Below are 144,179 nucleotides of genomic sequence, written 5' to 3' on the forward strand. Positions count from 1 at the left end.
AGCCCAGGGACATCCTGAGTGTTTCATTTTCCCAGATGCAGGTGGCACGGCCCATGCTTTGGCTTAAAATAATAACAGTAATAATGATGATGCTGATGACAACGGTAACCTGGATACCCACGGAGTCTCTTCCAACGCAATTTTCATAGTGTTAAGGCGATTCAGAGGGTCCCCTCTTGCTGCTGCTTCTCAGAATGAAAGTTTTGGACGAAACAGACTGAAAGGCTGGCATAGGGTCCAGCCAGCTCAGCGTCTGATGCTGAGAGAACTCACCCTTCTCGCTGCATCAGACCCTATTTCAGAAACTGCCTTTGCAACTCTGACACATTGAACGGAGGCAGCGCAGACAGGTATTTAGGAAGAGCAAGGAGGCAGGTGGGCCCCATCAGTCTTCCTCTTCAGGGCTTTCCTTTGTCCTTGGAGGAGAACCACGACTGAGGCCAGCAACTTGACATCCGTTTACTCCGAGAGTTGTACGCCGTTTATCTAAATCTTCGACTTTGGAGAACAGATGTGTTGACCTCCACAGACTAGTCTTGATCCTGAGATAAAAGGAAACCATTGCTTCCCCTCAAAAAATAAACTCAGAGGTTTTCTTTTTTTCCTCTGTCACCCTCCTTCCCCACTTTGGTTGGCCATGCCCCTCGAAGGCAGTAGCCAGCAAGACCGGCCTCATTCAACAGAGGCCTCTGGCCTGGGACTTGCCAATGTGGCAGGTGAGCTGAGCCTTCCAGAACTTTCCACAGAGCATCACCACAGCTGCTGTTCCTTGAGTACCTCCCGTGTGTCAGCTGCCGTCTATGAATTTGGTCCAAATCCAGAGATGCCCCTGCAAGGATCCTCCTCCCTGAGGAGTAAACCAAGGCCCCACGCAGGTAGGGAGCACACCCAGAATCTCAGGTAGCATGTGTCTAAGCCAGGACCTGGGGCACTCCCTACTTCCATCATCACGCTGCCTGTCCCAAGAAGCAGTTGCTCTGTGCCTGCTCATTGCCCGGCGCTGCGCCAGTGACCAGGGCATCCGAGAGCAAACAGATATACCAGAGCCCTCTGGAATCTCAGGCTTGGCTCAGGTTCCTGCAGAAGCAGAACCTGCCATAAGGATTAGCTAACAGAATTTATTGGGTCTTTGGGAAGCCCAGGTCAAGGAGGTGGACCACGAGACGGGGAGAACAAAGCAGTCACAGAGGGGTGCACTACTCAGGCAAGGCCACCTCGGAGAGGAATGGGACTCACTCCCCCCACCAGAGACTTCAAGCGATGATGCACAAAATGCCTGGAATCTACCCACCCACAAACCAGGCACTGGGCAGCTGGGGTATTCATCCACATTCTTGCCATCCATCCATCGCTGGATGAGGTTTGCTTCCAAGGGCATTAACTACCAAGCTTTTTGTATTTCCCAAGCATTTTGGGCTTCTTGCCAGAAGAAAAAGCCTCACACATTAACCACAAGTAGCCGAGAAAGGCAAAGAGCTGGCATTTTTTGAGCAGCACCTGTATGCCAGGCACCGGGCACCTATCTGCAGATTTCCTGTAGAGAGAAGAAGTGCATAATTATGCCAGGGTGCAGGTACCCGGTCTGCATTTATGAGCTATAAGCTCTTGAACGAATGTGACATTTTCTGCAAGATGGGAAGAGTTGGAATGCCCACGCACAGAAGGAAACTTGGATTGGAAGAGGCGGTGTGTGGAAAGCAGTCAGCCCCGTGTCTAGAACTCAGTGAGTTCCCACACAAGGTGAACGTACATGGAAACTGTAATATCCTTGCCTCATTAAATCCTGCCACGGATCTGTGAGGACACTGAGCTCCCAGGGGTGGCACAAGGTGACCCACGTCCTCCAGGCATCGGACAGCAGCACAGAGTTTGATCCAAGGCCTGAGAGCCCAGCTTCCAGAGGAACACGTCACAGTGATCATCAGGGCACGGGCTCCTCTTCCTCTGTGAGCCCTCTCTCCGCGCCCCAGAACACCGGGCTCAAGTCAGAATGCACGCCTCCTCACTCCTCTGCCTTCCGAGCCTGGATCCTGAAGCTGCCTTCCTCCCCAGATGGATAATACATCCATCCCCCTAAGTGCTTGACACGGACAGGGTAGAGATTTGAAGCTGCTCTCTAAAGCTCAATTATTTCTGTGATTAATGTTTTATTAGATGGTGGGCAACAGAAATGCGATCCAGGCTCAAAAGAAATAATTCAAATGGAGAACATCGTTGCATAAAACCTCCATTTAAAGGTTTTTTTTTTTTCCCCCTAACTTTTTTAAAAAAGTGACTTTGGAAGAAAGCTTCAACCTGAGGAGAAGGATCAAAAGGAAAATTGATGGCTTCGGGGTGAAATTTTTTTCCTTCGGTAATTTAACTGTCCGGATAGAGATAATGATGTCCACCTGTCAAGGGGAGAAGGCAGGAGCCGCTGCAGAGAAAGATAGCAGGGACCTTCACAGAATCCGTGTGGCTCAGAGAGCTTCGTTAAGGGGCTGGGAGGGAAAGAATGACTGCCTTTTTTCCATCCATCAGCTGCCCTCTTTCTCCAAGCCTGAGAGAGGATTTAAAGCCTCCTGCGGCCCCCGAGAAGCTGATGAAGACATGCAGCTTCTGGTTCTGCCTGACTCTTGAGTCATTACTAATTGACATAGGATATGCCTGGTGCTTACCTAAGCGAACCCAGGAAGCTGTCCAGGGACCCATGAGGATTTCTCCCAACATCCCCATTTTGCAGATGAGGAAAATGAGGCCCCGCGAATTCAGTGTTCCTAATGCATAGTCACTTGGCCAAGATGTGGCAGAGACATGAGCAGTCTGAGCTCCCAGCCATGATGTCACACTGCCCCACACTCCTGGTCACCACTCCTGGTCGCTGTGTGACCCTCAGCACAGCGCTGCCAAAGGTTGAGTTTGGCTCATTTCCGAATAAGGGAATCAAGAACCAGAGAGGGGCAAGGGCTCGTCCAAGGTCACAGAGCTGGTGCCTGGCAGAGCTGGACTTTGAACCAGAGTAGTCTGATCCCAGCCAACTTTGCAACAGGTGGGAGAGTGGGGAGTTTTAGCTGGTGGGTTTTCATTCATGGTTCATTTTAGTTAGTGAATCTGGCATTTTAACAGTTTTTGTTACAATTAGTTTCTTATGCTTTAGACTATTGTATCAATAAAGGATAGTTAAAAACACTTGGTATCTGTGTTGATTTTGTCCTTTTTTCTGGGAAAAAAAATGGAGCTGCCAAACTAAGTCACTTTAAGAGAAATTGGTGTTATAGTTGTTACCACATAGCAGGTATAAACAAACCAAGATGTGTGTCTAACATATATTAGTATCACTACATACATATTTCATGTACGCAAATACATTACTTATGTGTAAATTCACAACTTCTTTGTACTGCTTGGAATTATGAAGAGTCGTGAGTATGCTGTAAACCTGCATGTGTGTCTAATACACGTACGTATCAGTACACATATGTTTCAGGTATGTAAATGTGTTACATATGCATGAATTCATTCGCCTCCTTGTACTGCTTAGATTTAGGAAGAGTCATTGAGTAGGTTGATCTCCGAGGCTACGCTTCGTGAACATGTCATTGCCCGTGGTGAGCAGGTTCGCCATTAGTGCAAAGTAAAGCTTGAATGAAGTTTAAGGTTTTGACTTTCAATGTGGAGTATGTCCTAGGAGCCGCGGCTCACCCTCTTTGTCCCAGCAAATTCACACTGTAGCCTCTCTTTCCTGATAAGTCATCACAGGTACCTCTCATTAACCTCACGTTCAGGGGGCACTGCCTGACTCTCTCTTGGAAAAGCCACGAAGGTCCCCAAAGTGAGTGTGGCCTACACCCTAGAGCACACCCAAGCAGAGTCTGACATTCAGCCATCCAAAAGGAGAGTGCAAAGATCTTCCTGGCCATCTGTGTTTGATATTATGACAGAGAGAAAAAGTGTTACCTTTATGATGTGGCTTGATGTACGCCTCTGTTTATTCTGCAAAGTGTCAAAGGTGGACTAGGTAAGGAGTGACTCTAGATGGCTAATCTACCATCTCTGTTCCAGAGGGCTTCATATTTCATTCAGCTTGAAACTGAACATGACCAGGTCATTATGTAAATCACGAAATGAGATCGGTAATTTCTTTAAAGAATATCTGATAAATTATTGGTGATCAGTGTGGTACTGATTAAGTTGTTATAATAAGCATGTGCTTTACTAGGAACCCCATATGTTAAGAATCTGCCTTAAAATATAAGCCAGAGTCTGGGGAAAGTTTAAATCTGCTGACCTTGGCCTTGGTTCTCAAGGTGGAAGAGACAGGACAGAATGTCTGAGCTCAGGGTCGCCATTCTAAACAGCAAATCCATTGCCCTCCATTCTTACGAACTCAATGGAATGTCCTTTGAAACTCAAGCTGATATCAAAAGGACACTATACCACTATACCAGGTAGGACCCAAATTCAATGGCCTTCTCTAGCTGCATTTCAGGCCTAGCTTTTTTTTAATGTTAAAAGTCATATTTCCGGAGTTTCCGTTTGGCACAGTAGAAATGAATCCAACTAGAAACCATGATCATGTCTTAGCTCTGACTTACAAACTATGAGACTTTGTAGCCACAAAGTGGCCATGAGGATGATGACCGTGCTGAGGAAGTGGTGATACGGAAGATAAGAAGATGATAACAGCAAAAATAAAAGCTGCTCCTGGGGAAAATGTTCAGAGATCCTTGTGCTAGGTGGAAAGTGGGAACCAGGCCCTGTCTAAGATTTCCTACTTCCCCTGTGATTCTGTGCCTTCTCAATGAAATAAAAACAACAGAGCTTTAGAATCAGATCAACAACAGGGTAGTTTCACTAGTTATGAACCTCATGATCTTGGTCAAATTATTTATGTTCTTTGAGCCATTTTTTTTTCAACCCTGGAATATGGTGATAAAATATCCATCATGCAGAGTGGTGGACAGAATTAATACTTTTTAATTTTGTAAAGTACCTTGTCACAATTCCAGGCATATGAATCTCACTCAATGCATATTATTCACTCTTTGATGGAAGATGAAAGGAAATTATAGGTGCTGACCTAGACTACTGATGGCTAAAGAGCCGAGTGACTGAATGTTTATCAAGGACTTTTTGAGAACTGTGTTCCATAGCTATGACCTAGACCTTTAGAAAACTGAGTAACAGGGAATGGCTCTTCGTTGTCCTCACAGGATGCTAGGCGAACTTAGGTCTGGAAATTCCTCCCCAATGCAAGTAACCCTGGACTTCAACCTGCTATTAAGCCTTTTTAGGCTTTTTCCAATTTTGTCCAAAGTTGAATTCCAACCAGGCTATTCACTCATTCATTTGTGCATCAAAATCTTATTAATCGTGTACCACAGGCTTAAGTTCTGTTAAGCAAGGAGGATGGATGAGTGCATGTGGCCAAGCCCTGACCAGTTCTGGGGATGGGTTAGAAGAGATCAGCATGTGTTCGAGCCGTCGTGATGTGGTGCCTTAAGAGCTGAAATGAAGACGTACGTGGAATGCAAGGATGGTGTGGTACAGAGCCTGTCCAGTTCTGCCCGGAGCACCAAACAGAGGTGAGAATTCTTCCTGGAAGAGATGATAGCTAGATTTAGGAGAACTAGGTGAGGGAATAAGTACCACAGCACAAGAGTAACAGTTGTAAATATTGTAGGTTCTTTGTATATTCAATACATTTAAAAATTTTAATTGAAGTTTAGTTGATTACAGTATTGTTATAGTTTCAAGGGTATAGCACAGTGACTCAGGTATGCATATATATAAAAAAATCTATATATTCTTATGTATAATATGTAATATCTAGTATGTAATAATACATATTATAATACATAATATTATAACTATGTACATTTATAATATGTAATATAATTATATATAATATATAATTACATAACATTAATATAGGTTATATTATATTTTATATGGAGTTCCCATCATGGCAAAATGGAAATGAATCTGACTAGGAACCATAAGGTTGTGAGTTTGATCCCTGGCCTTGCTCAGTGGGTTAAGGATTCAACATTGCCATGAGCTGTGTAGGTCACACATGTGGCTCAGATCTGATGTTGCTGTGGCTGTGGTGTAGGCTGGCAGCCGTAGCTCTGATTTGACCCCTGGCATGGGAATATCCATATGCCATGGGTGTGGCCCTAAAAAGAAAAACAATCACATATATATATATATATATATATATATATATATATATATATATATATATATATAATACATTCTTCTTCAGATTCTCTTCCCTTATAGATTCTTACAAAATATTGTTTGCTTACTGTGCTATACAGTAAGTCCTTACTGGTTATCTATTTTATATATAGCAGCTTGTACATGTTAATCCCAAACTCCTAATATTTATTGAAGGCCTTCTAAGGGGCAGGCCCTGTAGTAAGCACTGAGGATATGTAGAAAGCAAGACAGATAGAGTCTGCTCTGCACTGTCCTGGTGGAGAAAGCAGACATTTTCAGTGTAATTGGTAGGTGGATGGAAAATTCACAAAAACCAGAGCAGATTCAGTGACTCTGAGTAGAGTTTCTCAGGGATAATGAGGTCAGCTTCTATGGACATCATCTTAGAGGAAAGAGCAAAAGTCAGGAAAGCGATGGGACAAAGTCCTCTCCAATGTCTCTGGTCCCACAGCAGCAAGAACACATATGGCCACCAATGTCTCCAGGACAGGACCCCTGCTTACCGTCACTTTTCAAGTTGGCCCACTAGCTGTGGATGAGGCCAGCTGGGTCACAGCTAGCATCCAAAAGGACTAGGTTTCAAGGGCCAGTGCTTCACACATACAAGCACCAATCCTCCAAACACCCTGGAAAGTTGGTCCCCATTTCCCAGAAGGAACCGTAGGCTCAAAGAGGTGGGATAATGCATCCATGGCCATGTAGGTAGCAAAGGCCAAAGCATGGTCTCATGTCTACAGACGTCAAAAAAGGAGGCAATTTCAACTGACATATTAGAAAAGTCAGAGTTCCCACTGTGGCACAGTGGAAACGAAACTGACTAGGAACCATGAGGTTGCAGGTTTGATCCCTGGCCTCTCTCAGTGGGCTAAGGATCTGGTGTTGCCGTGAGCTGGGGTGTAGGTCACAGACGTGGTTCAGATCTGGCATTGCTATGGCTGTGGCATAGGCCATTGGCTACAGCTCCGATTAGACCCCTAGCTTGGGAACCTCTATATGCTGTGAGTGCGGCCCTAAAATGACAAAAAAAAAAAAAAAAAAAAAAAAAAAAAGTCACCAGCCCTGTCTCCTTCAATATGAGGTGGGCTAATCCAGTTAGAAAACATTCACTAGGTTAGACTTGACCTGTCTGCATATTTGTTTCTCCCAACAAAGCTGTGCAGTTTGTGGTAAGGAAAAGAGTTAACCCGTGGTTATATCCCTAGCACCTGGCAGGGGCCGGGCATAATGCCGAGTCTTGGATGTAGGCAATATAGTGGACAAGACAGTGGTTGCCTGAATCACAAGCAGGGTCTCTAGCTTGTAAACCATCTCCCCTTGGCTAGGCCAGTCTCATGGCTATCAGGAAGCCCCCACACCATGTCCAAAGTCACTAAGCCATTGAACAAGGACAACATTCAAATTTGGTCATTCCACTTTACCATGCCACTGCCGGCCACATCACGCTGCAGACAGACTGAAGTGGTAGCCAAAGCCACCCAGTGTGCACTGATTATGCCCTTCCTGTAAGCCCTTGAACAGTGAAAAGAAGATTTCTTTACAGTCAAGTAGGGGGGCCAGTACACTAGCATGGAAAGAGTAAGCTGACAGTTTCAGCTAAGATGCTGTATCAAGGTAAATGCTGCAGCAAAATGCCAGAAGTATCATAATGTGACCCTGCATGGGGCTGGAGAAAGGGGGTCAGGTCAATAAGGCCTGGAGAAAGAATGGCATCCCCATCACAAGCCTGCATGACCCTTTGAGGACGAGGAGTCCCTGCAAAAACTCTGTGCTAGGAGACCATGCATTTGTAAGGTCCAGAGCTCAGGAGAGGAGCTAATGGCTGAAGAAACATTTCCAGGAGCACCCAAGGGCCACGTTGTTCTCATCTGGGTCCTGGGCCTGGAGGGCTTGGTTCAGAAACAGGAGGAATACACTGAATAACTGAGGGGGTCTGTTACAGAAAGACACATGGAGGGCCCACTGCTGGGAGACACTGGGAAAGGCTTCCAGAGAATGGTTCTCTGGAGCTGGGTTTTGGTGAAGAAACAGATGCTTGAGATGGGGAAGGGGCTTGGAGGCCAGGGTCAGCACAGGAGCAAAGGCAAGGAGATTTCTTCTGGGGAAACCAGTGTTGCCTCAGCAAACCTTGCCCAAGCACCTGCCACTGGTGAGAACTTGTGTGAGGCCCCGGGAGACAGGGAGGGGTGAAGAGCCAACCTGTCCAGCCCTCCCCAACCTCCCAGTTCACAGGGCCAAGCCGACAGGTGCCTCCACAAGGCAGGTGAATATATAAGGCTGAAAAGATGGATCAGAGTTGGAGGTGGAGTGAAGTGGGAACCATGAGGTCCTGACAGCCGGGTTTAACCTCTACATCCAGGCATTATTCAGAGCTAGTGAATGCTTCTGAGGAAGAGTCAGAAATCCCCTGATTTCAACCAAAAGCAAAGAAACAACAATAACAAACGTACAACAACTTCTGTGCCAGTGAATTGGGGAGGAGGGGTGTTGACACTGGAAATGCCATTTGGTGCCTTCCTGGGATGGTCCCAGACTTTTACATTGAGGGCTCCAGGGAGAGGAAGCCACTGGGGACCCCGGACCCTGGCAGCACCCCCCCAAAAAAACTGTGTTTTTGTCACTTGACAAGGTGTCATTGACCTCCACGTGGAAGCCTGGGGAAAGAACAACATCTACATGGGGCATTGGGGGAGGGATTAGCAAATGCTGTGTTCTCACCTGTCATTGATTTTCTTCTCTGGTTGAAGATGGAGATTTAAACAGAGGGAGGGAAACAGACTGAGCTGCCCTTTCCCCTCCAGGGCTGTGAGGAGAACCACAGGGGGGTGGCCTGATGACAGCGGGGAGTGGGGAGAGGCGAGAGTGAGACTGGATTTGCTCATCTTCTGGTGAAGCACCAAATGCCATTGGCTCTCTGCCTCTCCTTCCTTGCTATTTTTGGGCCCTTATAGCATCCAAATCTGCATCTCCTATACTGAAACTTCTTTCTGAGGCTTACCCTCTTTTCTTCTGGAAGCCACGCGGCTCCTCCCACCTGCAGCTCCAAACTGGAAGTTTTATCTCCTGTGATTCCTCTCCCCCATGGTTTGGGTACCCTTCAAGACAGAAAGTGAGGCCACCCCTCCCTCTCCTGCATTCCTAGCATTCTACAGGTTTCCTCTCCTCAAGCTTCCTGGATTCGTCTTCTTCATCACTGCTACATCTATTTTCCCTCAAGGTCAACTGCACCTGGAGGACCCAGTCCCAGTTCCTTAGCAAAACTTTGCATGTCCTTCCCCATCCACACCAGGCCCATCTCTATGTCCTTGTGACTTTTGATTCTAGCAACGCCAAAGAGCTTGCATCTCCAGGCTTAGCCTGTGCACCAGATGACTTCACACTTTCTACCCCCTTGATATGTTCTTGTCCTTCCTGACTCACGTGAGGCTTCAGCTCCTCCAGAAAGTCTTTGCTGATTCTCCCCTGGGGGGTGGGGGGACCACACTCACCATGGTTCCTGTGCCCTGACCCAGTGCTGTGCACTTGGGCGCTTGTCCAGTCTTCCCTGAATATTGCTCTGTTTCTGTGCGACCCATTGCACTGAGGGCTACCTGGGCTCAGCTGCTCTCACTCCAGCGCCAACTTCAATTCCTGCACAATGTGTGTGTCCAAAGAGTGTGTCATTAATTTCCTTTCTCTGGAGAACAGAGCTGCACCCATCACTCAAGGATTTCTCCTGAAAGGGTCTCAGAACTGTGGAAACTGAGGTCCCAGAGGGAAAATATCTTGGGCCCCATCTGGACTGGTCTGGGATTCTGACCCTGGTCCAAGATGCCTCTGCTGGCAGCAGATCTTTTTTTTTTTTTTTTTTTCTCGCTCTTTTAGGACCACCCCTGTGGTATACAGAACTTCCCAGGCTAGGGGTCAAATCGGAGCTGCCACAGCCAGCCTCTGCTGCAGCCACAACAACTCAGGATCCAGGGCTCATCTGCCACCTACAAAAGCTGATTGCAATACAGGTTCCTCAACCCACTGAGCAAGGCCAGACTCGAACCCGCGTCCTCATGGGTACTAGTCGGGTTTGTAACCTGCTGAGCCACAGCAGGAGCTCCCCGGCAGCAGATCTCTTCTTTCTCACTCTGCTCGCTGTTGAAACTGACCCCTGTCCAACCACAAGCAGCACTCACAACCCCCAGCCTACTGTGAAGATCTGGCATCTGGAAGAGGCAGGAATTGGGTTAACCGGACTTGCAACTATGGTCAGAGACTGTATCTCTGCTTCCTGAGACTCTTGCTATCGGGCACTTCCAGAGGACAAGACACCAATAAGAGTCTGGATAAAGTCTGAAGTGCCTTTCGGCCCATTCTTGTTCTTGTGAAGTTCCAACTCTGTGATATTCTGTGATGTGTGGGGACTCATCCTTGATTCACCTGGAACCTATAGGGCAGCCCTGGAGGCCTCATTCTCACTGCCCGTCACTCCACCACCACCCCTCAACTCAAAAGCCAGGCAAAGGAGTTCCCTGGTGGCCTAGCAGTTAAGGATTCGGCGTTGTCACTGCTATAGTGTGGGTTCTATCCAAGGCCCAGGAATTTCTGCTTGCCATGGGTGCAGAAGAAAAAAAAAAAAACCAGGAATTTCCATTGTGGCTCAGCGGGTTAAGGACCAACATAGTCCTGTGAGGATGTTGTTTTGATCCCTGAGCTCACTCAGTGGGTTAAGAATCCAGTTGCCGCTGCTATGGCATAGGTTGTGGATGCAGCTCAGATTCCCTGTTACTGTGGCTGTGGTGTAAGCCTGCAGCTACAGCTCCCATTTGACCTTTGGCCTGGGAACTTCCATATGCCACAGGTACGGCTATGAAAAGAAAAGAAATGAAAAGAGAAGAGAAGAGAACAGAAGGAAAGGGGAGGGGAGGAGAGGAGAGGAGAAGAGAGGAAAGGAACGAGCCAGGCAAACAGTAGGTGCTCAGGAACGAGTGGCTGAAAGAATTCAGTTCTCCTGACTTCCAGAACAAGGCATCTCCAACATTTCAGGCAGATTAGAACACGGCCTGCAGGAAGTATCAAAATGATGCATTGCATATGCACCCAGCACTGGGCTGTACCTTTACATCATGGCCTCATCTCATCCCCAGCACTATCGCAGCTCATTGTCACTATTACTATGCCCACTTTAGAGATGGGGAGACTGAGGTTGCAGAGCTGCCTCAGATACCCAGTTGTGCATGTCAGCCTCAGTCCACTTGGCCCCAGAGCCTGAAATCCTCTCGTCTGGTTTCCTCATTCTCTGGGATGTGCTAGAGGAATGAAGCCACATTGTCCGCAACCCCACAGGCCTATTTCTCTCAATTTGTGATAAAAACCTGGAAGGCAAGAAAGAGACACACTGGAAGCCAAGGTCAGTCTCAACCAAGGTAGCAAGAAAGCCAAGGGGTTGACCCAAGACCCATCTGGATTACATCTAATTAAGACAAGTTCTTTTGCTTCTATTCTTTTTTTCCCCTTTTGTCATGGCTGCACTATTGGCATGTGCTGTCTAAAGAGAACATAGTTAATTGGTTTATTTAGCCAACTATAGATGTATTCAGTATTATTCTTCATCGTGTGAATTAAATTAGTTTATTTACCCCCACGCATTTCATTCAGTTCATTTAATTTAATTTCATAGTTATAACATGGGGAACAAACTAACTAGATTTCTCCCTTTGGGATGGAAATGGGCAAATATTTTGGTTCTGAATTAACAAGCAGCGAAGCTGATATTTATAATAAATCATCCATTGTTAGCCATCCTGATAATTATTCCGTGAGTGGTCTAAAGCAGACATGGGCATGTAACAGACATATTGTTGGCTTTTATTGCAGTTGAGTCCTTTGTGTTAACGAGCAATCTAAACTGGAAACTCAGAGATGCCTCCAGAGCAAAGCAGTCTGCTTCACAGGCAGGAACTGAGCACCTACTATGTGCCTTCCCACCCCCCTGAACAACTTCACGTGTGTTCAATCACACCAGCCCCTGCTGTGAACATGTCTGCATCTTCATCTCTCATAGGAAGATGCCCAAGCCTCTCAGCAAGGTGTGCAGGACCCCTGTGACCTGGCCCCAGTTCCTTCCCACCCTCCACTTCTGGCCCTCGCTCTCTGCAGCCCCCTTGACCCCAGATTTGCTGAAGGCATTAGCGATGCTAAACTCTTTGCACTTGCGCTTATATGGTGAGCTGTACCAGGACTGTGGCTCTTTCTTTCCTCTGTCCTCTCCCTGGTGAACTCTGATTCATCCTTCAAGATTCAGTCGAATTTCTACCCTGCTCTAAGCAGGCTGCCCTAAAGCATCACTGGAGGAGTTGATACCATCCTCCTTCATCCTTTAAGCAGGACCACATCCTAGTGCAAGTGGTCCCATCACCCACTGTAAGAGTGTGGCTTTTTCCCTGGACAAAAACGGGACCCACACTGTACCACCTCCTTTCTCATCTGAAACCCCCACATCCTTAAAATGGGCTGATAGCAATATCCTCTTTACACAGGTATTTGTTTTGAGAATTAAATAAGGTTACAGTGTGTAAAGGATTAAATGACAACATATGTAATAGTAAGCCTCTAATAAAGATTAATCATCATTATCTGTTTATAGACCACACTTTCTACTAAACCTTGAGTTGGTGGAGAACAAAGACCTTGTTATTCGCGATGCCTCGTGAATAGCACAGTGCTTTGAACAGAATTGTTTTTTCCTTCAATAAATGCATATTTTGTAATAAATGAGGAGCGTTAGAAAACTTGAGGTAGCAATGAAGGTTCTTCCAGACAATGAAAAGGCAGAAGAAAGGGTACCAGAGCTTTATAAACTGAGGGGTACCCCAAATTGCAAATAAAAGCTCCCTGACCTTCAATAGAGTCTGGAGCCTCCCAAGGAGGATGGGGGATGAGGCTGGATATTAGGAAATGGGCTGACTTTAGGAGCAGGTGGAGAGCCTGCAGCCCAAACCTTACATCGCTTGGGAAGCTTTTGAGCAGGTATATGTGTCTCCCCTGGGAAAAACGCAGCCCTTTCATCCTTCTTCCCTAAAAAGAATAAGCTCCTGAGCTGTCCTTTGGGGACAAAGGAGCAGAATTGTAAGGAAGAGTGTTGGAGAAGCTTTCTTTGAATCAGAGGAACAGATCCAGAAAGAAAAGAAACTCAAAGCTGATGGATTCATGTTCGGCCTCAGCTCTGTCTGTTATGAAGTGTGTCATTTGTGGTTATTCATCACCTCCAGGGACTGAAGATGCCTCACCTGTAGAAAGGGGGACGGCAGGAGCGTGAAGGTGACTGTGAGCTGATGGGGGCGGGGGTCTGTCTTGGAAAAGGTGGGGAAGATGTGAAAGTGATGGCAGGAGGCACCATTCTTGCACGAGCCCCGCACAGCCGCCCTGCGGTCCCCGCCCTCCAGGCTCTGCACTTAGAGCTACGTATCAATTAGTCCCAGGCCTTAAAGCTGAATGCAATTAATTCTATAACATGCTGCTCTTCCTGCTGCATTCCGCGGAAATCACATCACGAAATCAGGGCATGATGAAGGGTTTCTGACAAAGGGAAGGCAGATCTGAGTCAATCCTCCATATGTCCCTCCCGTCAGGGTCTGGTCCAGGATGCCTGAGCCAAATGAGGACCTTGGATGACCTGCCACGTGCTCCACAAAGGGGAAACACATGGGGGTCCATGTGAGTGATGGCCCCCATTCCCAGGGAATGTGCACAGGGCCAGAGAAAGAATCAAAGAGAGACAGGAAAAGACCATGAGGGCCCTTCCCCAAAGCCTTATCCAGCAATTTTCACCTACATCCTCTCTGCAAAGATGTTGGGAAATACGACTTTATTCATGATTACATTTTTCTTTTCTTTAATTAAAAATTCTTTATTGCAGTTGATTTACAATGTTCTGTCCATTTCTGCTGTACAGCAAAGTGACTCCTTCTATCTTCCATCTTGTTCCATCATAAGCGATCGGCTAGAGTTCCCTGGGCGATACAGCTGACCTCATTGCTCATCCATTCTAAATGTAATAGTGTGGAGATATGTTTTTTATATTATTTCATTGTGCTAAAAATATAGATAACATAAAATGTACCATTTTAATAATTTTTAAACACACAGATCCATGGCATTAAGGGATGCTACTGTACAGCACAGGGAAATGTGTGTGACTGGGTCACTTTATGGTACCACAGAACCTGATGGAACATTGTCAATCAACTACACATCAATAATAATGTTTCAAAAGTATTTCACAGTATTGTGCAAGAATCACCAACATCCGTCTCTAGGAACGAATCATCACTCCAAATGAAAAGCGCCTTCCCCATTCAGTAATAATTCCTCCTATCCTTCCCCCTCCAGCCCCTGGAAACCATTCTATTCTCTGTCTCTCTGAGGTGGCCTGTTCTTAGTGGCTCATGCACATGGAATCGTATGTTTGCCATTTGACGTCTGGCTTATGTCACTCGGTGTTATGTCCTTCAAGGTCATCTATGTTTTATCATGTCAGACTCTCATCCTTTTTGAAGGCTGAGCAATAGCTAATTCTAGAGAGGGGAGAGTACTTCATTTTTTTACCCATCCATCTGATGTTGGACATGTGTGTTGTTTCCACGTTCGGCTATGGTGAATAAAGCTGCCGTGGACATGGGTGTACAGATATCTGTTCAAGTATGTTTTTTCAGTTCTCTTGGGTGCTTACCTGGAAGTGGAATTGCTGGATTGCACGGTAATTCTACGTGTAATTTGTTGAGTAACTGCCATCTGTTTCCCACAGTGGCTGTGCCATTTTACAGTCTCAGCAGCAATGCTCAAGGATTCCAATTTCCCCACATCTTCAACAACACTTCTTGTTTTCTTTTGAGGGGTGGGAATATCATTTCTAAATTATGTGCATTGCTCATTCCAACAATGTAGCCTTTCTTTTAGATAAGAATTTTGCCTGGATGTCTCTTTCCATCTACTTTCGAGCTATTTGTTTGGCTGGATCTCTTGTAAGTGGCATTTTGTCATATTTTGGTGGGTCCATTTAAGGTGAGGTAAACTTGTTTTATATTGGAATTACTAAAATTTGGGGCTTATTTCTGTCTTCTCTCACTTTCTACTATGCTCGTTGTTTGTTTTTTTATTTTCCCCTTTCTCTCCTTCTGCTAGATGATTGAAGTTTCTTTAGTGCTTTATATTTTGTTTCATTTTACCCTTACTAATTTAGGAATTGTATGCTTTTATTTTTTTCATGATTCTCAAAAACTCACTATAGATATAGATACAATTTTTTTCTGAAAGACACAAATATCATCAGTACTTCCATTATCCTAAACAAAACAGTCTGCCTAGGCAATTTGCTTTTTCCCAGAACTCTCTACCCCATTACATTCTTTTCTGAAATTTAGTTCCAGCTGGTTTTACACATTTTAATTTTTAAAATAACTATTATTACACTATATAATTATTAGTAATCTTTATTTAGAGTTTTCACTATAATCATTGATTGTTTTGTTTCTTCTTATTTCTTGCTTCCAGTTCCTTTTTTCTGGGTGCCTATTTTTCCTTGCTAAAAAATGGTGGGATTTTTTTTTTCTGTAAAGGACCAGATAGTACATATATTAGGACTTGGGGGCCCTATGGTCTCTATCACAACTACTCACCTCTGCCACTGTAGCTTGAAAGCAGCCATAGACACTATGTAAATAAATGGTGTGTTTCAACAAATGTTATTTATGGACACTGAAATTTGATTTCTGTATCACTTCCATGTGTCACAAAATTTTATTTTTCAACCGATCTCTTTGCAATCATTTGAAAATTTGTATGGTCTGTGGTGTTAGCCCACAGATCATACAAAAGCAGGTAACGGGCTGGGTTTGGCCATTGTGTGTTGACCGTCACTCTGGGACACCTTGTTCTGCCAGAGAGGGTCTCTGGTCAACTTCCTGGTTTGTGATGTCACTACATTCATTATTCTATACAACCCTCGCTCCTTTTTAAACTCCTTTTTAAAAAAGTTCTGTTGATGTATTGTTGATTTACAATGTTATGACAATTCTTCTGTAAAACAACGTGATTCAGTTACAATGTACACACATCCATTCTCCTTCAGATTCTTTTCCCACATAGCTTATCACAGAATGTTGGGTAGAGTTCCCTGTGCTATATACAGAAGATCCCAACTGACCAATCATTTCACACATCTGAGTGTACATATGCCAATCCCAACCACCCAGCCCATCCCTCCCCCAACTCCTATCCCCAGTGGTAACCATAAGTTTCTTTTCAAAGTCTCTGAGTCTGTTTCTCCTTTGCAAATAAGTCCACCTGTATCCTTTTCTTAGATTCCACATATAAGTGATATCATGTGATCTGTATCTTTCACTGTCTGACTTACTTCACTGAGTATGATAATCTTTAGGTCCATCCATGTTGCTGCATATGGCATTATTTCATGCTTTTTATGACTGAGGCATATTCCATTGTATACATACATGTACCACATCTTCTTTATCCACGCCTCTGTCCGTGGACATTTAGGTTTCTTCCATGTCTTGGCTGTTGTAAACAGTGCTGCCATGAACATTGAGGTGCATGTATCTTTCCAAATTATGGTTTTCTCTGGATATATGCCCAAGAGTGGGATTTCTGGATCATATGGTAGTTCTAATTTTAATTTTTTGAGGAACCTCCGTACTGTTCTCTATAGTGGCTGCACTAATTTATATTCCCACCAGCAGCATAAGAGGCTTTTTCTTTCCTCTGCACCCCTCTCCAGCATTTATATATTATCTTCACTCTTGAAAACCACTTGGGAAGAGTAAGAATCATGACAGAAAGCTATTGTCTCTTTGAATATATCATTTATGTATCCATCTGGCATCCACTACTGCTGATGACAAGTCTGATGTCAATGTGATGTTCACTTCCTTGTAAGCAATCCATTTAAAAATTTTTTTTCCTGATTTCTTGCAGGGTTTTCTTTTTCTCTGTTGGCTTTGGAGGTTTTTCTATGTGACATCAGCCAGTTATTGTAATATCCATATAGCACATTTGCAATACTCCTCAAAGATCTCCTGTGCTCTGCTCTGCCCAGTCCCTTCTCCCAGAACTGGACAGAGGCTGTGGCTTCTGGACAGGTCATCTTCTCTGTCTCCTAAATCTTCTAGCTTGTTCTCTCTTTGTATCATTATGGTATTAGAGGTTTCCTTTGTAGAGCACATATGTAATGGATATTTTATTTTCAAAAAACGCGTGTTTTGTACATGGAAGTTATCGAGGCTTTTTGAATCCTAATTCCCTGTTATTATCTCAGTTCTTTACCTCCATAGCCCTCTCTCTGTCTCTCATAGCTGCCTTGCCACTTTATTTTACTCAAAATATGAAAAACACATTAAAGTTCTCTTACAATTCCTTTGCAATCTTTTCTAGGTAACAGGTGAATATTCTTTCACTCCCTGCATTTGTGTTTGTCTCCCATGGGCTTCAGCTTCCTTCAGTGTTCTGTGATTCTTTGTTATATGGCCACATCCCCCAGGGGGGGTTTCTCTTTTTTGCATCTGGGACTCTCAGGGTGCATCGTCATGGCTCCCAATCGTGGGTTCTGTATGTGTCTGAGTTTGGACCCCATGCTTCATGCTGAACTTATCTCAGGGCAGTCTTTACCCTTTGAGGGCCCCAGACCCTGCCATAGGCAGAAGGCACTGCTCAAGCCCCAGACTAAGGAGGGATTAAGCCACACCCTTGGATAAACAGACAGCAGTGAAGAATGGAGAACTGGGGATCAGGTAGCAGATTTCCAGCCCTCACAGATTCACAGAGAAGACCAGTCCTCAGCCAAACCCAGATCCCAGATATGAGCCCAGCCTTTCCTAGGACTCAAAGTTGTGATGCAGTGCATTTTGGGGTCCTTTCAGTGGCCCCCTGGGGCATCAGGGGTTACGACCCTGCTAAGTCCCATAGATGCTCTCTTTTCAGGGAGTATTTCCAGGTGTGGTATCTGGATACCTTCTTGTTTGAAGGCACGGTTATACGTCTAGTACATCTTACTAATATTTTCTCCATCTTCCCCATGTGTTCACAGAAGTGGGGGAAAGGTGCAGTGTTTATTCTGTGTACTATCTTGAACTGCAATTTTCATGGCTATGTGAAGATAATGGAATAATCATAGCCACCTCTCAGGATGGTTTTTAAAACCAAGAAAGGCAAAAGTGTCTAAAATATAACAAATAGGAATTATTATTTTTTTAACATTGTAACAACATCTTACAGGTTCCATGTCAATACAAGAAATTCAGGTCAATTGGGGGGTAGCACTTTCATCCCCAAGGGTGATAGATTGTGTGTAGGTTTCCAGGGTGAAATAACTAGAGGAAAACAGCCTATTATAGCACCCATTTGGAGATTCTAAATATACATCTGTGTTTCATAGGACACTGTAAGGATACAGATGTAACTTCGTTTAATTTCACATTTCCAGAACGAATTGATCATGAAAGTTTTTTAACACAGCAATGAAGATGCACAAGAATGAGCAAATCAGGGCACACATTAAGGAATCCTGATTTCATAAAAAGACTGAATTTTCTAAGATTCTCAAATAAGGCTTTACCTATATTAGGCACAGAATAAGAATTTTTTTTTTTTTTTTTAGGACCACACCCACAGCATATGGAAGTTCCCAGGCTAGGGGTCAAATCAGAGCTTCAGCTGCCAGCCTACACCACAGCCACAGCAGCATAGGATCCAAGCCACATCTGTAACCTACACTGTAGCTTACGGAGATGTGGGATCTTTAACCCCCTGAGCAAGGCCAGGAATCAAATCCTAATGTATACTAGTCAGGTTCCTTACCACTGAGCCAAGACGGGAACTCCAGAAAGAAATTTTAAGACAGTACCAAGACATCATAGGAGGGAATATATTGAAATAATTACGAGGAGTTCCTGTTGTGGCGCAGTGGTTAACGAATCCGACTAGGAACCATGAGGTTGCGGGTTCAATCTCTGGCCTTGCTCAGTGGGTTAAGAATCCGGCGTTGCCATGAGCTGTGGTTTAGGTTGCAAACAGGGCTCAGAACCCGCATTGCTGTGGCTCTGGCGTAGGCCAGTGGCTGCAGCTCCGTTTCAACCCCTAGCCTGGGAACCCCCATATGCCACAGGAAGTGGCCCAAGAAATGGTAAAAAAACAAAAAAAACAAAAAAAAAAAAGAAATAATTACAATCCAAAAAGGGGCTACCTTACTTCATAATGTGTCAGAAATAAGATTTTTGCTTCATACCTCAGAATGTCCTGAAAGACCAGTAAGTCAAAGGCCTGTATGAGAATGCTTTAATGGCACTGGGGCACTTTCAGCAGAATGGGTTCCTATTATAGGTATGTTTGAATATTAATTTCAACCTCACTTAGCCTCAGTGTTATCTTCTGTGGAATGGGAATAAGATCAACCACAATGGCATGTTATAAACATCCAGCACACAGGGACCCTTGAATAAACACACATTCTCTTCTGCTGTAGCCATAGCATCCGCCCCAGTGGTAAAGAGGCCCAGAATGAAAACCATATGCTTCCTCTTGCAAAGTTGTAACCATTAGCTGTAAAAGAAATTGCTCTTATTTTCTAGGCCCGTGTTGTGTGTTAAATATTGGGCAACTGAGAGATCATAGAATGTTACAGCTCAGAAGAGGTCTGATGGGTCATTTAAGTAAAGCCTCTCAATTTTTAGGAAAAGAGAATGAGGTTCAGAGACAACCCATGACTTGTCCAAGGTTAGCAGCAGGTGGCAGTTCGAACCTTGTCTCACTGGCTCTGCACCCATTCATCTTCTAGGACTCTACAGTGAAACAGTGAAGCAAAAGTTTAGCCAAGTTCAGGCTTTAAAGAGCGGAAAGCTTCCAAACTTCTTATTTTCCTTGAGCAGATCTTACAACACAAAAGGGATGAATCACATTCTACTTTCATTTAAGGCACATTCCTCCTTCTGATTCGGGACACTAAGTGAGAGTTCCGCATATTTTGAATGGCCAGCAGAGAGGGCAACCCTTTGCCCCGCATCCACCATCCCTGTCACTTTCCTCGTGTCTTGTCTGGAAGGCTGACCCAGGAGTGGTCCGAGCTGGTTCTGGGACGGATGTGCACGGATGGTGCTTCTGTCACCTGGAAGGCAAACGTCAAAGCCAGCCATGTGTGCCTGTGAGATGCCTCTGTGTATTTTTAGAAAGTTTTTAAGAGGGAGACAGCCAAAATATTTTTACTGCACAGCAGGCGCTGTGTCATGCTGGAGTGTTGGAGAGAAAAAGAAGCAAAGAGAAAGAAAAGGAGGAGAAGGTTGAAGATGGGCTCACAGATTGAAATGGCTCACGGCTTCGTGGACCCAGAGAAAACCCCTCTGAGCTGGGGACACGCGGTCTCAGTCTCCCCATCTCCACACAAATGTCCCCACACAGATTCCAGGAGCCACCTAATGTGGGAATGGACCACCACGCATCTCATGCCACCTGGGACTGAAACTTGACCACTGGGTAAGACTCAAAGGCAAGAGGACCCAGGAGAGCACCTGTGAGCCAAGGCAGGGCAAAGGCAAACTTCTTGGGGGGCCTGGGAAGGAACATCACTTGGGGACTCCCAAGGGATGAGGAGAAAAGGAACCCGGGGCCCCTGGGAACAGCCTTCAAAGCAGCCTCTGGGGTATGGACGCTGCCCCAGACAAAAGAGTTGTGAAACAGTCTCACTTTGCAATTGCACTCTGCAGCCCAGAGGCCATTTACACACCTCACAGCCGCTGCCCCCTGTGGGTTGGCTCCATGACTGACTCTGTTGCACGGATGAGGAAACTGAGGCTCGGGAGGGGTCGGGATTCGAATGCGGATTTTCTCAGCCCATCCCTGGGTGCCTTCCTTATAGGCAGGGTGACTCAAAGATTTTGGAGCAGGATGCAGACAGGATGTGATGAGGTGGGTGGGGGAGGACCTGGAAGAAGACAAATATGTTGCAAAGCAAAGAAGGGCCCAGAGCAAGCGCCAGCGAGTGGGCCAGGTCGTAAATAGTTCAGGCTTTGTGGTCCTCATGGCATATCCTTCTTTGTTTTTATTATTTGTTTGCTTGGTTGGTTTTTACAACCCTTTAAAAAATGTAAAAATATCCTTCACATGAAGGCCATAAAAATAGGCCTAGGGCTGGATGTGGTCACCGGCTGTGGTTTGCTGACTCCCGGTCCAGGGTCTTGATAGAGAGGACCACTTGGCAGGTGGCCAAGTGAGTGAAGGCGAGGGATGGGGAAGAAGGGGCTGGGCTGGGAAGACAGAGACCTAGTTCTCAAAGAGGCCCATGATGTCGGGACTGGGGAGGGATTGGCATGGATAGGGGGTAGCTCGAGGACCTGGCTCCCTCCTCTGTGCCTGCAGCAAATGGACACGGCAAGGCCAGCCTCTCACCGAGCATCCTCCCCCACAACTTTTCTAACTGGGGCGTGAAAGCAAAAGCCGAAGGCCCATGGCCGGCAGCAGGAGCTGGAGCAGAGTCACCTCTAGTAGGACAATGCATTCCAGAGAGACTGCGGCCAGGCTGGAGAGCAGGGGAGGAGTCAACCAACCCACACCAATGTTTGCATTCAACCACCATGGTGAAGGGGGACATCCTACGACACTGCAAGCACCACCTTAACATGAGGAGTAACCTACAGCACGTCCTGACGCTTACACGGCCAGCTGCGACGCTGAGCATTTTACCTGCACTGCCTTGCTTAACTGTCCACTCCAGCCCCACATGGTGCTATAACTCTAACCGCTTCTACCCCTGGAGCTTAAACAGAGCCGTCTTAGAAAACTCAACCATAGCGGTCATGAGTGACCATCCCTCACCTGACTCCCCTGTCCCAAGGCTGTTTCACAGCAGTGGGCTCTGAGACAACAGGCTTACTGCACCTGCCTCTGTTTCCTCACCTGGGAAACAAAGATCATGACCTTAACGGGCTGGGAAGGGAAGGGGCCACCGAACCTTTAGACCAGGGCCGGGCAGCAGGTACGTCTTGTGGTTGGTGGCTGTGGGGGGGTTCTCCCCCCATCCCACGGGCTCATAGGTGGCAAAGTCAAAGTCTGGATACAGATAGATCACTCATTGATCAGAGGGAAAACCCTGGCCATTCCAAGTCTCTGAATTTCCTCCTAGGGAAAACGAGGCTCTGAGTCTCATCAATTTTGGAAAGAGTATATAATAATAGTAGAGTCCTTTCCCAAGGCCGGGAATGTTACTGCCTGGTTCAGTGATGACAATAACACAATTTAGAACCTGAGAGCAGGGCTGACTTTGCTGTCAGAGCACAGCTGGCCTTTTGGGGACTTGAAGGTTAATATGCACTTGACAGACAAGGGGAAGGAGGGGAATGGGATGGACTGGAAGTTTGGGGTTAGAAGCTGCAAATGATTGCTTTTTAGATGAATAAGTAATAAGGTCCTATTATATAGCCCAGGGAGCTATATCCAATCACTTGTGATAGAACATGATAGAAGATAATATGAGAAAAAGAATGTATATATATGTATGACTGGGTCACTTTGCTGTACAGCAGAAATTGAGAGAACACTGTAAATAAACCACACTTTAATAAAAAATCTTAAAAAAAATCATGTACTGGAGTTCCCTTTGTGGCTCAGCGGTTAATGAACCCAACCAGTATCCATGAGGATGTGGGTTCAATCCCTGGCCTCACTCAGTGGGTTAAGGATATGGCATTGCCATGAGCTGTAGTGTAGGCCACAGACGTGGCTCAGATCCCGCGTGGCTGTGGCTGTGGTGTAGGCCAGCAGCAGCAGCTCCGATTCAACACCTAGCTTGGGAACCTCCATATGCAATGGGGATGACCCTCAAAATCAAACAAACAAAACAAAACAAATCATGTACCTAGCAGAGAGGGAAAGGGGTTACCCGCCTTTCAAGGCCTCCCTCTGCCCAGCCCTTTCACGAATTTCAACCCCTGTCCGGATAAACTTTTTTTTTTTTTTCAGAAGACGAATGTGAATTCCAGAGAAGTGAAAGAAACATACCCATGGTCAGGTAATCACCACACGATGTCTGATTTGACAACTGCTACTCTTGGTGCCACATCAAGATTTAGGCGGCTGTTCAAAAGGACTGTGAAAGAGGTACCACCAACAAAAATAGCCCGGAAGCAAGTCAGATCTCATAGATAAATACCGGCTCCTCCATTCGCCTCTTCCATCCCCATAACTTTGGATATCGGGGTTTTCATTGTTGGTGAGCCTCATGCGTGTGTCAGGAGCATGCTGGAGCAGAGTAATCTATGCAGCAGGCACCCCCAGAATAGGAAATAGAAAGTCTGCTCATGCTGACAGTTCTAGAAAATTCTCCACTTTGGATGAAATACATGCTTGTCAAGTGGTCGGTCATGAGACAGCTGGAAATCTGAGCCCTTGCAGTAAGAGCCAAGAACCTGAGGAGGCAGAAGCATCCTAGGGCATGCTGAGAGTCCCTGCCTGGGCGGTAAACCACCCCCATCCCCACCCCCAGCAGCCCAGGCGTCTTCTGTTCAGTGGGCTAAGCACTCTGGGCAGCAGTTCTCCAACTCTGTGTGCTAAAGGATCATTGGCGGAGCTTGTTAAAAATAGTCATTTCCCAGGAATTCTGATTTAATGTGCAGACACCCAGGAATTGGCACACTCAGGTGTTTATTCCAAGCTACCTATAAAGAAACACAGGCCCTGGGCGCCACTGCATCCTGGAGTTAATTAAACTATTACAAGTGCCCTAGAGCTTATAGTGAAGACCTAGCATTGGAGTTCCCGATTGTGGCTCAGTGGAAATGAACCCGACTGGTCTCCATGAGGACTCGGGTTCGATCCCTGGTCTCACTCATTGAGTTAAGGATCTGGCGTTGCCGTGAGCTGTGGTGTAGGTTGTTGACGCCACTGGGAGCCGGCGTTGCTGTGGCTGGGGTGTAGGCCGTCAGCTGCAGATCCGATTCGACCCCCAGGCTGGGAACTTCTATATGCCACAGTGGCCCTAAAAAGACAAAAGGCAAAAAAAAAAAAAAAAAAAAAAAAAAAAAAAAGAAGAAGAAGACCTAGGATGGCACAGGAGTGTAAACCATGTTTAGTCATTGAAGGACACATCCCCCAAGGAGGTCCTGCGTCAGGCCAGACCTGAGAGCGAGTGAATTGGGAACAGGTCAGAGGGACTGGCTGGAGCAGAGACGAGGAGGCCAGGGTGGGGCGTGGTGGAGAAACTCAGACAATCTGGAGGAGCCTCGTAGAGAACAGGAGGAAGAGACAAGCTGGAAACACTTTGCAGAGGGAGGCAGGCCGACGTCGGGGTGGTGGGCGGGGCCTTGCAAGACCTGTAAAGACGTTGGGTTTTCTGCTGAGATCCGTGGGGAGCCAGAGGAGAATTTTAAGCTGGAGGATCACATGACTTGTATATTTAAAGCGCTTCTCCCTGCTCTGTGGGAGATGCTGGGGGAAACGCGGGGCGCCTGTGAAGGGCTGTCTGCCGCACCATCCGGATGACAGAAGCAAGTGGTTTTAAACAGGGTGGAGGCCATAGACGTCCAGAAGCAGACATGGAAATGGACTTGGGAGGCGAAATCCACGGGACGCGGTGGAGGCTTACACGCAAGGAGGGGAAGGAGTCCCAGGGACCTCCCAGATATGGGACTCTGGCGACGCTGGTGACCCTGACCAGGGATGCTCGAGACCAGCCAGGGGGCGGTCCACAAGCTGGGGGCTTTGTCCCACTCTCGCTGCTGCCTCTGCAGCATCCCGCACACGGCCCAGCGCAGGTCAAGGGCTGCCATGAATGTTGAAACAGGGACAAAAGATCGAGGGGCGTGCCTGGGAATTGTTGAGTCTGAAACCCCTTAATGGAAATGTCGGGTGCATGGTCTCCCTAGATGTGGGTACCAGGCATCCAGAAGGGAGAGCTGGGAAGGCCGCGCATCACTTGGAACCATGGGCATAGGAAGATAGTAACTGAAAATGATTGGCGAATATAGACGGCCAGAAAGGCAGGGAGCAGGAAAGCCAAAGAGAAGAGGGGAGGGGAGGGAGGAGACAGAAGGAAGGGACATTTATTTGCTCTGGAGCCTCATCTACACTATCCCTTAAATTGGCACCTCTGAAAGGGCTAAGTGTAACTTAGAGAAGATGTACATTGTGTCACACACTTTGTATGTATTAACCATAAAATGAAACTGCATTTAATGTTTTCCATTAGCAAGGTACAGCACTAAGCATGTCACACCTTACGTCTCATTTAATCCTAACAAAAGACCTACACAGTGGGTTTTACAAAAGGCTGCAAAATGCCCGCGTCTTCAAGAGACTTGTCCAGGGCATTCCCATTGTGGCTCAGCTTTTAACACACCCGACTAGTAACCATGAGGATGTGGGTTCCATCCCTGGCCTCGATCAGGGGGTTGAGGATCCAGCATTGCCAGGCTCAGCTTGGATCTTGTGTTGCTATGGCTGTGGTGTAGATCAGAAGCGGTAGCTTCAGTTCGCCCCCTAACTTGGGAACTTTCCCATGCCTTGGGTGTGGCCCTAAAAAGACAAAAAATTAAAAAAAAAAAAAAAAAAAAAAGGGAGGGACACTTGTCCAAACCCACCAGCACTGGAATTCAAATGCAGTCCACCACCTGCCTCTCTCTGGGATGTTTCATGAGCAACAGAAAAAAAGCACATTCCCAGTGAGAGTAGATGGAGAGAGAAAAATTCAACTATGCAAAGTCACAAGCGTTCCTTCCGCTGTGGCTGAATAAATAGGCCCCTGGAGAGCTGTTCTTCCCCTGAGCGTTGATCAGAGTCCAGTCCGGCCAGGACCCCACAAGCGCAGTCTCTGTCGGGAGCTAGGAAATGCAGCGTCGGCGGCTCGAGAGCTTTCTGGGCCTGATTTATGGGTGTGTTTGTTGTGTTTACATCATAAATCTCTACCCCCAGGACATTTCAGTTCTGGTATTTATTGACCAAAGACAACTTGTGTGAAAAAATGTTTTTGAGATCTTGCCAGATAATCACTACGAAATATTTGAGAAAACACAGTGTCCTCGGGTAAATGAAATTCTGCAAGTAGCTGATTTTGCTACCAGGGCAAATACCTTCCCTGTCTACTATTTTATTGCCTTTTTGTAAAATTAGTTTTAATTAAAGAGACAGGCTCTTCATACATGTCCCTTTATCACCTCACCGGTTCATCAAGAGAAAACCGAGAAGAGGAATTATCCAAAGAGATTTCCCTCCGGGCCTTGGAAGAGTTTTGATTCTTTTGAACTAGACCTTTTGGCCAAGTGCATCTCAGAAGCATTCAGGTGGCAAAACACCTGGATAAAAACTGTGAAATATAGATGCCTTCCACATAAAAAAAATCAAAGATAAAATGTGAGCTAAATCTGACACAGATGCCAAATGCTAGTGTAAGCACGCTGAAGACTTGAGAGAACAATTCTGGAGAAAAAGTCAAGAAAATCCCCAACAATCTGCTTTGCTCGGTGTAAACACGTGTGTGCCCTGGTGCATGGCTATGTGACTTTGGATAAAGACCCTAAATGATCGCTGTTGTTGACCGGCGTATCTGGTTTAAAGAGGAATCATGCTCTAGTCGGAACCCAGCCAAGCATTGTTTAGAATGAACAGTTCAAAAGTCGAGGCTCAGGGGTGTCAAGGAGGAGACTGGTATAAGAAAACACAGAGCCATCAGGCGTCACCCCCAGGCTTTTGGGGAGCAGGTGTCTCTCTTCAAGGAGGTGTGCACTATGTGGGTCCAGGCGGCTGTGATCAGGCTGGGATGTGAACCTAAGATTTGTCAGATCAGATCTTCTTTGCTGTCTGTAGAAATTGGAAAGTCTGATTTTAACTTGGTGGATCCAAGCTTTAAAGGTTTATTGCTAAGTTGCTTTCTTTTCTTTTCCTTTTTTTTTTTTTTTTCTTTTTAAGGAAACAGTGTGTGGGCCAAACCAAACACATCTGCAAGCCAGACCCGACCAAGGCCACCAGCTGTGGTCGATGTCAGCCTGTTACTGTGACTTTGGAGCCATGGGACATTTGAACAATTGCTGTTCCTGGTAGAAAGATGCTGGCCGTTGATTTTCTTTAATTGCACAGATTAGGCATTTGTTGTTGGGCTTGGAAACCCAAGCATTTCTGAAAGCACAACTGGGAGTGGATGAGACTTTGCCTTTGGCCGAGTCCTCTTCCTGTCCTTATTCCTGATACCATTTGTCCTTGGACCCTTGTGTGAATGCCACCCCTGCCTTTTGCCCCCTGTGGATCCTGAGTTTTCTATTTCCTCTACTGGTGGGGATAATGCTGACTGTGGCGGTTAATGATGGTCACACGGGAGTTGGCTCTCCCATCGTCCCCTCCAGTCCTCACTTTGGGCTAGAGGCCATTATCACTCTCATTGCACAGACTTAGAAGCTCAGCAGGTGAGATGCGTGCCCAGAGCCACTCACCTGGTAAATGGCAGATTCGTTTCTCTCCAGAGCCCATGCTCCTGTCTGGCCAAGCTGCCTGTCTCTACACCCTTGTGAGCTTGAAACCTGCTCCCACTGCACCTACCTGGGCTCCATGGTTTTCCTGCAACCTGGGCTTCCATGTTCTCTGGTCTCCAACCTCAAAGCCTGTCACTGGTCTTGGCCTTGAGTTTTCTCCCCCAGCATCAATGGCTGGCATCAACCCCAGCCTTCATGGGCATGAAGCTCTCCGTCCCTATGTGATATATCCCTGCTTTCAGGGCAGAGGGCTCACATGTTGAATTGCCTCCAGAGTTGAGCAGACTGAGGCTAACTCTCTGTCTGCGTGAGGTTTTACACCAAATACCCTGGTCAATGCACCACCAGGCATTCAGCAATGGAAGCTAAACCCAAGGGGTCAGGTTTGGATGAGTCTCTGTCCTTCACCTCCACCCCAATCTAATCAATCAGCAACCCCGATGGATTTGTCTGCTGCTCTGCATGGACACTCAAGCCTGGGCAGCCCAAGCTCACGTTGCTCTCACCTGGAACCCCCCAGCATCCATCTGGACTCTGCTCATGAGATCTTGACCTCTACCTACTGAACTCCAGACAAAAACCACAGCGCCCCCCTGCTCTGCCCATGAGCTGACCCCTGCCTCCCTCTCCTGAGCCATGTAGCTTTTCGCTCAAAGTCTTCTTTCTCTACCTGGCATCTGCCGGCCAGGCCCTCTTTCTTGTATCCTACTCAAGTTCCTAGACATGTCCTTTGCAGCATCTATCACCATTTTAATGAAACCACTAATTGCATAACTGGGGTAATGCCTGCCTCCTGGGCAAGAACATCAGTTTCATGGGGAAGAGGACAGAGCTGTTTACCCTTGAATTCTCGGTGTCTACACAGCATCTGCTGAGCAGCCATCATTTGGCAGACCTTAATAGAGATAGAGAGATCTTAATAAAGAGAGGAAAGGAAGAGGGTGAGGAAGGAGAGATTCCTTCTTCAGGACAAAAGCAATAAGTGAATTGCTTTGGCTGGAAATTCACTGAATCACCCAAGATCCATCTTGCTCTTTTCCCTTGAGAAGATGCAGTCTCACCAAATCCTTCAGCTTCACGTCCAGGATCTTCTTCCCTCCAGCCAAACTCCCGTGGCCTTCTGAGATTCAGAATCTTAATCTTTGGTAGGGGAATTTTTTTTTTTAATTTTATTTTCTAGCATCGACAAGTCTACTCCCCCTGAAGATAGAGGCAGTCTCTATGGGGTAGAGCACATCACCCCTGATGAAGATGCTCTGGCCAGAGCATCTTCATCAGGGGTGTCAAAAAGAGCCCCCAGGTGGGTATGTGGTAGCAACCCTCCGCAATGGATACGTGCTTCTCGTTGCCTCCCCTTTTTGAAATGAATCAAGATCCCTTGCATAGATTTCGATCTTAGAGAAATGCAGGATCGAGGGCTTCTCAGCCTTTGCCCCAGATCACATTCCTGAACACTGCAATGATGCAAAAGCAATTTGCTTGAGGATTACAAAGGAAGGGGCCCCAAAACTCCCGCATGCATGTGACCCCATCGATAAATAAGGCCATCCTCTTCCGCTCTGTAGATGGTACAGCTCTGATAAGTTCTTTGGGGGAGGAGAATTGGGGAAAAGGCATGCATCATACCAGGGGTGGGAGCCCAGGGAGAGAGACAGAACTGCTCATCACCCAGAAAGTTTGCACATACAGGCTCTGCCATTACAGGGAGATGTGTGTAATTATCGAGTAGCTTCTGCGAGGTCTCTGACTGAAACCCACAAATAAGACTCTCCAGTTCCTGGTGAAGCCGGCTTGATCCCTTTCCAGGGGAAAAAATGACTCTGAGTAACCTTTTAATGCATCTCCCTTTCTCTCGCTGATATACTGGATAATTATTTATTTTGTTGTCTAATTAGTTAATTAGGCTGGCATTGTGTTTTAAGTTGAAAATCCTGTTGTTTAGGTACTAGGAAATGGCTTCTTGTTTGTTTGGGGTTTTGTGCAAGGTAGTGGGGCTTATTAATTGAGTGGAAGTTGCTTGGTGACACGGTGCGGATTTTCTGGGAGTAAATTGATGCATTAGCAGCGGAAGGTTGTGTTCAAAAAAAGAGCACCTGGGTGCAGGCGACGTCTTGGTGGACAGTGTTCGTTGCCATTTCACTTCCTCATGTTTATGTGGCAATTTACAGTTTGCAAAGCCCATTCGTTTAAAATAGCTCATTTTGTCCTAACGAGAGCCTTTGGAATGCATTTTATTGCTCCTAATTTACAAACAGGGCAGCTGAGGGTCTAGACAGTCCGCGGCTGGCTCCCTTCCCGCGCTGTCCTGCTCTCCACACTGTCTGTTCCGTAGGGCAGTAAAGACATTGGGGCAGGGGCAGGGGGGCTCTGGAGGGGAAGATCCTAGGTGTGAATCGAAGTCCTTCCACTTTTTTTTTCTTTTCTTTTCGCCTTTTCTAGTGCCGCTCCTGTGGCATATGGAGGTTCCCAGGCTAGGGGTCTAATCGGAGCTGTAGCTGCTGGCCTATGCCACAGCCACAGCAATGTGGGATCCTCAACCCACTGAGCAAGGCCAGGGATCGAACCTGCAACCTCATGGTTCCTAGTCTGGTTCGTCAACCACTGTGCCACAACGGGAACTTCAAGTCCTTCCAATTTTTAATTTCATCCTATGCTCAACAAACATTAACCAAACGTCTCTCTAGTCCTGGGCACAGTACAAAGTGCAGGAGACCTGAACGTGAATAGCACGGGGCCCCCTCGCTGCCCTGGACCGGCTTGCAGGACTAACATCCTTCTGTCAGGTGGGTGGGGAGGATGCTGCTGACCTTGAAGGACTATGACCAGATGGAGAGGTGGCAAACTGTCAGCCAGAAGCCCAACTGCTGGCTCGTTGGATGTGCTTAAGGACCCCATTACTCCCTTCATGAGACACAAGCATGAGCTTGGGAGCTGCCCCTTAGTGGCTCTGGCATCCCCTTGTGCTCTGACCCAATCCTTGTTCTCCGTGGTCCCCTCTCCCCGCCCCTCTGGGCTAAAGTACCCCTGAGGTCCTCCCCTCCAGAACCACCTTCCTCCCCCAGCTGGCAGCTTGGTCTCGAGAGGCAGGTCCTGGGCAAAGCGACTTAACCTCCCAGCCTTCATATAACCCCGTCTTACTTGCCCACGATTCCACAAAACAGGTGTATCTGTGTGCTGTAACAGAAGACCACAGACGGGGCAGCTGCAACAACAGCAACGGATGGCCACTCAGTTCTGGAGGCTGGAAGTTCAAGATCCAGCTGTCTTCACAGCTCGGTCCTTCCAGAGGCTCCGTAGGGACAGTGTCGCATGCCTCCTTCCCAGCTCTGGTGCACAACTGATGATCTTGGGCTTCCCTTGGGAAAACGGCCCAATCTCTGCCTCCATCTGCATGCATGTGGCGTCCTCCCTGTGCATGGTCTGTGTCCACACCACCCGTATTTATGAGGACATCATCAGTCATCTTGGGTTAGATGCCCTGACTTCCGTGTGGCCTCCTCTGAACTCATTGAATCTGCAGTGACTGTCTTCCTCAGGAGGCGAGCTCCTGAGAGGCTGGGTTGGGACCTCAACCTACAGGCTTTAAAGGGGACACGGTTCGACATGAGAGTGACTGTTACTTTCTCCAGGGAACCTCAGAGAAGCAATATGTACAGGTCTCGGAGGAGCTTTTAGACACAGCCATTCTAAACCAGGTCTCCCAAATAGCTGCAAGGATCTGTCTTTTCTCCTCAACCAGTGGCCTCTCTAGAAACGAGAGATGCAAGGCAGGCTTCGGTCTGGAGGTGAGACCACCGTAGATTGTCCCGTGGCCGCCATCTGCCACCACCCCCCTCCACCACCACCCCCCTCCACAGGGCGCCCCTGTGAGCAAGCATGAGGCTGTTTGGGAAAAGCATTGGGCTGCCCATGTCCTTGGAACAGCCCAGAGGCTGGGACCTCTTCAGCCACTCCTGTCTTTATCAAGACTGGGAGGTGCTGGGACCAGCTGGCCCCTGGAATCCAGGCCACCTCGGGGGAAGATGCTGGCAGGTACCTGGGCCTCAGGGCTCACAGCAGACTCCACCTTTGCTCATCTCCCAGCATGCTCCTGGTCAGCGAGTCCCTGGACCACTACTCAGGCTCCCTCTGCCTGGTGGCTGCTCATCTGGCTTCCAGAACCAGCTAAGTGCTCCCTTTTCTCCCTAGAGGTGACCCTGAAGGCGGAATCCATGCTTCCTTCAGCTGTCTTTCTGCTAACATGTTCCTTTGTTTACTCTCTCCATGTGTCACCTTGAAATCACATTCACTCATTTTCCTGCTTCCACCTTCCACAGTGCCCTGCTTCCAGAGACAGGTCGACTGTGAATTGGAATGTTAAGTCCCTTCTATGCAGCTTCATCTCTTTTATTCCCAGCACCAGGCAGAGGAGGCCTTGGGAGGCATAGGTGCTAAATAAATGCCACTAGAAAAAGGATGCCTCGTACCTGGTCACTGACCCTCCAGAGGGATATTGAGGAAAAAATAAACAAAAAACAGAGCCTGATCTAAATCAGTGGTGTATTGCATTGGGAATGGATAAGCAATGAGATTCTGCTGTACAGCCCAAGGAACTCTATCTGATCACTTGTGATGCAACATGATGGAGGGTAATGGGAAAAAAAAAATTGTGTATATATGTGTGTGTGTGTGTGTGTGTGTGTGTGTGTAATTGGGTTGCTTTGCTATACAGCAGAAACTGATAGAAAAATCAACTATAATAATTGTAATATATAGTTGTAAATCAACTATAATAATTTTTGGGGAGTCTTTTTTCATTTTTCTTGAGCTCCTCCCATGGCATATGGAGGTTCCAGGCTAGGGGTCTAGTCAGAGCTGTATCCACTGGCCTACACCAGAGCCACAGCAACGTGGAATCCGAGCTGCAACTGCGACCTACACCACAGTTCACGGCAACACTGGAGCTTTAACCCACTGAGCAAAGCCAGGGATCGAACCCGCAACCTCATGGTTCCTGGTCGGATTCATTAACCACTGAGCCACGACGGGAACTCCAATAGTTTTTTTTTAATTAAAAAAAATTTTTAAAGAAATGCTAAAAAAATTAAAAAATAAATCAGGGGTTTACATCTCATAAAATCTGAATCAGCATTTATCAAAATCATGAGAGACAATGCAAACTCGAGTCAGCGGAAAGGCAGTGGAAAGGAAAGAAGCCCCTGAATTCCCCGAAGGAAGAGGTGATGGAGGGGCCAAGAGCACTGGTTTCCCATCGGAAGGGCTGTGCTGGGACAGAGGGGACATGACCTCGCATTCTGAGCGTGACCGCAGGATTCACACACGGACCCACAGGGCTTCGGGTTTTGTTTCAACTTAATGGAAAACTTCCACGTGGAACTGACAAAAAGAAACTAAACCAAGAAAATAAAATAGAGGTGGTCCCTGGCAGCCTAGCAGTTAAGGATCTGGCGTGGTCACTGCTGTGGCTCAGGTTCAATCCCTGGCCTGGGAACTTCTGCATGCCTCAGGTATGGCCAAAAAATACAATACAATACAATACAATAATAAATAAACATAAGTAAGTAAATAAATAAATAGCATAGGTAATACAGTAAGACAGGAAGGCTGTGCCACTGAGTCTAGAATGAATTCTCCAAGTCTAGGGCAGTGGCTGTCAAGCAGGGTGATCTGGGCCCCCACAGGATGTTTGACAATATCTGGGGACATTTTGGGTTGTTGCCCTGGGGCAGGGGTAGTTGTTCCTGGCATCTAGTGGAGGCAGGCAGGCGACCGAACATCCTACAGCACACAAGACAGCCCCCCCCCACAAGGAACCATCTGGAGCGTTCCCCTTGTGGCTCAGCAAGTTATGAATCCAACTAGTATCCATGAGGTTCGATCCCTGGCCTTGCTCAATGGGTTAAAGATCTGGCGTTAAAGTGAGCTGTGATGTAGGTCGTAGACGCAGCTCAGATCCGGTATGGCTGTGGCTGTAACGTAGGCCGGCAGCTGCAGCTCCGATCCTACCCCTAGCCTGGGAATTTCCATATGCTGCAGGTGCAGCCCCAAAAAGCAAAAAAAAAAAAGAACCAATTGGCTCCAAATTTCCACAAGAGAGGGACTGAGAAACCCTGCCCTAGAGGCATCTAAACTCAGGCCAGATACCGTATGGGGGTCATAGCATGAGGCAGGGAATTTATCATGTCCCTAAGCCCCCAGGTAAGTCAGTTACAAGGGTATCCTCTTGGGGCCCATCTCCCAGAGGTGTTATTTTAGTGGATCTAGGGTGGGCTCAGGACAGGCTTTCATGTGAACAGACACCCTGGTAGCCCTAAGTAGGAATTTGGGGCCCACACTCTGAGCATCACATCTGATGATCTCCGAGGTCCTTCCACCAAATTATCTGCCGACTCCAGGAGAGAACTGCAGAAAGATAAAAAGCATTTACTTCCTCGCCCACCTATGGAAACTACTAGTGGAGCAAGGGACCCAATTAATTAGTGTTTTTTAAATAACTTGGAGATCTGTTTTTTTTTTAATAAGAAAATGAACATAAGTGCAAAGCATCATGACTACTCATTATTTAATTTAATGATTTGAGAAGATTCTGTTGCTATGGCGACTGAGCACTATTTATAAAAATTAAAAACATAAATTATAAATAATAATATTATTACAAGCAGAAGGGACTCGAACCTCTCAATCAGAAAGGAATCATTTCCAGATTGGGAAAAAAAAAAAAAAAACAGTATTGTTTGCCTCACATATGGGGAAGTGTGTTGGCGAATTTGCATTTGCACAGTGTTCTAGAGGGAAAAATCAGGTCAGGATGACGATTTTGTGTCATCTGCATGACAGCCTGTGTCTTTGTATTCCACGAGATGCTGTGTGATTCAGGAGAGCGAGGGGTGGGGCTGGCGGTGGTGTCAGGGACAGCATGGAAGCAGAGGTGGGAGTTCAGCTCTGAGACGGCTGTCTCTCCCCCATCCCACGCAACTCCCACCCACCTGGTGGCACGGGCCAGCTTCCCAGTGGTCCCTAGACCCAGGGAGGCTCAAGCCAGGATGCCTCCATTCAGTGATGGCCAGCAAGGTGGCGCTCAATCCCGTGAGACTCATTTGGATTTCGTCAACGTGTTGGAGCCCCTCACCACAAGCTAGGGAGGCAACGGAGCCCAGGAGAAGGCGCTAGAAGTCAGTGGGGCAAAATTGCTGCAGCTGGAGTCTACCATCACCCTATTAAGTGTAGGGTTCCCAGGTTGGGGGCAATCCATGCCACCAAGGAGATGTAGGAAGGGTATTGAGGTGGGTGCTCAGCCAAGGTCCCCCCATCCCCACAGCAAGCTGGTGGCAGAGCCAGTATCAGGACCCAGAGGTTCTACTTCTCCAAGTTCACACTCCTCTTCTCGAATCTTCCCAGAGCTCTGGGCCAAGAAACTACAGCCATGGATTACTAATTGGCACTCCTGTCACCATCCTGTGTTGTCCTGACAATTCCGTGGCTAGAATCAGACAGGAGTATCCTAAGAGATTACTCTGGGGGCAGGAAGGAAGAGACAAGATGATGCCAGGTCTAGTTAAACCACTCATTTCCCTGTAGAGTTGACTAGGTGCCTAGTTGTGTTTTTACTAGGGACTTCCACTTTTTTTTTTTTTTTAGTTTTTTTTAACTGTATTGAAGTATAGTTAATTTACAAGGCTGTGATAATTTCTGCTGTACAACAAGGTGACCCAGTCATACCTAGGCACACATCCACTCTCTCTTAGAGTCTCTTCCCACCTAAATGATCACAGAATACTGGGTACAGTTCTCTGTGCTGTGCAGCAGGTCCCCAATGGCCAGTCATGCCATATACCTCAGTGTGCATATGCCAATCCCAACCCCCCGCCTGAGCTTTCCACTTAAATGTTGTTCTCCTTACCTAGTGCCTATTCAAACCCCATCCATCCCATAGGGACGGAAATAAATCACTGCTGAGTCCAGGAATCCTCCTCTGACCACCCCCCTACCTACTCCTCATACTTTACAGGAATGTGTTGAAAGGCAGAGAGCAGGCACGTGCAGACACTGACAAGCACTCATCGTGGAGCGAGAGATGCCCTGGCTTCTGTGCTTGCACAGCCTGGTTGGTCCTGGACGAGCCTTGAAACAGGGGCCCCCATCTGGGCTGGGAGGTGGCATACAGGTTCTGATGGCCACCAGCATGAACCCTGAAAGCGAGAACCCCCATACAATCCTCTCCTCTATGGAATTTCTTCATGAAGGTGCTTTTAAATTTGCAGGGTAAACCAGGAAATATTCTAGGCACTGACAGCAAAAGGAATGTTTACAGAATATAATTGCCTTTCCTCGCCATGACAAAGGGAATTAGGTCTCTACAGAGCTGATGTTAAAACGAATACTTGATCACCGTCAGGAGTAAGCTGAAGTGCACCAAAGCAGGTGCAGGCTTAAGCACTTGAATTCTTACACTCCATAACCACAATCCACACCAAAAAGTATCTAATGTTTTAAAAACAGCTAAGTTTGGAAGTTCTCATTGTGACTCAGCAGCTAACGAACTTGATGAATATCCATGAGGATGTGGGTTCAATCCCTGGCCTCACTCCGTGGGTTAAGGGTCCAGCACTGCCGTGAGCTGTGGTGAGGGTCACAGATGCCACTTGGATCCCGTGTTGCTGTGGCTGTGAAGTAGGCTGGCAGCTACAGCTCTGATTGGACCCCTAGCCTGGGAACTTGTATATACAGCAGGTGTGGCCCTAAAAAGCCAAAATAAAAAAAGCTAAGTTTGTTACAAGTGAAATTGTGATATATACAGTCCAATAAACATCTAGCAAACATTTTTAGCATATGGGAAGTGTGGTTCTCGTAATAATTTGACTCAAGACCAGGAGAAGAGACCTCCAGAATTGGAGGAGGAATGGGCTTTTTCTCCCCCAAAGTGGTGTAGCCAGCAAGTTCCATGGATGCACAGCCTTTCTTGGTGTGAGCACCAAAGACCCAGGCTGCCAAGCGCGGCATTGAGGGGAGTTGCGTGCGCCCTGCCTTCCTTCCTGCTCCTCTGGCTAGAAAGGTCAAAAAGAATATACCGCTTTGGGTGCAGACAGCCTCTGTGAGGCTTCGATGTCTCGTCTCTCCTAACAGCAGTCTTTTTTTGAAAAGGAAAAAGTGTGGTTGATCCACATCAGTTTATAAATGGGGGAAGCTGTAGTCAGGGGGTCAAGATTACACAGGAAGCCATGAACTTGACCATGTGCACCATGGCCTCCTACCTGGAAGAACTCCATCCAGGGCCCCCAGTGCAGGATGACCTTCAGCTCAGCCACCTTCCGCCCCTGTCACCACCTCCTGTTCTGCAATCTGCCCCCCACCTCCCACCTGCTGGATTTATCTCCTCCCCCTCCCTAAGGGGAGGGGTCGATGGGCTGTCTACCCGCTCCTGGGACTGATGAGGAAGGAGACTGAGTGAGGGCTCCCAGGGGCGACATTCACCTACATTCACCCTTGAAAGCATATTATTGCCCTTGTTCTCTGGACCACACCCTAAGCCAAGTCTGATGACTCCAGCTGCATCCCAAGCAGGTCTGACCCAAGATACAGCAACCGGACCATGAGTTCCAAGTCTGCCTGAACCTGAACAGGGAGCACGGCTTCTTCAGGGGTCTCCATGTCAGCGTGAGACTGGACAGACCAGGTCTCTACCCTGGGAAACACCAACGAAATAGTTCTCTGTTCTCAAGAGTGAGCAATTGGGGCTTAGTGATCAGAAACAGTTTACGGTGTTCTGTTGTGGCTCAGCTGGTTAAGAACCTGACCTAGTCTCCATGAGGATGTGGGTTCGATCCCTGGCCTCACTCAGTGGGTTAAGGATCTGGTGTTGCCGTGAGCTGTGGTGTAGGTTGCAGATGCGGCTCAGATCCCGCGTTGCTGTGGCTGTGCCGTAGGCTGGCAGCTGCCACTCCAATTCACCCCCTAGCCTGGGAACTTCCATATGCCACGGGTGTGGCCGTAAAATGAGGAAAAAAAATAGTTTATGATGTTGATTATTTCTTCCAAAAGAGAGAAGGTGGAAGTAAAAAACAATAATAGAGCCTTTGATACTTGACGAGTTCTCAGATAAACTGTACGCCGGGTATGGGCGCCATGCACAGAGGAGAGTCCAGGGCCCTGCACCTGTGAGGAACCTGACCACACAGAGCATAAGGACCAATTTCATCACAGGTGTGGCCGAGTCCGTCTGTCCACAGGGCTTCTTGATCTGCTCCAAGTCTGCCACAGCCTGTACCTTTGTTTCTTAGGATCTGGCTAGAGCGGACAGTTGGGAGATTCGTTTTTATTTTCCTTCAAGGGGAAGGGGGTGGGGGGGATGGAGGGGGGGTCGATTCATTGCCTTGTTTGAGTCCTATAAATAATAATTCATCGAAGGTTAGAAAATGATTCGTTTTCCATGGAGACACCGAAGCCTCCTTGCCCAGCGTTCAGATAAACATTTATTTAGGCAGATAGTTTATGAATTATACAGTGCTTTGTACAATGGGGTGGGGGCAGGGGGAATGAAGAGCTTCCCTTGGTTCCATCAGACCGGAATGAGGAATTCCTGTCGAATTCCTGTCAAGGATCCCACCCCCACCCCTGTCTCTCCAGCCCCTCTTGGTCACCCTCCACCTGCACGGAGATTGTGGGGGGCTTCTGGATTCACAAAGTAGCAGGACTAAAGCCGGCTGTCTTAAGGCTGAGGAAACCTAGGGGCCCTCTCCCCAGGAAAAAGAGTGCATGCACACACACACACGACACGCTTTTCATCATTTCCAGTATGCACAGGCTACCTGAAACCCAACAAGACAACCTGCAGGCTCGAGGACCCAGTTGGCGGGATTTCCCGTAGCCCAACTTTACAGAAGTGGGACGCAAGTGGAGCCCAGAAGGACTCAGCCAGACGAGCCCTGATCCAGCTCGACACAGAAAACTGGAGAATCAAGGCAGAGGCATAGCCGGTGGGGCCTGGAGGCAGGTCTGAGGCGACATCATCTGGAGCTCTCTGATTGAGAATCTGAACACAGGAACCTGGTGCTTGTTTTGAGACTAAAGACATCCGAGCATCCTTGGTGGGTAGAGCACACTGCAGGGATCCTTTGTGTCATATTAGTTGAATCAACTTGACAAAAATATGCTGATTGCTATCCTGCATCAGGAGTTTAAGACACAAAGATGAACAAGACACAGTCTGGTGAAGAAAGTGAAAGGAGAAAAAGAGAAAGTAAGTCATAGGTTCTGTAACAAAGTAGAGATAACTATCCCGGAGGGCCCAGCAGGAAAGAGGAATGAACAGTGATTTCTTCTGGAGATGCCATAGAAGGCTTCGAGTGGGAAATAAGATTCAATCTGGGTCTTTAAATAGCAATTAAAAGGTCACTATGTTGATTAGGGCCCCAAATAAATTTAAATGAGAGAAAAAGAAGGAAGATTAGGAGGGAGAGGGGAAGGAGGGAGAGAGAAGGATCCAGGCAGGAAAATGGAACCTAAGCCAGGTACTTCAACTAGAGGAAGGCCAGTCCTGGGGATTGGTTATCTGGTTCTAAGACCCACGAAGGCTCGAATATGAGAACAGTGAGCGAACGCAGGGGTGCATCACAGCTGGACGCCACCGCCACCATGAAGAAAGGGGGGGGGGTGTGCTATCAGAACCCAGAAGCTGGAGAACGGTTGGGTCAGGGAAACTCAGAGTCCGGATGGATCGGTTCCTTGCAAGGATGCAGGGAGGCAGCTTGGGGTACTCTCCTCCCTGAGAGATGAACTCAGAGCCCTCAGCCCTTTCCCCAAGGTCATGCAGCTGGTAAGACACGAGTGGGTCCCTCTTTCCCCAGAGACGTTGCCCTTAATCATTCGTAACAACTGCCTCTCAGGATTGAGCTTTCATTAAATACTTTACTCATTATCCAGTTCTCCAAGTGCTTTCACATAGTTCCTATTTTTCAAATTGGAGTTATTTCTCAACCAAACTTCCCAGGGTCTTGGTGCAAATCCCAGATTCTACCCACTGACAACCACCTGCTTTCAGGGAGGAAGCATGGCAACATTTTATTCTCCTTGTAGAAAATTTAAAGCAAATATTATTTGTGATCCTTTTTCAGACAATCAAGTGAACGAAATTTTTATCTCAAGTAATAGTTTTTCTATTACTATAAGAATTATACTTCTGCCACCAAAAGCCAAGGTCTTATAAAATCCCAGGATTGGTGAAGCATTTAAGGGTGGTGACCCCAGACTGCAAATATGGGACCTCACGTTAATCTAAGGTGCTTTCTATTGACAAGAGTTTAGCTGTTGCCAGCACCCCAAATCCAGACTTTTCCAAGCCCCTTTGGCAAAATAGGTGCCTATGTTACAGGCAATTTACGCTTCCAGGTTTCATCTTGGTCATTACTGCTGCTGCCGCTGATTTAAATATTTTAATGAATGATGTTATTGTCTCTGTGCCCGGGGGGTCTTTTCAGCAGAGGTCGCAATTTGAAGGAAGAAGGAAAAAAAAAAAAAAAAAAACAGAAAAAGAGCACTAAATAAGTCAATGAGGATGGATGACGCACTTGGATGTGTAGCAAAGCCCAAACATGAGGCTCCTGTGCTAAGGAAGGGTGCCCACTCCCTCCCCATCTGGCAGAGGAGGGGTTTCGGAGGCAGAGGTGTGTCATCGGAGGGCTGTCTTCCAAGAGCTTTGTCACCAGACTGTGCTGTCAACCAAAACTAAGGGACCGGATGGAGGTGGCTTGAGAAGAGCCCTTAGAGTGGACCAATATATGGACAAAGGCATTATAAGTGTTATTTCCCAGGGCTGGGGGAAGAAGGGGAAAGTGAATCATTTAAACAGTGCAGGGAATTCTATTACTCCATTCGAAGAGAACTTTTATCCCAATGTGAGCATAACTTGGGAGGTGTGACTTCTATATCCTTTCACTAATAGAGCTCAGGTCCATCCTGGATGAACGTTTCACCACAGAGGGTGTGATTCCAGTGTTTAAAGATGAGTATTTCTCGTGCAACCTGGATCTGAAACTTGGGTCTAGCCCTGCCTCTGCTGTTCTACTGAAGACATAGCAGCATGTTCCACCACGAAGGGAAAACTGCAGGTGAGAGGTACCTGAGAGATGGAGCACCTGCCTCTGACCCCGCAGCCTCCGACGGATGTCAGGAGATGCCGGCCTCGTGCAGTCTCCACTCGCCATGCTGAGAGATGGTGCACCTGCCTCTGACCCCGCAGCCTCCGACTGATGTCAGGAGATGCTGGCCTCGTGCAGTCTCCACTCGCCATGCTGAGAGATGGTGCACCTGCCTCTGACCCCGCAGCCTCCGACGGATGTCAGGAGATGTGGCCTCGTGCAGTCTCCACTCGCCATGCTGAGAGATGGTGCACCTGCCTCTGACCCCGCAGCCTCCGACGGATGTCAGGAGATGTGGCCTCGTGCAGTCTCCACTCGCCATGCTGAGAGATGGTGCACCTGCCTCTGACCCCGCAGCCTCCGACAGATGTCAGGAGATGTGGCCTCGTGCAGTCTCCACTCGCCATGCTGACCTTGGACCCTCGTGACCACAGTGCCCTTTTATCCCTTTGACCATACATTTAGCAGATGTTTATCAAGCACTTTCTGTTTCAGGCAGCGATCTGGGGACACCCAGGGTACAGTGACGAGCAGTTGGGGTGAGGGAGATGGACAATAAGCAAGAACACAAATCAGTAAAGAGCACAACTTCAGGTAGTGTTCAGAGTTAGAGATGCAAGGAAGCCCAGTGAGGAGGTAAGGCGGGAGGTGTCATTCGGGACGCTGGGGACCAGGGGTAAGCGAGCGCTTCTCTGAGAAGACAACTGGGTAGGTCCCGCGTGATGGGAAAGGGGTGTGTTGTGCACAGATGTGATCTGAGGAAAGGATCCAGAGAAAGAGGCCTCAGGGGAAGAGGTGGCCATGCATGAGAAATAGCTGTGGAGTATGGCTTCAGTGGGTTAAGAACCTGACCAGTGTCCATAAGGATTTGGGTTCAATCCCTGGCCACACTCAGTGGGTTAAGGATCTGGTGTTGCCACGTACTGCAGTGTAGGTTGCCAACCTACCTCGGCTCTGGTGTTGCTGTGGCTGTGGTGTAGGCTGGCAGCTGCAGCTCTTATTTCACCCCTAGCCTGGGAACTTCCCATATGCTGTGGGTGCAGCCCTAAAAAGCAAAAAAAAAGAAAAAGAAAGAAAGAAAAACGGCTTGTTTCAAAATTCACTATTCTGTGTGATCCCCTCCAAGTCCAATGGGATAGAGGTTACATGAGATGAACCCCATTTAGAGATAAAGAGACTGGCTTGGGATGGGTTGCCTGTGGTCTCGTGGTTGGGAAAACGGTGCTTTCACCACTGCAATACAGGTTCCATCCCTGGTCTGGGAGCTGAGACCTCATATAAAGTCACTGCACACCATGGCAAAAAAAAAAAAAAAAAGAAAAAAGAAAAAAGGAGCCTAGGAGATGCTGCTCAGGGTGTGGTCAAGCCCAGCAGAGAAGGCAGATCAGATGTGACCAGGGAAGGCATTTCCAGGCAGCACCCAGGGACAGAACTGACAAAAGTATAGCCCAACAGAGGCCAGGCCAAATAACCAGAACCTGTCATCAGACAAGGATCAAGCCATGGTCACAAACACAGTTACCAAGACAGGACCAAGGTTGAAGGCCAGTTGCCAGGAACTGGTCAGTGCCAGGGAGTCTCTGTGTGGACGACACGGATGCTGGGCCAAGACTTGGTAAAAGCGCTGAAATAGGGAGTAAAATAAAGCCTTTCTCAACAGCCTTCTAGGAGCGTGGCTTCCTGAGATTTGATCCCGCCTAATTCTAAATCTGCATGCAACAGGTGATGGCATTTAGATACGTGGAATTAATTTGTTAAAGGAAAGATAAATCCGTGGCGGTTCTTGAATAAAATGGTTGCCGAAATCACCTAGAGCTGAGTGTTGAGTCACTGGGGGCCAAAACCAGGATGATATTATAAGGGAAACTTCCAGGGAGATCATTGTCCAGCTATGAATTTATTTTGGGGGTCCTTGGGTAATGGATGGCTTTCTCAATAGAACGTTTATAGACGATACCTAGGGCAAGTAGGCTGCATCTTGGGTCTGTTTGTCAACTATCATTCTGGAAAATTCCAGGGTGTGGGTAGTTTGCTGGCTAGTTTTTGAGCCCCACCTGTGTCAGAATCCTACCTATTTGTCAGCCTTCAATTCTCCCCTAAACAATTCCCAGAGCAGAGCCAGACAGGGTGGCAGCTTCCCTTGCCGTGAAGCCCTTGGGCTTGCTGTGGCCAGTGTAGACATGGAGAATCCAGGAGCCAACAAAGAGGTATCACCCACTGCCCACACCCTGCAAATTGCCACAGAGATTCCCTGCCTTGGGGATCTGGTCTTGAACAATGCAAACAGCGCGAGTCCATCCTAATTAAAGTTTTTAAGATTTCTGCTTCAGTTGCTCTGCTCAAAAAACCTAATCTCTTGTAGGTTAAAATGATGAAACTAGTATTTACAGAGACTAAATAGCCTCAATCCTGGGCTTGGAAGGGCAGCTTTGGAGGGGGAAGAAGGCCAGGGGAAGGCCAGGAAATGCTTTCTGCTCTGAGAAAGTTCTGGCAGGCAGCCTTCTGCAGTGAACAGGAGCTTTGCAAGATTTACTCTATTGACCTCCACCCCAGCCATCCTGCCGGCATATTCCCTTCCGGGCTAATCCAGAACGTGATCCAGTGAAAAGGTTTTTGAAATCTCACCTCCCATTATCAGACAGCCTAGCTGCTGTAAGGAGCTCTATTCTCTTCCAGACCTCCCACCAGAAATAAGTATGTTTACGTGCAACCATTCACCTCACATCAAGGTAAAAACAGCATCATCGGTCCACTGAGGTCAACCTTTCATTAGCAGAACTAATGGGAATTACGTTCAAGAAAAGCATATGTGTAAGAACCCATAGTGATTGGGAGGGGACGCTCAGAGAGTAAATTCGACGCCATAAACATTGATTAAGCACCGTCTCTGTTGGACCCCACATACATGAAGTATGTCTGTGTCGTCACCTCCATGCTCGGCAGTACGCTGAGTTCTAGCAACAATAACTGGTAACTTCTGTGAAACTACAATTTGATAAGCCTTTTACAACCATTGTCTCCTTGATTTATGCCACAAGCCTGTGAAATGCTAATTATTAATATTCTTTGACAGAGCAAGTCTAGAAACATCAAGCAACTTTCTCAGGTCACACTGTTATTAAAGCAGTCGGACTGGGCTTGAAACCAAGGTTTCAGACTTTCAGGGGTGTGCCACCTTCCTCTAGCTGGGCTGCCAGCATAGACACGGGGCCATCAGAGAAACGGAAGATTAGTGTCTCGTTTATATATGATGTAAATGTTTGTATTGGTTCACACCAGTCTGCATTGGTCTCATATAGTATATTTTCCATGACGCTTGTGACTCTTAAAATTGGCCATCAAAATTATCAATGTACGTTGCCAAAATCGCACAAACACATGCACACGTAGTCACTTACCTGTGCTAAATACTTTTCATAGACCACTTATTTAACCTCTGCATAATCTTATGAGGTAAATACTCTCATCATCCTTACTCTGCAGAGGCTTAGAGAAGTGAAGCAACTTGTCCAGTCGCATCATTGGTGAGGGTCCAATAGCCAGAACATTGGTTATTCTCTCTCCAGAGTTCAAACCACAACACTAGTCTCGTGAGATCTATTTCTTTCTTATGGCCACCTTAACAAAGCACCTCAAATGGGGTGACTTCACACAACATAAGTTTATTACAATTCCGAAGGTCAGAGGCCTCGAGTCAAGGTGCCAGCAGGGCACCTTCTTCCAGCTTCTTCCAGCTTCAGTACCCAGAACTTCAATCTCTGCCTTCACCTTCCATGGCCCTGCTCCCTCTGTTCTTGTCTGTGTCTTCAACTCCTCTTCCTATAAGGACACCTGTTTAGAACCCATCCTAAATTGGCATGACTTCATTTCAACTTGCTTACATCTGCAAAGACTGTAATTCCACGCAGTGTCACCATCACCAATACTGGGGGTTAAGACTGTGCTGAACATTTTGGGGGACATAATTCAACCCCCACACAACCCACTGCCTTCCTCCTCACCTTCATAACAGGTTTCCTCTGTCTTGTTTCAGAGAGAGGTCATCTTTCGACTGAGCACTGTCAAGGGCTGGAGGGTGACAGAGGGGGAAATTGAACCCTAGGGAAAGGATTGCAGCCCATCAGGAATCCAGTCTGAACCAATTTCTCTTCCTACGACTGATCAAGCCTCACAATTTTTCGTTCAGAACTTACTGAATTTCAGCTTCTAAATCGGGATGTATCGATGAGAAACAGGACTGAACCTGATTAAATCTGTGCTAAACCCGATTTCTGAAGTTTCCATCTTAAACAATATCAACAAAATCTTTATTTTTTAACTGATTGGAAAAAGAAAAATCTTATGTTTGGTCAGCACACATGCCTCTCGTGGTCCTGAGAATGACTGACTCCTTGCATCCAACGTCTTTTATGATGAACAGAGTTGTTGTCCAGTCTAAACGTTGCTGTTTTCTCATCTGAGATTATACCAGTTAAGTCATCTTACGGAAAGCCAATATCCTAATGCACATGTTGAAAAGAGCATTCACTTTATCCCCTTCATGGCTATTTAAGTATATGTTTGCACTGATCAGTTAATAGGAAATCTTAAAGTGTGCACAGCCCAAATGATATTAATATTCAGAAGGGAGTCTGAGCATTTAGTTACTCAAAATCTACACTGCCCAGACGGAAGCCTGCATTTCCAAAATAAATTACTTGTTAAACGCACTGTCTCGATGAAATATTCAAGTTTAAACCCATTTTGTATTCCCAATTTTAAATACAGACACAAACTTAGGCTGTAGGTTCTCCAGCCATATCTGAAAGTGAGCAGGTGCATTGAATCAATCAGCTGGAGTTGGCAGAGAGAGAAATAATCCTTCCGTCCAAAGTCAACTGCAAAAACCCATAAATAAAAAACAGAGCTACAGAAAAATCTCCGCTATATAGGAAAGTTTGTACATGTGCATTTAAAGACTTAGCTTCCCCCCACCCCCAGCTTGGAAATTGAAGGGTCCTGGTTTAATAAGTAAATAAGTATGAACTTGACTTTCACTAAAAACTTGTCTACAGTTGCAGCAGTTCTTAACCAGAGTTACACTTGGGAGGAGAAAATTGTTTGCAGAGATGCAAACAAGGAATTAAAAAGTCTTGTTGAATTAGGATTAGCTAAGTGCGGGAGCAGGAGGAACAGAAAGCCTATTTCCGTAAACTCTTTGCCTCCTCTTCCAGGAAGCCACTCTGCTCCCTGCGAGCTGGGGCATGTGCGAACCTAACAAAGAAGGGGAAACCCCCACCCAGCAGAGGACCCCCAGTGTGGGAGTCCCACGAATCCTCAGAGTCACCTGCTGAACGGAGGTGGCAACTGGAGACATGGGCGTTGGGAATTGCTTGCTTGAGAGCTTTTGGCACCAGAACTCCATCAAGCCACGTTCAGGCCCTTTTCTTTCTGGAAGATTCCCATCCCATCAAATCTGGATGACTCAGCTCCTCAGGAATCTCACTCAGTTCAGCACATATGACTCCTCCTACTTAAGTCCTCTGCCTGCTGCTACGTCCTCTGACTATCCCCGGCCAACTCTGCCACTTCAAGCAGAATGAACTGTGGTTCGTCATCAGCACCTGAGCCCAAGCAGTAGGCAAATACAAACAAGGATTCATAAGTCGCTACAAAGAGAATCACCTTCATGAAGCCAAGTCTTGAGAACCTTTGCTTCATTGTGTCTCCCGATTTGCGAACCAACACCAACAGCAACGGCAGCACTGCCTCTTAGGCACTATTTGCCTCTATTTTTTTCTCTCACGTGTGTAGTTTTTTGTTTCTTTCCTTTTCTCTTCTTTTCCTGTTCATGTCCTTCTTGTCCTCTTGCTTTAGTGTTGGACTTGTTGGTGTCATAATTTCCCGCTCCATTCTAGAAGCATCAGTTGTGCTCACTGACTTTCTGAGCCAGGAGGCAGTTTAGGCAGAAGGAGCCAGGCCAGGGGAGGCAGTTCAAGCTAGGAAAGCCAAGGAGTCTTAAGCGTGGAGGGAAGGGGGAGATGAGCAGCTGGCCAAGCACCTGGCGACGCCCCCTCCCTCCATCTCCCCTATCGCTTCATCCCACACCCCCCAGACGTGCTAAGGCCAGTCAACAGGTTGCTGTTCTGGACAGCATTTGTTGTGAACGCTATCCAGGACAAGGATATGCCTGCCAATCACGTAGCCCTCATCTCAGTCCTGTTCTCGTCCCAGAAGAACCCCCAGCCCTGTTAGCTCTGTTTGCAATTATCAAGAAGATGTCTGAAGGAAAACTCAAGACGAGGGGAGGCAATGGGGGGTGATGACAGTTAGCACACAAAGCAGGATGTGACAATTCCAGCTCAGGGATCTGATCCGAACAGGCTCCTGCCCTAAAAGCCTTCATACCTCCCCCATCACCAAGTAGATGCCATCAGCCTACATGGCCCTGAGTTGGCCACCCCAGCTTTCCTCCAATATTTCCCTGGTTACTGTTTCAGCCTCTGAGCTTCAGAGTCATTCAGCCACCCTGGGCCCCCCAGAGCCGCTGCACTTCCTGGGTGAGGAGAGCTCTTGTTCCTCACCTGCTCTTCCTTCCATACCACTTTATCAGCCTCTAGCTAGGACATCATTGCTTCAGAAGACCTTTGGATACCAGCTACACTCCCCCCACCCACACACACACAATGCACACACAAACACACTCCTCTTTCTTGATTGGAAATTTCCTGAGTACAGAAGTTATAACTGTCATGTGAAGGATTAACTATGAGTGTGTCTTTATGTCAGAGAGATGGGAGAGACACCGCATGGTTTATTCATTTTGACCTTGATCCCATGGAGCAGACGTGTGTATTCTTAACACCTCTGATTCCCTGCCGCTTGATACCTTTCGGGTGCTTGATGGAGGAATGAATGAATGAATGGCTTGCCCCACCATCTCTACCCTGGATAAGACCCTTCTTCCGAGTGCCCACAGCATCTTCTCACTTCTTCCCTAGTGGTTACCAGGTCTGTCTGGCTGTCTATCTCCTTATCCTCATCTGTATCCATCCAGATGCTTCAAAGAGAGGGACCATAGTATACGAGTTTCTCTGGCGTCAGCATCCCACCCAGACACTGTTTAGGAAAAAAAAAAAAAGCTCAGAATGTATATTGAATAATGAGCATGAATATGTACAAGGCGCCAATGACGGTCTTTTGCTCCATAAGGTCATAAAATCTTTTAATGTTTTCAAATGAGTTCTTGCTTGAGAGGAGCCTGGAAAACAGGGTCCTCCCTGGGCCCTCTGTGCCGCATCCGTATCCTGATGGAGAGCCGGTCTATATCAGCCCCTGCCCCACCAGATATGACCGAGCTGGCAGGAGCTGAAGATAACGGAGCTCTGAGGGCACCTGTGAGGGATGAGGTGGGCAGAGTCCCTGCCGCTGCCCTCGGCAGGCGATTTTTTATCTCCAAATATAATGTAATAAGATGTGATAATAAACACACCACACAGGGAAACAAATCACTCCTTCTCCCAACTGCTGTCTTGTGAGCAGTGGCTGCTATAAAACATGAAACAAATGTAACTCTTTTCAACCCAACCACATTTTTAAAGCTAAGTGGATATTTTTTTAAATGCTAAATGAGGCTACAGGATGGAGAATATTAGCATTTTTCTCAAAATAGCCAAGAGCAGCTGCTTAAAAGTCTTCAGGTACATTTTAAAAAAAGAAGCAAGAGAAGAAAAATAATAATAAAAACCAGACGGAGCCATGAAAACTAGTTGCTTTCACTAGACATCCTGAAAAAGAGGCCTATTTTAAGTCCCTCTCTAGGCTGGAACGGAACTATTTTGCCTCCAGTTTTATGAACATTAAAAAATAAAGTCAGATCGGCTCTCACCCCCTTTTTTCTCTGAAGCCCCTCAAGTGTCTCTTAGGCCAAGTACAGGATAAAAGGTCATAACAATTTTTGCAAATACAGTCCAATTAGCATCAAATGGAGGAAAGGTAAATCAAAGCTATGGAAGGATGGGAAAACAAACAGCACTCTTGGATGTTAGCATTATTTATTTCACCACAATGCTCCCACTGAGAACAGCCCCGTTTTCAAAGCCTTTCTAATGATCAAGAAGCCAGTTTCATTTGGCAAATCTCATAAAATAGTCCTGTCTCCCTCAGCCTTCCACCAACTAAAACCCAAACTCAACGAGCTTCCCCATTCATTGTCCCTGGTCTTAAGGAGATCAAAGAAAGCAATCCTCTTTACTTTTGACAAGAATCAGGCTAAGGTGGCTTTTTCAAGATTACACAAAGTCAAGGTTGTCTGGTCCAGAGTTTTTCCACTGCAGCAGCTTCTGCTGCTATCAAATGTGTTTGCAGGTGGTGGTTTAAATAACGGGTGTTCCTAGTTCTTAAACCTTGAAAGTCAACTTGCTATCACTGAGACTGTGGGGTTAGAGCCCACAGAGGTAGTTCCTACTCAAGATCCAATATGCAATTTAGTCTGGAGATGGAAACAATGCCCAGAGCCAGAAGGAGCCCTCTTGGGTTTCCAGAGCCCTCCTTCCATTGAACACAACCCACCGTGTACTCTAATAGATCACCACCTCTTCTGCAGAATCTGGACTCCAAAATCACAATTGCCATTTCAGGCTGGGTCTAAGTATATCCATCAAACCCCCTTCTGGGTACTTTATGAACACAGCAACAGGACTGCCCACAGTCAAGAGTGTCTGTCCTGAAGGTCACCGAGCATCAGTCTCACCAAGACGTGGACCAAGGACTCCAAAGGAGTTCTTCCAGCTCTTCCTTCTAGAGCTCCTTCTTCAACAGGCTCTGCAGCAGTGTCACCAAGATTTCTCTATACGGTGAGGGTCCTGTACTTCTCTTCTTGCTCTTGTCTTGTACCCTCTGCACTGACTTGCTTTTACCCTGGGGTCAGGGTCCTCCGTCTGTTCTGCAAAACATCTGGGACCCATGTATCCATCAGTAGGAAAGTTCTCTTTCAGGGCTCTGCCTTTAGCCGGTGTTTCCCCTGGAGGATTCTCCCACCATGAGCATCTACGAATGTCTACATGAAGGTTTATCGTTAAACAAGGGATGGTCCTGCTGTCATCTCGGTGCTCTTTGCCTCATCCTTCTCCTCATTTCACATCTACAAAGGAATGCCTTAGGGACTTTCTGTGCAGAAGGGTGATTAGGGTTCAAGCATGAGAGTAATGGGTTTATGCCCTCTCATATCTCATTTCACACCACACAGAATGGGGTATGGATAGCCTGCCACTGGATGGTGAAAAACCTCAACTGTTCCCCCACCTGTCAGCTTGGAGAGTGACCTCAGAGAGCAGTTCCATATAGAAATCATATTCCAAAACAAAAAGGAAGGTCTAGGAGTTCCCATCGTGGCGCAATGGTTAACGAATCTGACTAGGAACCATGAGGTTGCGGGTTCGGTCCCTGCCCTTGCTCAGTGGGTTAACGATCCAGCGTTGCCATGAGCTGTGGTGTAGGTTGCAGATGCGCCTCGGATCCCGCATTGCTGTGGCTCTGGCATAGGCCAGTGGCTACAGCTCCGATTCGACCCCTACCCTGGGAACCTCCATATGCCGCGGGAGCGGCCCAAAGAAATAGCAAAAAGACAAAAAAAAAAAAAAAAAAAAAAAAAGGAAGATCTAGCTGAATGCTTTGTCCTGCATTAACTGACAAGAGACTTGGGGGACCCCTGATTGGAAAGGTAGGCAATGAGAACAAAGATACCCTAGATTCACATCAAACTGAAGGTCTATGCAACCCTGCTCAGGCATGTGAGACTTAGACCCTGGGCTGTGGTAAGCCACAGTACCCCAACGCTTAATCCACTCCCTCTCCTGCTGTGCAAAAACACTTAATGCATGTTAGCTTTTGTGGTGGTAGTGGACTTCCATCCTGCCCATTTGGGAGCCTTCTCCTACTTCAAACCACACCAAGAAAAACACATCATCTCCATGCTTCCACCATGCCATATACATGCCCCCGAGTGTCCTACTGACCAACCGTCCTGTCCATTTCCCACATTGGCATGTGAATTTCTTGAGTGTGTGAGTGTGTGTGTATGAATTTCCCATGTTTGTTCCTTCTCTCCCTTTCCTCCCCCCCCCCCGTTTTTTTCTTTCCTTCAATTATTCATTAAATAATTGAATAATTTAATTATTCATTAAATAAAAGTAGACTGCTAGCCTACAGGACAGTAGGCACTGCTTGGGGCATGGGAGCTAGAAGCAGAAACAAGGGCAGACAGGCTCTGCCCCCATAGAACTTACGCATATTTAGAGGAGGGAGAGTCAATGAGAGAGGGAAGTATGGTGAAAGAGATTGAGCTGTGGACTCAAGTGCAATTGCTAATTCCACGATTCACTAAAAGCAGCGCTGGGGCAAATTATGAAACATCCTTCATTCTCAGGTTCCTGATTAAGTGAAAATGATTGTGCCTATTTTGTAGGATTATCATGAAGATTGAATTGAACGATGCTTGCAAAGCAACTGGCACATAGCAGGTGATTGACGAATGTAACCATTTCTTATCACGTCCACTGTCTTACCAGTGGTATCAAAAGGTTTTTGGTAGGAGTTCTCTCATGGCACAGTGGGTTAAGGGTCCCGTGTTGTGCGGGTCACAATGCTGTTGTGCGCGGGTTAGATCCATGGCCCAGGAATAACCACACGCCACAGGTATGGCCAAAAAAATTTTTTTTGTAAATAATAAGCATGCCTTCCTCATATATAGCTATATATTTATTATAAGTCATGATACAAATTACATGTGTAAATATTAGGAAGTACATACATTGTTTTCACAAAGTTTAATTTTCTCTTGAATTTTTAGATAACAATGAATAGAAATAGAAGTTCTAATGTTTTCTCACACCGCAATAAATCCTTTTGGGTCCTCCTATGTGCAAACACCCTTCCTTGAATATCATTGGTCGAAAATGTGGGTTTCCAGGTAATTTACAAGCATAACTTCACAGGAAAAAAAAAATCTTCCCAAGTTCCATGCTTTCCGTAACCCTCCTAAGAGTGTCTTGTTAATAAAAGGATGTCCCAATTCACAGAGGAGGAACGGAAATGGCCAATAAACGTTTGGAAACAAGCTCAGTCTCATTAGGAATCAGGGAAAGGCAGATTCAAATGATCAGCCTCTCTTTCTCAATCAATAGACTGAAAAATATGAAAAAGCCCTCAAATGCCAAGTGCTGGCAAGAGTGCAAGAAATGGGAATTCCCATGTTTTGTTAGTGGGTGTGTCAAGTGAATGGTGATGTCTTTTATTAGAACACTCGTCAATTTCTGCTAAAGAGAAAATCAGGAACACCACATGCCCTAGAAATTATATTTTTAGAGCATACACCTTGGAGAAGGGCTTAATACTTACTTTTTTGTCATGGACCTTGTTGACAGTCTTATGATCCATATATTATATATATAATATTACTACACATATTGTACATGCATATTATGGGAGTATCATATATATAATATATGTACATTATGCAATATGTCTATTACACACATTAAATATGTACCTTACAGTAATATATAATGTAATACAACATATATTACATAATAAACCATATGTAATATTATATGTAATACATAGTATTATAATGTATATAATAACTATATATAAGTATTGTAAAGGAAACCAATTATATTGAAAGCAGTTATAAATGTTTAAAAAACAAATTCTTGAGATACGTGTTCTTTCTTAATTCACTAAAATAAAAATCTAGTAAATTCTCATAATCACTGTAAACCTGAAACATTAATGCCTGTCAACAACATTTTGAAGGGGCTTCAGCAACTTTAATGTGATCTGAAACTGCGATTCCCGTTGGCGACAAAGCTACTAGATGTTACTAGAGCTTTATGCCTACATTCACAAAGGCAATGCTAAATTTCAACATCAGAAAAAAAAAGATTCACTTCACTCCGTGTGAGAGTCTCTAGTTCCATCCATGTGGCTGCAAATGGCATCATTTTATTCTTTTTTATGGCTGGGTAGCATTCCATTGTGTGTGTATAAAGCACATCTTCCGAATCCAACCACAGAGAAGAAACTCATGGACGTGGAGAACAGACTTGTGGCTGCCAAGGGGGAGGGGGAGGGAGTGGGATGGACGGGAGCTTGGGGGTAATAGATGCAGACTATTGCCTTTGGAATGGATTAGCAATGAGATCCTGCTGTGTAGCACTGGGAACTATGTCTGGTCACTTATGATGGAGCATGATAATGTGAGAACAAAGAATGTATATATGTATGTGTAACTGGGTCACCATGCTGAACAGTGGAAAATTGACAGAACACTGTAAACCAGCTGTAATGGAAAAAAAATCAAAGTATTTTTTAAAAATTAAAAAAATAAAGATTCACGGTCTCTTTTAAGTCTCAAACCCCTAAATTCCATAATCCTGCCCTACAGAAACTCTCCCCACACGTTCACAAGACACGCTCAAGGATATACATTCCAGCACTGTTTGTGACAGCTAAAAATGAAAAATAACAAAAACAGGGTGGATCAATAAATGCAGTATGCTCATTCAGTGGGATATTACAAAGCAGGTAAAAGAGATTGAATCAGATACAGCTCACACACTGACTGCTGAGTATAAAAAGCAAGGAGCAGGAGTTCCCATCGTGGTGCAGCAGAAATGAATCTGACTAGGAACCATGAGGTTGCATGTTCAATCCCTGGCCTCGCTCAGTGGGTTAAGGAGCCGGCATTGCCGTGAGCTGTGGTGTAGGTTGCAGATGCGGCTTGAATCTGGCGTTGCTGTGGCTGTGGTGTAGGCTGGCAGCAACAGCCCCGATTAGACCCCTAGCCTGGGAACCTCCATATGCCATGAGTGTGGCCCTAAAAGGACAAAAGACAAACAAAACCAGTGTTCTTCCATTCAAGTCAATTTTTTTAAATGGCAAAAAATAAGCTGGTTACTACTTACCATAAAAGAACAAAGTGTGTTTCCTGTAGACTTAAATTCAATAACACATTAAAACATGCACCAGAAGGAGTCACAGAAAATGCCTGATAATTGTTATTTTGGGGGAAGGAGAGAAGAAAATAGGGCTATACAAGAAACAAAGTGACCTCAACTTGTATATGTGTATGTGTAACAGGGAGAAAGGTAGAGAGAACGAGAGTGTGAAAGAGGAAGAGAGAGAAAGGAGAGGATGGGGATACATATACAGAATTCTGGATGTGTGGTTATGTTTTATCGTTTTCAAGATGTGAAACACATATATGTGTTTATTTATATGTGTGTGAGTATAAATTTCTGCTCCTCAAGAGTTCAAGATCACCTCTAAGACAATAATTTCTCAATTTTAAGATGGCACTTAAACAAAAACCTAGAGGTTTTTTTAAGTTCCAAAATCATGTAGGAAAATAAGAAAATGAAAATAAATGTGCATAGTCCATCAGTTTGCCATCCCATTTCTCAATAACCCTGACATAATCTTTGGAAGGATATTAGAAGCCACGATTATTGGTGCCAATATTTAGTAAGTTTCATTTTTCTAATGCTAGGATAAATTTGTTGCACCTGTAATAAAAATTGTTGCTAGATGGTGGGATGTGAAGATCCAAGCTAGGAAGAAAATAAGAGATCTCCGTGTATAACGATGCCCCCCAAAAAGGGCAGGTTTGAATTTTATTAAGAATTTCCTTGTAATTTTGTAAATACCGTCAACCCCAGGAAATAATATGGTAAGCTCCCTGGTCCATCACTGCCACCAGGCAAGGCAGTGCCTCTCTGTGAATTGTTCTCATTACTTTGTTTCGAAGTAGAACTTGGCACCTGCTGTTGCAAAGGTTGATCACAAATATCTCAGAAAGCACACAAGATAATGCAGGGGAGGGATAAGTCTTTGGAATGAAACAACGTGGGAAGATTACGTAAAAGCGATTTCCAGTCATGAAAATAAAATCAACGTGAATGGGGAGCTGGCTCTGGGTGTGGTGTTACACGCAGTGCACACCTGCTGGTTTTAAGACATTCCAGTAGGTTCTAAAATGGTGACTATAACCAGGTGTGCCAGTCTTCTGCAATGGGCAGGCTCACAAAAATCTCAGCTTCAGAGGAGAGCTGAAATACCACCTACTCCTCACACGCCTCTTACCCTTGAACTAAGTCAATGATGATGATGATGATAACGGTAACAGCTAAAGCCTGCAGAGGACCAGGCACTGTTTAAGCATCTTGCACAACATCAATGACCCAGAGGTCATTTCAGTTCTACTTGCATATCTTCAGTGACAGAGGGCTCACCCCTCCTGATGAACTCCATTCATCTCTGGAGAGCTCTGGTCAGACAGCTTCATATCAGCCGAAAACAATGTCCCTTAGATTCCACCCACAGGTCCTAATTCTAGTCCTGCAAACAGAAACCCTCCTTTCTGACTCTTCTTCATTTATGGGAAGGCAGCTCTTCTGCAAGGCTTCCCTCCACACTAGCTGTCCCCAGTGACCATCCTGTCACTTGCACCAACTTCTTTGTAGGTCCTATTACTTACTATCTTAATGCAAGTGGCCAACCTGTCAGTTAAAACTACCCACAATGCATGCAATAATCTTGATGTGTTCTGGTCAGCAGGACTATTGCTTCCCTATTTCAGAAACACTTGTGTCGGTGCAACCTGAGCTCAGTTTTTTATTCTGGAAAACACTGGAATGTTATATGAATAAGTATAACATTATACTTATAATGTTATATAAGAAAGGAAGAAAGTGATGGAGAATGTTCATAGACCCTCCTAGGTGTCACACTGAGTGCTCTGGATGCTCTCCTAGACGCGTAGAGTTCCACTGACATTCATTACATGAGAGTAGCAGCATGATCAGATCTTGAGAAGAGTGCAAAGTGGCCCGGAGAAATCAGGGTGGGGGATGCGGGGGACCCAGGGGATAATTAGGAAAATGAAAGAAGGAGTGCCTAAATGGGGTTCATGAGGAGGGCCAGCAAGGTCTCATGGTCTGGGGTGCACCAGAAAACCTTGGGAGTGGGCTTGGAATATCCACCACCAGACTCTCTAAATGGCCTCTAAATGGGGGCAGGCCATTTGAATCTTGAGACTCTCAGGCTCCCAAGTCATAGGGAAGAAAAACTGACAGGATGGCGTAGAGAAAAAAAAAAGAAAACTCATCAATAAAGAAGGGAGAGCCTGCAAATGAATTCAGCACGTCTACCCCTAGAAACTGGACAGGAACGGTTGTTGACACAAGGAATAAAGAGACACAGGAGGAAAAATAGAATTGGGAGAAAAGAAAATTATTTTTCTTTTTCCATGCTGAGTTTGCATGGTCTGTGGGACTTCCATGTCGAGATCCCCAGCAGATGCTTAGAAAACAAAGCTGGGACTCAGCATGGTGAGACCTATTGGGGGACGAATTTCTTTCAAATCTACAGAATCCTGCCTTTATTTTTTTTTCTAGTATTTAAATTCAGAGTAACATCTTTGAACTATTTAAATCCGAATGCTCGACTGGGGCGAAGGTTAAAAAATAAAACACCTGTTTAAGTCAGACGCTAAAAGGACTAATATAAACTCACTTTGGATTTTAAACTTTTAAATAACTCTCTGTTTAAAAAAAAAATGCCTTCAAGGAATGCAAGTACTCTCACCCAACAGGCAGTCCATGGTCGTGGGTATGGAAATATCAATGTGTTTTTTCACAGGTGCTGAAAAATAAATACAAGTCCCGAGAAAAGTAATGAATCAACTTGAAAACCCAGTGGGATGGTAACCTCCTGGAGTAATAATAGTGCCCTCTCTGCCAGGGCAGACAGCATGTTAGAAAGGTATTTGCACCCAACTTTTTTCCCGTGAAAAACCTAGAAGTGCTCAGTAATAAGCACTGCTGGCAGGATCTTGGCAATCTTTAAAAATATCCACTCCCTGAAAGAGCTCGTCACACCAGAGTTATCTCCTCTGCAGACGGCCGTTGAAAGCATGGATCGGCACAGACTGGATAGAGGAAAACCCAGAGTGATCTGGAGAGAACGGGTGTTCGGTGGGAGAGGACTGAGGCAGACCTCCCTCCTAAGAGGCTCCTGAGGCCAACACTGTAATTTCTGATTTAGAGACAGGAGAGTATTGGGCTTTACATGTTTAGGTGCAATGAAGAAAAATGCAAGGGGAGGTTTCTCGGTGGGACAGGTGGTGCCATCATTTTGAAAGTCACCTGAACTCTGTCCCTCCCTTTTTCCAGGAAGCACCTCAATGACCTTGAGTTTCCATGGACTTTTCCAGCTCATGGGCTGCATTAGGTCTGTGGAATCACAGAGATGGAGAGGGCGAGACGTGTACCTTGTTAATCTCCGCATCCACAATACTCATCACCAAGCCTGGCACACAGGAGTTGCCCAGCAAATGGCTATTGGATGAATGGATGAGGGAATGAATGAATGAGATGAGCTGCCTTAGGAAATATGCAGCCAAAGAGCTTAAGTCCCAGAGAGGGTTGTGCTTGGATAAGGCATAACCTGAGATAAACTCAATGAGCGAGATAATCAGTGGTTCCAGGGACCATGTAAGGAAGGAAGTTAGGAAAGAAGGTCTGGAACATTTGCCATGGCTTTGACATTGCCCTAGTCTGCAACTTTGCACCTTGGTCTGTGCCTCCTCGTGGACAAGCACTAGGCTACCTCAACATGAACATGCACATACGTGTATTTTTAAATCAGCCTGCATTGGTTCAGCTTTTAAAAGGGTATCAAACTAGCAACCTCTGGTAGAATTTCCTGCAACTTCTTCCTACAGTCATTCTGAACACAGAATAATGAAAGTAAACACAATAAACATTTTAGAGCCCTGACATTTTTGACCCAGGTGGCCAAATGAGGGCTCAGCACAGTTTTTACTTAGGTCTTGCCACCACCCTCCAAGGGCAGTGCCATCAAAGGTATTCATTTACCCACAAGAAATCAGAGGCTTAGAAAGACGGACAAAAGCTCACTGAGTCGTCACGCACAAGGAGGTCTGACAATCAGCCTCTTGCAAACATCTGGCCAGGGCAAGCCTGGGTGTCTAACGCAGGGGATAGAACTAAGACTGACGTTGCTGGCCTGCCCTGCTCTACCACTGCGAGGACACGAGCCCACTTGCCTGAGGTTGGGGAGAAAGACCCTGTGCCCACCCTCAGGGGTCCTCGAGGACACACAGGCAAGGTGTCGGCCACAACAGGGAGCTAGGGGCTCACTCACTCTCATTTCAGTCTCAGCACGGCTTTGAGTAGAAACCTCGTGGCTGTCTCCCCCTCCTCCGTCAGCCATCCTTACTGTCTATGGGGTAGAGGCTTCAGGACAGCTCTGACTCAGTGATTTTAGATGGAAACTGGGAAGATTAGCTAAGAGCACCTCTCTCCCAGGGATTCTGTAAGCAATCACGGGATCAGTACAAGTAATAAGTACTTTACAAGTACTTTACACAGTACAGAGCATCTCACAGACCCCAAAGAGGTCAGCCATTCCCATTCTTACAGCTCATCTTACTGTTTTCTAGTTTTTAAGAGATGGCAACACTCAGAAAAGAAGTGGATCAAAAGTCAAGGGTTCCCATTGGTGGCACGATGGGTCTTAGAAGGTGTGGACTCGGTACTGAAGCACATCAAGAAGAAACAGAGCCTGGAGGCTCTCAGACCTGTACTCACCCAGTCATCTTTCCACTTGTTCACTCCTCCACTCACCGCAGACCTCTGGATCCCTAACTCCCACCAGATTCTAAGCGAGGCTTGGGGAACAGAGAGGAGAAAACTCCAGATAAGACCTGGGTCTTCATGGAGTTTAAAAACATGCAGGCTGCTCTAAACCAGTCACCATGGGAAGCAAACACAAATGAGATTGGGAGCACATGGGCAGGATGCAGAACTGGGTCCGTGGAGAAAGGACCTGACATGGCACCCTGAGGGCGCAGCAAGAGGAAGAAGTCTCACGTGACCTGGGCACATGGGAAGCATCACAGACTTTTTGAATCATTTTCAAGTACGATGAGGTGCCGGTTCCTCTTTCCAACATGAGATGGGAGAGTAAGCAGATGCGGAAACCAATGAAAATGAATTTTGACTTTTTCCCCTAAATGTTCGGTGGAAGTCTACAGGACAGATGGAGCTGGAAACCAGGTCTGGACTCTGGTGACCCTGATCAGTCTCCACAAAAATATCCTCCTCCCAGGACCCTCCTTCAACACTCAATTAAATGTCCCTTCTGCGAAATCTTCCCAACTTCCCCACATACATTGGTCATTGTCCTCTTGGGCTCTCAGTAACCTGACTTCTAACTGTATACTCTTGACTTTGAACTGTATTATCTTTCTTTATTTCTTTTTTGACCGCATCCATGGTGTGCAGAAATTCCTGGGGCCAGGGATTGAACCTGTGCCACAGCAGCAACCTGAGCCACATCAGTGACAACACCAGGTCCTTAACCAGCTGTACCATCAGGGAACTCCATGTACTATTTTTCATTTAACGAATTTTGAGAGGAAGCTCATATGACTGTCTCCCAGCTACAGTGAGAGATCCCTAGGTCAGGCAGTGGCTCTTCTTTTGTTTTTTGGGGTTTTTTTTTTTTTTGTATTCTATTGATTTTCATCATCATGTGTCCAGACCACAGTCAAGATCCTGATACATAGATCTGAGTTTGGTTGGATTCACTGGAGTTAGTGGTGAGAATAACACCTGTATGACTACGCAGCTTCTATGTGAATTATTCACAACCACACACTGAAACATGCATAATATATTCCTGGTGTCTTACCCTGAAATCAGCAGAAAGGCTCACCTAAAAATCACTCCTCCCAAGGCAGATGACCAGAGAGACAGCAGATCTCGCACAGCCCAGCCGCCCAAAGGAATCAAATCATTTCTCCATCCTTCCGCACATCACCAGATCAGGCTTTGCCTCCCTGCCTCAGTCATGAACCCGTCCTTCAGCATATCACTCCTCTGTCAGCAGCCTTTACCGCTTTTTGTGCAACTGGGAAGCTCCACCTGGGGCCATAGGACAGGACCCAACTCAATACACTATGGGGCGGGGGGTGGCCCATCAGGGGTTCCCTCTTTCCTATTGGAAGAGAGTCCCATCCACATCCTGCCCACCCGCCATCATGCACAGAGCCTGTGGGGATCCTCTGTCCATTCACATGCCCCATGGCAGTGCATGGCTTCATTCTTCACTTTTTTTTTAATTGACATGTAGTTGATTTACAATGTTGCATTAGTTTCAGGGGTAAAGCAAACCAGTTCAGAGATAGAGAGATTAGATAGATTCAGATATATGGACAAATGATAGAAAGATAGATAGATAGATAGATAGATAGAGATAGATAGATAGAGATAGATAGATAGAGATAGATAGATAGATAGATAGATAGATAGATAGATAGATAGATAGATAGAGATAGATAGATAGATAGATAGATAGATATAGATAGATAGATAGATATAGATAGACAGACAGACAGATAGATAGATAGATAGATAATATGGATAGATAGATAAATATGATTCTTCTCTGTTAGACTTTCCAGATTCTTTTCTATTGTAGTTTATTAAAGAATATTGACTCACTTTCTGATGCCTCGTCCACACAGGTAAGCTGGGCTCAAAGTTGTATCCAGTCCCCTTAACTGTTTCCTTTCTGAAAGCTCTGCTTCCCTGACCCTCCTCTAGAACCTTCTTGGATCCCGAGATTCAAAATTACCTCCCAGGATGAAAGGGGACAAGAGTGAATGCTCATTAAATGCTACCACTTACTAGGCATGGCAGCCTTAGAGCCGTGCTGTGATGGAAAACTAGCTGTCCCTTATTGAGGAAAACCACAACAACATGAAGGCTAAGAGACTTGGAAGAATTCACTCCACAAAACACACTAGTAAGAAGAAGCAAAACCAACAGAGGTGGAAAACCAGGGCTGCCTGTTTCCAAAGCATAATGTTCTTATGCAAGGGCCTGGCTAGGAAAAGGCGCCCCCAGCTGCACACTGCATCCCTCGCTGTGTGTGTGAAAAATGAGAGGAAGAAACTTTATAGCACATTCACTCCTCTGGCTGGGACAACCACCACTCCAATCCACCAACAACAAGCAGCCAGGATGGGAGGGTGGGCTCTGACCCCTCTCAGCCCCAGGGAGAGGCCCAGCTCCACACCCTATTAATTTTCCCATTTCTCTTGCTTTTCTCTTGCCAGGGCCCTCCCTGGGAGCAGGGTGGGTGGGGGAGCTGAGAAAGGCAGGGCGTGGAGCCACAGCAGTGCCTGAGGGAGGCCTTCCCACCACACACCTGTGAACCCTTCAGCCTCCTCCTGGTGACAGCTGCTTTAGACCTTCAACTCTCGGCAAAGCCTGTTTTTGCTGAACTTGCATTAAACAAAGACCTGGAAATACGGGTCAGCAATATCCAGACATTTGCCTCCCTCAAGAAGTTCTCTGAGAAGCTCCAACCCTTCTGCGAAATGGAGTCAGCAAACACCACAAAGGAACCATGAGTGGTTCTGGGTACCCCACTCAGCAAGCCCCCACCTCAGATAAAGCCCGAATCCCTTCCCTGGACTTGCCAGGCCCTGGGACATCTTGTCCTCGAAACTCCCCTGCCTCATGGCCATCCAGCCCAGTTAAGCCATTAGTTCATCTTCCCTCCTTCCTTCCCCCTCTTCCTTCCCTGCTTTCCATCCTTCCTTTCCTCCTTCCAGCCTTCCTTCCTATCTCTTCTTCCTCCCTCCCTCTCTCCCCCTTTCCTTCCTTTCTTCTCTCCTTCCTTCCCTCCTTCCTCCCCAATAACTATTGGACATCTCTTCACTCTTGGGTGCTGAGTCAGCTTGCTGTGAACAGTTTCCAGATAGACTCCGAGTTCTTTCTGCATCTTGCATCCTCATGCCTGCCATCCCCTTTGCACAGAATGCCCACACCTACTCTACCTGGATAAAACCTGCTCATCCTTTAAATCTCAAATGAAATATCCTAAGCAATCTTTCCCTATTTCCCCCATCCTCACCCTCCAGGAGGGCTTGGGTGCCCCTCCACTGTCCTCTTTCCCTACCTGTCTTCTTACTCTGCATCCTTTTTTTTTTTTTTTTTTTTTTTTTTGTATTTTTAGGGTCACAGATTCCAGGTGCAACATAAGGAAGTTCCCAGGCTAGGGGTCGAATCAGAGCTGTAGCTGCTGGCCTACATCACAGCCACAGCAATGCGGGATCCAAGCTGCCTCTTTGACCTACACCAGAGCTCATGGCAATGCCAGATCCTTAACCCAGTGAGAGGCTGGGGATTGAACCCGCATCCTCGTAGATCCTAGGTGGGTTCATATCTACTGCATCCAATACTCTGCATCTTTGGTGCCATCATCTGCTCACTCACCTACTGACTTACCTGCCTCCTTGACTACACTGCAGGTTCCTTAAAGGCAAAGGGGCCCCATGTCCTTCACCTCTGCCTCCTCCAGAGCCAGCTCTCACCACAAACCTCTCTGCCTTCCAAGATTCTGGGATCACCAGCAGCAGATAACTTATTTCCCTCAGAGCAAATAGAAACCCTAAGATAAAAATACCCTCAACTTCCAGCTTCCAAACCTAGGCTCCCCTGTATATGCTCCCAGATTTCCCTCTGGAGTCCCAGATCAATTCACCCAACTGTCTACTCAGTAATCCTGCAGGGAGCTGGCCATTGGTTCAAACTCAGATTCTCTAAGACAGGCTCATCACCTTTCCTTGAAACAGATGCCCCTCGTTTTCTGTAGGCCCACCTAAAACACAGTCACCTAGGCTGACACTGATCCGCCCTAAGGCTTCCTTATTCCTCACTCGGCACATACAAACAGGCACAGAGTAATGTGGATTCTAGAACCTAAGCTCACACATCCACTTCTCTTCCACTCTGTTCTTCATCCCCATCATTTGTCTCCAGGATTTCTGAAACAGCCTCCTGACTTGTCTTTCTGCTGCAGCCTCGCCTCCTGCCAATCCATTTTCTACAATGAGGCCAGAGTAATCTTCTTAAGACATAGCAAGATGATGTCACTCACTAGCTTAAAATCCCTAAGAGCCTTCCCACTGCCCTGAGGATAATGTCTCAAGTCTGTCACGGAGCCTCCAAGGCCCCTGGGATCCCAGCCTCCACCTTCCTTTTTGCTCACCTCTAGTCACCTCCCCAGCACAGCCCCCCACCTCTGCTTCATCACGCAGTCTCCAGTGAGACTGAACCTGCAGTGAATGAAAACCTCTTGCTCTCTGTGGCCTCCAGGCTGTTATGAGCATGGCTTTCTCTGCTGGAATATGCTTCTACCTGTCATGGCTGGGCTGGGTGTGAATGTCACCTCAGCATCATGCACCAGTCAAACTCGCCAGGCAGTACAGGGACAGGGACAGCTCCTCGCATCCCTGTGGCCCCACAGAAGCTTCAAGTGCCATGCAGTGGCCTCTCTGGGCCCACTCCGGCCCAGATGTTCCCCAAGGTCCCCAGCGGGAGCTCCTGCTACACATCATTATCCCCATCCCTGTAAATAACAGCAGCACTGACACCAGTCTGCAAAACCAACACATGCATATTTGATCTGTATAAACAGTGCATATAATATGACATTTCCTTTCAAACCTCCCTCACCACTCGGAAATTCAAATGAGAGCCTGTACTACCCTTGGACTGGAGACTAATGAGGGCATCATAAATAATTGATTAAAGCCAGGCCAAATTCTCAGGGTTTTGCCTCACAAAATTTTCAGAAGCAACTGCTGAAAGATTTCCTGAATAGCATACGTACTTTTGGGGGGCAGCAGAAGTGGCTTCCCTCTCAAGGAATTTTCTAGCTGCTTCCACTTTTGCACAGGCTCCTGGCTGCTATTTCTCTTGAATATCAGCAGGCGTTGGAATCTCTCTTGGCTTTAAAATCACCTTCCACTTTGGACTCTGGATCAGTGAGTTTGTGTTCACCATGAAGAAACAGTGGCAAGAGAAAGGAATATTGGATCATGTTTCAGAAAACCTGCCTCTCAACCCAGTTGGTTGACCCAAGGTCTGGCTCTGCCAACATGGGGAGGCGTGTATAACATCTGCCAGCTTCAATGTTTTCCTCTGTGGATGATGTGAAAATAAATGGTTGCTGAGATGAGAATTGCTTTTCCATACTGGAAATTGTTAGAGAAAACATAATAGATTGGGATTAATAGTGAACAAGCTAGGTGAAATTTCTGGTCACTCTTTTCCTTCTTGAGACTCTCCAAATAATACCACTTGGATGAAGAAATAAGGGAACCCACTTAGAAAGTCATCTGTAGCAAGGTATTAATAATATTTACAACTTTGGACCTAGTGATCATAACTTTTATGGGAATGAAATAATGCAAACTATGAAAAAATACTGACTTGGAAGAGTTTTTTACTACCAAACATTACTCTAAAATAATAAAAATCTTGAAAGCAATCTAAACAGCCAATAATAGGGTCAAATAAATTATGATACATCCCTCTAACAAATTATTGTGTAGAAAAATAGTCATTACAACAATGCCTTTAATAATATGGTTATATGGTAAACATAAAATTGCACATATGGAGTCCAAAATCAAATAGACAAATCCATGTGAAATAAAGAATGAATTTTTTAACTAAAACTCAAAATCTAAAAGAAATCGCTAAATATTTATCTAGTCTTTGAGTAAGGAAGAGAGTCCTAAGATTAAAACAGGATAAATTATCAAACTGTTTAAATTAAATTTTGCTACATAAAAATTTCAAGTAAATAATCATAAAGTATGATTAAAATGGCATTATAATAAATAAAACAAAGATACCACTCTGCTTAAAAAGGACTCCCATAAATTGATAATAACATAATCAATCCAATAGATAATAGGATGAAGAGTATGGACAGTTAATTTAAGCACACACAAAAAAATTTATTTCATTTTTAAATAATCAAACCTACAAGTAAATAAATAAGTTAAATTTACTATAATTTTTTTCAAATTATCGAGAGCTTTTTTTAAGGCACAGGTCAATATTGGAGGAGAGAATTTATGGAGAGAGGGCATTCTGCTGCATTCTGATACATTGTTGAAAGAAATGTAAAGAAAAATTTATCAATAGCAATTTTTTAATATACATCAGGGGCCTTAAAAATGTTCATATCTTTTACCCAATAATTTTATTTGAAGAAGTCTTCCCCAAGAAACAACCATATAAGCAGATAAAACTGTATACCACTAAGACTATCAGAGAATTATCTAAAGTACAAAAATCAAAAATATATAAGTTGTTACAAAAATAAATGCTGGAAGGATATCAATTTAAAAGTAGGTAGCAGATGTCATTCTTGTCTATACTGTTCCTAAGACAAACACAATACAAAGAAAACAAACAAGAAAAAAAATATTTCTTTCATAAAACCAGGAGAAACATTTTGAAGTGGACATCGAACTAGCCTTAAGTGAATATATTGAAATAGGATACCCAGTATGACAAAGACAGGAGATCACAGATTCTTCAAAAAATAGGGAGACGATGCTATAGCAAAGAGTCTTCATGGACAACAGATCAATACTCAAACTTCCTCCCTGGCATGAGATGACTTCCAACCCACCACCCTCTCCTGGCTCTTCTCTTGCACTTGGTCCAGCAGCATAGAGCTCATCCAGAGGGAACTCCCCCATTTAGAGATGAGGGAAAACTAAGAACTAACAAAGGACCTTTACCAAAATCCTAGTCCGAAGTAGGAAAAAAATATGGCAAAGCAAAAGATGATAAACATACCTCAGAAGAATTTTGGTATTCAGTGAAGCAATAGCATGCCCTAACATTGTCTTTTTAAAAGGAATACTAACTTATACAATGAAAAAGATCAAAGCAAAAATGTAAGAACTCACTTTTTAAAAGAAAACAGCATAAAATAAAACAAAGAAATTGGCAAAGCAAGAAAAAATAGAACAGAAAAATAAGATCATCAAATAAGTAAATGTCATTTTGGAAGAAGTAATGAGGAAATAGATGCTCCAACAATAATGATCAGGGACATGGAAGACAAACTTGACAAAACCGAACAGAATAAAATAGAAAAAAAGTGACAAAAATCTTAAAACTATAGAACAGATGATAATGACTGGGAAAGATGATAAAAGAGGGTGAATGTATGCAAAATTGGTGACTGGAATTAATGAGAAAAACAGAGCATAGAAATTGTTCAAAGGTGTAAGATAAGGAATATATTTTTGAGGTAAAGACTTGAATCTACTTTTTGAAGTGGCCAAAAATTCCCAGATAAGTTGATGAAGGTCTATAAGCAGAGAAGCATATTTTATAAGTTATTAAACCTCAAAAATAAAGAAGAAATTCTATAGCCAGGGAAAGTCAACTTATCTGCAAGAGGAAAAAGTCAATCTGCCTTTACACTTCTCCCTGGAACCTTCAATGCTACAATAGAATGAAAGAAGGTTGGAGTCCCTGTCATAGCTCAGTGGTTAACAAATCCGACTAGAAACCATGAGGTTGTGGGTTCGATCCCTGGCCTTGCTCAGTGGGTTAAGGATCCAGCATTGCTGTGAGCTGTGGTGTAGGTTGCAGATGAGGCTTGGATCCCACATTGCTGTGGCTCTGGTGTAGGCTGGCAGCTACAGCTCCAATTCGACCCCTAGCCTGGGAACCTGCATATGCCACAGGAGCAGCACAAGAAAAAGGCAAAAAGACAAAAAAAAAAGAAGGTCTTCAGGGTCCTCAGGGAAAGGGTGAGAAAATAATTTTATACCCAGCCAAAATGTCCTTTTAGAATAAGGAACAGTTAGTTATTTTCAGACATTAACAATTCAAGAAAGAGAGTTTCCATTATCTCTTCTTAAAGGAACAATTAAAGGTTGTTCTGCTGCCAATGCAGAAATAAAGACAGTAGTGTATTAAAAAATGGTAATAGTTATTGTATTTAATTTAAATGAATGGATTTAGAGAAATATTATACAGCTGTGGGAAGATTTTAATCAAATAACATATATATTCTACCAGCTGCTACACTGAAACTATCAAAAATCAGAAGAGGAAGAAAGGGAAAGTTATGATATGAATGCCAGTCTCCTTATCATGTGTAATGAGGACTGGAAGATCCATAATATTTAAAGCTAATAAATAAAGAAAAATATGTAAATATTTTAAATGATTGAATTATTCACTTGAATAGATAAAAATAATAATGTAACTAACAAAAATAGGTTGTATAGAGAGGCTGGAGGGAGAGTAAGTGGGGAGAAATTAAGAACCTTATCAAGCATTCATTTCAATAAATACTGTCTGAAGGAATGAAGAATGTATATATATATATATATTTTATAAATTTATATCAATGAATATAACTACTAGAAGAAGTGAAAGTAAACCCATAATAGACCTTCCAAAGTATTAGAATAAAATATAACCACATACACATACACACCCACATTTCAAAGTACACACTGACTTTAAAATGTCAGACAAGAATAAATTCAAGGCACAGTTTTAGAGGAGATTTGTATGACCATTTTTAATGCATAAATAAGCCACAGTGGAGATGTGACAGTCTTAAATATTTATGCAACAATGAAAACAGCAACAAAATTAATGAACCAAGTTGTAGTATATGTAAGGATAAACAGGGAAATAACAAAATAATGTTAGGATATTTAATGCACCTGTCTCATCCCATGAGAATTATAATTTAAATAAGATAAATTAAAATAAAACGAAAATGTGAATCTACAATTGACTCAAAATAAAGAGGCTTTAGGAAGCAAAAAAATAAAAATAAAAAAGTCAGAACATAGACAAACAGCATAAGATAGAACTAATTTATGGATATTTAGTATATATAATTACATAAAGTATGCAATTTATATTTATGCTTATGTAACATTCAGGGTTTGAAGTTGCAACAACAGAAGCTGGCTCTGGCTGATTAAGCACAAAAAAAGGAATCCATCAAAGATAATCAGCAGTTCATAGAAATATGACTGAGTCTGAGGAGCCATGCTAATGAACACACCCACAAGAAGAGTCCCCCAGATTATGAATATAAAGTGACCTGATGAGGACATCTTTTTCATTGCCAGTTCAAAACACCTTCTGTCCCAAACACTCAATCCTGCTGGTCTTAAACTTCTCAAATTGCTAAATTCTGCTTCTGTGCTTCTTCTCATCTATCAAGATGCTCACGTTTCAGTGGAAGCATCATTGGGGTGAATTTTCTCACTGGAGTCTGAGCCAGATGCCTGAGTTTTAGCTGCATAAGCAGCTGGGGGAGCCAATTTTATGAGTTCAACCATGGGGATGTTCTGAGCAAGCTGTGGGCTTAACACACCCCAAACACAGCAAAGGTATCCCATAAGGTCTTGACAGCTTCAACACCTGGCAGACACTGTCCCCAGGTCACTCCAAAGCTGAACTGTGGAAGGAGGCATTGTGTCTTCTTTCTAAAGTTCCACAGATTATTTACCAAAAAGGTGAATAATCAATAGGCCGCAAGGAAAGCCTCAACAAGTATTCTCAAATAGCTATAGCTCAGTTATTTTCTTTTTTGAATTTTGTATTAAAATATAGTTGATTTACTATGTTGTACCAATTTCTGCTGCACAGCAAAGTGACCCAGTCATATATTTATATATACAATATATATATATATATACACTCCCTTTCTTATATTCTCTTCCATCACAGTCTATCCCAAGAGTCTATCCCAATGATGCTTCCACTGAAACGTGAGCATCTTGATAGATGAGAAGAAGCACAGAAGCAGAATTTAGCAATTTGAGAAGTTTAAGACCAGCAGGATTGAGTGTTTGGGACAGAAGGTGTTTTGAACTGGCAATGAAAAAGATGTCCTCATCAGGTCACTTTATATAGTTCCCTAGGCTATACAGTAGGACCTCATTGCCTAACCATTCTAAATGTAATAGTTTGCATCTACAAACCCCAAAATCATGTTTTCTAAACACAAAATAATAAAAACAAAAATGGCAAAGTAGTAAGGATTTTATCCCACCTGGAAATTAATAAAATTAGTAAAACAAGATACTTTCACATAAACTCTCTTTAAAAAGGAATTATCCTTTATAGTAGACCACATTTCCAATGTAAAATTACAAACAGTAAGCATCTAACCAATATTTTTAAAGCTGCATTCAGAACAAAATGCCCTAAATTTTATTTTCATTTTATGTTACTAAAAAAATGGGATGAAAATACAGGAAGCATTTAACTAAAGAAAAAGATCAATGCAAGAAATGGAAGAGAAGCAGAATCAGTCAAAAAGGAATGCAGATGAAAATAAAAAGAAAACAGTGAATTTGAAAACAAACTAGTCGAAAGGATAAATTCAAGAGCTTGTTTAATAACCAAAAAAACCCATATTTTAAAAAGTTTACTTTGGGGGAGTTCCCTTGTGGTGCAGCAGGATAAGGATCCAGCATTGTCACTGTAGCTGCTCTAGTTGCTGCTGTGGTGTAGGTTCCAACCTTGGCCTGGGAACTTCTGCATGCTATGGGCAAAACCAAAATATATATAATATATAGTATATAAAAATATATAATATTTTAGATAAATTAGGCACGAATATAAACATGTGAAAGTCCAAATACCTAAATAAAAATATGAGAGTCAAAAAAAAAAATTGAAAATAAAGAAAAAAGAATAATGTGATTAATGCTAGGCAAATAAACTTAAAACTTGATGAAATTAATGACTATCCTGGGAAATCACAAATGAACAAACTGATCCCAGATGGATAGATTATTTGAATGGAAATAGTGTCATAGAAAAAAAATTGAAGACTTTTTTTAAAAAAGCTGTTCTTCCAAAAAGCCCTAGGCTGAGATGATTCCATGGGTGAACTCCTTTAAATCTTTCAGGAACTGATTCTTTCTATGTCCTTTCATGCCTGGGCAGTATAAGGAAAGAAGAGAGCCTTCTAAATTCTTTTTGTGAAGCCACACTAACATTGATTTTTAAACCTGACAGCATAAACTAAAACTGCAGACCAATCTTGCATATGAATATTGATGCAAAATTCTAAATAAAATATTAGCAAATAGAACCCAGCAGCACATTAAACCAGTTTGAAGATGGCAATCTAAGCACAAGCGGGGCCCCTGTCCCCACACCCAATCCGTAGAAATGATAGTACAGCTATTTTTAAAACAAACAAATAAATGCATGCACTCAAAAATAGAATGGAGGAACTCTCAGAATGCCAGAGCAGTAAAATCCCCAAAAGAAAGCAAAAGGGGAAAAAATGCAGCTGAAACATGGTAGTTTGAACATGTTCCTTCCTGAAACACCATCAACTCAGATGACAATGAAGTAATATTTTTTAAGGCATAAGCCCACAAAAACAAGGAGGCATGTATTAGTTTTATTGCTGTACAGCTAAGCCTCCAAGTCTTATGACTCAACACAAAAGAAGTTTGTTTCTCAATTGGGAAAAGTGCTGCCTGTGATAGTGTGATAGTTGGACTCTACTCCCAGAGCTTCAGGGACCAGGTATCAGCCATCTTCAACCTGTGACTCCCTGGGTGGCCCCAGGCATCCACATGCAGTTGGCAGGTCAGGGGAGAAAGAAAGGAGGATCATAGTGGGAAGTTTTATAAGCCAGCCAGGGAGGTGGGGTAGAGCCTCCTCTGTTCACATTCTACTTCCCATTACTCAGCCCTGAGGCCCCAGTTACCTGCAAGGAAGGCTGGAAACATATGAGCCCAGGGAGAAAGTGTGGTGAATACCTGCTGAGTTCCAGGACATGCCACCTTCCCAGTCAGCAAACACCTATTTCATTTTTCTTTATATTATAAAGTACAGTCAACCATACCTACTCTCAGAAAAACTGCCCCCAATCCAGTAAACTCAATCTAACCACCACAGTTAGTTCAGAGTCCAGGATGTATGTTTCAGGTTTAGTTTTCCCCCAGTTGCCAGGTCCAGATGTTGGAAACTCCAGAAAGCCAAGCCCCAAAAAAGTGTGTTGGGGGGGGGTCATCTTAAAACAATGACTCAGAGAGGAATAAGAGCAGAGATTAAAAATACCCACTCAGAAAGAGTTTTACAGATGAAAATTTAAGCCACATGAAGAAAGCTGACATTATACAAGTTCTATAAATACAATTAAGGTAAGGTGGATTTTTCCTAATGAAACAGAAATAATCATACAACTGGGAAAAGACTCTAAATATAAGAATAAAGTTCTCAAAGTGATGTAAGAATGAATAGTGACTATAGAACAATACAGGTGACAATTTAAAAAAAAAACATAGGCAGGTATCGAGTACTAACAAGTAAATATTAAACTAAAGGATACTAAATAAGAAACCACATCATTGTAAAATACAGAATTGTGACCCAAAAAGCTTGATATTTAAGCCATACATAGGACATATGCAAAGGCTGAAGTTAGAAAATAGAACATAAGCATGAGGAATTTAACCAGAATATAGTATAGAGAGATGAAAAGATAGAAATGTTAATGGGAATTTAAAATACTTGGAAGAATTCTGGTGATGATCCAACATATGTTCAGTAGGAGTTGAGAAGAAGAGAAGGCATGGTGGGGAGAAATGTTTAAAGAGATGATAGCTAAGAAGTTTTCAAACACAAAGAAATAGGTGAGTCCCCAGATTGTGTATACCGAGTGCCAGAGCAGTATAAATAAAAGTCTACATTTGCACACATTGTACAGAAATGGTAGACTATCATGAATGAAAAGATCTTAAAGGCAAACAGAGAGAAAAGACAGATGATCTTCAAAGGATGGCATTCTCAGCGAAAAACGATGGAAGTTAGCAAGTTGAGGTCATTAGTTTATCACAGTCATTTCCTGAAAGAAGACTGGCTGCATTGTGGCATCTTGGTGCATTAAATGCCACACTGCTATTTAAAGAGTTAAAGAAATCTGAATGTCCCATCAGGATGATCTCCAATATAGAAGGGGAAGAAACCAAGATAACAGAAAATATGTTGAAAGTGTACTCAAATATGTATAAACAAGAAAACAAAAAAAGAGCAAGATACATATGGACAGTATATATGGAAAATACATATGCATATGTAGAGGCTCCTGGAAATTTACAGAACAACTTTTAACAAAGGTGGCCTCTGGATAGGAGTCTAGAGGGAGGGAGACCTCTTTCATGCAGTACGCTCTATACACTGTCTGAACTCTTAAAATGTGTTTATACAGTGCTTTCTAAAAAAATTAAAACATCGTGGAATTCATGTAGACATTAGTGAAATAAAATGACATCATAATTCTGAGGGATTATGGCTGATATTTTGTTCCCCCTTGCACTTGGCATTCTAAATTTTCTGCAAGGATTAGATGATGATTTTATAATCAGGGAAAATAAACTAAAATAGAAACTTTAATGTCAGTGGAAGTCAAGTTTTCAGATAAGTGCCATTTCATGTAAATATAGGAAACTAAGAACTTCAGCCTTGGGAGGCATAAAATCATGGTCGATCTCAACCCTAACCTGGTCTCATGGAACAAAGATTATGATGTAATTCTGACAGAAAAGGAAGAGAGCTTTTAAAAGAAGAAATATATTCCATTTCTAGGAATTGTTAGGTCACAGCTGTCCCTCTGGACAAGAAGGGGTTGTTGACATGGCAGCAAAATAACTGGTCGATTATGGGGAGTGAAACACATCGAATCCATCATTTGGCAGTCTACATGAGGAAGAAGCTGCTGATCTTTGTGGGGGTTTTTTTTCTATTTTACAAATACACAGAGATCCTAGTGTACATACACTACAGGGAACTATATCTAATCTCTTGGGATAGAATATGAAGGAAGATAGTATGAGAAAAAGAATGTTTTATATATATATATATATATATATATATATATATATGATTGAGTCACTATGTTGTGTTGGCACAAAAACTGGCACAATACTGTAAATCAACTATACCCTAATAAAAATAAAATAAAATTAATAATAAAAAATACACAAATACACAGAAACTCTTGTAGAGAAGCTCATATTTTTTACATAGAAAATTTTCTTGGCCATAGATGCTAAGGTGGGAAATGTTCAGTTATCTAAACAGCGTCTTGCATGCAGTATATCCTCAAAAACTATTTTCTACACCTTTTTCATATGTCAGTCTCTCCTATAGAGCATTAGAAGGAGTCAGGAGATAGCAAAACAAAGGGACAGAATAGACCAATAACCCTTTCCCTCTAGTCCTGCCCTTTCTAGTCTTCTCACATCAATGACCAGAACCAGGTGCTCCAGCCCAAACCATTCATGTCTCTCTTCCCCTCACTGCTCACACATGGAATCCACAAGCAAGTGCAATTCATTCTGTCCCCAAATATATCCAGAATAAGTTTATCGCTTTCCACCTCCATGGCTACCATCCCAGTGTGTGCCACTCCCTCCACCTGCTCCACCTCAACAATCCACATGGTGGTTTAGTTAGCATTTCCTGCCTGGGTACCTTCCCCCAAATATTTTTCATGACAGGCTCTTCATCACTGATTCCTCTACATAAAACTTGGCTTCCCTGACTATTCAGCCTCCATCCCTCTCCTCTTCTTTAAGCTTTCCTCTATAACTCTTCACTTTTCTTGATTAATTCATTGATGATTGATTGTCATTCCCATTAGAATTTTCAATAGATGCAAACTATTGCCTTTGGAATGGATTAGCCATGAGATCCTGCTGTGTAGCACTGGGAACTATGTCTAGTCACTTATGATGGAACATGATAATGTGGGAAAAAAAGAATGTATGAATATGTATGTAACTAGGTCACCATGCTGTACCATAGAAAATAAATTGTATTGGGGAAATAACAATTTAAAAATTTTAAAAAAGAATTTTCCTCATTTTTAAAGTTTTGCTAAGGTGTATAGGTGATTTGAAATGTTGTAAATAATAATAATCTCTGATGTCCTACAAAGTGATTCAATTATATATACACCCACATCTGTTCTTCTTCAGGTTATTTTCCTGAATGGATTATTACAGAATAGTGCATAGAGTTCCCTGTACTATACAGCATGTCTCCATCGGCCAGTCATTCCATATACCACAGTATGCATATGCCAATCCCAAACCCTCAGTCCATCCCTCTTCCCAACCTGTCTCCTTCAGTAACCATAAGTTTGTTTTCAAAATCTGTGAGTCTGTCTCTGTTTTGCAAATAAGTTCATTTGTATCCTTTTTTTTTAGATTCCACATATAAGATCTCATATCATGTTTGTCTTTTTCTGTCTGACTAACTTCACCTAGCATAATAATCTCTAGTTCCATCCATGTTGCTGCAACTGGAATCATTTCATTTGTTTTTATGGCTGAGTAATATTCCATTGTATATATGTATATTAGTACCACATCTTTGTGTATATGTACCACATTCATGAGATTGATTGATTATTGAGACTTTATTGATTGATTGATTGATTGTCATTCCCATTAGAATGTAAGCACAATAAGAGCAGGGTCTTTGGCTGTGTTCACCAATAAATTCCCAGAGACAAGATAAGGGTAGCACGAGGTAGGTCTTCAGTAAATTCCAATGAATAAATGAACAAGCCAAAATGTTCTGTGTATATTCTCTGCCCAACTGTGCACACCTGGGAACAGAATCAGTGTTGTGCACCTGTTTGCATCCCTTCATCCAGCAGACCCAGTAGGGTATCAATTATGTGTGTTGGGTTAATGAGAACTGGGGCATATATTTCTTGAGATTTTACTGCTTTCAGAGGTAGGGCTGATAAACAGAGAGCCCATCCCCAACCCCTCCCTCCATGAACAACTACCCTAATTATAGAAGACATTTATGAAGAGTTAATATGTGTCAGGTACTATATACCTCATATGCTTTGTACATATTAGCTCACTTACTTTATTTTTTTAACCAAGATAATGATTTTGAACATGAGATCCACCCTTAACAGATTTTTAAGTGTAGCCTGCAGTATTGTCTCAGTATAGTATCCAGCAATCTCACTCCCGGGCATATATCCAGAGAAAATCCTATTTAAAAAGATACTTACACCCTCCCTACTTTCATAGCAGCATTGTTTACAATTTCCAAGACCTGGAAGCAACCTAAATGTCCATCGACAAATGAACGAAGAAAATGTGGTACAAATATACAATGGAACGAATATTACTCAGCCACCAAAAAAGAATGAAGAAGTGTCATCTGCAGCAACATGGATGGACTTAGAGATTATCACACTAAGCAAAGTAAGTCAGAATGATAAAAGCAAATACTATATGATACCACTTATATATAGAACCTAAACAACACAAATGAATATATCTATGAAACAGAAATAGACTCACAGATACAGAGAACAGACTTGTGGTTGCCAAGCAGGGGGAGCGGGATGGATTGAGAGTTTGGGATTAGCAGATGCAAAATATTCTATATAGACTAGATAAACAACAAGGTCCTACTGTATAACACAGGGAACTCTATTCAACATCCTGTGATAAATCATCACGGAAAAGAATATGAAGAAGAATACTCAGTCACTCTGCTGTCTAACAGAAATGAACACAGCATTGTAAATCAACTATACTCCAATAAAATTTTTAAAAGGTTAAATTAGATACAGCAACAACAAAACCGAAAAACCATAAAACAGGAGCTAACACGCCCACTTTAGAGATAAGAACGCTAAGGCACAGAGAGGAAGAAGATTAGATCTGAGACTAAGTTCAGACTTCTCATCACCATGGCTCTCAGGAGAATATCCACTTTGCCAAGCTGTCCAAACCACTACCTTTCTTTCTAAGTTCTGCTTACTTTAGGACTACCCATCCCACACCACTAGCCCTACGTAACATTCAGATTTAGGTCAGTTACAAGTACCCGCATTTGAAAACCCAGTTCCACCTTCCACTGGTGATAGGTGGCTAGTGGCTACCTTATCAGAGAGCACAAAGAATCTCCTCTTTGATACAGAAAGTCCTCTAGGACAGGGCTGGCTTGGACCATAGATCCCTCAAGGGCAAACATATCATACATTTATCATAATTTTTTGGTGGCGCAAAAGGGTCAGCTCCAATAATTAGCATGGCAGAAACCCACAATAAATATTAGACCTTCTTTCCTGAGGCATATCTTTACATCCTAGTGGCAAACTAAGGTATCCTGTCACTAATAAGCAGGTACTCCTGTAAATCGCACTCTCCACTCCTCGATTGGGGGGGTTGGGGTGGGGGGCGCTTGAAGTCTTTCTGTTCCCAGTGTTGCTACTGCACCACACACAAGAGCCAACTTCCTTAACTACCTGTTATTTATTTATTTTTTTTTTTTTAGGGCCACACCTGCGGCATATGGATGTTCCCAGGCTAGGGGTTGAATCAGAGCTACGGCTCCTGACCTATGTTACAGCCACAGCAACACCAGATCCAAGCCATGTCTGGACCTACACCACAGCTCACAGCAACACCAGATCCTTAACCCACTGAGCAAGGCCAGGGATGGAACCCGAATCCTCACTGATACCCGTGGGATTCTTTTCCACTGTACCATAAAGGGAACTCCCCTTATCTACCTGTTCTACTGCTAAATGAGGATGTGTATTGTGTTCTTTACTCACATGGATTTTTCCTCAACAAATATATTTGACTGTTTAGCAGCTCTGAACTTTCAAAACCCCGGAGAGAAAGCTGGAAGTCAGGATCTCTGAAAGATGTCTGCAACAATCAAAGCAAAGTTTTCTAAGACTCTGATTCTACTTTTTTCTATTTATTTATTTATTTATTTTTGGTAGCTGTTTTCAAATCCCACAGCATTCTAATGGGTTTCCAGAAGCACATTTTTGTTTTGTTTTGTTTTTCTTTTAGGGTTGCACCTGCAGCATATGGAAGTTCCCGGGCTAGGGGTCAAAGTGAAGTGAGCTGCATCTGCCACCACGGCCACAGCAATGGCATCACCAGATCCAAGCTGCATCTGCAACCTACACCACAGCTCATGGCAACACCAGATCCTTAACCCACTGAGCAAGGCCAGGGATGGAACCCGCATCCTCAAGGACAACATGTTGGGTATTTAGCCATCTGAGTCGCAATGAGAACCAGAATGATTGAATCAAGACCTTCTGCTTCATTGACAAGAGTCAGAGACACCTGCACCAGCCGAGTACAAGCAGTCTATAGTCACATCCTACTATGTGTCTGCCTTGTGCTAGGCATTGGGGTTTTGGAAAGTTCCTACTAATGTCTATCATCTGGTGCTGGAAACTGGGTATTTGGAGGTGGTCCCAGGACATCCAGGGAGCTTCCCAACTTGTGAAGAAGGGCCTGTAAATATCCATCCATCCATTTATTCAATCCATATTTAAGTACCTACCATACGTCACGATTACATTTTTTTATTACAATGATTTACAATGTTCTGTCCATTTCTGTTGTACAGCAAAGTGACCCAGTTTTACATATATTTTTCTCATACTATCTTCTATCATGTTCTATCCCAAGCGATTGGATAAAATTCCCTATATTATACAGCAGAACCCCATTGCTTATCCATTCTAAATGTAATAGTTTGCATCTACTAACCCCAAACTCCCTGTCCATCCCACTCCCTCCCCGCTTCCCCTTGGCAACCTCAGTTCTGTTCTCTATGTCTCTGAGTCTGTTTCTGTTTTGTGGATAGGATAATTCGTGCCATGTTTTAGATTCCACATATAAGTGATATAATAGATTATTTGTCTTTCTCTTTCTGACTTACTTCACTTAGTATGAGAATCTCTAGTTGCATCCATGTTGCTGCAAATGGCATTATTTCATTATTTTTTATGGCTGAATAGTATACCATTGTATATACGTACCACATTTTCTTAATCTATTCATCTGTTGATGGACATTTAGCTTATTTCCATGACCACAGACTCACATTTTAGAGAGCTCTTTGTATGAAGAATAGACCTAAGTGGGCAAGGATGGAGACAAGTGCACAGTTGGAGCAGAATCACAATAACCTCAAGGAGAGGCTACTGTGGCTTGGATAGGATGGTGGGAGCCAGCATGAGGGAGGAGAGGAAGAGAATGGAGGGAGGAGGAGCACAGGGTCCATCAGGACTGTGAGAGTCTGTGATGGGGACGTTCCCAGGCCTTAGGGACATGCAGGGGATGTCACCTGACCAGGATAGCCAGAGAGTCCCAGTTTAATTTGAATTTCTGGTAAACAGTGGTTTTTCTTTTGTTTGTTTTAGTGCAAGTATGCCCGTGTAGTATCTGGAACATACTTACACTAAAAAGGAAAGCATTGTTCATCTTAAATTCAAAATGAACTGGCTGTTCTGAGCTTTATCTGGCAATCTGAACAACGGAGGGCAAGAGACCAAAGCCTGCTGCTCACAGCTGAGCAAGGTGTTGAAGAGTAGGCAGGTCTTGGCCACATACGTAAAGAGGAAAGGAGTCCCAGGTGCAGGGAACCTCTCACATTCCTTCTTGGGATTTCCATGAGGCTTCTGGACAGCAAGATGCAAACATAGGGCAGACAGTGTGTATGGAGTGGGGGGGGAGGGGCAGCACAGCCCACTTCCTGTGTCTCTGAAAGTCAGAAGTCAGATCAAGGACCAAAGTTCTAAAAAGTCATTCTTTTTTTTTTTTTTTTAAGTATAGTGGATTTCCAATTTCTGCTGTACAGCTAAGTGACCCAGTCATATATGTGCATATATATATACACACACACATATATATATACTCTTTCTTATATTATCTTCCATCATGGTCTATCCCAAGAGACTGGATATAGTTCCCTGTGCTGTAGAATAGGACCTCATTGCATATCCATTCTACATGTAATAGTTTGCATCTACTAACCCCAAACTCCCAGTCCAGCCCACTCCCTCCCACCTCCCCCTTGGCAACCACAAGTCTGTTCTCTATGTTTGTGAGTCTGTTTCTGTTCTGTAGATAGGTTCATTTGTGCCATAGTTTAGATTCTACATATAAGTTATATCATATGGTATTTATCTTTCTCTTTCTGACTTATTTCACTTAATATGAGGATATCTAGTTGCATCCATGTTGCTGTAAAAGGCATCATCTCATTCTTTTTTATGGCTGAGTAGTATTCCAGTGTGTGTGTGTGTGTGTGTGTACACATCACATCTTCTTAACCCATTCTTCAATGGACATTTAGGTTGCTTCCATGTCTTGGATATTGTGAATAGTGCTACAGTGAACATAGGGGTGCATGCATCTTTTTCAATTGTAATTTTATCCAGGTATATGCCCAGGAATGGGATTGCTAAATCATATGGTAGTTCTATATTCAGTTTTTTGAGGACCCTCCATAATGCTCTCCATAGTGGTTGTACCAACTTACATTCCTACCAAAAGTATAGAAGGGTTCTAGGAAGGAATCTTTTAACATAGTTTTAAGAAGTTTTCTCTTAAAGCCTGGAGTGTATAAGGTTCATGTTCATTGCTCACGGATGAGAAGCCAAGATCCCCGTCACTGGTTTCTCTGGTCAAAAAATATGCCTTGTATAACTCGAGCTGGAGCTTCAGAATCCAGAGGTCCATTAATTATCCAAACCCTCCATGCACAAATATTCAGCGAGGGGCTACCATGTTTCAAGAGCTGCTTTCAACATTTGGTATAAGTTCACACCCAGGCCAACCCAGCTTCAGGCACTGCTGCCTTTTTCAACACTGTTTACCCCCACCCTCCCTCCACCCTCCAAATGGCACAAACAAAGAGAGAAAGGAAGAGCTTGTTGAGCTGGGCAGATTACTTGGACAAATGTATAAAGGTAGATATATGTGTTGTGACCCAGGGAACAATGAGGAAATCAGTCTGATTTGAAAGCATGCAAGAGAGAACTAAAGCTTTATGGAAGTCTTGAGTCCTGGCCACCCACACGTCCCCTCTGATGGGAAGTTTGAAGACCCTTGCGATGGAAAGAAATAGATGGCACAGCAGGCAGAAAGCCCCAGAAACATTCTGCTTTCAAAAGCCTATTCACAGAGGTAGTCAAGGGTGAGAATGAGAAAACACCCTGCCTCCCTGAGATTTTTATTAAGAAGCAGAATAAGACATTAAGTAATGGCCTCTTTGAGTGCACATCCTCGGCAGGAAAACAGCCAATGATTTCAGAGAACTATATTATTACTTTGTGTTTGCTTATCTTTTCCTCCCCTTACCTGATAATCATCTGTAGCTCTATCTGTCTTTTTAAGGACATGTGAGAAAATAGAAAAGGTTGCAGAGGACAGTCAAAGAATTGCATATTATTACCTGGCTTTCCACAGCTGACTGTGCAATTGTTTGTTTTTGATGAGATAACAATGAAGATAGAATTGTTCAAAGCAAACGCTGTTCAAATTTCATCAAGCCTTAGCTCACTGCCCCACGCCCATGCCTGGCTGCTCCCTCCCACCACTGAAAACTCTCAGGGACACCAAGACCACAGCCAATGCAACAAAGGGCAGGAGGTAAAACCCTTCCTCTTTGACCTTCATGCCCACTGCGACCAAAGAAATTCCTGTGTTATGGCGATGAAATTATGGTGTTAATTTCTAGGAACCGGGTTCTTACATAGAGTCTTCCAAACAAGCCCTTTAGCTGCACCCTTCGAGCCTTATAGCCTCCTGCTTTTCCCAACCCACTTGCATTCCTTAAAGATGGCTTTTTTCTCTGTGACAATTTCCCCATCACCCCAAGCATATTTCACCACAGTGCCCTTTGTTCCAGGGATGCAATGCATTTCACCCTTCAAGGAGCTGTTCCCACTCTCTTATTTCCAGATCAACTTCTCACTGGTCCATGAAGTCCCCAGGGCCAGGATCATAGTCTTTGCTTTTCTAGAACATTGTGCCTGGCCCAGCGTAACCTCTCCTTGGATTTTTGTCCAATAAATGAATACATAACACAAGGTATGAATTTCCTAAGAGTACAGGAAGAACCTTTCTTTTCTCTTTTTCTCATATGCACCTGCAGCTTACACCACAGCCACAACAACACCAGATCCCATCCACATCTTCTATGTACGCTGTGGCTGGCAGCAATGCCAGATCCTCATCAAACCCACATCCTCGGATACTAGTTGGGCTCTTCACCCAATGAGCCACAACAGGAACTCCAGAAGAATCTTATTTTAGGAGTCCTATGTGCTGTGTGACAGACCCTGAATCTTCTTCCTGCAACAGTATGGGATGCTTTTGCATTTAAAAAGAAAATCATGTCTTTTCTTTATGCATTGGATCAACGATGAGACACCTGAACCATTGATAAAATGAAGGGAGCAGTTCTGCATGAGATCAGGCTTCTATACTGTCCTCCACCTGGAAGGGAGTGCAGGCCAGTGTGAAAGGCTGTGGGCTGTGGAGTCCAAACACTTGGAACTCAAAATCAAATTCTGTCACCACCATCCTATGCAACTCTGGGAAAGTAAGCTTTCACATCTATCAGCCTCTGTGAAAAGAGAAAAACAAAAGCAACGGCCTCGTAAGGATGTTGTAGAAGTAAGATGAGCTAATACAGGTAGGACTCAGCACAGCTCCTGCTATAGCAATATTAAAAATTCTAGGTCTATTGTTTGTACGATCCTTTATTTTTATCCCTGTGTTCATCTACTTATTAACTCACCTCTTATGCAGAGATACCAGCAGGTTGAGCTTCATGCTATACGGTTGTCACCATGGGCAGAAGAGCTTTTATGAACCCATGGAAAGTTCTTGGGCTCAGTCCAGCACCTCTCTTGTCCTAGTCTTTCCCACCCTCACTGCCCAGACCAACCTTCCTGTCTTCTGGGCCCCATATCTCATGATGCATCTTCCATGGATGATTCCAGCCTTTCCATATCTGATGACTTACCCACTGACGGGCTTTAGCTTTCTGTACCCAACCTTGGTTACAAGATCGCCTCAGCCGCTTCCTCTGCCTGCTTGAATGCTACCAAATACTATGTCTGCACTAGTCCAGGCTCTGAGATTCCACATCAGGAGAGGAGTTCAGATTCGATTGCTTGTGCAATTCCTTTCAGATAAATGAGTCAGTACTGAGATGGAGAATTTCACAGCTTCTGAGTTCTCTGTAAGTAAAATTGAATATAGATGATCTTTTGGAAGTGATCTGTCGGAGTTTATTTATAGCTGGGCTAATGGGATTGGAGGGCATGGAGTATGAAGAGCAGACACTCACTGCTACTGACTGCTGCATAACAAACAACTCTAAAACTCAGTGGATTAAAACAACAATGCATTGTTTTTACTGTACGCGAGTCTGTGGGTCAAGAATTTGGAATATATAGAATGTATGCAAAATACATTATATATAATATTATTATAAAATCTCTTTAAATCTACTAAAGCTCTATACCCCAAAGCTATAATTAGATTAGAGCGGGGGGGGGGGGGGAATCAACTCAGATTATACTACTTAACATGTAGAAATGGATTCTGTAACTTAGCAGCAGTACATGTTACCAGTGAACCTGTATGTTGATAACCCAGTTGGTACATCAGATTATGCAGAGTTGTTCTAGACACCAACCTTGCATTATTGAAGGAATCCAGAAAGAACAGGCAATGGAATTATGCTGATTTTTAAATATAATTTTCCAGTAGTTTAAGAAGAATAAGTTTTTCATTTAAAAAGCCAGCAGGATCAGCAGGCAACTAAGTTCTGTTTTAGTTGGAAATCAGTGGGTGGGAATATAAAGTCACATTTTTTTTTCCTAAATGGAATCAGAGAAGCAGCAGATCTAACAAGTTGTAATCAGCCAAATTTCTTTTTTCATAAATATGTGAGTAAAACTTTGAGGTTTTTCTTTTTTTACATGACATTTTTTAATCCAACATAGCAGTTGCAAATCACCTTTGCAAATCTCAATTCCTTTTTGCTGCACAAGAATCTTTCTTTGGAGGTGGTCAAAAGAAACTCATCAGAAATCCCACAAACCTATGGGATATTGAGAATTTAAGGCCTCTGGCCATTTGCGTATGAAAATAAAGACATGTGACTATCCAACAGGCTCTCACCTGTTTCCACTCCAAAGGGACTTAGATGGGGCAGCTTGGGAGCACCAGCAGCCTGGACCAAGGCTGGGGGAGAACTGTTAGACCAGGGATGGGGGGGGGGGGTCAGTTGTCTCAAACGACTGAGAGGATTGAGCCAGAGGTGAGGAACAACCATGGATGTGAGAAAGACACCTGGGGGTCAGGGCCAGAGAAACAGTGTCACCAGGTGGCTGCAGAATGAGGGCCCCTTGGACCCCTTCCTTCGTTTACAAAGGAGGATTCATGATGCTCGCACAGCAGTTGTTTGACAATCAAGTGACAAAAATGCACATGGAGGACTTAGTCCAATTCCTGGCAGGGAGAGATATCCAGTAAAGGGTCCAAGAGGCAATGGCAGCTCTAGAATTGGTCAATGAACCAATAGCTTGAGATCTAGCCAAGGGCCCAGGTAGTCAGGAAGTACAAAGCAAACTGGGCATATCTCGGGGCGGGGGGGAGGGTTCCAGACTTTGGGGCATCCCTAACACACTACTGGGTAGGGGTGGTGGGACACTGATTCGGGGAAGTTGCTGTCACAGCCAACATAACAATGGCATCAAGCATGGTGTACCTTCTTTTATGCTACAGATCTCTCCCTCAATAGCTTGTGTGAAGATAGGTGCCTTGTGTGTGTGTGTGTGTGTGTGTGTGTGTGTGTGTGTGTGGCAAGAGAACTGTTTAACAAATCTTATCCTGAGTTCACTAATGTGGTTTGCAATATGAGCCCTCAAGTGAATCCTTTTGTAAAGGAAAGAATCTTCTGGACAAGCAATTATTCAGACCATCTTTTTCCGTGGTACACCTTTGATTGATGTGTTCATTTTTACCACAAGGAAGTATCAAGGATGTGACATTCGAGTCAAATATCAGGGTGAAAATTCTGGCTTTCCGGTTTACTTAGACAAATGACCTAACCATCCTCTCTGTCTCAGTTTCCTTTATTTTCAAACGGGGATGATGTCAACTTCTATCTTACCATGTTGTTCAGAGGATTAAATGAGATCATACATTTGGAGCACCCAAGATCATACTTGGCACATAGCTTAAATGCCCAATAAAGGTTAGCTGCCTTCTTCTATTCCAGCTCATGTCATTGCTCCAGCACTTCCATCACTCACTTTCTTGGTCTAGAACTCTTGTGAGGAGCCTTGACAGCCTCCTTTCCAACACCCTTCATAAAATTCGTCATCAAGCTCTATAGAGTCTACAGCCATAATGTATTAGAGCCAGTGATTCCTCCTCTTCACTTACTGTCCTGGTTTAGGCTATCACTATTCATGCTGAATTTTTAGCGACAAACCCCATCCATCATCCAGGTTCCAAATTTAGTGACCCACAAAAGCCACCCAGAACTGATATTAAGTTTTCCACCACTCCCCAAGGCCAGCCCTGACCTGGACCCATTTTTGCCTGTTTTCTCATATTGATGTTCCTCCTAGGACCCCCAGGGTCATCTCAACAGGTCTTCCTCCCACTGTTTCTGGTCGCTCACACAATTCTCTGTGCATTTTAGAAGAAGAGCTATCTATATCTATTATCCCAACCACACTGTGGCTGTTAAGGATTCACCTATTTTCTGCTTCCATATTTCAAATTGCCTATCTAAGCTTTACCCTTAGTAAATACACATTACGTGATAACGAGAAAAGTCTAGGTCACACTAAAGGACAAACACTTTGGTGTGAATTCTAGAACATTCCCTGGATTGAAAGTTACGCATCTAACAATCTCCCAGGGAGAGATAAGCATGCCCCACCCCCTACTCACTGAGTTGTCTATAATTAGATTGTGATAGATAGGTTCAGAGCATGTCAGAAAGAGTAATCTCTATGTGAAAAGAAGCTCTCTTGTCCTTTTGGTACTTTCAGCCACTCTAATATTATTTTCTAAAATCTTGGAAATAGATTCCTGTCAAACAGAGGCAACTCCTGGTTTCCTTCACCTTGTATGGGCAGTAGAAATGCAAGGAGTCCCAAATATCAGAAAAACCCACAACTCCATATGCTCAGCTACTTGACAATTCAGTGCTACTCAGCATGACTAGTTCACACTTATTGAGCGCCTATACCTGCAAAGGGCAAAACTATCAAAAAAGAAGGGAGATGGGCAGTTACAAGTTCAATAATCATTCAATTTGACCAGACCATAAGGCACTAGTGGGTACATGTAGAAAATGCCACTGAAAGGGTAAATTAAGACAGAATCATAGAAAGAATTGAATGCCAAACTGAAGAATGATGGATCACTAGCAGGGTGTGCATGGGTCTCATCTCCTTGCAGACAGATTCAGGGCCCACATATCAGGTTGCTTCCCCAACTCTACAAGATGGAGAAGATGCTGAGAACCAAGCCAAGGGAATGAACTTGGAATCCCATGTTTGGAGGAAGCAGCTCAAGCCTTCTAGCAGCAGAAGCCTAGGGAGCCTAGGGAGCAGGTATGAGAACCATCACCAAGTTGCAGGTACCTAGTATAGTCAATAAGGACAGGGCACACCGGAAAGACACTTTGATTTCCAGCAACAGATATGGGTTCAAATTGTGGCTGGTCATTCATTTGCTCTGCGGATGTTATTAATTTTCTGCACCTCTAATCACTCATCTTCTAATGGGAGAAAACAAACATTCCTGGCTGAATGGACATCTTTCTTTCCCCAAATAGTGCCATTTCCTCAGTGATCAATTATTCAAAATAAAAAAGCAAGATAAATCTTGACTCAGGGTCTCTGACTACAGTCTAACTAGATGAGCACACAACGGTAGCTCCAGGACTAAGGGCTTCCACCAGGGGGACAATCAGGACAGCATTAGACCCAGAATGATTGTGTATTATGAAGACTGCCTTTCTTTCTCACCTTACAAAAAAAATTGAGGGTGCTACCTGCAGGTAACATCAAAGGTGCTGGAAGGTTTAAAATGAGATCAAAGAACTAATGTTTTATAATCTTTAAAGTCTCACACTGATTTACTGATGAAGACAGTGATGATGGTGAGGACGGTGGTAATAATGGAGATAGTGATGATGGTGATGATGGTGATGATTTTGATGATGCAGATAGTGAGTATGATGATGGTGGTGATGGTGGTAGTGCTGGTGGTGACGGTGGTGGTAATAATGGAGATAGTGATGATGATGGTGATGGTGATGATGGGTAAAAGTGGTGATGATGGCGATGATGGTGGTGGTGGTGGTCATGGTGGTGGTGGTGGTGGTTGTAGTTGTGGTGATGGTTGTGGTCATGGTGGTGGTCATGGTGGTGATGGTGGTGGTAATAATGGAGATAGTGATGATGATGGTGATGGTGATGATGGGTAAAAGTGGTGATGATGGCGATGATGGTGGTGGTAATGGTGGTGGTGGTGGTGGTTGTAGTTGTGGTGATGGTTGTGGTGATGGTGGTCATGGTGGTGGTGGTGGTGGTTGTGGTGGTGGTTGTGGTGATGGTGGTGGTGGTTGTGGTGATGGTTGTGGTGATGATGGTCATGGTGGTGGTGGTGGTCATGGTGATGGTGGTGGTGGTGGTGATGGGGGTTTTGGTGGTGGTAGTGGTTGTGGTGATGGTGGTCATGATGGTGGTGGTTGTGGTGATGGTCATGGTGGTGGTGGTGGTCATGGTGATGGTGGTGGTGGTGGTGATGGGGGTTGTGGTGGTGGTAGTGGTTGTGGTGATGGTGGTCATGATGGTGGTGGTTGTGGTGATGGTGGTCATGGTGGTGGTGGTGGTGGTTGTAGTTGTGGTGATGGTTGTGGTGATGGTAGTGGTCATGGTGATGGTGGTCATGGTGATGGTGGTGGTGGTGGTGGTGATGGTGGTCATGATGGTGGTGGTTGTGGTGATTGTGGTCATGGTGGTGGTGGTGGTCATGGTGGTGGTGGTGGTGATGACTGAGATGATGGTGATGATGACGGTGATACTGACAATGATGGACATAGTTTTGATGACGTGATATTAGTGGTGGTGGTAACAGCGGTGGTAGTGATGGTGATAACAGCCACGATGATGCTGGTGGTGGCGATGCTGACCACTGTCTCGATGACGAGGATGATCTCAGGGGTTCAGTCCCTAGAGGAGCACACAGTAGTGGCCTGTATTTTCCAGTGTTCTTATCTATGTATTTGTGTGTGCTTATTCGCCTATGCCTTATATATTGATAGGGAGGATTGGATGCACTTTAAAACACATAAAGTAATGACATGTTCCAAAAATAAAATGAAATTGGAAATAGGAACAAGAACAAGAGGATAATACCATTATTTGCAATAGGAGAATTAATATACTTTCTGGCCATCAGCTCCTGGCAGCCAAGGCAAAAAGGATGGCATGAATCATCCATTGCTTTTGTTACCAGAGCAGAAGCCAGCCAATTCTTTAGAAGTCACTGTTTCCCTGATACTACACTCCCATAGGAATGTTTCTAGGTATTCTATGGTCAGAAATAAAGTCCAGAGGAGCAGCTGACCCTGACTGGATTGGGGCCTAGGGGAAAGAAAGGCTTTTAGGGGGAAAGAGAGCTCAGGTGAGTCTTGAAGATGATCAGAATCAGATGAGGAGGGATGAGCATTTTGGCAGGGGAAACAGTGTGTGCAGATGTAGTTGAAAGAGCCACTGTTTTCGTCACTACACGTGGGTGCCCCATAAATATGTGTCCGGTGGGAAAGTCAGAGAAAATATGAATAAGCCAGTCAGAAAACAAAAACCCAAGGACTACTTAGCTCAGAAATTCAACCAAGCCAAACATGTCGGCCGCTTCCATGAGTCTGTATGTTTTATAATAGTACAATAGTCACAAGCTTTACCTGAAGGTTTCTTTGTCTTTCCTTGCTATGGTCCTGTCTAAATAATGCCAAGCAATATGGCTCTTTCTGGAATATTCTCGCACCGTAATGCTTCCCCAGCAGGCACTGATATCAGCAAACCCTCAGAGGGGCGGTGAGAGAAGACTCCCTCCCAGGTGACAATTCCAGGCTGACATTTTGAATAAGAGAAATTGGAAAAACTCCCAAAGCACCTTGTTGATGAGCTGACACTGAGTCTTACTGAATTTGGTCAACCTATTTTCTGCAACTTGATGATGCCTCAGATTGATCCTGGGGTAGCAGAGCTAAACATAATAAATAACAGCTAACAGTTAAGAACCCAGTTACTGTTTATTTAACAAACTAGCAAACCTGGCTTCTACTGCATACCGGGCCATGAAGACACTAGGGATTCAGGTAAACAAAGCATCTTCCCTTCCTTCTTCCAAGGCTCTCGGCCCCCCGTGCCCTTGACCCTGGCCTCATCCCAGCTGCCTCTTTGCTCTCTCCATCTTCAATCTTCACCCCCCACCATTTTCTCTTTTCTCTTTTCCTCTTCCTTTTTTTCTTCCTCTTTCTCTCTCTCCTTCTTCTCCCCACTCCCTCTACCCTCTCTGTCAAAACATTTAGGAAAGTGGTTTATCCTCAGTGTCTCAAATACACATTGGCATGTCTAGAAATGGGCTTTTTCACTCATTCTGCTTCCCACTTGGAGAAGCTCTCATTCAATTACAGTTCAATTACATATCCTTTCATCTCTGGAGGAAAAAAAACTCTCCTATTATGTCTTCTATAATTTCTTACCCATCTATTTTTCCTTTTGTTTCAATAAAGTGTATATTGGATGTGATAGACAGAATCATGGTGCCCCCAGAGATGTTCAGGTATAATTCCCAGAACCTGTAACCCACAGCCATCAGAGCAAGCAGGGAGGTTGGCAAAACCCTCCCCCCATTTAGCGTTGCAGGTGAGTTCTCAGAAGAAGGGAACTGCCAAGGGGACAAGGATTTCATGAGTAGCTACTAGGTTCTCTGCAAACTTTTCAGTTTCTACATTCTGTGCCTTTGCAGCACATGGGAACAGATTGTTGAATCTCTAGGAGCCAGAACTCTGAATTTCATTTAGCATTTAATTAACTGGAATAGACTAAGAACTCCATGGCAGCCCCCTGATTGCAATCTGTGGATGGATGGGCATTTTTATCTGAAAATGATGACCAGCTTATCTTCTGTCATGCGGCTATCACACATGATATGTATCTCTCGTTATCCCAGCCAATCAAACACAGAAAGTTTATTAAGATTCTATCATTTGAAGTTATCACCAATGATAGGATTTTTCATCTGAATGTGCTGGTGTGCAATACCGTATTCTGTCTAAGAGACCCTCAGGGAGAACAAGGGAGGGAGGGTTATCATTAAGGAGTGTGCAGGAAATCTACCGTCAATGCCCAAGTTGTTGAAGGAGCGTGGCCACCAAGATGACTCTCATAACAGGATCACTTAAAAAGAAGTTTACAACTCCCCTTGAAAAAAAAAGTGAGTTGACAAGGCTACAGAATAACATAAATAGAGGAAGGAATCAGAGTGATTCTATAGTAAAAAGGGAAAAAAAGCAATTGCTTGGGTGAGTCACTGGAAAGGCAAGCCATATCATTCTAATATTTTGCCAAACATAGGCTCTGAGCTTCCTGGAAGCCCCAGAAAAAAAAAGAAATGTGATCAATTCTGAGATTTTGGAATCCTGTAAAAAGACTACAGCCTGTCATTTATGAGAAGCCGGCTTCCAAGTGGGTCATTTACAGACAGGAAATCTGGAGAAAAACCCACCTGCTCAAACATTCAGGGATTAATCCATACAGTCAATACGAATCCTTTGAATTCTGGCTACCCTGTTAGTGCTGGGTTCCCAGGGCTAGGTCAAACTTACCTGTGAATAAGCCATTCTGTGTGATGTGCAGGTAGTGATGTAATCATGTTAAAATGTGAAGACACTTCCATGGAGGCGTGCAAAACATCACAATCTTGACAGATCTCCCAACGTTTGTGAAACTGAGGATGCTTTTGTGGACAGGACAGAGATGTGCAAGAGAGATGTCCATCTAATCGAAGGCAGTCATGGAGATGAGAATAAACCATACATCATGACTGATTTCCACATGAGAGGATACTGATAAACATGAGCCTCCCTCCCCAGGCTGAAAGCTCCTTGGGACCTCTCTGGCTTTCATCTCCAGCGCCCCCAGTCCAGCACAGGAGCTGGCATGCGGTGGAGGTTGAGCAGGTTCCTAAGGAAAGAACAAGAGAAACGAGAGATATACTGAGGAAAACCTTCATAACCTAGAGTTGTGGCAGATGCACTTAGTAATCAGCCAACTAAAATTTTCTGTTTCTCTTAAGACTTCCCCTAAATAATTTGGTCAGTATCATCTTTCTAAGACTGTTTACACAGAGGATTTTATCACTTTTCCAGAGGCCTATGGAGCTCCTAAAACCATCTGACTTCCTCGATCTAAGTCAATGCCCACACAAACTTCTGACAGGGGGAAATAGCAACCTGAGGAGGAAGGAGGCTGGAATGAGTCCAGGGGCGATACCTTTGTTCTCACTCCTTTCCGTAACATCTTTGTTGAGGTGTATATATTTACCTCCCTCACTTATGCTGTGAGCTGTCTGCATTTTCACAGCAAATTCCAAAAAAACCTTGAGTGCCATCAGAGTTGCACCACCTGGGAGCTGAGTGAGCCTTGGGTGCACACATAATTAAACCTCGCTGAATTGTAAATCCCTCTTCAGCCAAATGCAGAAAGAACGAGACCTGTCCATGGGCGACTCCATCCAAGTGTTGCTAATTTCTGGTGCCCCCAAACCCGGCATCAACCTCAATGGTTTCAACCCCCCACCCTCCTCTTTCAAATCATCCTTACTAACTTGGAGACAGGGCTGAAAAACTCTGTTCTCCTCACTCCCACTCTCTGCTCCCCATTTTTAGAAAAATGAGGAATCACGTGCCTTCCAGAGGGTGCTCCATCTTCCGCCTTTGACATCTCTCCGAGGTCCTAGGGCTCCCATCTCCCCTCACCATCTCTCTCGTATTCCTGAGTTTTTACCTAGTTAGGGGACCTATCCCCCTAATTTCTCGCCTCTCCTTTCCGAGACCCGTGGGGGCCACTTTGAATGCCTCTGTCTCTGCCTGCCGGCTCCATAACTCCTCACTATTACTTCAGAACCTCTGACAACAACCCCTCCTCGGAACTCATTAGCTCGGCTTCCCCGTTACTTCATTAGCACCCAGGAGCCCTGGCAATGATCTTTCTCTTCCTCCCGCAGTCTTCGCCCTTACAAATTTCATTTCTGAGGTTTCTCTCACATTTCGTTTATTGTGACATCATTTATGAAGTTCTCCCTCGACAGGAGAGGAGTCAAAAATAACTATATATCATTTTAAATTGCTCTGGTTGGTAACTCTACATTTTAAGAATATCAAGGGGGAGAAAAGTGTCTAATGACAGGGCTACAAGTGGATAAAGAGCTGACAGGGTAATTGCATTACCAGATGCTTCCATATACCACTTAGCTGCTTCCTGGGCCTATTTGAAGCAACGGGTGTCAGGTCAGTAATTAGGCTCTTACAGACAAACTGGAAGTACCATCTGATCTCTTCTGAACACCCCCATCACTCCCATTTATGCCAAGTTCAATGTGAAACACACCGTCACCTTCCTTTTCCTGCAAGGCTGCCAAAACGTCCCGGGGACATCTCCCCCCTCCCTCCCCCACAAGTTAACGATGTCAAGGCTTCCCCCGCATGTCGCATGTCAGAGAACCTGCTCCCAGGATGGCAGTGCTTCGGTGCCCGTCGATAACAAAAACACTCAGTAGCAACCTAGACTCTGCTTTTGGTTTCCTCTCTTCTGACTGGAGGCTAAGTGACATTCACACTCAGGCCTTCTTTGTGTTCATTCCTTTGTTGGATTTCCTAATGTGGCCACCACCTTGCAAGAGCACAAAGGCCACAACAGACAGACCTGGCTTTAAGTCCCTCATGAGCCATTAACTTGCTGGGGCCGGGGCGGGGGGGGCATTGGAAGGGATCTAATGCCAGAGATACATGATCCCAGTCATTGACACAGGATGGCGTCTACAGGGAAGGAACGGAAATGGGACCAGGCTAAGCCATGGGACTGTGGAGTCCTGGGAGGGTCCACCAATCCAGATAAAGCATCATAAAGGTACAGCAACAGCAGGTGATGGCCTAGGCGAGCCATCTGTGCTGGAGGGGGGTATTGAACTCTAACCTGAAGACAGAAAAATTGAACAACCTATCTCTGAAAGTGATGAGAGCAGCCCTCTTTAAAGGGGTCCATGAGTAGACCTCGGGGATGGCCGCCAGGCCAAGGGTATCCAGGATGTCAATCCCGGGTGATAGAGAAGCAAGACAGTCATTGCGGAGGTGTGCCGGCGTTGCCCACACAAACGAGATTATCCTTTCTTCCTGGTGACGAGCACCCTCGTTTCCTTCTGGGAAAATTCATTCTCTTATTGTCAATCTGCATGGTCAAGCGAGGTTGCCTTATGCCACTTCCACATACCAAAGTCCAGCAGGGAAACCCTTGAATTATCATGTAAAGGATGCTTTCTTTCTAAGGATGTTGCTGAGCTCATGAGTTTTAGGGGGCCACCTAAGGAGTGATAGCACCTAAACAAAGCCAACATGAAGGAGCAATGAAAAGAAACCAGGCTCACGTGATATCATACAGCTCCTGGATGCAGCCATGCCAGAAACAAGAAGATCTGTTGGACTCCCTGGTTATGGGATGCCATAAATCTCATTTTATTCGGTTTAAGTCAGGTGGAGTTGGGTTCCATCCCCCGACAATAGAATAATCTTAACCAATAGAGTTGGATGGAGTTCAGGCCTAGAAGAATCAGATAGTGGCCAACTCTGTAAGACAGGTTCCCTGGACATGGGGAGCACCTGTCAAAGCTAAAGATGGATGTACGTACGAGAACAAAGCAGAAACAGTTTCCCAAACTAAGGCAAAAATCACGTAGTGAGGGAAGGTGATCCCAAGTCCCAGCGTGTCAGGGTCCTTAAATGTCTCCCACTCGGGCCAAGACAGGATGGGCCTCCTGGTTGGGGCTGGGAGCCCAGCTGTGAGGAGCAGATGCCGGTTTCCGTATTTACATTGTCCCAGGGATGGTGAACAGCTGTTTTCTTCGCTGGGTCCTTGGCTTCCCTACGTGCAAAATGAAGTGGTCACACCGTTTGCTCTTTAGATGACCTTCCAACCCCTAAAAACTATAATCTCCTTCTCCCTTCTAGCTCCGGTGTGGAGCAGTGTTGAAACCAAAAGATGAAATGCCCAGGGTGGCTCTTAGAGTCTCAGAAATGATGGTTCCTTGAACAAGAGTAAAGGATTTTTGAGAGAGGGAGTCTGGCTTCTATTCCCATTGCAAGGAATCTTCGTCTGTCTTCTATTACCTTTTGACTGATCTTCCACACAGCTGTCTGGGAAAGGCTCCCAAAACACCAGTGAGATCTTACTGTTTCTCTGACTAAAATTTTCACTGGCTACAATATCCACTGAGTCCCCATGAAGATGACGTGTGGCCAAAAATAACCTCTGGAAGATATGAAGTTGGAACATCCTCTTCGCCGAAAATTTGAAATTTTATGTCATTCTCATTATAATGCCTTTTACATTCTTTAAAACCAGGACTTAAGCGGCATCTATAAATGTTACACTGTATGAGTTTATACGGTATGAATTTTATTATCCTATCTTTGTTGAATGTTTCTATAAAATCAGTAGAGAAGGAGAAAATATGGAAAGATAGACTGTGTGCCCAGAGTACGTGTGAAGACGTGGGTATGTATATACAAGGGCCTCTGACTTTTTTAAAAACCTCTGTTTATTTTAATTGCCTCTGCTCAATCCTGTCCTGAATGCACTGCGTTGGCTCAAGGTTTTAACAGTCCTAAGAGGTTCCTTGGCTTCTCAGTCACTGGAAAGTCGAGTCAAGGTTCCAACGTAGAAAAGAAGGGTCTTGACATCTAGCAACTACTGGTTTTAACAGAGAGCTCTTTTGGAGGTGGGCCCTGGGACTTATGGGCAGGCTCTGCATGTAAACGCCAGCTCGGGCTTCTGTATCTGCAGGAAGACAGGTTCCCCTCCCATCACCCTTTGCTGATGAGGCCATTTTTCAAGGAATGTTTTATAAATGTTAGCCTTTCACAATGCCCTGTGGGAAATACGCTCTAGACAGTTAAGCGCTCGCCCCTCTCTGAGCTGGATGCTGAAGAAGCAAGGAGAAGCTTTCTCAAGAAGATGGAAGCTCAAGGAATACCTCAGGAAGAAGGACACGGATCATTTCCACATGTGGAAAATGCAGTGATGGAGATACCCACGGAGTACCCGGGGGGGGAGGCCAAGTTCAAGGTAAAACTTTGGGAATGGGGAGTAGGTTTTTCTGGCTGGGGCATGAGGAAACCAAGTTTTCTGAGAAGAGCCTGATGCAACTACTGTGTTGAACTGGCGCGGAAGATTTTCTCAGTACGGTCTGACGCATTTCCATGACCGAGGTTACTAGTCACTCATAGCAATGGTGTGGAAGAGTCACTGCTGGTCTCATTCAAAAAGAAAAAAAAAAAAAAAAGCTTTTGAAAAGGTAAAACACTTTTAATTTTAGCAAATACGAAAGAGGAAAGGATTGTTCAGCAACAGCACCCACCCCCATGACTGGTAGTATAGCATCAACCATCGTGGCCGGAGAGCTGTGCTCTCACCGGAAGATGGAGGTGAATACACAGGAGGAGCCCGGTTCGTTTGCTTCCCCTCCACAGGTGCTGAGTTATCCCCTCAGCCAAAGCTGGACACAGCAAGAGGAGGGAGGTAAGAGAAGTGGGAGATAAGGCAGCGTACAGATTTTCAGTGGAGTGTCTCCCATTGTGTTATCTGCAGTGCCTGAGTGAGGAGGAGGATGCCACGGTCAAGGTTCACGTTTACAAGGTTTTGGAAGTTAGTTCTCTTGAGCCCAGTGCAAGACATATATTCCAGGAACAGACTGAATTCTTGAGCCAGTTAACAACAGCTGTAAATGCCCCAAGAAAGAGATCCCCTTATTATCCGAGCACCTCTTCATTATCCTCATTAGGAACTAGTTAATGAGCAGACACTGATGACAAGCCAGCCAAGGGAAGAGTAGCCAGGAGAAGGGGCCTGGTGTCAGAGGAGCCACCAGGGGTTATGAACATAGCCCCTGAAAATTCAATACGCTAAAAAGAGCGTGAAAAAAAATTGTTAGGTTCACTGCACTTTCTACTGTCTTAAAATTTGACTTTTAGCCCTAACCTAGAGCATAAAGAGGAGAAAAGGAAGTGGGCATGGAGATCACGGACTTGACCTTGAACGTAAGCTCGGTGGTTTAACATTCAGTCACCTGATCTTTCCTAGTGTTGGTTTCTTCTTTCCTCTCTGGCAGAATGGGGTGAGCAAGTGTCCCCTCACAGGGATTGCTGTTTGGATTAGAAGTAAAATAAACAAGAGTTCCCGTCATGGCACATTGGAAACGAATCCAACTAGGAACCATGAGGTTGTGGGTTCGATCCCTGGCTTCTCTCAGTGGGTTAAGGATCTGGCATTGCCGTGAGCTGTGGTGTGGGTTGCAGATGCGGCTCAGATCTGGTGTTGCTATGACTGTGGCATAGGCTGGCAGCTGTAGCTCCGATTGGAGCCCTGGCCTGGGAACCTCCATATGCCCCAGGTGCGGCCCTCAAAAGACAAAAAGACAAAAAAAAAAGTGAAATAAACAAAGAATCTGGCCAAGGATCTACACCAGAGTCAGCATTCAATCTGCTCTAGTCAATATTACCATTGTTATGCTCAAGTTCCACTTGGCAAACATGGACTACAAAGTAAATATTGACCCTGTAATTTTAGTCCAGATTCTTAAACTAAAGTGTCTTATGTTTAGGGAGATGTAAAGGCCCTGGATTCTCATCTCTTTTAATCTGAGAATCACAAGACTAGTTCACTTGAAGATGGTAGAGAAAATGGTTTTTTCTCTACCCTCAACTATCAAACCCTACCCAAAATGGTAATCTTCTTTATATCATTCTCAAATGATATAATAAGAGGCATTACCACCATTTCAGAACGCAAACTATGGGACACGCCTGCCAAATACCACCTGATCTAAACCTAGGTGGTGGAGGATGCTGAGCAACGAAACGACAGCCTCCAGTTTGGATCGCAAGTGGAATGTATCGCCCCTAAAATGCGGATTTTTTGAGCAGGGCAGCCAGTACTTGACTAAAACTCTAGGGTGGTGTATTCAATACAGGCGAGGTGAGTAATGGGTTGTCTAAAGAAGAGTGAGCCCCAGGAATAAGCACACCATTGCCCCCTTGCCAATGAAATGAATAGAGCTCAAGTGGGTTTCTGAGAGGGAGAGGAGGCAGCAAACTCAAGATTGTAGCACAGAGAATTTGTGGCCAGGCTGTCAGCCACAGCAACGTATCGAATATTGAAAACTCAGGCAAGACATCCCCCAGGACAAGAGAAATAATAGATCTTGTGAATAGAATGAAAGATTCCATTCTCACAGTGTTCCATCGTGCCAGCTCACTTTACTCCTGTCCTTCATATCATTTTTCTATAGGGATCCTGAAAAAATTTTAGCCATGAAAAGATGTTAATAGATGGGTGAGCAGAAGGGTTCTACTGTACAGCACAGGGAACTCTGTGATTGGGTCGTTTTGCTGCACAACAGAAATTGAAAAAATGTGGTACATCAACTATAATTTAAGACCTTTTTAAATTTAAAAAAACACAAAAGAAATATAAACAAAAGGTATGTCCTTATATTGCAGGAGGAGTTTTTTCATGTTATGGAAAAAGCTAAGAAAAATAATCCTGAGGGAATTTTTTTCTGCATAGATGAACCAAAGGAAGTCATACAGTGGTACAAAGAGATTATCAGATTAAGAAAAGAATTGATAATCTAGAAAACGAAGACATTTTAAAGATGTTATTGGAGATGAAAACCCACTTTAGAAGTAAGAAGACAAACAATTGATTTTTTAAAAAACTTGGAGAATGCACTTGAAGAAATCACACAATTTAAAAAGGAAAAGAAAAGCAACAAAAAAAGTATTACAGAAAGGTTAATACAGAGAAAAGAGGTGAATAAGAGTAAGTATATAACTAGCATTTCTGCAGAAAGTAATCAAAGAACTTTCAATGATATCTTAAAAGAAAGTTTTCTTACATGAAGACCAAATTCTACAGAGCATGTAATACTTAAACAGGTCAGGGGGGAAAAAAATGATAAAACATGTTTAACCTTAAACTAAATCCCTTGTTCAAGTGTAAAGGGAAAAAAAATCATAAAGTCCTTTAAATGAGAAGCAAATTACCTAGATATACCAAAATATTCAGTGCCAGAAAAGAAAATATAACCCCCAAATTTCATACAAAGCCACACTGGCCTTCAACCACAAAAGTTATAGATACCATCAAGGATGCAATAGCTAAGGAGCCATAGCAGCCGTGAGACATTCTTTAAAATATACTGGATTATAAACCCAGTAAATTATGCTGGGATAAAAATAATGAGCTCAGGACTGGAGAAGCTCTCTTAAGACTAGTGGAAGCCTTGCAGTCCATTCACATATAGAAGTACCATTAAGTAGCTGTAAAAATATGATTAAAGAACAAGTAGAAATTCCTGTTGTGGATCAGTAGGGTTGAAGCCCTACTAGTCTCCATGGGGATGTGGGTTCGATCCCTGGCCTCACTCAGCGGGTTAAGGATCCATTGATGCCATGGGCTGTGGCGTAGGTCGCAGATGCCACTTGGATCTGACATTGCTGTGGCTGTGGTGTAGGCCAGTGGCTGCAGCTCCATTTCAACCCCTAGCCTGGGCACTTCCATACGCTGAAAAAAAAAAAAAAGAACAAGCGAATTGCAAAATTTGTGCAACAATATAAATTTTAAATGCAAAAATAATATAACTAACAAAAATCAGGGACTGGAGGGAGAGATGCAAAAGGAAGCACTGACATGCTAACACTTTCACTTTTCACAGATTATGAAAAATGAATAGATAACTCCTTAACTTTCAGATGTTCTTCTGAAAATCTCAAGTTTTTCCCAAAACGTCCACCTCATTTTCAAATTTTATTTTTATTTTATTTTATTGAGACATAGTTGATTTACAATGCTGTGTTAATTTCTGCTATATGGCAAAGTGATATATAAATATATATTCTTTTTCATTATGGTTTATGACAGGATATTGAATATAGTTCCCTGTGTTAGGGTTAGGGTTAGGGTTCGGGTTAGGGTTAGGGGTTAGGGTTAGGGTTAGGGTTTAGTAGGACCTCATTGCTTATGCATTCTATATATAATAGTTTGCATCTGCTAATCCCAATGTCCCACCCCATCCCTCCCCAAACCCCCTCCTCCTTGGCAACCACAAGTATGTTCTCTATGTCTGTGAGTCTCTTTCTGTTTCATAGATAAGTTCATTTGAATCATGTTTTAGATTCCACATATAAGTGATAGCATATGGTATTTGTCTTATTTGTCTTTGTCTGACTCACTTCACTGAGTATGGTAATCTCTAGGTCCATCCATGTTGCTACAAATGGCATTATTTCATTCTTTTTTTATGGCTGAGTGGTATTCCATTGTGTACATGTGCCATATCTTCTTTATCCATTCATACATTAAGGACATTCAGGTTGTTTCCATGTCTTGGCTATTGTGAATAGTGCTGCAATGAAATAGGGGTGCATGTATCTTTTCAAATTATAGTTTTTCCCAGGTATATGTCCAGAAGTGGGATTACTGCATCATATGGCAACTCCACTCTGAGTTTTTTTTAGGAACCTCCTTACCATTCTCCATAGTGGTTGCACGAACTTACATTCCCATCAACAGTGTAGGATTCAAAGTGTGCCTTTGCTCCACACCCTCTTCCGTGTTTATTGTTCGTAGACTTTTTAGTGATGGCCTTCTGACTCATGTGAGATGGTACATTATTGTAGTTTTGTTGTTGTTGTTGTTGTTGTTATTTATTTTTTCCACTGTACAGCATGGGGACCCAGTTATACATACATGTATACATAATTTTTTCTCCCATTGTCATGCCACAATGTAAATATCTAGACATAGTTCTCAGTGCTACACAGAAGGACCTCATTGTAAATCCATTCCAAGAGCAATAGTCTGCATCCGTCAACCCCAAGCTCCCCGTCCCTCCCTCTTCCACCCCATCCCCTCGGGCAGCCACAAGTCTATTCTCCAAGTCCATGATTTTCTTTTCTGTGGAAAGGTTCATTAGTGCTGTATATTAGATACCAGATATGAGTGATATCATATGGTATTTGTCTTTCTCTTTATGACTTATTTCACTCAGTATGAGAGTCTCTAGTTTCAGCCATGTTGCTGCAAATGGCATTATTTCATTCTTTTTATGGCTGAGTGGTATTCCATTGTGTATATATACCACATTTTCCTAATCCAATCATCTGTTGATGGACATTTGAGTTGTTTCCATGTCTTGGCTATTGTGAATAGTGCTGCAATGAACATGAAGGTGCATGTGTCTTTTTTAAGGAGGGTTTTGTCCGGATAGATGCCCAGGAGTGGAATTGCAGGATCAATTCCATAGTTCTATGTATAGATTTCTAAGGTACCTCCGTACTGTTCTCCATAGTGGTTTTGACTTGCATTTCTTTAATGATTAGCAATGATGAGCCTCTTTTCACATGCCTATTGACCGTCTGTGATCTTCCTAGGAGAAACATCTTTTTAAGTCTTCTGCCCATTTTTGGGGGGTTGTTTTTTGTTGCTGTTATTGAGTTGTAGGAACTGTATATTTTGGAAATTAAGCCCGTGTCAGTCACATCATTTGCAAATATTTTCTCCCATTTTGTAGATTGTCTTTTCTTTTTGTTTATGGCTTTCTTTGCTGTACAAAAGCTTATACGTTTTATTAGGTCCCATCGTTTATTTTTGCTTTTATTTCTAGTGCCTTGGGAGACTGACCTAAGAAAACACTAGTACAATTTATACCAGAGAATGTTTTGCCTGTGTTCTCTTCTAGGAGTTTTACAGTGTTGCATCTTGAATGCAAATCTTTAAGCCATTTTGGGTTTATTTTTGTGTGTATGGTGTGAGGTTGTGTTCTAACATCACTGATTTACACGTGGCTGTTCGGCTTTCCCGACACCACTTGCTGAAGAGCCTGTCTTTTCCCCATTTTATATTCCTGCCTCCCTTGTCAAAGATTAATTGACTGTAGGTGTGTGGATTTATTTCTGGGCTCTCTATTCTGTTCCATTGATCCATATGTTTGTGTTTCTGCCAGTACCATGCTGCAAAATTTTATCTCATTTTTAACGAAGAAATATTTATCTGAAGATCAGGTTCCTTATAAAGTAAAAAATGCACTTGATTCTTATTAAAATTGTAATTACATTTTTCTAGAAATAGACGTTTTTCTAGGTATACTTTAATTTGTTTCCTAATGCATGCATTACGATGCCCAAAATAATGATTACTGAACGTAACAATTGTTATTTCTGATTTAAAATTAGATTTTTTAAACTTTTTCTCTTCCCTTAATTGCTTTCATTTTTCCATAATTACCAGAATATTTAATAAAAGAATATTTATTTATTTATTTATTTATTTATTTATTTATTTTTTTGTCTTTGTAGGGCCGTATCCAAGGCATATGGAGGTTCTCAGACTAGGGGTCCAATTGGAGCTGTAGTCACCAGCGTATGCCACAGACACAGCAACATGGGGTCCCAGCTGCACCTGTGACCCACACCACAGCTCAGAGCAACGCCATATTCTTAACCCACTGAGCAAGGCCGGGGATCGAACCCGAGTCCTCCTGGATACCAGTCGGGTTCCCTAACCACTGCGCCACAATAGGAACTCCCATTTATTCATTCTCGCCACAAAGTTTGGCATCAGAGAAGAACCTGTAAAACAAGTGAGTAAGACCACAGGCCATGTGGTCAGCCATCCCATTTTTTCATGGTTTCTTTGGCCCAAGTATAGGAGAGCTATGCATGTGGTTATCTAATGCTCTACTTGCTTTTGTAGGTCAAAAGCATCCTGCCCATGTCACTGTCCCCTGAGCCATCCTACCAACCAGAGGCATCTGAGCCTCTGGAGCCCCAGGCCCCTGACAAGAGAGTTTGGTGAAGCACCATCCTGGAACAAGGGCCTCTCAGCTACTGTCTGGTCATCTCTCTTCAATACTGTCCAGTGCCTCCCACTGCTCTTAGAGTAACCTTGGAGTCCTCACACATCCCAGAGGGCCCCCGTGACATCTTTCTACAACCATCTCACTGCCCCCACGGCCACACCAGCATGCTTGCAGATGCCCAAATGCTCTAAGTTTTTCCTGGTGCAGGTCCTTTGTTTTTCTTTTGCCTGAAAGGTTCCTCCCCCCAGATCTTTACGTCTCATCCAGACGTCAGCTCCCCACCTCAGTGATGCCCCCAGCATGACCTTTTCCACCCCTCCCCCGAAACACTTCATCCTCTCCTTAGCTCTCTTCAACCATCTCATTCACCCATTTGTCGACTTGTTTACTGTGTCTTCCCCCCCTAGACTCCAGATGAAAGATCACCTCCAGTTGTTCTTTGCTGGGTCCCCAGTGACTAGAACTGCTCTGGCATATAATAAACACCCGTCAGTGTCAGGGCAATCAGGACTGACCTCGTGGCCATGGGATCTGTGAGGAATCACCTGGCCCCAACTGTAGAAGGGCCCTTCACTTGAGTTAATGCTCTGCTATTGCTGTTTTGAGATTCTTAATTTCAGAAGAAAGGTCTCATATATTCATGGTGCATTGGCCCCTACAAATTAGGTAGTTGGTTCTGTGTGGAGTGAAAAAAAATGAATGAATGGTTGGTAGATGCAAACTATTCCATTTAGAATGGATCAGCAATGAGGGCCTCCTGGACAGCACAGGGAACTCTATCCGGTCTCTTGGGATAAAACATGATGGAAGATAGTATGAGAAAAAGAATTTATGTATGTGTGTGACTGCCTCACTGTGCTGTACCACAGAAGTTGACACAACACTGGAAGTCATCTATACTCTAATAAAAATAACATTTAAAAGAAGAAGAGGGAGTTCCCTTCATGGCTTAGCAGTTAACAAACCCAACTAGGATCCATGAGGATGCAGATTTGATCCCTGGCCTCGCTCAGTGTGTTAAGGATCCAGTGTGCTGTGAGTGTTGCCATGAGCTCTGGTATAGGACACAGACATGGCTCGGATCCTGCGTTGCTGTGGCTGTGGTGTAGGACAGCAGCTGCAGCTCCAATTCGACCCCTAGCCTGGGAACTTCTGCATGCTGTAGGTGCGGCTCTAGAAAAAAGCAATAATAATAATAATAATAATAAAGACACTTGTTACCATGGTAAATATGTTTGTGGGTATCTGTAGGCCTCAAGACATACACATCCTGTTTATTGATAAAACAACAATCTCCTTCAATTACGAATAAGGCAAGAATATCTATTCTCTTTTCCTTTTTTTAAATTAAAGTATGGTTGACTGGCAGTGCCATGCCCACTTTTGCGGTGCAGCCGAGTGACCCAGTTATACACATATAGAAGAATGTCCACTCTTAACATTATTTTTAACACCTTTCAGACGTTAAACAATTTATATACACACACTTATAAAGAAGGCATTAAAGTTATCATTCAATTAAAAAAGGGGGGGTGTTCCTGTTGTGGCTCAGCAGAAATGAATCTGACTGGCATCCATAAGGTTCAATCCCTGGCCTTGCACAGTGAGTCAAGGATTTGGCATTGCCTTGAGCTGTGGTGTAGGTCGTAGATCTGGAGCAGCTCAGATCTGGCATTGCTGTGGCTGTGGTGTAGGCCAGCTCTGATTCACCCCCTAGTGTGGAACCTCCATATGCTGTGGGTGCAGCCCTAAAAAAAAATAGACAAAAAATAAAAACATGGGGGGACTACCCATAAGGGCGCAGTGGAAACAAATCCAACTAGTATCCATGAGGTTTCAGGTTCCATTCCTGGCCTCGCTCAGTGGGTCAGCAGTCTGTGTGGTGAGCTCAGATCCCTCGTTGCTGTGGCTGTGACATAGGCTTGCGGCTACAGCTCCGATTTGACCCCTGGGAACTTCCTTATATCTTGGGTGCAGCACTAAAAATAAAACAAAATAAAGTAAAAAAACAAAAATTTAATGAACAAATCAATGCTACCACTAAGCCAATCGCTTCAGCCTCAAAGCCTTGGTTTCCTGCAAGGGCCGCCCCTCTCCTCTCTGACTCACACGGCATCAGGATGCTAACAGAGAGTGCACGGAAGGCACAGCCAGGGAGGATTCCTCCAGATGTACCCCTCCCAACACAAGGCTCGTCTGCACAATCAACCTACGCTTCTGCAGCACTGGGAGATTTTTGTTTAACTCCGAAGGCCCTTGGCATCTACTGCTTTCTCGGTTTGGATGTCTTACCCACTGTCTGCCTGGTTGAACGGCTCATGACCATCAAGACCAAGAGGGGGTATTTCTTGCCCTTGAAGCCCTCCCACCCTAAATTCCCTCAAAACCCTTTCCTTGCTTTTATATCATCTCCCTGCTCACCCTGCGGGGCAGGAACCATCGCATCCTCATTTCACAAACCTCTCCTGCTCCTCCTCTGTGCGCCAGGTCCTGGGACTCCCACCTGGGATCCAGAGGGGTCTGAGGCCCCACCTGGCAGGGCAGACAATTATTCTGTCTCTTCTTCCACCTCTGCTGAAGCCACAGAACATGCTCAGTAATGGTTTGTAATGAACGAATGACGGAACATCAGGACTACGGCTTGGGGGACCTCCTAGTTTCTTCCCAACATGGCCACACGTGGAGCTCCTGTTGTGGCTCAGCAGGTTAAGAACCCAACTAGTATCCATGAGGATACAGGTTCAATCCCTTTCTCAGTGGGTTAAGGATCCGGCGTTGCCTCGAGCTGTGGTATAGCTCGAAGATGTGGCTCAGATCCAGTGTTGCTGTGGCTGTGGCATAGGCCTGCAGCTACAGCTCTGATTCAACCCCTAGCCTGGGAACTTGCATATGTCATAGGTTCAGAAGTAAAAAGAAAATGAAGAAAAGACGCCCGTGTTTGCAGCATGACCTTGGACAAGTCGTTGGCCCTTCCATGCAAGGAGTTTCCCCTTCTGTGAGAAGGTAGGAAGGGAACAGCCAGACTAGCTCTCCTCCCTCTCATCTTCCCCCTTGTCTTGGATCCCAGAGTCTGTGAGTGATTTTGCTAAGTACCATTGGCAGCTGCCATGTATTAGGTGCGTCATAGGTTCTGGCGCTTGGACCAGCATCTCCTCTGGCCAACAACTTCATACAGTAGATGATTATTTTATCCCAGTTTTTCAGAGGAGGAATGCAGGACCTAGAAGATTTAATACACCTTTTTTCCACTGTCATTCAACTTTTAGATTACCATTTCAAGATTGCAATTTACCTGTCTTGACTCAAAGCCTCTGCTTCAAGCTGCTACACAGCCCTATCCAATGCCCCCAGTCTCATCTCACGTCCCGTCCCAGGCCCCTAGCTGGTCTAAAAACAGAGTCAAACTGAATTAGGAATAGGGAGTAAAAGATTCCGCATGTTTCATGTGGTTTTTCCCACTGGCCACCCTCCAGTTAGCCAGGGTCGGAAAGCTGGGCTCCCTTTCCCCTGGTTGGCACGAAGCACACCTCAAACGCACGGAAGTCAGTCTCCAAGGGGGCTTCTGTGGCTCACACCCACAGCCTGTCACTCATGCTCACCTGCATCAATTGAAAGAGTGGCCTGTCCCCAAGAAGCTGGATCCCACGTTCCCCTACCATTTCTCCAAGGTCAAGACTCAGAGGCTTGATTTGGTGACGAAAGAGTGCCCGTGTGGCTGCAGGGAAGTCAGTCTGGTGATGGATCCTCTTCATGATGGCTCCAGCCCTTTTGCCAGGCTCACCCTCCGACAGTTATGACTCCTGCAATAAATTCTTCAGTAAAACAAACAGGCACGCCGCGAATTTATTAGTCTGGGCACTCTGTGTTACTTAAAGTAACAGCTAGTCTTAAACTGGTAACTACTGCAGTAAATAAGCCAGTTTATTTAGACACTGTCAGCCCTAAGTGTTCACGGGGGCCTGGAGAGATGGCATTGGCCTTTCTAAGCATGATATATGCCTGCGTAAATTACATTTGCCCACTCAGAGGTTCGAAGGCAACAGAACACCTAGGACAAGCGTGCTATCTCAGAACACCTCCATGAAGTTCAAAAAGGCTCTGGATGGAAGATATGCAACTAAGTACATAAGCATATATGTAAGTGGAATGTGTGTATGTGGTCTCGACGTAAAATAAACCCATGTCCTGAATTTTCATCGTATGGGAATTCATGTAAAATAGATTAAAGTTTTTTGGTTTGGAGGGAGGTTTGTTTGTTTTTGTTTGTTTGCTTAGTTGGGTTTTTTGTTTTGTTTTGTTTTGTTTTTGCTGAGTTGTTTGTAGAGAATTAAATGCAATAGAATATAGGGTAAGAGAAGGGAGAACTAACATTTGTTGAACTGGGCCCTTGGAGGTCAGGCAGCCTGACTAATAAAAGATATATAAAGATACTCTCCAAGGCCTGGTGCAGCTCCAGGCAGCAAGTATAGGCAAATAATAAATGCTAGTTTTCTGGGCCAGATTCTGAAGTGGGCTGTTAACTGCAAATATATATTGGGTCAGGTACTAGACTCCTAGAGCTGCTATAACAAGGTCACCACAAACCGAGTGGCTTAAAGCACAAAGATTTATTCTCATGGTATTGGAGGTGGAAAGTCTGAAATCAGGGGTCAGCAGGGCCCTGCTCTCTCTGATACCCTGAAGCAAATCCTGGATCTCTCCCAGCTTCTGGTAGTGGTGGTCGTCCTTGACATGCATCTGCTTCCTTCCACCCCTGCCTCCATCATCGCTGTATCTGCATCTTCTCTTTTTACTAGGATACCAGGCATAGTGGGGTGAGGGATCCCCCAGACCATCTTAATGTTTTCATCTGCAATGACCCTATCACCAAATGAGGTCACATTCTGAGGTTCTAGGAAAGACATGAATTTGGAGGATGCAATGCAGCCAGCATACAGACACATAGTTTCTTGCATCAAGATGCTCCAAAGAACATCATCACATCTTAACTTTGCAACACTTTTTGGGTAGAAACCCTCACGCATGTCTTACAGATGAGGACACTGAGATTAAAAGGTCAAATAACTTCTTGCACAATGTTCTAAAACAAGTAATTGATGAAGCCGTGTTCCAGCCCAGCTCTGATTCCAAAGTCTTCCTTTTCCCCGAGGCATTGAGAGGCAATTCCTTGTCCAGTGTTCAAACCACATGAAGATTTCTTCTTGCCCTCTCTTCTTGCTTTCTTCTTTTTTCTTTTTTTTTGGGGGGGGGGGCGGTCTTTTTAGGGCCTTACCCATGGCATATGGAAGTTCCCAGGCTAGGGGTCAAATTGAAACTGCAGCTGCAGGCCTCCACCACAGCCACTGCAAAGCCATATCTGAGCCACCTACACCATAGCTCACAGCAACACCAGATCATTAACCCACTGAGTGAGGCCAGGGATCAAACCTGCATCCTCATGGATACTAGTCGGGTTCTTAACCCACTGAGCCACAAGGGGAACTCCTAGCCCTCTCTTTAAAAAGCAGCATGTGTGCAGGAGAACACGTGTGTCTATGAGTTTAAGGGTGTTCATCTCACTGGAAAGCATAGTTTGAATTGCTTAAAGGCTGGTTGTCAAAGCTCAAAGAGCCAGGGCCAGGAGAAGACAGTATATAATGGAACCACAGCTTTCTTCAGACCATATTTGGATTCAGTTGCCTGTTACCCAGAGTCCTGAAAATAAAAGCACCGATAAATAATTATTTCCTGCCCCACACATGACCAAATATGACTATGCCCAGTCTGGAGGCCAAGGAGCCAACCCATTGTTCAAATGCCGAGCCCCACCCCCTGCTGGGCTGCACAAAAATGTGGTTTCACTTTCCTGTGAATCCCAACTCAAAAAATAGAATGGCACACAGTCAGCAGATGCCTCGTGCTGGCTCACCACTGCCCGGTCCTGGGATCAATTAGAAAAACACGGAGCAATGGGCTTTGTCCGAATATGGTCAGGAAGACAGTCTCCTTCAGACCTGGGGATACCAGCACCTCCTGCACCTCCCACTTGAGAGAGCGTGCACAGCCTTACCCAGTGGTCCCTTCTCCAGAGGTGTGACCACTGGAGGGACACCATGAAATCCCCTGCACTTGGCCTTGGGGCAAGTTCTGAGGGAGAATGAGGACACTGAGGGAGGGACTATGCAACCACAAAACTCACGAGGCCGGAGACAGCAATAGGCTTAGGTTCAAAACCTGCTCCATTACCCAATGGCCGGGTGACTTTGGACACGTCACTTCACCTCCCTGGTCTCTTGATGTGACATGAACCGTGCCTACCTATGCTCAGATCTAACAAGCCATCACAGGTGAAATTCCTCGCCCTGGGGTTGAGATAATCGGGGGACTCCCTCACCCTCTTCATCACAAATGGATGTTGACTGCTATAATCTTGACTAGCCGAGTCAAGCTTTGGAAGGCACCTTATGCTCAGTGAGCGAAGTCAGACAAAGAAAAATACCACATGATCTCACTTACATGTGGACTCTAAAAAATAGGACACACTAGCGAATATAACACAAAAGCAGCAGACTCACTGGTAGAGAAAATGACCTCACCAGTGGGGAGAGGGATGGGAGCGGCAATACAGGGGTTGGGGGGTGGGGGGGATCAACTCTTGGGTGTAAGAGAGGCTCTAAGGATGGATTGTACAGCATGGGGGATAATGCCAGCATTTTCTAATAACCATAAAGGGAGCATAGCCTTTTAAAATGGTATTAAAATATATTTTAAAAAATAAATGTTAACAAAAGAAAGCCAAAAAAAAAAAATTCACACCCAGACCTCCGCCATAGTCAAGGGTGTGCTATTCAGAGTAGATGGAGTTGAGGACTCCAATGAGAATCCACCTTCAAAAGACGTATTTCTGCCCCAATGTCTCTCCTAGTGGAATCTTAATCTGAAACACTGGGACTCTCTGGTCACCAGTGCATCTGCCCCACTGAACCGTGGGCTCCCTGAGAGCATAGCCACAGACCTTTCATCTCAGTACATCAAGGGCCTGCTGGATGTCCCGGCACACGGAAGGCTTTAATGAAGGTCTATTGAACAGCAGAAGGGGACAGAAACCCTTCCCTGGGCCCCCACAGCATCAACACTTCCTCTGCCATGGCCCTGGGCCATCCTGGGGTAACCGCGTGTCTGCATGGGTTTCTTCCTCAGACGATCCAAGCTCCGTGGCACCAGCGTCAAAGGCTCCCCCAGTCACAGTGGTACAACTTAGGGAAGTGCCTGATCCACAGCAGGTGCTTGAAAAATTGATGCCTAAAAAAGACTGAGCGGCTTTCCTCAGCCCTCTGGGGGAAAAGGAGGGGAGAGTGCGTTTGACCATGGAACCCTTACCGTGTGCCGGATACCATCCTTGGTACCTTCCTCTCTGCCGATCATCCCACCCATGCACACACATGTGCACGTGTGCACGCACGCAGACACGCAGGCTTATCCCCCTTTCTACAAATGTGCAAAACTGAGGTTGGAGGAGTGAGCCAGGCTGCCCAGACCACACAGCGGCTGAGCGTCAGCGTTCCAATGGAGCCCAAGTCTGGCAGCAAAACCCTTGCCACATCTCATTGTTTCTTCAAAATCTGAAGAAAACGGCCCCCTGCTCTGCTATTTTACCCAGAACCAGCTGGGAGCCCCTCCCTTCCTGATCTGCTTCCATTCCCCACCCCCACCCCCACCGTGAGGGGCCCACAGTGGAAGCCAGCCAGGCTGGACAGTGAACTCTGCTGGCTTCAGGCAGATGCTTCTGGCCAGTACCTTGAGCACCCCAGGACCTCTGCGCACACCTGAGGCCCGTGGTCATGGCTGGGGAGTGGTGAGTGTCAGGAGAGGGGAGACCTCCTTCCTGATCCCGGGGTCTGGGGGGGCGGGGGAAGCTGTTCCGCACACCGACGTGAGCTGAGCCCAAGCATGTGTTCCTGCGGACAGTTGCCACCAACCAGGGGATGGAATGCCACTTGCTGTGGCTGTGGTTTCCTCAGGCATGTGGGAAGCCACTTCACAGCGTGATATCCAGCCTTCCGAGTCTGTCTGCGCTCACTGGCTAAGGAGCCCCAGGGAAGAAGCACAGGATGGATGGAGAGAAACTATGAATCCCAGAGGCACCAACAAGTGATTTAGGAAGGAAAGAGCAGCCCTGGAGTATTTAACAGCAACTTAGGGCATGCTAAACTCCCACACTCGTGGTCCTTTTGACCCTCCGGACGAGGCCGGCATGGCCATTTTGCAGATGAGAAGACAGGTTGGTCAGACATGTAAAGGAGGAGGACAGTGATAGAGCAAAGTGTTTCTCCTCCAGACCAATATTAAATTTGGGAGCAAGATGCTAAAATTAGAATCTGGAGATTCCTTGGCCAGATCAGGAGTACTCTGCATGGATTTTCTGACGGGGCTCAGCAGAAAGGAACCTGACTAGCATCCATGAGGACGCGGGTTCGATCCCTGGCCTCGCTCAGTGGGTTGGGGATCCAGCGTTGCCTGAGTTCTGGTGCAGGTTGTAGACGAAGCTCAGATCTGGTGTTGCTATGGCTGTGGCATAGGTTGGGAACTTCCATATGCCGCACGTGCAGACCTAAAAAAGAAAAATAAAAGTACTCTGCATATAAGCCCTGGACAGCAGGGAACCATGCCTTTATAAGAACCGCCCCCACCCACACTGCTTCTTTGGATTCTCTCCTTTATCTGCCCTGTAGGGACTGGCACAACCCATCCTGTGCTCTGATATGTTCCTTTGGGGGCTAAATGGACTGTTTTCTAAAAGTTTTATGTGTCTGTTGATGGCAGATTTTGAGCCCAGGTCTTCAGTGACATCTGTAAAGCACTTCGGGGCACAGAAAGCATGAGGTCGTGCTTGGGCTCCCAGCTTTCTGAAGCTCACTCATCTACCTGCTCGGAAAGAGGCTCAGAGAGCCAGGACCACTGCCCTTCGCAGGACAGGCTCTCTGCTGCCCCCTTCGAGCTGCTTTGGTTTTTTGTTTGTTTGTTCGTTTATTTTGGTTTTTTCTTTTTTTTAGGGTTGCACCTGTGGCGTATGGAGGTTCCCAGGCTAGGGGTCAAATCAGACCCTACACCACAGCCACAGCAACACTGGGTCCTTAACACACTGAGTGGGGCCATCGCATTCTCATGGATACCACTCAGGTTCGTTACCACTGAGCCACAACAGGAACTCCCCTCTCCAAGATGTTTTGCATCAAATGGTCTGCATGACTCGACCCAAAGAGCATCCTGGACATCCCCTGCACACTCAGCACCCTCATATCTCCAGCCTCCAGGACCCCCAGGCATCCCGTTCCAGATTCCTCTGCAGACATGACCTGAGCAAACTGGACTCCTCAACCCATTTCATCTCCAGCACACCGGACACATCAGCCCGACATGTCTTTCCAATTAGGCCAGTCCTGAGCCGCAGAGAAACAGGAAACCACTCACAACCTCAGACCCATCCAGACGCAGGAAACCGGGCAGAGACAGAGGAGGCCCCAGCAGCGGCGTCAGCCCTGAGCCGCGGCACCACACCACCAGCCTGCCAGACACTGCCCAGACCTCCTGCCGCAGCCCAGGGCCAATTCTGGGTAGCAGAGCTGGGAAAACAGAATGCACCCCACTACTCTGTAGCTGTGATGCCTTGAGCAGAGTTCTCCCTCTCTCCCTCACCTGTGATGCTCCTGCAAGAGACCTGGAACCCTGCCCTTAAACGACCATGGGAGAAACACACATTAGGAGAAGTTTGCAAACCCCGATGCAATGCCTGGCATAGAGGAAGTGCTCTTTCAGGGCCAGGAATGGGCAGGCCCTTCACACAAGCCATCCGTGTGTTCCTTGCACTGAGAGCTCGGTGTTGGGGATCCCATTTTACAGATGAAGACACTGACCCAGGGTCTGTGCAAACTGCAAAGGAAGAGCATGGGTTCAGAATCAGAGGGCTACAGCTTCAGATCTCATCCCTGACTGCCCTAACTCTTTTTATCTTCATTCTTTACATATTTATTTTAGGGCCACACCCGTGGCATATGGAAGTTCCCAGGCTTGGGATCCAATCAGAGCTGCAGCTTCCGGCCTATATCACAGCCACAGCAATGCCAGATCCAGGCTGCATCTGCCTCAGTATGCGGCAACACAGGATCCTTAACCCACTGACCAGGAATGGAGGCCAGGAATGGAATCCGTAACCTCTCTGACACCATGTCGGGTTCTTAACCTGCTGAGCCCTAATGGGAACTCCTGATGTGTCTGTCTGGACCATGCTTACCACACTTCACACTCTGTGCTGGTGTCCTGGGCTCCACTGCATGATGGAGACATCTGAGGTCCAGAAAGGACCTCAGGGAGGGTGGAGCTGACATTCAATTTGTTCAATGTGGTGGCAGACCTCAGTAGATTTTTCAAGGCTCATACTTCCATGCTGCATATCTAAGACCCTTCCTGTGCAGGTTCTGGTAAAGGACTTGCAGCACTGGCACTTCAGAAAAAGTACATAGAACCAAAACAAAATGATGAACCTGCTAGGCTCTGTACCAGGCGGCACTGAATCTGCAATTTCCATGAAGGATCGTTTAACCACCTCCTAACCCTCCAGGGCCTCGCTTTGCTCCTGAAACGCTGGCTGCTGTTTAGTGAAAATCTGCACAGTCATCCACATACCCCATCCCAAGACTCAAAAGTTGGCAGTCCCTCAAAAAACTCAACACAGAATTACCATGGGATTCAGCAATTCCACTTTGATGTCAACAACCAAAAGAATTGAAAGTAGAAACTTAAACAGGTATTCATATACCCATATTCACAGCAGCATTATTCACAAGAGCTGAAAGATGGGAACAACCCAAGAAACCATTGAATGGTAAATGGATAAGCCATATGCAGTCCATCCATCTGATGGAATACTATTCGGCCCTGAAAATGGAGGAAATGCTGACACAGGTTCCAGCATGGCTAAACCTATAGGACATTGCACTCAGTGAAATAAGCAAGTCCCCAAAAGGCAGATACTGGATGATTCTACTTATATGAGATAGCTAAAATAGGCACATTCATAGACAGAAAGTAGAATAGAGGTTAGCAGGGGCTGGGGGAGGGGAATGAGGAGTTCTTGTTTAATGAGGACGGAATTTCTGTTTGAGACGATGAAAGAATTCTAGGAAGGATGGTGGTGATGACTGCACCACACCGAATGTGCTGAAAGCTGCTAAACCGTGCACCTAAAAGTGGATAAAATGGTCAATTTCATGCATACTTTACCATGATTTTTTGAAAAAAGAAAAAATAAGAAGTCAGCTAGCAACATTCACTGTGGATCTTCCTCCCAAAAGTTCGCGGCAGTGACTGCCTGGTTTGACTGAGATCCCTCCAAATGGGAAGCCAACAGGAGGTAGGCGTTCTCCTCCTGGGGATCCTTCAGGAAAACCCCCACACCACGCCCTTGCCCAGCCCCCACACGTGCACCAAAGCACTGTCTTTATTCAGGTGTCATGGGGGCACCCAAGAATTGGGGCGCCAAGAAACAGTTCCATGCTTGGCGAGAAACCGAACTTTTCGACAAAGACAGGGTGTTTCAGATCTTTTCCAAACATGGGTGGGGGTGGGGGAGGGTTACCAAGAAAAAGAAAGAGCCATGTTTGTCCCTGAAGTTCAACAGATCTTCATGCAAAGGAGCCATTGAGTGTGAGCTGTGAATCTTTGATGAAAACCAACACTGCAAGTCAAAAGGCTTTCACATCATCTGGGAGCCAAAGGAGCACACAGTTCTCTCCAAAATGCTAGCTCATGGCTCAGAGAAGGAGTTAACCAGACAGGCCTAAGAGCCTTTGTTGCAACAAACATATTTTTCTTTTGTTTTGGAAAAAAACTCTGCTCAAATAAAGTGATTCCGGAAGATTACCAAATAACTAAAAGTTCCCAACCTGAGGTGTTAAAACCCTGATGAGTGGGTTAGGAACCCAGCATAGTATCTGAGAGGATGCAACTTCTATCCCTGGCCTTGCTCAGTGGGTTAAAGACCTGTGGTTGCCACAAGCTATAGCATAGGTTGCAGATGCAGCTCAGATCCAGTGTTGCTGTGGCTGTGGCCTAAGCCTGCAGCTGCAGCTCTGATTTGACCCCTAACCTGGTAACTTCCATATGCCACAGGTGCAACCATAAAAAGGAAAAACAAACAACAAATAAAATAAATAAAATAAAATAAATAAACTATACTAAGATAAACCCTGATGAATTACAAACTCTTCCAAGCTAAGAGTAATGCTAAGAACGTATGACATAAACCCCTTTCTGCTCCCTGCCCTTGCTTGTGGAAGCTCATTTGCAAACTCTGGGTGTGTGTGTGTGTGTGTGTGTGTGTGTGTAGGTGCATGTGGGCACTTGTCATTACTTCTTTCAGTTGGTTGTACTCTGGCTTCATTTCAAATTGCTATGAAATGCATTTGATGAAATATAAGCGATATCCTGTTTAGTAAGAGAATGTGGGGGGCACCCTCCACCCTCACCCTCACACCAGCCCAGCATTTCTAGGGAGGAAAACCAAGCCCATGAGAGTTTCTTACCTTATCCAAGGTCGTTTACAGAGCATTCCTATCTCTTCACACAGAGCCTTGGGCCCACACTGCAGCCTCCTCTCAAAGAGCGACTTGAACCTGGAATTAGGCCCAGTGAGCTGCCCAAGGAGCTAGTCTAGTTTTTGACTATTTGTCTCAAATGTTACACCATTTTAGCAAAGAGAGTTGAAACAGTGACCGTACCCCTTAGACTTATCTTCTAGAAATAAGTTGGCTCCTTGATACAGTATTCGTTACGAAGCAAGGAATAGCTTTGCTCAATATACCCTCATAATTGTATCATACCCGTCCGTTAATGTTTCTTCTTTGTCTTTTTAGGGCCGTACCCGTGGCATAGGGAAGCTCCCAGGCTAGAGGTTGAATCGGAGCTGCAGCCGCCAGCCCATACCACAGCCACAAGCAACAAGGGCTCCAAGCCTCATCTAGGACCTAAAATGCAGCTCACAGCAACACCGGATCTCTAACCCACTAAGCGTGGCCAGGGATAGAGCCACCCAAATCCTCATGGATGGCAGTCGGGTTTGCTACCACTGAGCCACAATGGAAGCTCCCCGCCCATTAACTTTTGAATAATTACATCCCCTTCACCATTTTCAATTAGGCCCCTGCTTTGAGTCTTCCACACCCTATCAACACGGAATAAGTCTTCTGCCATTATTTTCTTTAAAAAAAAAAAAACAACAATGCATTGTTTGTGATTCCTCTAATTGAGACCACATGTCTATTGTGTAGAAATTCAACATTTTTCTGAAGCAGTAGATCTATTCTGTCAGATACAATGATGTGGGAATTGTTAGGAATAGATGATGATCTGATTCCAGGCATACACATGCTTGTACACACACACAAGCACGCATGCACGTGCACAAACACACATAGGCATGCATGCACACAGCACTTAAAACTGATGTTTCCAGAGAGAAGATACCCAGTGTGTTCCATGTTTCCCAGGCCTGGGCCAGCACCTGCAGGAGGGAGGCTGTGTGCAGCCCAGCATGGCCCACACCAAGGCTTCCTTTTGTCGCTGAGTAGAAGTTCGTCTGGATCCAAAGCTCACGTGGTGGCCTCCAGTGTGGCAGGAGAGGATTGAATTAGGAGTTAGGCGACCAAGTTTCTGGTCACATCTTGCAATCACAATCATCAGTGTGACCACATGTGCAGGCGTGTAACGTAGGCCTCTGAATGTGTATATCCCAACACAACAGCCCCCACGTTATAGCAGGGGAACCTGAGCTCAGAGGAGGGGTCCAGCCTGGACCGTCTCGCCCCAGCCTTCTCCACCTCCCATGCCACTCCATGTTGGTAGCCCTTAGGGAAATCTTTCACCATCTCTGATCCCTCGTTTCTTCATTGATAAAAGGCGATGGGTGGGTGGACAAATTGATACTGAAAGTCTTTTCCAGATCAGAATGGTGATTCACATAGCATCTCCACCTGAAATGATCATGCTGCAGTCATGCTATATCCTGACGCATCTTCGTGAGCAAAGGTTTGGAAAAGCTCAGCTCACGGGTCCCCACAGGCCATGCTGAGTGGCCATTGATGGATTACAAACATGGCCCCAAGGTCTGCCGTCCCCATACCCATGACCACGGCCCTGTGACTTTGCCATGCCTCCCATCAAGAGCAAAAGAATTCATTCGCACCCTTGACCCTGGGCTGGCCGTGGGAGCCTAGCAGATGGGGTTCCAGCTTTTAGTGGAGGCCTTGAGAGGCCCTGCCTACTTCTGCTTTTGCAGAGAATGCTGTCTGGCCACCCGGGAACATGCCTGGGCTAGCCTGTTAGAGAAGAGAGGCCATGGGAGGAGAGGTTGCCCCAACTCATGCCACCTCCTCTAGTTATGTATTAGCACACAACAAACCATCCCAAACTTTGTGGCTTAAGACAGCACTTTGCTATTATGGTCCGTCCCCATCCCCACAGACCTCCCACGTGTTTGCAAGCAGAAGACAGCTGTGGGGGGAAGCATTTGAAGATTCATCTGGGCTGACTTCCAAGATGGCTTCCTGATGTGCACGTCTGGGGTGTCACCAGGGCTGGAACATCTGGGGGCTGGCCATACACCTCTCTACATGTCTCTCTCTTCTCTCTCCCTTTCCCTTTCTGCCTCCCCACCATCCTCCTCTCTCTGAGGCCAGCTCAAGGTTCCCTACAACATGTCTTATAGGGACAGAAAGAACAAAGACTCTAGTCCTTCTCTGTCCACCCCCTCATGAACTCAGTGCCTGGCCACATTCTTCACATCCCCCAGGTTGTCGGCTGTCACATGGCTCCAATGTTGGGCTTTACCCCGAGACTGGGCTGCAGTCTCAGTGTTGCCACCAGGGGTCCCTCCTCTGAGCCCATTTTGGGGGGATGGGGCACCTGTGGCATACAGAATTTCCAGGGCTAAGGGGTCAATTAGCAGCTGCAGCTTCAGGCTTAGGCAACAGCCACAACACCAGATCCGAACTGTATCTGCAGCCTACATGACAGCTTGCAACAGTGCTGGATCCTCGACCCTCTGAGGAGTCCAGGGATCAAACCCACGTCCTCATAGACATGATGTCAGGTTCTTAACCCACTGAGCCATAACGGGCACTCCTGAATCCACTTTCTTTTCAGCAGGTGCAGGAAATCATTTTAGTGCACAGTGTCTGAACCACAGTGGGAAGATGTTATTACTGATGACAGAATGAACAGTTATGAAAATGACACCAGTTCAATCACAATGCATTTCATGGTGTCTCAGAATTCTGACCAATGGGAAGCCATCAGAGCGGCCAGTGTATTTATACCCCAGCTTCTCGGCTTCCATAAACATGGTCATACAGCCGGTGTTTTCAACTGACTTATTAAGGGAACCTTTGAATCAGACAGAGAGGATGATGAAGCTGTCAGGACTCTATTGTATCTACTAACTGGCATCTGTCACGGGTAGCTTTTGAAATCATTTTTTTTTAATCTCCCTCATGTTCCCATCATCATGCCCATACTTCTCCATCATGGCTGCATAATTAAAAATCAAAGTAAAATATTTAGTTCTTAAATTCCTTTAAGGCTGTCATTTTATTTCCTTCTTCTTCCATCCCTAGAGCATCCTTCGTCTTCACATCCAACTCCCCACCAGCAACTTCAAATGAGTGCAATCTTTCCATTATCTCCTGCTCCCCAAATCACAACTCAACACCCTCCACTTGGCCTGCCCTCTTTGTTGGAACGTGTTCAAGTGCTATTGTCTAGGAGATAGGGAATTTTTAAAAGTTGCTTTGTTAATATAATGCCTCAGTTAAAAAAGTTTGCTCAGCAGCGTGTGTCTCTTAATATGTGTCAACTTCTGTTTGGATCCACTGACGTGGGATGCTATATTAATTATTCATTTTTACAGAATGGAAATTAATTATTGTGCATGAGATTCTAAACACATATGGCAACAGTGCCAGCTGGACTGGCCCCCCTGCCAGGATTTCAGAGACTGAGATTCAGAGGTAATATGTTGTTTTGCAAAGCCAAGACCTCCTAAGGCTTCCAAGATAGAAGAATTGAAAAACTGACATGTTTCTGTCCACGGTCCAACTCCCACCCCTCCTTGAATGCCCCCCTGACTGCCCTGCTATCTTTTTCAGAAACCATGCTGGGAAGCGGGGAGTTTCTGAGTCTATCACTTTAGCTGCCACCACCCAAAAGCTTGAGTCTTTGTCCTCCAGGTCTTCTTCTTATAGCAGGTGGTACCACCAATCTCCCTCCCAGTATCTTTCTGGAGGAGTCCTCCTGGAGGGGATGGTATGTCCAGAATGCTCCCTTGAGACTCCATCCTACCTCTGTCGTTTTGTGTGTCAGGTTGCAATGAGAATATTTGTGCAACAATCCCAGCCAACATTTGGCATGTTTTTGTGGTTAAGAATCATGTCCCACTCCTTGCCGTATCCCCTCATGCCCACTAGAGATAGGTAGCTTGCCAAATTGAGTGGGACCTGTAGTTTCATGGTGAAGAAAAGCTCGCAAAAGTGGCTATTCCCTTTGAGGAAGATGAAGAAGGAAGTCAATTCCTGGTTGAAGTAAGTGCAGGGTGCACATCTTTGTTCAGAAAGAAGTTACTGAAAATTCTAGGAGACGTGGGTCTAGACCTTTGGCATTGAAGAGGAGAACTATTACAGAAGAAGCCCAAAACAGCCAATATTTAATTTCCCAGCTCTTTTATCTCCATCCTCTCTTCCTTCTCATTGGACCTAGCGGAATGCTCAGCTGAAAACATCAGCTCAGTAAATACCTGCTGAAGGAATTAAGACATGAAAGAATGAATAAAATTAAGCTTGGTTTGGTTGTAAGTGACAAAAAAATTAGAATTAAAATAGTAAAAAATAAACCAACCCTAAATAGCCAAAGCTGAAAAGAGACATCTTGGTCCTTGTCATTGAAGAGCACAGGTGAACTTCAGGCCAAGTTCAGTGCAGACCTAAATGGTTTCATTGGGGTCCAGGTGCTCTCCACCTCTCAATCCTGCTTCCCATAGGTTAGATCTATTCTCAGGCAGAATCTCACCTCTTGGGAGAAAGTTGACTCTGACAGCTTCATACTTAACTTCTCCTCAAGTTCAAGTCTACACAGGAAAGAGAGAGAAACAATTGCTGTTGTCATGATTGGAACTAAACTGATTAGACTAGAACCAAATAAGACAGGGAGGTCTGGAGACAGTAGTAAGTGAAACATCTTGCTCAAGGGCCCCCCATCAATAAACCTTACATATAACTTAATCATATTGTTGTATCCAGAATTAATATAACATTGTAAATCAACGATACTTCCAAAAAAAAAAAGAGTTGGATCTAGAATTTCCTGGTGGTCATGGCAAAAAGAAAATTGCCATACTTAGCACCTCCTGCTATCATACTAGAGGAAGTATAGCAACTTCTCGATGTGGGAGGGGAGGCAGGAGGAGGCGGGGGGAGAGGGTGAAGAAATTCCAGATACTAAATCATGAAAGTTGTTGCTTCTGTAGAGGCATTGGTAATGAGTTAGACAACACACCTCCAGAAGGTTTTGTTTTATGAATTCTTTTACTTTGGAAAAATTTTACATGTACAGAAAATGTTCAGAGATAGGACAGAATCTCAGACATGCTCCACCCGGTTTCTCCACGGTTAACATCTTACATCGCCAAGGTGTACATGTCAAAACTAAGAAACAGCATCAGTACATTACTATTTACTAAGCTCCACACTTTACCTGGATTTCACCAGTTTTTCCATGAATGGCCTCTTAGGAACGCAGGGCACTGCCTTGTGTTGGCTTGTCCTATCCTCCCCGGTTCCTCTGGTCTGCTAGTTTCTCAGTCTTTCCTTGTTTGGTGACGTTGGCATTCTTAAAGAGTACTGACCAGGTACCCTGTAGAATGCCCCCACCCCCAATCCGGGTTTGTCTGGTGTTTTTCTCGTGAATGAATTAGAAGCTGGATTTTTAGAAATAATGGCACAGAAATAGAGTGACTTTACCACATTACATCAGGGGGTTCATGACATACATAGAACATAATTTTGTTACAAAAGCAGAAATAGTTATGATTCATTTTATGTTTTTATATTTTCTAATGGATGTCCAAAGGCCCATGGAAGATTATGTGTTTATTCTAAATTTGAAAACATGGATTTAAGGGTCAATGCCTATGAGTTCCCACTGTGGTGCAGCAGAAACAAATCCAACTAGTATCCATGAGGATGCAGGTTCGATTCCCGGCCTCATTCAGTGGGTCGGGGATCCAGTGTTGCCATGAGCTGTGGTGTAGGCCAGGAACTATAGCTCTGATTTGACTCCTAGCCTAAAACCCTAAAAAAAAAAAAAAAAAAAAAAAAAACTATGCCAAGAGTGTCATGGTACTATTGCTAGCAGTATCTGCTAAGGCCTGTTATCAAAGTTGGAAAGCCTTCTTCCAGAAAACTAAATCTCTGTGTTTTAGATCATTCAGGTCTGCTTAGTAGGATGTTATGGTGGCTTATTCTTGTTGACGATAAGTGGGGGGATATGTGAGAGTCTGTTGCAGTATGTGACTGTATCCGTTTGCAATGGGAACTGAAGGAGAAATTCCTAAATACATGGGGTGGCATCAAGTGAAAGCTGAGGAATCCCAGAAGGAGTTGAGTCCATTGTCATTAAAGCTAAGGAAATCTCTTGGGCTAAGGGAAGTTGAGTGTCTCTGAGAGCTTTGCTTATCGTGGTTTTAGAATTTCATTTATTTCCCCCACTGTTCCAGATGGTTGAGGATGAAGTTTCTATTAGGAAAAGCGAAAGTTCTGCAACGTTCATTAATAAGAGTCCCATGAAACATACATCCCATCCCTGGAGAGCTGGGCTAGCTCCCCATGTCATAAACACAAACAAACAAAAAAATCAAACAAATTATTCACTACCATGAAAGCCTGCCTCTCCAGCCACAAGCAGCCTCAGTGCCTCCTGAAAACGAACAATGACCAAAAAGTACTTGCTGCCCAGCTGTGGAGGTGAGGTGAAGAAGGTTGGAGGGACTCAATGGAAGTCTGAGGCTTTAATTCCTGTCCATGTCTCATCTTTCCAGTTTTGCCAGAATTACATTGTTGGCAAGTAAGACATAGACCAGAAACGTCCTTGACAGTATTCTTAAACTTACCCAGCCGATGTTGACTCATCACCATAGCCAATTTAGGTGCATTAGTATGGGCAAAATGATGAAGCATTGTTTCTAAACTCAAGAAGATCATTTTGTTAAGACCAAACAACTGCTTTGTGAATGCCACAATTATTAGCTTCAAGCAGTGTCCATTCTGACTTTCCCCAGTGTGTTTTGTCTGAATCAGGGGCTTGTCGTTGGTGATTAATGGTGGCCTCCTTGAATCTATCTGAGGCTTTTCCTATTTAAATGGTATGGAAAAGCAACATATGCTTTTACGAAAGCAAATTTCTATTTTTTATTTTCATTTATTGTTATTATTATTTTTTAGGGCTGCATATGGAAGTTCCAGACTAGGGGTCAAATTGGAGCTTTAGCCCCTGGCCTTTGCCACAGCCACAGCAATGCAGGATCTGAGCTGCATCTGCGGCCAATACCACAGCTCACGGCAATGCCAGATCCCCAACCCACTGAGCAAGGCCAGGGATCAAAACTGCGTCCTCATGGATACTAGTTAGATTTGTTTCCTCTGAGCCATGACAGGAACTACAAAGCAAATTTCTCTTGAAATAAGAAAAATTCACCTTCAATTTGATTTCTATCATATCAGACTTGCCCCAATATTGAATCTGATCAATCTTTGACAAAAACTAATAATCCCTCAGTCTTTTTTCAAATTAAACCTATTAAAACCACAACCCCTCATCCACTCTTTCTGTCCTTGTTTTGCAATTTTATTTTATTTTATTTTATTTTTATTTTTAGGGCCACACTCCTGGCATATGGAAGTTCCCAGACTAGGGGTTGAAACAGAGCTGTAGCCACTGGTCCACACCACAGCCACAGCAATGCCAGATCCAAGCTGTGTCTGTGACCTACACCACAGCTCATGGCAATGCCAGATCCTTAACCCACTGAGCGAGGCCAGGGATCAAACCTGCATCCTCATGGGTTTCGTTAACTGCTGAGCCAGGAAGGTAACTGCACGTTTTGCAATTTTATTCTGTTTGTTTTTAATTTATACAGAAAGGTATCTCTTCCCTGGTTAATTTTCACGTTGTTGGGCCCATGGATGCTGTAGTCTTTCTACATCTTCCTGGATTTTGTCAGCCACTATCTTCATGCTCTCACCAAGCCTAGTACCCTTCCCAGAGTATGCCCTGTCCTTGTTAACATAGGTGAAAAGATACTGAAGAAGGCAAAGGTGAGGACTGAATCCCAGACTCAAAGAAATACCTGGAAATTTGAACTTTAAACTTTGCTTTGGATCCACTGATGGCCAGAAGACAAGCCTCAAAGAGAAAGTCTCTTCCATATGACAGCCTTTGCTTTGCTTGATTTCATTTACCTTGGCTTCCAAACATGGCATAATCAAGCCCCAGCCATTGGTAACAAGGGTTAGAGGCAGAAGTGCATAATCGTCCACACATGCCTGAAATTGTATTTCTTAACATTAATGTTTTGAGTGAATTTGTGTCCCCGTTTTGAAAAATCCCATTAATCCCACAAACATTTACTGAATAAACACTTTGGGTCAGATTTGCCTCTTTTTTCCCTTTAATTCATTTACAACTTTGAATCAGAAACATCTTCAGTGGGACAGTGGGAGAGACACTCATGGAGCTGGACGAGGATGGACCTGGGAGGGGTCTGGGTGTGGCTTCAGTGCTTCTTCTTCTTACTGGGAATCACCTGGTAACTCTCCTCCACTCACCTGGCCTTTGGTTCCTATGTCTAGAAAACACAGGATGGGCATGAGCAGATGGTGTCTAAAGCATTAAGTGGGAAGGATTTGGGAAGGCAAGGAAGAGAAGGGGAGAGTGAGCATGGTGCTGACAGTAAGCCAGGTCCTCTGGACAGTATCTAATCTTGTTCCCCAAGTTGCCTTAGGCGTTAGAACTACTGCCCCATTTCACAGAGGAAGAGACTGAGGCTTAACAGTTACAAAGCATGCTGCTGTGTTTTATAGTTAGGACAAGGTGGAGCCTGAATTCAAAGGTTGATAACTTTGTTGTTCATGGTACTCCTTCCACCGCACTTTTTTTTTTTCTTTTTAGGGCTGCACCCGTGGCATATGGAAGTTCCTGGGCTACGGGTCAAATCGGAGCTGCAGCTGCCAGCCTACTCCACAGTTTAGGGCAATGCTGGACCATTAACCCACTGAGCGAGGGCAGGGATCAAACCCACATCCTCATGGATACTGATTGGGTTCTTAACTCACTGAGACACAGTGGGAACTCCACAAATTTTTTTCTTACTCATTATAATGCTATCTTCCTTAGATTCCATTTAGAGAAAAAAGAACTCAGGTGTCATCGAGGAGGAAGCCTTTTATAAAGCTGCTTTTATTATGAAATTACTGAAAAGAATGCCACATCCATTCTTCTGAAACTCCAGCTTCCAAATGCCCCCTTAGAATGTCTCTCCTTAATGGAAAAAATGTAAAGATCCTGGAAACAGGTGCTTCTTAATAGGTGTAGAGCCACAGGTTTGCAAGGCTTAAAGACTATGGTCAAGGCCATTGGTCAATTGACCAGACTCACCAAGGAGAGGTGGAGCTAGGGATCTGGCACTAAAGACGCCAATGATATGAAAATATAGTTACAAAGTAGAACATAAGGAAAAAGTGTTGCAAGAAGCCTGGTGTTGGATGACACAGCGGGTTTTACAATGTCACAGGTCTGAATGCGGAGTGATTTCCATCATGGAGGAGAAAGACAATGGTGGGAAACACAAGAGATGTTGACAGTACCTTTTCGGTGATTTAAAAAAAAAAAAAAAACAAAAAAACTCCTGGCAAACAGAACTTTCAGAAAGGACCATCATGGATACACAGAAGATTAATAATAGCTGTGATTGACATGGGGGGGGGGAGCTTCAGCACACTGGCACTGGGCTCACTGTTGTGGAGGCATTCTCTCTGCTCTCCATAAAAACCCTATAAAAAGACACTATTTTACCTCCTTAAAGATGTAGAGACAGAAGCTTAGAGAGATTAAATAGCTTGCCCAAGGTCATACAATTAATAAACGGTGTTAAAATTACAATTGGATACAGAGCCCATGAAAATTCCACTGGCGGTTGTGAGTGCTGTGCTAACCTGAACCCACCTAAGTGATATGAAAAAAAGTGTTCTGGTTCATAGGGAGCATGTGTGTGCATATACAAACACACACACACACAATCTAAACTTCCCAGAGACTTAAACTAAAAACATAACACTGTCAAAATTATTCCTTAAAAATAAGGGTGAAGAATTTCCTACCAATGTGCCAAAGAAATGTATAAAAGATGTACTAAATTGAGAGAGAAAGGAGCCAGCAATGAATGAGGTCTGAGATGCAAGAAGGCAAGTGTAACAAGATTGGGAAACAGAAAGGCAGACCTAATCAAACACTGACTGCATTCAATGACAACAATAAGGCTAATTTACCTAACTGAAAACTTGAACTGGATTTCTAGGAAGCAAGGACTCTAGTAGCCCCTCCCCAGCTGAGGATGCTACCATCCTGAATAGCCTTCTGGTAGAAAGACTCAACGTTGAGAAGTTCAAGATTTTATGGGGAAATTGGTACAACAGCTCTAGAAAACAATATGGAGGTTCCTCAGAAAACCCAATATAGAACTACCATATGATCCGGCAATCCCACTCTGGGCATATATCCCGACAAAACTTTCATTCAAAAAGATATATGCACCCCTATGTTCACTGCATCACTATTCACAACAGCCGAGACACGGGAACAATCTAAATGTCCATTGACAGGTGAACGGATTAAGCAGATGTGGTACATATACACAGTGGAATACTACTCAGCCACAAAAAAGAAAAAATACTGCCATTTGCAGCAACAAAGATGCAACTAGAGATTCTCAGACTAAGCAAAGAAAGTCAGACAGAGAAAGCTAGATACCATATGATATCACTTATATCTGGAATCTAATATAGGGCACAAATGAACCTACCTACAGAAATGAAACAAATTCATGCACATGGAGAACAGACTTGTGACTGCCAAGGGAGAGGGGGGAGGGAGTGGGATGGACTGGGAGTTTGGGGTTAGGGGATGTAGACTATTGCACTTGGAGTGGATAAGCAATGAATTCCTGTTGTATAGCACAGGGCACTATGTCCAGTCATTTGTGATGGAACATGATGGAGGATAATGTGAAAATAAGAATGTATATATATGTATGACTGGGTCACTTTGCTGTACAGCAGAAATCGACAAAACATGGTAAATCAACTACAATAAAAAATTAAAATTAAATTAAAAGATTTACTAAAAGCCAGCCATGAGTTGTGGAAAACTTTATACATATTTTTATGTGTCCTGAAATAAAACACAAAAATAAAATACTTTTCCAATATGGAAAGTAGCAATGAAGCTTCATTAGTGGAAGTAGAGGCAATGGTTATTTTCTTGGTAATTTTCATACCACAGCTGCCCCATGAAGGCAGCGGGAGGTTTGTCTTCTCCACACCTGTGTCCCATTCTTAGTGGAGACCTGGCAAAGTCAATGCTGGATAAATATGCGTGAATTAATATATGTATAATATTTATGAATTTAAGATCTCCTCCTAAGAAGATACATGCATCTCCTAGAGTATTATCCGTGGAAGTTCACGCTGGTCGAATGTACTGGCACCACCACTGACTCGCTAGGTAAAATAATGTTTTCATTTCAACAGATTCATCTGGTGAGGAAACTCATTCAAGCGCCAAGGCAGGAGCTGACTCATTGCTCCTACACTGGAAAATAGAATATTTTAGTGTTATCCAAAATACATTGAAGAGCCAGTGATATTTCATCTTTTTCTTCTCCTGCTTTTCTATATTTATACCTGTTGACCTCCTGAGAGTTAGAACACTGTCCATGTGCAAAGGAGAAAAACCTGAGGGCCAGCCTGGTGGATGCTTTACTTGGTGAATCTGTCCAAACATGTTGGACAAGCATGTTGCCTGATGCTTCCATCAAATGTGCCCCGGCATTTCTGTCTAGGACGCTGGGTACCCTCAACAGGGCTGGTCAGGGAGTGTATGCGCCTGTGTGTAGTTGCACAGGGCCCTGTGCTTAAAAGAGGCCCACACTGGGCTTAATGTTCCTGCCACAGCAGCAACCTGAGCCACAGCAGTAACAACTCTAGAGTCTTAACCCACTGTGCCACCAGGGAACCCCAGGGCTTAATGCTTTCAATTTTTGAACAAGGGGTCCCTAATTTTCTCTCTGCATCGGGCTCCACAACTCACATATCAGGCTCTTGTGCCTGTCACTCTCCTTAACCTTCTTTTCCCAAAGGTAGGTCAGGCACAGGGCCTTCTTTAAAGAACGCAGTCTAGCTGGCAACTTAAACATGTGAGCAGACAGTGCAGATGCTCTAATAAAACCCTCGCCTCCTCTGTGCTGCTCAATTGGTCCTGCTGACACTCCTTCCATGACGTCTGTACCCACCCCTCCTTGTGGCCACTGACTCAGGACAGAGGGTCCTCATGCTGGGCGGGCTTTGCTTGGCTTTTTAAGCTCTTCACCTCATTTCTCAGCCCACTTGTTCAGTTTCCCGAATCATGCATGTGCTTCTGACCTTCCTGGCCTCACACACACTGTTCCTTCTGCTTGGATTACCCTTTCCGCCCCCTACAGCCACCTGTCCCTCCCTCTCTCCCTCCCCTTCTCTCCACCCAGCTGCCCTTTTGGATCTTCATGAGTTAGTTCAGGGACCTTTTTTTTTTTTTTCCCTTTTCCGCCACATCAGCAACACATGGAAGTTCCCAGGCCAGGAAGTGAATCCGAGCAGCACCTGTGACCTCCACCACAGTTGTGGCAATGTCGGATCCTTAACCCGCTGGGCCAGGTCAGGGACTGAACCTTGAATGCCACAGAGGCAAGCCAGATCATCAACTCACTGTGCCAGGGCAGGACCTCCAGGGGCCACTTCTTCCAGGATGCCCTCCCTGAAGCCACCCTTTCCTGTCTCCCCACCATCGCTCTGCTTCCCCCTGGTTCTCGCAGCACCACCTTTTTCTGCACTAAAGCTCAGGCATGTGCCGGTTTTCCCCACTCGACTCTGAGCTTCTTGTTCCACGAGGACCGTGTCTTTTCTTGTTTGAACCCGGGGGCCTGCCTGGGGGCCTGGCATAGGGTGGGAGCATTGTTGGTGGAGTAAGGAGAGAGCCAGACTCTGTGGCAGGCCCTGGAGTGCGCTCCCGCACAGGAGAAACCACCACCCAGGGAATCCACTTTGCTTTTATGCCCAGACCGAGATCCGGTCCTGCGTTGACCTCTCCTTGCCCGGAAGGGAAGCAGACCTCTGACCTCTCGAGCATCAGCAATTTTCCCGCCGGCAGCGCGGTTGCTCAGTGCGCAGCGCGAGCTCCCACGTGTCGCTGCGTCTGCATGTCGGCCGCACGCAGGCTCCTTTGCCTTGTTCTTCCCCAGTAGAAAGCCGACTCCTGGAGCAGGGATCGCCGCCGTCTTCTGTCTAAGCCAACGTACACTTTGAAAGCTCTCAGAAATGCCATTAATTATAATAATAGTGACACTTTGTACTTTTATAGCCTCTTTCATCAGAAGATCTCTGAGTACTTAAAAAATATTATCTCATTAATCCTCACAACACCCTCGTGAGACAGCTGGCAGGTAAACCTACCCCAGTTTATCGGGAAAGGGAACAAAGGCAGAAAGGTGTTTAGCGATGGGTCCAGGATCCAACAAGGAGGTGGACAGGCTCTGGGCCTAGCGTCCAAGCCAGCAGGACCGTAAGCCGGCTCAGCAGACAGGTCACGTGTGCATATTCCATAAAGGCCTATCTGGACCTCATGGGGGAATGAATAATGGATACGTCTGACATTTAATTGGTGTTTTGGAAATGATACCAAATCATTGACATTTTTGAAGCGTCGCCTTTTTTGTTTTTCTGCAAATACTTTCTGAGTCTCTGCTCACAGCCCACTCCCACCGACGGGCCAGCTGAATCCAGCTGATCAATAGGGCTCATGAATCCTTCTTCCCGAATCTATCTGAGGGCAGACAAAGCTTCCAGCAAAGAGGAAAGCGTATAATCACGCATAATCACGCATGAGTCCTGAGTCCCTTTCAACATCAGGAAAACAAAACGGCACCCAAGAAAAAAATATTAATTATGTCTTTTACTGGGGAATTGGTGCTGTCATCTCACTGAGCCGCAGTTGACATTCCTAACTGGTAGCCCAAGAGGATTTTGAGGTATCTGGTTCTAAGCCCTCATTTTGCAGATGAGAAGAAGGAACCATGGAAAAGCTGGGGGGTCTCTCTCCCCTTGGTCATACAATGAGTGGAGGGCAGAGACAAGGCAAGGGGGCCTTGCTTTGTTCCAGTTTTCAGAACACCCCTCCTTCTCAACACACAACACCTAAATCATGTTTTTGGAAGCATTAGAGAAAGTTCCGATAAAGATCAGCCCTTTCACTTTTCCTCCAAAGAGAGCTCTGTGTGTCGGATGGGGGAGGGTGGGGTAAAGGGGCGGGTGGGAGGGAGCAGAGCAGGAGGGCAGGGGGTGGAGGCTGCGTGTAAGGACAAGCCCAAGGGCCTCGTCAGGGGCGACAGCCTTGGATCCAGACGGGCTCCCGGTTGGAGTGAAACCAGCCCCTGAGCCTCTAATGCATGCATGATAGAAAATAGATACCTGTCTGATATAATTAATTGTATTTTTCCTAAATTTAACATTGCCTGAAGGGGAAAATCATTTTGCTTAGTAAAACCCCTCCTGCCACACAGCGTCTACCAGCCGGCCAGATTTAATTGCTGCGATAAAAACCACAAGAAAGACCAGGTTCCCACTCAATCTATAACCACATCTACTGAAGAATAGCTTTAATCACCTTTGAAAGGGTGACCACAGGATAATTAAAGAGGACGGGTGCTCATTGGGAATTATCCAGAAATATCAAGTCTCCGTTTATCATGGAGTCCAACTTAAAATGTCTTGGCATGGCTTTGCTCTCCCAACCCCCACTCTATTTTAAGCTAAGCTCTTGGATTTCTCTTATTTAGTGATAGAGAAAATAGGCCTGTTTCACACGTCTGCATCCACTGATGGGTTCAGAGGTCAAAGGAGACAATTGTCAACTGAGAACACAGGATTGGGGGTGAGGCCGATGAGACTGGAATCTTCTTTCCTCTATTACCTGTGTGACCTTCCCAAGCATCCTAACATCTCGGCGCCCCCTCCCCAAAATGAGGACCTTGGGAGTCATCGCACAGCATTATTGCGGGTGTGTTTGAATCCCTTTCCTTCGGCAGAATACTCACCCCTTCCAGAAACCCCCCAAAAATGAACCAAGTTCTGAAATTCATGGAGCAGGCTGAGTGGCCTTGACAGAGCTGAGAATCCGGAGGCATGGACGAGACATTGGGGGTTGGAGGGACTGTCTTAGGCTTGTTTATTTTCTCCCTCTGTTGATGGTTCTTCACTTTGCCCAGGGCAGGTTGTTGATGGGCAGCCTGGAACCAGTGGAGCCACATTCTTGGCAGCCAGTTTGCACCCAGAGTGCATGCAGGCTTTGTTCCCAGCCCACATTCCCAGGCCCCTTGCTGTCTGGCCTCCGTTCTCCTCCAGGGAGGTTGTCCAGGAAATGAAAGTGTCCGGCCCCTCACCTTCCTCTAGTGACCTCTCCTGCCAGCCCCAAGCACAGGTTCAACCAGGCACAGGTTCAGTGTCCTTGTCTAAGCTCCTAGGAACAGAAGAGAAGCACCTCCAGCCGATGAACTCCTCACCTCTCCTCGTCTAGAGGTGGGGAAAGGAGCAGAGGGAAAGCTTGCTTATCCTATCACCAGGAAGGAGGGCAGAGTCCCGTGGAACCATTTATTTGTGTGGTCATTCATTTCTCCATTTGTCCTAACCTGGTGTTGACTGGGCTGCCCCGCCCCATCATGGTGGTTAAAATTGACCCAGACCATAGCTCCAGACTTTCAATAGCCACAGTCCTGGGCCTATGACCTCTTCTTGTCCCTGCATCTCACTTCTTGCTTCCCTCTACCACTGAGTTCTGACATGCAAACACAAAACCTTACATATGCCTTAACCTTCAGCTCCATTGGTCAGGCAGGAAGTCCAGCTGCTCCCTACTTTTAGAATAATTCCTTTGTGCCTGCTGCGTCAGGTTGCATAATGTCCCTCCCAAAGAAATCCAGGTCTTCATCCCCTGAACCTGTGAATGTTACCTTATGTGGCAAAAGGAATTTTGCAGATGTGGTCAAGTTAAGTGTCTTGAGATGGGGAGGTAACCCTGTATCACCTGGGTGGACCCAGTGTGTTCACAAGCATCCTTATATGAGGGGTGTGAGAGGAATCATCTTAATTAGGAGCTGGAGTGACAGGAAAGATAAGTCTGAGTGATATGAGGTGGGGCCACCAGCCAAGGGAGGCAGGTGACCTCTAGAAGCTGGAAAAGGCAAGGAAAGGATTCACCTTTGAAGTCTCCAGAAAGAATCTGCCCTGAAGACACCTTGACATTCTGATCCCAGAACTTAAGAAAAAAATGGTGTGTTTAAGCCACTAAGTGTAGGGTAATTTGTTATAGCAACGATAGAATACTAACTCATGTCCCAAATTTAGAGAGGCACTCTATAGTGTCACATCCTGGGATGCTTGGCCTTCTGTAAACACCCAACACACCCACTATTTTCCCCAAGGGCATCAGTTGGAAATGTTTTCAGTGGCAGATAATGCAATATCAGACACTTGGTACCTTCCCCAGAATGTGGGAGTCAGTGCAGGCATTGCATCATGGCAGTTCTTGAAACTCTTACCTCAAGGTGCCAAGGAGGCTGCTGTGATTCTACAAATAACATTCACATTCAATTCTAGAAGAAGGAATGATGTGGGATGCAAGGTGTGCCATAAGGGTCAGACCCTTTTATCATAAAGTGAAAGTTTTCCCCAGCAGCCTCCAGAGCAGGCTTACCTTTCATTCTCATTGTCCAGGACTTGGTCTCACAAGCACCTTTCATCTTCGAGGGAGGCTGGGAAATCATGGATCAGGATTATAGCAGTTTGCTCAACCCAAAAATGATCCACTGCCTTGACACTCTGGTGTTGCAAACAAAACCAGTCCACGTTAACAAGAAAAAGGAGTGTTGGATGGATAAGCACCTCTGTAATAACTACTCTCCCTTCAGCACACGTCAGCCCAAGTACCAAGTGCCAGCACCCATGTTCTTCTGCCCAAGGGAGGGAGAATTAGTCCACCACCAGCAGTGCCCCACCAATGATTGATGGGAGATGGTGGATAAACCGCCTAGCTTCCTTCCATCCCCCAGGTAAGATAACCTGGCACTGTCTCTCAAGGTCCCCTCACAGGGTTGGGCCCCAGTTGCTCACAGTGGCAACCTGCTCGGCCATGACCTCTTTATCAGCTGCCTCTACAGGCTGCCCCATCTCCCCACTCCTTCCATGTGTCTCCCAGGATCGCGTCCCAAAGAATCTACTTGCCCATAATTCTCTGTCTCAGAGTCTGCTTTCAAGGGACTCCCAGTGATGAAAACCAATAAAAGAATTGTGTCCCTTTGTCGCCAGTTGCATTTTTTGTTTGGTTGGTTGGTTTTGTTTGTTTGTTTTTTGTTTTTGGGGGGCCGCACCTGCGGCATGTGGAGGTTCCCAGGCTAGGAGCTGAATGGGAGCTGTAGCCACTGGCCTACACCACAGCCACAGCAAGGCCAGATCTGAGCCACATCTGTGACCTACACCTCAGCTCATGGCAATGCCAGATCCTTAACCCACTGAGCAAGGCCAGGCATCGAACCCACAACCTCAAGGTTACTAGTCGGATTCCTTTTCCACTGTGCCAGGACAGGAACTCCTCCAGTTGCATCTTCACTCAGGAAAAGGAAGTCGATGCCCACCCCAGAATGTCCTTTCCTGAGCAACTTCTCAACCAAAGTGGGATTTTGTTCCCCAAAGGGTTTAGAAGTCAGCGCATTCTCCATATCACTACGTATGCATCCATTGATCAAGGAACTGCTGAGGGTCAATGGGACCAGGCTCTGGGTTGTTCATTGGGTTTCCAAAGGGAAATCAGATACAATCTCTGCCTTTAAGGAGCAGCCAAAGCAGAAAGAGGGGGGGATGGGAACAGCAACCCAGGAAAGGAAACGCTCAATGAGAAGGTGAAATCAGGAGGAGAAAGGATTATCTAAGCCAGGCATGCGGCATAGAAGGAGAGAAACTAATGACAGTGAGACCACATACATTTGGGGGCCTCATGAGTCATGTACCGAGTCTAGGCAGAGGCAGGTACGTATTGCTGGATGGAAGATGAGCTGGAGAGGAAAGCAGAACTGAAGAAAGAAAGTCCCTTTGGAGACATAACGCCCACCTCACAGGATGCAATCCTCTGCTGAATTCTCAATCCTAGTATTCATGAAACCAGCCCACCTCTCTCTCCAAGGTGGATATTACCAAACCCTTCATTTACACAGCCCTTTACAAGGTGTTGTAACATATTCATTGTAAATTTTCACCACAAATTCCCACCCATTTCTCAATAAGAAAGTCAGTCTCTAAATGATAAAGGGTCTTTTCTAAGACCACACATGTAACAGGGAACACAATCAAGACTTGAATTGAAGTCGTGTTCTTTCTATGGGAAGCCAGCCACTCTCCTTTTAACTAGGACAGTGGGTAGAAAGACCGATGTAGAGTCCATTTGCCTAATACACCTGGTTTCATTTAAAGCAAGGCTCTATCTTTATGAAAACTTCCTTTATCTTCTTATCAGGTGCTTCAAGTTCTACTGTCCAATATGAATATAAAGAAAGCCACTTATATAACTTTTTATTTACTACTCCCACACTTTTTTTTCTATGTCCACACCCATGGCATATGGAAGTGGCCAGGCATTGAATCCTAGCCAAAGCTTCAACCTATGCTGCAGCTGCAGCAATAACAGATTATTTAACCCACTGCTCCAGGCCAGGGATCAAACCTGCACCTCCGCAGTGACCCAGGCTGCTGCTGTCAGTTTCTGAACACACTGTGCCACAGTGGGAACCCTCACACTTTTAAAAGACTATGAGTAAATAGGTGCAATTAATGAATGACATAATTTATCTAACCCAATATACCCAAATATTATCATATCAACATGCAATCAACATTTTAAAAAGCATTCATTGTGAGGAGATGTTTGCATTCTTTTGTTTATACGAAGTCTTCACGATGTGGGTGTATTTCTACGTACAGTACCTCTCAGGTTGAACCAGCCACATTTCAAGTGCTCAAAAGCCACATGCAATCATGACCTTCACAGTGGCTGGTGCACCTGCAAAATCACATGCAGAATGGCTCAGTGGTTCAAGCCCTAACTTGGAGTGTCAAGGTCTGGCTGGGATTTTTCTCTCAATCTCCTTTTCAAGTCCCATTGGCAACTTCTCCCAACTCCGACCAGTGGAGAACAGTGGACCAAAATCAGCCCCCAGCCAGCTTTAATACAGCACAAAATCTGTGACTGACCATTCCACTTTCAAAGGTAATATAAATAAACAAGGAAATCAATAAGAAGACTATGTATCCATAACTGTTTAGGGCTGGCAAAGCCTAAAATATTTATTATCTGGCCTTTTACAAAAAAACATGTGCTGAGCCCTGATCTAGTCGATTCTGTATTTTTTTAACATCAATATGCCTTGTAGCATTTAGATTCCATTCCATCCCTATAATTCTACAAGTTTTACTCTTAATTCAATGTGTCTGTTGCGCAAGTGCTCCCCGTCAATTCTTCCTCCGTGATGTCTCCACTCTTTGAGTTCTTCATTCAGTGCAGGGCTTGGTTAGCTGAAATTTGCTGTCCATTATTGTTTTAAGACAATCACTTATACGATCTGTTATGAGATTCTGCTCTTTGGTCGAAAGTACATGTTTTGTCTGTTTGTGTCATTTATACTCGAGGAGAAAAATTGGGCTCAGCCCCTGTCTTCAAGTGCTCGGTCTAGTTGTAAAACCTAGAAATGGAGTCATGTGACTTTCATATTGCCCCTCAGTCTTTGGGCATCAAAGTTTGCACAAGAGTTCTTACCACCATCTTCCACTCACCTTTTGGTCTGCTAGTCTTTGACAAAGAGGACAATTTTTCCCCTAGGGTTTTCCAGAACTCCATTGCCTAACTTCTTTTATATTTCAAAGTGCATGCCTGTTGCACTTATTATACATGAAACACAACTGTCCCATACAGGATTCTTGATTCATACCTTATATCACTTAGAACACCACAGCCACAGCTCTGTCTTGAGGTGTGACATGTTGCTGGAGAGAAAAATCTAATGTTTGAATTCTTTCTGCTCAGAGGTCTAGAGAATTTTACTTACCTTTAATGGTCAATAAATTAAACAGGATATGTCTTGGTGTCAAATATCCTTTCTTAACTTTTTTTTTATAAATCAGTGTACGCTTTTAATATGAATCAGTTTCTTCCTTCTTTTCAGGGACATTTTCCTTCAATTGTGTCAATGAATGGTGGTGTCGTGTGCTGGTTTTGGTGTTTCAGAGCCACGCAATTCTCTCACAACACATCGTCTTAGGCTGCACACTATTACCTTTCCTCTAATTGATTTAACCTCTTTACTTCTTCCTCCACATTCGTCTTCGAGCCCTTCTTTAATATCAGTAATTCAATATTTCAACTGTATCAGTCTACTCTTTGTCATCTGTGGTTTATGTGTTGATTCAGGTACATTGTTGCATTAGTCTTCAGGTTACTTTCTTAAGCCCTTAACATCATTTTCCTTCTCATCTTGTGATTTTGATTGGCTCATCTCTAAGTTCCTGTTTTATGAAACTCCTGGTCCTATTATATTATATTCTTCCATAGCATGAGGCAGTTGCTGGGAGTTTTCTTCAGTTCCTGGGGTTATATCTTCTTCAGGTCTATGTTCTTTATTTATGCTTTATGCATAATGTTCTTTCATATTTTTTTTTGCACTTAGCAATGGAAGCAGTGCTTTTTCACAGTGACCAAACTATTTCTTTTCATCCAACTTATTCTAAACAAGGGTATCTCTGTCCAGACCTTCTTATTTTCTCTGATAGAAACCTTGCTGTGACAATTGGGAGCAGATCCTGGGCAAATGTCCCATTAGTCACTCCACCCTGTAGCAGTTGCATTCCTTTCCCATGGCAATGCTGTCTACCTCAGGTGGTAATATGTTTTATGACTTCAGAAGGAAACAACTTCAGATCCAATTCTATCCCATATCCACCTTGACAGGTAAAGGCTGATGGTACGTAAGGATGACTCAGTGAATCTTTCCCAGATTTCCTCAAGAGTGTCTGTTCATCTCCTCAGTCTACCTTTCTCAAATTTAGGAAAAAGGGCTCTTGGCAAAAAAGGCTTGCGAATCTGGTCAGCTCACTTTTCACTCCTGCATTCCGTGGGGGTGTCGGATCCTAAGCCGACAGTCATTTCAGAATCTTTCATTTCTTCCTCTGGCTCCCACGGCTGCATGTGAATAGCAGGAGATTGTGTTCCATCCATTGCTTTGCTGAAATCCTTTATTCTTGGCTGGTTTTTATTCATTTTTATCCATTTTATTAGGTGTTACAGAAGGAAGAGGCCATGGTCACTCTTCAGCTCATCATCTATATCCAGAAGTTCCCTGCTTTTTGTAACCCCAAACTTCAGTCAATTGGATTCCACCTCTCCTTCTCTCTATGCATTTTCCCACAGTGGTCCTTTTGTCAGTGACGTCCTTCCTCTGATCTTCAGATTCCCGAATCCCACCATCCTTTATACACAGATCAAATGACACTCCTACATGAAGTCTCCCTCCCACTCTGCAAAAAAAGAAAAAGAAAGAAGTGACTTCTTCATTCCCTTGAACTACCTCCCCCCCATCATCTGCTCCATTCTTACACTACTCACCCCTTCTATCCTGTACTAAATTTTCCTGTGCCCATGGTGGTCTCTCACGAAACTGTAGTGTCCAGATGGCAAAGTCTATATGTTACTCACCCCTATATTATTTAAATGTAATGAAGTAAAGCACAGAGTACAAGCTCAGTTAACATTTGTTAAATGAGTTAAAATTCTGTTGGGCAGAAAATGATCTGCCTTGTGTCAGTGTGTCTACACAGAAAGCATAAAGGGATGTGACGTAGAACTCAAATCGGAGGTTTAGGATCTACACCGAATCCCACTGTGGTGAGTGCCATCAAAGCTGAGCACTCAGTGACATTTAGATTTCTAGCTGGACTCCGTAGCCCACTTGTTTATAACAATCTTCACAGCAACACAGGTGACAACGCGAATGCAGATTGACAACAATATTGACAGTCATCCCACAGTTATCAAAGGGCCTCCTCATACTCCTTGTCCCATCACATCCTCAGAACAGCCTGGGGAACGTCAGCCTTGTTGGTCCAGTGTTACAGAGGAGGAAGGTGAGGTGCAGGGACATTGAGAACCTCATCCTACCTCATGCAGTCAGTGGGCAGAAGAGCCAGCACCAGGCTAAGTCTGCCTGCTTGTCCCAGGACATCTGAGATGCTTCTCTAACCAACACCAACCAAGGCTCATTGATGACAGGCAGGACCACCCTGTATGCAGCGCTGGTTGTTGACAGCATGAGGGCATCTGAATGAGGGGCTGAGCAAGGAGGGAAATCCAGCACCTGCTCCTCTTATCAAGCTGTGTGTCCTAGCAAAGGCCACATCTGCTGTGAAGGCGTTCCTTTCTCTAATTCACAAGAAGATACAGGAGAGCTAATGGCAGGGACCATGTTTTCCTAAGTGTTCTCTCCCTGAAGACCTACTCCACACCTAGCACATAGTAGGTATGCATGACTTGTTGGTTGAAAGAGCAGGTTCTCATTTATAAAGATAATTTTCATAAATGGCCTCATCCAATTCCTGTAACAAATGCCCAAAAGACAAAAATTCTGATAATTGTGAGGGATTTCTGACATCCCTTGGCCCTCTGAGTGGTGGAATTTGACCAGAATGTTCCTGAGGAGTTCAGGAGCATTGCACAGTCAAGGAGAGAGAGTGTGCTCGTCCTTGGCCCCAGACGAAGTCAAACAAAGAAACACTTTTTCCTTTCTGCTGGTCCCAGACCTGATCAAGCTCCAGATGTGGGCAATGTGGTCTAAGATCTTTTAGAGTTAAATTTCCAAAATTTTTCCTACCATTTGTGCAAGTGAAAACCAGGAAATGAACAGGCCATTGTCTCCGTATAATTAGACGTGCATGCCTTTTCTTAAAATGCTGCAAATATGTAGGTCCAGCCGCTAGGACACCCAGGCCAGCAGGAGACCCTGACTTAGCTGCAGTGCTTGGAATATGGGACGGAGAGGAAGAATTTATGAAACAAAGTTGCAGAGAGGATGTGGGGCTTCCTGAGATGCCTGTGGGAAAAGGTGATTGAGGGAGGGCCTGGAAGAGGGTTTAGGAATAAAGGGTGGGAGTCTTTGGAGAGGAGAAGGGCAGAAAAGGGGGATTGATGGTGTCCGCAGGGCTGGGATTAATCTCAATTTTTAACAGAAAAAGAATCTGTTTACTCAGTCTCAGTTGACAATCTGGGGAAATATCTCTACTCTTTCAAGCTACAGGACCCCTAGGCTGGAATAATAAAGACTGCCTCATTCATTCATTAACTTATTCACACATGCATTGGACAAACACTTCCTGTCTCCTTGGTGCTGGGTCCTGTGCTGGGTACCACGATTCATATGGCAAAGAGATAATTCCAGCCATAGGGAGTTTCTATCCTGGCGGGACTGACGGGCCTGGCCATAAGCATCTCTTGGAATGGTCCACTCAACTAGAGAGGAGAGGAGGAAGCCCTGCAGAACCTGAGAAGATGGGACAGTCAACCAGGATGAAGGAATCCATCCAGGAGACTGGTGAGGAATGGTTGGTGGGCTCCAAGCAGCACAGAAGGGTCATAATCTCACTTTGCCCTCCCCTGATCCCTTGCCAGCCTATCGCATCATAAACTCTAAGTCTCCCATTGCTGCAGAGGGAAAGGTGTAAGTTGGAACAATCCCTCCCATCCTGTGGTGTCATGAACCCTCACAGCAGCTGCAGCCCCCAGGCATAGCCAAGCGCCAGGCACTGTGCACAGTGCTCTCCTCACGTTGGTTCATTCAATATTAGTGCCCACTACAGAGGGAGACAGGAGCTGGGCCGGGTGTGAACGGACGCTAAAAGAAGTCAGGGAGCATCTCGGGGGAGAGGGTTCCCGGTGGGTGGAAAGGTAAGTACAGAGGCTCTGAGATCCCTGGAGGGTCTGAGGCAATGCAGCGGGTATGGCACAGGCCCTGTGGTGTCAGAAAGGCAGAGGTGGGGCTCTGCCCTGCGGTGGAACCTGCTGTGGTTCAAGGACCTTGGCCATGACTGAGCCGATGGGAAGCCACTTAGAGAACTGGACCAGGAAAGTGGCATGATTATATGTATATTTTAAAAGGCTTGCTATATATGCAAATTATACTTCAAAAACTATCTTAAAAGGCTACTTTGGCTGCTGTGTTGCTAATAGACTTGGGGTAGGAAATGAGGGTGAGGCTAGTAGCAGAAAATTCAGTTAGAAGCTATTTATAAGGTAAAAGCATCTTCATGGTGGGTAACTTTGGAGGAGGACATTGTTATAATAGCCCCCACTCAGCCCCATGCTGGACATGGAAATATACAGAAGACTGAGTCAACCCAGTACCTTCCAGGGCCTCCGTCTGCTGAAGCATAGTTTCCCTTCGATAAGTGTTTGTCGAATGAGTAAATGAGTCACTTCTCATGCAGTTCCAGATCTGGTCAGGAGACCAACAGGGCAACGACAAAGATGCTTTGAGGCAGGGATTACAGTAAAGCGTCCTACACTGTGTCCCAGAGGAAAGAAAAGCTGACTTTTTCAGGGGAGATGAGTGGTATGTGAGCAACAGCTTCACAATGGCAGTGATATCGAGATGAGCATTGAAGGGTACACAGGTGTTTTCCAGGTAGATGGGGAACTAGGGACACACAATGGAAAGGTCAGCATTAACAAGTGCTCAGAGACAAGAAGTGTATAGAGTATTCATGAACTCATGAAAATGTTATATACCTGGGACATAGTAGGTTCTCAGTAAATATTTGTTGCATGAATGCATGATTGATGTAGAGGTGATTGAATAAAAGTTTGTGAAGGCAGCCTGGGACTCAAGTAGACATTTCCTAGAAGCACTAAGAAGGTACTCAAGTGGTTATTGATGTGAATCTTCTGTGACCTTTCAATACTTCCCTGGAGGACAGGAAGTGTATGATTGTCATCTCCGAATTCGAAATGCAAGACTAGGGTCTGAAACAGAGTAAGATATTCACTAATGACTCTGCCTTTCTGTATCCATCCCCAGGTTCTCTCCCTAAATCCAAGCTCTTGCATCCTATCCCCCTTCTGCCCTCAGACACCTAAGATCTAACATGTATGAGGCAAAACTTGTCACTTCCTATCCCAGCCATGCTTCTCCCCTGCAGCAGTGGATACCACCAGAACTCAAAACTATCTGGCCCACCGCTCCTTCTTGGCACATGGTTTAATCTTTCCTTTTCTTTCCAGGTGTGGCTGGTGCTGGAGGTGAGCTGAGGGCAGAGGTAAAGTGTGCACTACTTGCTGGAGCACAGAGAAGAGTCAGAGGCTCTCCATGCTATACCTTGCCCTGCTCAGGAGGCCATGAGCTTCAGAAGGTGCAGCTAAAACGCAGTGGCTTTATCCTTACCTGTGCTGGATACATACCATGAACAAAAATAAACTTCTGTTGTATTAACACATTGAGATTTCATGGTAGAGGGGGATGTTTATCACTGCAGCATAACCTGTCCCACACTGACTAATACACCCTGTCTCTACAATCCTAACTGATCATATGCTCATTTACTCAAGTCAAAGACCTATAACACCTTTCTTTTTCTCACACCCTGATACACACATCTAGCCCATTGCTAAATCCTATCGGATCTACTTCTAAAATATTCCTGGAACTGATGGTTTACCACCATCTCCATTCTGTCCACTCTGTTGGAACTTCCCCGGAAGGTTGTAGCAGCTGCCTAACTGATCTCCTTAATTCCCTTCTCCGATATTTCCCATTTCTAGTATTTCTTTGCTTGCCAAACCTGCTGTCTTGAAATTAAATCCAAATCCCATACTGTGGCCTGCAAAGTTCTGAGTCACTGGCTCCATGTTACTTCTCCAGACCCCTGTGTGACAGTTAACTCCACCCTTCTCTAACTCTACCTGAGTCTCGCTCACCTCCCTAAGGTCCCTCCACCCCAGGGCCTTTGCACCTGCCACTCCCATTACCTGCAGTGCTCTTTTCCCACATTTGGCAATTTCTCGTCATCTCTTCTCAGATACTCTGCCACCTCCTCAAAGAGGCCTTCCCTGATACCCTTCAGTTAAAAACCAACCTTTCCCTAGTAACACTAAATCTTATCACTGTTTTATTACCTTCACAAAACTTACCTCTAAATTAAAGTCTTTTTTTGTGTTTGCCTGGTTTTTGACTGTCTGCTCCCACTAGAATGTTGTGTCCATCAGATCCCTAACTCCTAGGAAAGATCTTGGCACGTAGCAATCTCTCCATATACAGTCCATGAATGACTGAATCAATGACTGAGCCACTGGCAACACTGTAGCCATTGATAGAATCAAATGAGATCCCAGCCCACAATATCCAGGACAATGACGCCTTGGGCCAGGCGTTGTGTTACGGTTCTATTCCTTAACCCAAAACGAAGAAGGAAAAGGCAAACGGAGAAGGAGAGAAAACACGAGAGAATAAAAAAGTATTGTTCGTTCCCCTGCTCAGGGGGCCTCTCATGCCTGACAAATAATGAATTAGAGAGAGATCAGAACATCCAAGACCAAAACAGTCATTAACTGCCACTCCCCCTAGACCCCCTCCCTGAACACGCCGGCTGCCAGAAGCCGGCCCAGACAGTCCAGTCAGGAAACAAAAAGATGGAACAGAAAGGCCCCTTTGAGCAGCCCGGTTATTAAGAGCTCTAGACGGGGAGAGAGTATGTGCAGCTTAACTCAAACATTCGTGCAGAGATGTAAAAAACAATTATGACATTCAATTATTCCATTACGTGAAATTAACCATTCTTCTTGTTCTTTGAAAAGACCAAAGGAAGCACAGATCTGAATAATTAGGTCAGTGAAGAATTGTGAAGAAAAGATGTCTAGACTTTTATTTTCATTAAAAGTAAGAGGAGGGTTTTTGCATTTGGGCTGCGTTTGCGTGTGTGCATGTGCGTGTGTGCGTGTGTGTGCGTGTGTGCGTGTGTGTCTGCTTGCTCTAAGAACGCCTTTGAATTCCCGGGGTGGTCATATCCGAGGCTCTGCCCCGGCAGGTACGGCCAAGTCCGGATCAAGGAGTGGCATTCCCACTTTGATGTTGACTGTCACGCTCTGCTGCTTGACGATCTCCTTGGCTGCCTGCAAGTCTGTTGTCCTGGGCGACCAGGTAAACCCAGCCAGGAGCACAGACCCTTCCTCCCATCCTCCCTGGCACCTCTTGCCGATGAAAGAGGGAGAGAGGCACAGATGGGGACATCCCCCACCAATTCTTCAGTTCCCGAGAAGGACTTTAGCCCTCGATCATCATCTACTGAGGCTGTTACCTGGTGGGCAGATCCACAGACTACACACATGCTTAGATCGGCATACTTACACGCCTGCATAGACATACTAGCCCACACGGCTCACTGTGCAGAGAGGGAGTGGAAAGAAAGTGGAAAAACAGGGGTCACTCCCCGAGCCCTATGTTTATAGCTACAAATGAAAATAAAGATAATAACCCACCTGGCCAGGTGGCAGTAGGTTGTATGAGAATTGCCCTCTCTCAGCATCTCAACCAGGCATCTGACTCCCCTGGACGAACATGGCACAACGTCTCCGACAAACTATCTCCTGTTTCAGATAAACCTGATTCAGAAACCTGCAAATATCAAGTATCAATGCCATCTTGGGGTTTGGGGGGGTTGTTTTGAATTTTTTTAACGATCTTTCAAGTGGTCCATTTCTCCAAGGATGCTTGAAACAGTAAACCTGCTTCTTTGTGGTAAGGGTCTCTGTAGTTTAAAAGTTCACCCCATAACATGTCCAAAAGCCTAAAACATTAAACTACGCCCTGAACATTGCTTTACACTAGTTTTTAAAGTTTTAAAGCTTTGAAAATTGTGGTAAAAGACACATAAAATTCACAGCTTAACCATTTTTGAGTGTACAGTTCAGTGGCGATACACACACACACCTTATTTGGCAGCCATCACCACCCTCCCTACACAGAACGGTTCTCATCTTGCAAAACTAAAGCTTTGACCCCATTAAATGCTAACTCCCGGTTTCCCCTCCCTTCCAACCTGGCAACCATCATTCAAATTTCCGTCTCTATAAATCTGACTACTCTGTACCTCAGAAAAGCAGCATCACATAATATGTCTTTTTGTGTCTGGTTTATTTCACTTAGCATAATATCCTCAAGGTTCATCCATGCTGTTGCCCATGTCAGAATGCCTTCCTCTTTGTGTCAGAGTGATATTCCATTGTAGGTATTTGCTATATTTTGTTCTCCCTTCTATCCATTGATGGACACTTAGGTTGCTTCCGCCTTTTGGCTACTGTGAATAATGCAGCTACAAACATGGGGGCACAAATATCTCTTCCAGTTTCTGCTTTCATGTAGTGTTGAGTATTAAGATCAATATAAATGAGAAAAAATAAAAATATCATTTTTTACTCCTGGAAAGTGAGATTCTATTCAATGTACTAGGCTGCCATATATATATATATGCATCAAATATACATATATATATATACACACACACATATATATATGTAGTCAAACAGAACCTGGATTACAATTTTGATGGTAACACTTAAAGGCAAAGTCAACTTATGTAAATTAACTTCTCCAAGATTCACTTTCTTGACAATCAAAATGGAAAAAGAAGTAGTCCTTTCCAACCTAGAAAGATGACTGAGATTGAATTGATGGAGATGAGTTCCAGGCAGGCAGGGAAGAATCAAAATCAGTCCACCTGACACTGTATCCCAAAGTCTGGCGTCATGCCTGGCACAGAGGGAGCCCTCAGCAAAACGTACTCCTCCAAGTCAATGTGTAAATGAATATGTAAGTTTCACTTTAACATTGTGGGGCACATAGAAGGGACTGGTAGCTGGGGACTGCAGACTGGTGTTGGGTTCACCGCCATCTTGGTGATCCCAACATGTTAAGTTGGGACAATCACCAAGGTTCACAGGCTTGGCCCCTCCCTTGACAAGGAAGCCTGGTGAGTGCAGAAGGGAATGAATTTGGCCAAGGTCACAAAGCACATCAGGGCAGAACCAGAGTTTAAACTCCACCCAAGTCCCAGACCACGGCTCCACCTCACCTATTTCTAAGTCATAGCTCATCAAAAGCCCGTCCAACGGTCCCCACATACCACCAGGACCATACCTGTACAGATCGTCCTCTTCCACGGTGTCTCACACCCTAGCAGTCATCTCAATGGAGAGTCTAGGATTTGCTTGCAAGAGCTGCTGCTGCAACTCGGGGGTCGCCTGCGTTCCTTGGCGCATGACCCCATCCCTACACCATTCCAACCTCGCGATTCAGTCATCACCTCTCCCTCTTCCCCCCTCTGTAGTCCAATCTCCCTCCAAAAGTGTATTCAAGATTTGATTTGGGGTCCACACAGATAATCCAGGATCATCTCCCCCTCTCAAGATCCTTGACTTAATCACACCTGCCAAGTACACTTTGCCATGTAAGGTAACATTCACAGGTTCAGGGAACTAGGACCAGGATAGCTTTGAGGACCATTATTCAGCCTATCACAGACCTCCAAGGGGGCCAAGACTGATTATATGTAGGTACCGTAGGTTCTTAATAAGTGAGTCCAGAAAATACCAAAAGTAATGGAGGCTGATGAATCAGGGCAGTCTTGACAAAGGATTTGCCACAAGCTTGACCTTTCGCCTTTCCTTCCCCTTCAGCCCAGCCCTGACCCTACCCTCACAGGGCATCTCTGATGGGATCCCCACTTTCTGCTCTCACACCTGTTCCAGGTCAAGCCCTCACACTCCACCTCTGTACTCAGCCTTCTTCTCGCCCTCCCAGGAGACAGGAGCTAACTGCCCAGTTGGGTGGCCCACTGGGTCCAACTTGGGATAGTCCCAAACACTACTGCAAGTCCATCTTTAAGTTGATTGGAAACCTAAGTCCCTATAGCGTCTATCCATTTATGATCTGAAGCTTTACAGCTTGGGATCCCAGGGATGTCCACTGTCCTTCCATATGTGGACAAAGAACCAAGGGAGAGGGAGGGGGAAGTCTGCAGAAGGAGAAAGGTCAGAATCCAAGGTTACAGAAGGAGGATGAAAAATGGCCTGCCAAGTTTGATGAGGAAACAGAACTTGAGATGCTATGTGTTGGATGGCCAGGATGAAAGCAAGGAAGCAGAGATCTGGAGGGCTAATACCTGAGGTGGCATCAGCAGGAGAGGCACACTCGCACGTGCCAAGCTAGGGGCTATGAAGAGGCTCATGGGGAAGGGTGGTTTTGGAGAGCCCAGTGTGGACAAGGCTGATGACTTGAGCCTGGCAAGTTATAACTCTCAGGCAGTGGGACCAAAAGAATGTCAATCCCAGCCCATGGGGAGCATCCCCAGCCTGAATATAAAAACTCAGTGAGAGACCAGAAGCTGCTGGAGAGGTTCGAAGAGAACCACTGTTGGGTGTTCATGTAGAAAGATCTATTTCACCGGAGACCAGCTCAAGCCATGCAATATAAGCAAGTAAGAAAAGAGGACTTCTGGAAGCAGCCAGCCCATCACAGTCACCCAGGATAGAGAAGGAACTTAGAGGCTCTTAAATGAATAAGCAATCACTGAGCAAAAACTGCTACAAGGTGAGCAGATCTGGTTCCACTGGTGATATAACTGATAGTGTGCCCATTTTGCAGATAGGTAAACTGAGGCTCAGAGAGGCTGTTTGGCCCAAGGAAAGTTTGGGAGGATGAAAGAGCTTGTGTTCACTTTACTCTACCTGCCCAGTCTCCAACGTGCAACGTTTAATTGTGACTCAGCTAAATGTCCTGACAACCAGAGGGAATGTCCCAAACAGTCCACACAGAGAAGGGAGGCACCCAGTTAGTTCATCAGA

This window comes from Sus scrofa, chromosome 7, assembly GCF_054392235.1.
Source record: "Sus scrofa isolate SSC_HxYL_T2T_F1_AM1 chromosome 7, Sscrofa_HxYL_maternal_Yorkshire_Landrace_v2.0, whole genome shotgun sequence".
Classification (NCBI taxonomy): domain Eukaryota; kingdom Metazoa; phylum Chordata; class Mammalia; order Artiodactyla; family Suidae; genus Sus; species Sus scrofa.